Raw genomic sequence first — 119,647 nt, 5'->3', positions numbered from 1 at the left:
CTTGAAGTGTAGTTGGAATTCATGTATCCTATAGGTATGCATTACCCAAACCTCCTCATGGGACAGGCTTCCCAAAAGCAGTGGGAGATGGTCTGTGAGGGGCCACCACTGTTCTGGACAGTTTGGAACCACTCCAGGGTCAAGCAGAGCACTGCTGAGGTTTCCTTATTCCAGGAGACAGCTCTGGCTGACCTAGAGTCATCCCTGGGCTTAGTGGTGGGATTTACAGATGGGAAGAATTTCAGCGTGGAGGCACTTGGATGTTCTTACGTGAATTGGTTTTTAATGTTGATTTTGGTAAGTGCTGCATGAATTTGAAGGTGCTTACTGACCTCTCTCCCCGTGTCCCTCACACTGTGTATTTCAAACAAAGACTAAAACTTTTGCAAAGTTGTGAAAGTATCTGGTACATGAGAAGTGAGAATGTCATGGGCAACCTCCACCTGGAAGACACTGAGCTGGGGGTTTTAGAGCAGAAAATCCCACTCATGCATCCCCCAAACTCTGCATTTGTGGGTCTCATGAACCAAAGTGCCCACAGTAAGGATGGTGTCTCCCACTAGGATGCCAGTGCCTGTACCCTGCAAAACCCACACCATTTTTCCAGGGACTTCCAGGACAGGGAGCTTGGCATGGTGCTACCTGAGCAAAAGGGCAGCTGAGGCTCTCCCATCACACAGTGAGGAATGAAGACATCATGGTCAGCACCTTTGGAAAGGCTGTTTGCTTTGGATCTGCCCGATGGATTTGGAGCGTTGCTCCTGCCAGGTGGCTGTGAGACACTGCCTGGCTCCACGGCCACCAAGGGCCATGCAGTACTGCAGGGTGCTGGTGGCACCAAATTGTCCCTTCTAGGAGCATTTGAGTGCTCTTGGTTGTTCTGGAGTTGTAGCACATTGCTGCTGGTCAGATAGAGCTTGCTGAAATTTGGGGAAAAAACGTGTAGGTGGAGCATGGGTTTGGGTTGTTTTGGGGGTCTTTTCTGTCATGTTCTTTGATTTGGTAGTAAAGCCACTTAAAAAAAAAAAAGACACCTGAAGAACACTGCTCATGAAGCCCAAGGAGGATCTGCTGCCTGCTTCGGGCCTGAAGGATTTCCCCCTTCAAATTATTTTTATTTTTTTTCCCTTGCTACCTCTTGAAGCTCCTGTTACATTTGACTTTTCAATAAAAGCTTTTTTTGAAACAGAGTGAAAACAAAGAATGAATATAGAATCACTTTATTCAGCTGGTGGAGGGCCGGTTAGAGAGGGTGCTGTGTTTGACAGCCGTCCATCCATCCATCCATCCATCCATCCATCCATCCATCCATCCATCCATCATCCATCCATCCATCCATCATCCATCCATCCATCCATCATCCATCCATTCATCCATCCATTCATCCATCCATCCATCCATCCATCATCCATCCATCCATCATCCATCCATCATCCATCCATCCATCATCCATCCATCCATCCATCCATCCATCCATCCATCCATCATCCATCCATCCATCCATCCATCATCCATCCATCCATCCATCCATCATCCATCCATCCATCATCCATCCATCCATCATCCATCCATCTGTCCATCCATCCATCCATCCATCCGTCCATCCATCATCCATCCATCCATCCATCTATCCATCCATCCATCCATCCATCCATCCATCCATCCATCATCCATCCATCCATCCATCCATCCATCCATCCATCATCCATCCATCCATCATCCATCCATCATCCATCCATCCATCCATCCATCCATCCATCCATCCATCATTCATCCATCCATCATCCATCCATCCATCCATCCATCCATCATCCATCCATCCATCATCCATCCATCCGTCCATCCATCCATCCATCCATCCGTCCATCCATCCATCCATCATCCATCCATCCATCCTTCATCCATCCATCCATCCATCCACCCATCCATCCATCCATCCATCCATCCATCATCCATCCATCCATCCATCATCCATCCATCCATCCATCCATCATCCATCCATCCATCCATCCATCCATCCATCATCCATCCATCCGTCCATCCATCCATCCATCCATCCATCATCCATCCGTCCATCCATCATCCATCCTTCACAGCCTGCTTCTAACAAACTGGAGATTTTGCCTTTTGTTGGGTTGAACAAACCAAAGGCAAACGTACTTATTGCCAGTGAATTTTATCAGTAAATCCTTGATAGTCCCATTCAAAACTGGGCTTTGCTGGTGCGTGAGGAAGAGACATGGTGGTCTCAGGGAAGATGAAGGTTATCCTGCATACTTGATACATGAGGGTTGCCATTTTTGGAGAAAGAGAAGATCTCTGGAAGTGATTGTTTCCAGGATTTGGGAAAGAATAAGTCAGAATTTACTCAGTTACGAGCTGTAAGGTTTGGCATCGAGAAAGTGGGATTTCTTTTTAGAAATCCACAATCATAATTTTGATCTTCAAACTTAATTGAACTAATTCAATTAGACCATGCCAGTCTTGCATTTGATTGAAGACAGCAGCTTGGTTTTGCTAGAAGGTAAGAGTGAACCATGGATAATTCTGACGAGATAGGAAAGAGGATTTTTCTCTCTTGTGGGGGCCCAGTAGGGAGGTCAGAGCCTCCTTTGGCTCAGTGTATCAGCTTATGCTGATACTTGATCAATACATCCTGCTCACCCATCACATTGACTCTCCCCCAAACCTACCGAGACCTGTTTTTTATCACTAAAAAATTGGAATCTGTGATGTGACATGAAGAGGATTCAGCTTCTTCACTTGCCGTTTTATTCAGGACCATTTTGGGCAGTGGTCACCTTCAAATAAACTTATTTGCAGAAAACATGAGAAAGGTGGGAAATATGGGCTACGTGTCAATATCTGAAGGCAGTGTCCTGTCGAGGACCCGAGCCCATGGGTGCCCTCAAATATCAATGAAAATATTTGGGTTCATTGTGCTTTTAAATTCAGTGACATCACTCATAACACTTTAATTCTTCCAGTTGTTCCTGGTATTAAAATCAACCAGTTTGAAGAAACCCTGGGGACCCCTAAATACCCCCTTTTTTTTTCCTCTCCCAACCGGGATCTAGCTTTTTACCATTTCCTTAATGTTTGCAGCTAGAAATTCAGCTTAAGTGGCATTATGCTAAGTAATTATTCTTACAGGATGTGAAATGAAACAAATTTTGCACAGCATGAAATTATTCCTGCCATGGATGGCGTTCGGTGGCAGATTTCTCCGTTTGGACCATAAACAAGGCTCGGTGGCAGCGACACAACGCGAAGCCGGAGGAGGGGGGCGAGCTGGGAGGAAAACACTACCAAAGGTAAGTCCTTGTAGCAAAAAAAACACTTTTTTTTTTTTTTTTTGGCTGGATCAAATATTAAACCTGCTACTACAAATTTCACGCTTTGCATTCCTAACGCAGATGCCAAGGGATGATGCCAAAAATTAATTGGAAATAATATTCCTTGCCTTTGTGTGCTGCATCCAGCAGAGGGCACAACGGATAAGTGATGGGTGCCACGCCGGATCCGCCGCCGCTGATAAGGCTGTTTGGAATTATTTCCTGCAAAAATATGTAGCAACATGCTTTGGTGCTTATTTCCATTTGGGGATGTGGTCTGGAATGGAGGGTTTAGATTTATAACCCTTCCTCCTCCGTCAGCCCCATCCATACATAAGAGATTTTCTTGTTTTGCCCACTTTATATTTCGTTAAATTGCTGGGGTTGGTTTGGTAAAGCGTGGGGAGCTGTTTTGGTCTTTGAGTGATATCTTCAATTAAAAATTCAAATCTTGGCTGCTGATAGTGAGAGGATGCATCTTGTGGTAGAATGTTCTTCCCGCAGTGTTTTTATGCGGGTTTCTGCAGGTAAATAAAAATGTTACAGAGTGAAAAAAAAACCAAAACCTAATGCAAAACAGGTTGAAGATAATTATAAGGAGGGGAATGTTGTCCCTTTGATATATGGAAAAGTGGGAGTCACTGGTTTATATATAACAAAACAGTGACTGGGGAGAGAAAGTTTCCCATTAGTTTCACACACTATAGAATAAATTCTGTGATTGCACTAGGCAGTAGATAGGTGAGGAGAACATGTAAGAGAAACCAGATTTTTTTTAGAAATTTGCTAATATTTGTATTTGTGAACTGTGCAATTAGAAAAATGGACCATTGGGGCACGGCAGCACTTTCACGAGTGCAGAGAGGGTAGATATTCCTAAGTGCAGTCAGTATTCAGAAGCACATCCCCAGGAAGAAGCACAACCTTTAAATCAGCCTCTCTGATTAGGAGAGGATTTTTTTCATAAATAATACAGATCAGAAAAAAAACCCAACCCTGTTAACATGTTCTTCCCACCCATCCTCGTTTGGAAAGCCTGATACTTCAAATTATTCCCACTGCTTCCAACCCCCTTCACAGAAAGTGGGATGAAGTGGTGAGGAAGGAAGAGAGGGAAATGTGTGTGAGGAGAAATACAACAGCACAGTCTTTCACAAACAACTGAAAAATGTATTTCATGCTGGTTCTTTCCAGTTTCACAACACCTCAATAGATGCTTGGAACAAGTCAATGTTTGATGCAAACAACCTCAGAGCTCAATCTGTGCATGGGAAAAAAAAGGAGCCTGTTTTCATGTTCTAGTCTCTCCCTATCTCGTTTCAGGGTTTTTGTTTAAATCAACACTTTCCAACTGTGTAGATTTTAGCTGGAGGTTTTTTCCCTTGCTTGTTTGTTTTGGAGAGGAGGGGGGGGGTTGTAATTTCCCAACGTATGGGAGATAAATGAGATGTTTAAAGCGCCTCAGTGGAGTGGCATGAAAGCTGGGAAATCAGAGAGATTGTAAAGCTATGTTTGTTTTAGAAATAAAATAAAATAAAATAAATCAAGCAAGAGCAGGTTAGAGCTGCTAATACTGAGCTGATTATGAGCAGCAGTTACATAAAAAGCAGCTAGAGTCCATATTGTAAGTAAGTATTATTGCAGCCATGAGAAATGCAGCTCCAAAGCTTTTAAGGGCTGGTGTGACTCCTTTTTTTTTTTGTTTGTTTGTTTTTTAATGTGAATTAAGTGCTTATGGAAGGAATGGGATTGACAGCTTTGCAGACTCAGTGTTGCTGTTTAGTCACATAACCCAGGGTAGTGCCTACAAGACCCTCAGGAGCAAGTTGTCCCAGACTTGTGTTGTCTCTGATTTTAGGGACAGAGATCACTGAGTCCCCCAGTCCAGGCTAGGGGGATCCAAGATCTATTTGCAGATCTCTACAAGAAAAAAATAATCCACAAATTTATGAAGTTGGGAAGTGGTGGAGCCCCCATTCCTGGAGTGATTTAAAAGCTGTGTGGATGTGGCACTTGGGGACAGGGGTCAGTGTTGGGCTTGGCAGTGCTGGGGGAATGGTTGGACTCCATGATCTGAGAGAGCTTTTCCAACCTAAGGGACCCATGGTTCCAACTCTTGCAATCCCAAGCCACTGTGCAACCACTGAGCTGTCTCTCAGACCCCAAATGCCTCCCACCCCTTCTGCCAAGCTTGAGGCTGGTGAGAAGTGGGAACCTCCAGCTCCAGCGAGGCAGGAAAGCAAAGGGTGCTGCTGTTCTGGTGAACCAAAACACTCCTGGAAATGGATGTGCAGCATCTGAGGAGGAGGGAAAACTGCTCCTGCCCTGGGTTTCACCCAGTATGCTGGAAATGTGCAGCAGCTCTGGCTGCTTTTCCTTTTCCCTTTAGGAATTCTAAATTTAGAATTTAGAAATTCCTTTTTGCTTTAGAGGGAGTAAAAGCCACGGGGATTGACTGAACCCATTGAGGGAGGTTTTGTGTCTGCTTCCTTTGGTTAAGAACAGGGTGGCTGCCCCTCCAACAAGCTCATGGCAGGTTGATGGTTGTGGATATTTCTACAACTCACAAGGCAATGGTAAGCAGGAATTCCCACTGGGAATTATGAAATTTATTTGAAGCCAGATTAGGTTAGACTAAGTCACTTTTTTTCTGCTGTTGAAGCATTACTTTGTGATACTCCACTTAACAGCAGTGGAATAATTTCCCCTGTTTGAAGCATTATTTGGGCCTTTTGGTTTCAAAGGCTTCTTCCTTATAGGACCATTTAAAATGGAAACTATTAAAAATGAGACGTCCTACATTTTGTTAAAAAAGAAACAAACAGACAGACAGACAAACAAACAAACCAAATCAAACCAAAAAACCCAAAAACTTCACAAAAAACCCAAAAAGCCCTCACCCCTGAATTTTCAGACCTAAAGTCTGAAAATATAAAATCATGATAAATATATACTTGGTAGGGAAAATAAAAAAGCACATCTCTGCAGAGAATTTCCTACATTTCCCTCTGTTTCCTCAGCTTCACTGATGTTTCATGGAAAATGGGACATATCCTGACCTGGCTCCTGAGTTGCTCTCCAGGCTGGGACAGCACAGGATGAAGACTCCTCTCCAATTCCCCCTTGCATCATTCCCTTTGCACATCAGCCTTTCCCAGGGAAAACTCTCCTGGAAGGGCTGCACAGCTCCAGGTGATCCATCCCATCCTAAGGCAGCAATCCTGGAGGAATAAAGGGGATGGGGAGATTGGGGTGCCCTTCTCTCAGTCCATGCTGGAGGAAGCCCGGGTTGGCAGCTCAGGCTTTGGCATCCACAGTGTGGGAAAGCCCACACAAGGTGGCAAAACCTTCTGCAGCTGGAATTTGAATTTTCTGACCACAGCAAACAAGAGAATAACTCCCATTTAGCTCTCTTCGTGTACAAGGTTTTGAAAAATACAGGATTTATTATATACATTATTATTATATATATACATTATATATATATATATATATATAATGTATATATAATATATAATTATACAATGTATATATACACATTATTATTATATATATAATATTATATACATTATTATTATATATACATTATATTATTATATACAGATGTATATAAGCTAAATATTGAAATAGGACTGAAACAACGTTTTAGAGCTCAGGCCCACTGGTATATTCCACTCCAAGCAAATGTGCAGCGTCAATTGGCAGCTGCCTGGAAGAAAAGATATAAATAGAGACAGCAGGAATAAGTTGCAATGGGCCAATTGAGTTGTTTTAAAGAGAAGAAACTAAGGGCAATTGCTGATTTCTTTGGCCTTCTTCTCAAGTGCTCTGTGCCACAGCAAAGACTTGTGATGAATTTGCACAGGCTTAGCTGACATGTAAGGAAAAGAAAAGGATCTTCCAGTCTCTTATTTTGTTTTGTTGGCAGGAAAAACCCATCTCTCCTGTGCAAGGTGGTGCTAAGGAATATAAGAAAGAGGAGAGTGATGTCCCTGAGAACTGCAATGAGCAGAGCAGGGAGTGAGTGGTTTTGGAGGGACACAGAGTCCAGGGAGGAAAAGCTTTATCTAATGCATAGAAAAAGTGATGTGTGGTCAGTGTGAGGCAAAGGCAACTTTTGTGAGCCCCTCCTGTCACACACCCCTGTCCCTGATGCCCCTGAGGAATGTTTGGTGTGCTGAGAGCTGTCCAGGGTCACACAGCTCAGCTCAGGATCCCTGGGAGAAGTGAGCGGTGTGTCTGGATTCCTCACGGTGGCTGATGAGATGCTCAGGACGGGCTCTGTAAATGTGTAAATGCTCAGGTGCTCTCCTCTGGAGCTCAGGTTTCACCACCAGACAAGAAGCATTTTCCCCCATGGCATGTTGCTTCCCACAGGGGTGAGGTGCCCCAGCAGTATCCTGGAGGAAATTCCTCCGCTATCCCTGCAGGTGCAGAGGATGTGAGGGTGGAACAGGGCCTGTGAGCAGTGCCCATGAGGTGTGTGTCACCTCCAGGTGACAGAAGTTGTGCAAGGATAAGCTACACCAAAAGCCACTCTGGAGGGTCTGTGCCCACCTTTGTGCATCCTTGCCCACACATTCCTCACTCAGCTGCCTGTTTGGCACTCCTGTGGCTGCAGGGTGACAGTCTCCCTGGGCTCTCCAGGGTTGTGTGTCTCTGAGGTGACATCCCCACGGATAGCAGAAATGTCACAGAGCCAAAACATAAAGGGGATGGTCCCAGATGCATCATCCTGGATCAAGGCATCCCTAAAGCCCTGATTTCTGCATGCTGAGGGATGGTGGTGGGGGAAGGCTGCTCTGTGCTCCTTCCCTTCCCTCATTTCCTTCCCTTCCCTCATTTCCAGAGTGGCTGGTGTTGGAAGAACACAGCTGCTGGATGCAGAACTGGCCCAACAGAGCGTGACCCCGTCCTTAGAGCCGATGTCACCTGGCTTGGGTCCAGGCTCCAGGCTCACACCTCCTGATGGCCCTGTCCCTTGTGGTTTGACCAGTGGCAGGGGACATCCCCCACCTTCCCCCAAGCAGACGAGGGGACAGTGAAGCTGTGCCTCCCTTGAGGGCCAGCACCTCCAATTCCACAGGGGACTGGACCAGACTGGAAGAGCCATAAGCACGTCCACGTGTCTCAAACCTTTTTGGACAAGTCCTGGCCAACACGGCCACGTGCACTGGAACCCCCTTGAGCCAGGGGACCCTTCCCCTTCCCCTGGCACGTCCAGAGCTCTGTGGGGTGGGAGGAAGGGCAGCAAGCACGCACTGGCACCGCACGCAGCCCTTCCGCTCCCGTCTCTAAGTCCCTGACACATAATCTTGGTCCTGATTTGGTCTCCACCTCATCTGGCTTGTGTAAGCTGCTTCCCGTGACCTTTCCTCAGCGAAGGGAAGGAGGGGGAGGGATGGGGGGGCATGTGAGCAGAGCCAGACCCTCCTGCCAGCGGGCAGAGGGTGCTCTTGCCTTGCTTATCCCTCTCCCTCCGGATAGCTGAGGCTGTTCCCCCATAAACCAGCCCTTCCCTGCCCAGGGATGCCCGAGCATCCCCAGCGCCGGATCTGCTTCATTAATATTCCTGCTCGGGTGGAGAGAGCGCTGTGTCTAACCTACTTTATTCAAATAGAAAATGTGTGTGGTGGAGTGAGAGGGGAGATACAGGCTCTGCCATAATTCCAGATTTAATTGGAAATTTAGTAAATCTGCTAAAATATTTAGTGGTTTCAATTTTTTCCCCCTCTTCTGTAAGAAACAAAGGATCCCGGTTTATCGTGTGTCTTTCAACAACTTTAATTTCATTTGTAGATTAAGGATGGAAGTAGCATTTCCACTCGATTGCATACTGGGCATTAAGGAGACAAAAACCTTCATTGTTTGCCCGAAGTCGGAGGGGTTTGTGCAGACATTAAGCTGTAGGTGGCATTCTTTATACCTGACATCAGGAGCTTTTGTCAGCCCTTCAGCTGACAGGATTCTCTGCTGACCCCTCTGAGGTGTGTGCAGCAGTGAAAACAACCAAACCATTTCTGCCAGGTGATGAGAGGTGGGACGGTCTTATCCCAACCCACTGGGCAGCAGCTGCTCACAAATGTCCGTAATTCCGGTTTTTTTTTTTGGAGAAACCATCTGAGAGAATTAAAGAGCCAAGAGTTGGCCTTTCCTACAACACAATTAATAGCAACCCTGGCCCAAGAAGTGAGCATGAAAACCTTGGCCGTGTAAAAACTCATATTCATGGGTTTGGAGAAAAACTGTCCCATGGAGCACTTCTTGGGGCCAGACTGAGGTTAGATCCTGGGTTCAAACCCTGTAGAGTCACTGGTTTGTGGTTAAAAAACCAGCACTGGGCCCTTTTCAAGGTGTTATTTGTACCCATCCAGGGCAGGGGGTGACTGCAGATAACAAAAGTTGTATTTCCATGGGTGATTATACAGGTAAGCTCCTGTTTTGGCCTGAATTGTCCAGCTTGGTCTTAAATGTCCACCATGCATGAAAGTAATCTCCCAGCCAAAGGTGTTTTTGGGGTTGTCTTGCAAGTTTTGTGTTGTTTGTTCCCCAGCAATGACTGCTGCTCTCATGAAAATTAGTGGGAGTTCGTCCTTCAGCTCAGATGGGAGGAGGGTGCCTGTGCAAATGCAGTCTCTTCTGTTTTACTATTTTTTTTTTAAAAAAAATATAATCCTTTGCTTGTATTTTTTCTCAAAAACTCAGCCCAGCCCCTTCTGAAGCCATCTTTCTGTAATTCTCTTAACTGCTGTAATGCAAACTCACCACAAAAGCTCCTTGAGAAATCAAGGCTTTTGTGAACACCAGGCTGTGAGGAAGAAAATTGTTGCCTAACCTTTCAGCCATCCTCATTTTCAGGGGAGCAAAGGACAATCTCTGGAGACACAGTTGGGTTGGGTTTTTTTATCTGTGGCAGTTAAATCAGATTTATTAACATGCCACCTTATGAAGGTGGAAAGTAACGTTTGTTTTCCTGGGTCTTAAGGGAATTTATCCCGCCATCATTAAAGTGGATTTTAAACCACCATTTAATGTTTTGTTATTTTTCTTGGGTGGTTGGTGTTTGGTGGGTTTTGTTGGTTTTTTTTTGGTTTTTTTTTTAAGCATCCAGTGTTAATCCTGCAATTGGAAACCACAGTGGATAGAAGTACTGTGTAACTTGCTTCCAGAACAAATAAGGTACAGCAGCTAATTTTAGTTTTAGGTTTCAAGGAGGGGGAGAGGAAGGGGGTAAGGCAGCACCTTCCCTTTATGCTGTGAGACAGCCTTCAAGTGCGAAAGCAGAAATTCCCAAGCTGAGATCTGGTGAATGTAGAAAAGGTTCATTTTCAAAATTGCAACAGCCTGTACTTAGGTGATATTAGAAGACACCATGACAGTAAAGTAGTTTTATGCATAGCGGCTTAGCTAACATTTTGAGAACTAGTTTAGTGAAGCTATCAGGTTTAAAAATACCAAGCCACAAAGTTTTAATGAAACTATGCTTGGATCAAAGTACCATAAAGAGCATCCAAGAACTGCTTAAAAGATCCTTGAGTGGAAATTAGAATGGATCTTCAGGATTTATTCTGTAAAGCCTGTCTATTTTGACCTTTTTTCAGTCTCATATTAAGGCAGCTGAAAGTGTGTTTTGTTTGGCTAATGCTGGGGACTCGCTGGAGCTATTAGGTCTGTTAAACTGAGGCTGCCACTAAAGTTTTAGTATGCATTAATTGACTGATAAGGACTTGGGAATCAAATGGCTGAAGGAAAGGGCTATCATAGATTTCTTTTTTTTCCCCCCCTTTCCTTTGCTTTATTTCTCTTTGCACTTCATTTACATCCTGAGCCCTATTGGTGATCCAGATTTGAATAAAGCCACAGCTTAAGCAGCGATTAGATCTCAATAGCTTGGATTTTCAATGAAATTGTGGCATCGTTTTTTTTTTGCCACTCGTATTTAGCGGGAGGTGTGAAAATTGACACCTGGTGCAACTTTATCTTTGCAAACACTGCCTCGTTTTATGCACAGACGTCCCCGGGTTCCCCGAGTGCACAAAACATTTGCAGATGCGCATAGATAGACGTGTGTATAAAATCCTCCTGAAATTAGGGTATTAGTTGATAGGCCTTTGACTCTGTCAATGTCAGGGGTTAGTGGGAAACAAAGACAGGGCTAAGCAAAGCTTTGCAAGAATGGAGGGAGATAAGAAGACCTCCCCCTTTTCCAGGTTAATTTTTTAAGCATGTCATCCAAACGTTCAAAGCAGTGATCCTGCAAACGCTATTAGAAGAAGAAAGCCATCAGGAGGAATATATAATGCAGTAAGGGGGTTTTATTTTTTACATTCTGATGTTGTTATTATTATTATTATTATTATTATTATTATTATTATTATTATTATTATTATTATTATTTGGAAGCAATATGTTTAAAGTTCACCTGCTAATCCTTAAGCTGTTGATACGACGATGTCAAAAATGATGGGATTTGGTGATTCTCATTATTGTTATGTATTGTTCTTCTCTAGCATTCCAAATTAATATTTATAAATGCCAGGAAAAGTAGTCTTTTTATAGACATGAGAGCTCCCCAACTCCATTTTTATTTTCTTTTTAACAAATAAACATTGTATCCAATATAGATGATTGCATTTAGAAACGAAAATTATTTCCCAAGCAATCCATTTGACGCTGATTGGAGGTTTTTTAAAACTTATTTTTCTGCCAGCAGGATGACAACCTGTAGATGTGATCTCCCCTTACCACCACTCTCAACAATCTTTGTCCAAATTCAAATGAATACTGATTGCAATAAGTGTGATCAAACTGATACAAAAACTGCAATGGGTCTGAAATTCTAACAAAAGGCTCTTCAAGCACCAGTGAAATAAAACTAATGGCTGGGAAGGAATTTTGATTCTTGGTCACCTTCTTAATTTGAAGCCCTTCATTTCTAGGGGAGTCCTGTTTTTCTCCTGTGTGACTTGTCCCAAGGACACAGCCCTGAGGACCAGCTCCCTCCTGATGGGTTCAGTCACAGAATCATGGAATATCCCAGATTAGAGAGGACCCACAAGGATCATCAAAATCCAACTCCTGGCCCTGCACAGGACACCCCAACAATCCCACCACATGCCTGAGAGCTTTGGCTACCAAGAAAGACTAATTATCCTTTGGCTGCTCTTAGCTGGGATTTTTATGCTGTTATTCCGAAGTGAGGAATGGGATTGCTGGGTGGGAGAGACATGGGACACCAGCCTTGGTGAGCAATTTTAGACTTGCCTGGAAGTGCTGAGGGAAGGACATTCACTCCCTGCAGTGGGTTTACATAGCTATTTTTAACCAGTGCCTAAAATTCAACAAGGAATGAAGAGGAAAAGAAGGAAAAAAAAAGAAAGAAAAAAAAAAAAAGAAGAAACTCCAATTCCTGCTGACCTGCACAGCTGGCTTATTTGGGGCTTTGTATCCAGTGGGGGGAAAAAAAAAAGTGTGTCCCAATTACCAGGCAAGCAACCCAGATCCAGACTGCTTGTGAAATTAATTTCTGAAACATTTGCTATGAGAGCAGCAATTACCTGGCCCAGCTTAAGGGAGATTCCCAAAATTACCAGCACTGCATAAAGAGGAAATATTCTGCAAAGGATGAACATCTTCAGGGTTGCCTTGGGCTGGTGTAACTGCCCCAGCATCTGGACATTTATGGACACCTGGTCACCCCAACTTCATGTCTGTAGTGAAGGACACAATCTCATTCTTACATCACTCTCTGCTTTTGGGGATAAATCTTTGCATAAGCTCCCTCAGGGCAATGCCTGTGTTTGAGACTAGGGACATCTGATGCGAACAGGAAGAGGGGACTGGTTTAAATTCAGGCAGGAGTGAAGAGATGGGCACAGCCAGGATGATTTATCCTGGCTTGATGTGTGCTGAAGGCTGCTGGTTGTGCAGAGACTGATTGTGGGAGGGCTGAGCCTGCCGAGCTTTAATGGACCGTGCTGCTGCAAATACAGAGAGACGGGAACTGATGGAGAATATATTCAGGCTGGATATCAGAAGGGAGTTTGAGACTCTCAGACAACAGAGATTTGGGAATGGCCTTGGGGCAAATGCTCCAGTTCATTTGAAGCTGAGGCTTGTTCAGTCTGTGAAATGGGATTGTATGACTTGGTTGCTGGGGAATGTGACGGGAAGGACTTGGTGATTAAAGGGGGCCCTTCTTGTCCTCAAATGGGTTTTAGGATGTTTTAGTTTCCTCTTTGGTGCTGGAGGTGCTTCCCAGAAAGTCCTGGAGCTGCTGTCATGTTTTGATGACCATGGCAATTGCCACTGCTTTTCAGGCTTTTGGCACATTCTGACAGACAGGGATGAAGTGAGAGTGCCCTGGCTGAAGAAATACCTGTCTCCTAAGTGTTGGCACACTCTGCCTGTGGCATGAAGGGCTGTGGTTTTGGTACAATCAAATATTCCATCTTGACCTCCCGGTGGTCTGTGCTGCTTTCCCATCCTCAAAAGTCATGAAGCTGTCAACAACTCCTTTGAGCCCTTCCCTTGAACTGGGGTCTCTAATGTAACATCACATACACTGCAAAAGATCATTTTTAGCACTTTCAGCATTTTAAATGTTGCATTTGAAGTAGCCAGTCCAGTGGCTGCCTGTTTTGCTTTTTATAACACAAACTGGAATCTTGGCACTTGGTTGGAGAAGGGGAGCACATGACACAAGTCTGGATTTGATAACTCAAACTGCTTGGTGCTCATTTTCTGCTGCAGTCTCGTAGGAAGATTCTCATTCCTTTTTCCTCTCAGCTGCTCCCCAGCCACTCACTTGAGGGATCTTGCAGACTTTTTGTTTCCTAAAGACTCTGGGTTTTCCCAGAGGCTTATATCCTACAGTCTACAATATACAGACACACAGGTGCTCTAAACCAGAAATATTTATTTCTGGTTTCCCTCTTCTTTAGACAGCTGTAAAATCAGTGCTACCAGTAGAAAGAATGCATCATCAATGCCAGGCAAGTAGATGAAGTGCACTGAAGACTCGAACAAAGTGGGACTGACCTGTGAAATGGGGCTGCTGTCAGCGTGAAATGAAAACTTGGGGTTGAACTCACCCCTGAAATGGTGAAAACCACTCCAAGAATCTGCACAAAGTTATCTTTCCCGTGGATATTAACAAATAAGGACATTCTTGAAAACAAAAGTGATGCTCTGCTGAGGGACACACTCTTGGCAGCCCCTGCAGGATCAGGCAGGATCAGATCATCTATCATCAGCTTTTCCTCCTGTCAGGGACCTTGCACCCCAGAACTTTGAGTGTCCTTGGGACAGATCTTCCATGTGTTACTGATGGCAGATGCAGCCAAAACCAGCAGCACCAGCAGGAGATTTGCTTCCCTGAAGGGGGACAGCAAGGTCCCCATTTCATGGCAGGGGATCCATTTTACCACCTCATTTCCAGCAAAGGAATTCTTTCATTCACTCCAGCCTGCTCCTGGAACTTGTTCCCCAGCCCAGCCAGCAGCTCTGTGGCAGGTACTGCTCTTCTCCTGGCTGCTCTGCAGCCTGCACAGGGTGGTTTGTAGCACAGAAAGGACATCACAACTCACAAAGCATTTCTCAGGAAATAATTGAGGACCTCCTGCTAGGGCTTTTCTTCCAAGGGATGCTTCTGCCACTGCTCTGCTAAGGGAGGAGTTTTGGAAGTCAGCCCAACCATCTTGTCATTGCTCATGACAAGAGTGTTGCAAGGCTGAAATGAAGGATACGTGCAAAGGACAGGGAAAGGTGAGGGATGAGGGGAAGGATGTCCAGGCTGCTCAGCAGAAAGCTCATTCCCATCCAAGCAGGGGAGAGAGGGAGGGAAGGGCTTGGAAAGCCTTTCCCACGAGGAAAACTGATGCCTCCTTTGGACAACTTTCCTTCTTTCTTTCTGTGCTTATCATTTGTTCTGCCTATTCACGGGAGGGACTCAAGCAAAACACGGGGCTTTGTGTTCCTCCCCCGTGCCCTAACGAGGGGGGAGTTTCGGGGCTGGCACTGGGGAGTGTGTGCTCACACACCATGGAGAGAGGACCTGCCCCACCAGGCCCAGCCTCCTACCACAGTGGGGACAAGTGGAAAACTGAGGGATAAAAAAAGAGGGGGATTTTATGGCCAATCTGCATCTTCTAAAGTGGGAGTTTCATAAAGATGTTTTTGGGAAATGCTTCCTGTTGGTGGAAGTGTTGATACCCTGAACCAGCTCAAAGGCTCATGGGCTCCTCTTTCATTAGAGGGTCTTTGCAGCATCTCCCAGGGATGCTCTGGACACATTTCTGCCTCACAAGGGGTCTGTCCCCTTCAATCCTACAAATTCATGGCCAGCATGTCCATAAATCCTAAAGGCACAGATTACCAGATGGAGGAATACATAATACACCATAGAACACAAGTACACCTAGAACACAAACACATATTTATTGTCTTCTTTTCCTTGGCATCTCTGTCCATGGTAGGGGGTTGGAATGAGATGATCTTTAAGGTCCCTTCCAACCCAAACCTTTCTAGGATTCTATCTGATTCTGTCATTCTGTAAAGAGTGGCCAAGGTCATTGGTCTGGCCATCAGTTGCCTGACCCAGAATGGTTGCTGTTAAATATTTCAGGCCCTGAGTCCTAGCAAATAAAGTGTTTGAAATCAGAATCAGTCTGGGTGCAGGTAGAGTTGACAATTCTATACCAGAGCATCTTTAATGTCTTAAAAGTCCAGTGTAGGGTTTTTTACCCTGCCAGTGGCTCAGACTTGTGTGGGTTGGATGTTTGCCTTGCTCATTTTGCTCCTGCTGCTGACAATGGACATTTCAAAGAAAACAATGATGATTTCTTGGAATAAAATGTGCTTGTAAAAAGGAAAAAAAAAAATTCCAGAGCCATTTGCTGAGCTTTTATCATTGCTCTTGGGAGCAGAAAGGAAATTGGCCGCGTGCTGCCTGTGAACAAAGTGCTTTTCACGCCCTCCTTGAAATCCACCCATGTTTGGCCAAGTTATCAGTCGAATGCATGTTCTTTAGAGGTTTGTTGAAATTTGGCTGCTTCATTTCTCTGAAGACATGGTCTGCCCAAGGCTGTTGAATGGGAGAGGGACTTTTTTCCCCAAATTGTGCCTGACTTAACTCCCTGTGTTGATTTAGCACATGTAAAGGCAGCCAGTGAGCCAACAAGAGCCCAACACTTTGTTCCATGTGAATAAAACACTCTCAAATATATTTATTCTTCTTTTTTTCAATATACAAAAAACCTGTATCTTGGATAAAATCTTGCTGGTTACAAATCTGGGTAATGAACAAACTTAAAATGGGTGATAAAGTTGCAACATTGAGCACTCAGTGGCTGAGGAGCTCTCAGAACTCATGCTGCCTCTGCAGGCTTAATTTGCCTTCCTACTGCCTATGGCTTATGATAATTTTTAATTACCCAATCACACGATATCTTTTCCCACAGGATCCTTGCTCCTTTGCCACATAGGATGGACAAAGATTTCTTCACAGGTACCCAGTTGGTTTTTCTTTTCATGCTTATCCGTCATGTTGTCCAAAGTCAGATGTAAATATGGATCTACTCATTAAAACCACACATATTTTAAATAGCAAAATGATTTTACTTCTGATTTATCCCCTAATGTAAACAGGGCCCACCATGGAAGCAGGGAAGAGAGGAGGCACCTGTAAAATCTGACTTTGACCAGTCTTAGCAACCATTTTTGCCTCCTTAATGCTGTTTGCCTTCAATAATTTAACTTTTTATAAAACTGGAATGACAATACAGCACTATCTGTCCAGAAAAAGTCAACCTCTTTATTGCTTGAGAAGTGTTGCAATACAACGGTGATGGGGTCCTGTATAAACCAAGATAGGCAGCAAAACTCCGTGTTTAATACATGCCCAGCACACAAATAAAACGTGAAAAATGTTTCATTTTGGTCTTTAAGCAACAGAAGGAGCCGAGGAGGAGGTAGCAGGAAGCTTAGAATTGGAAAGTGATAGCTTTGGCAATGCAGTGCAATGATTGAAAATGACATCTTCCACACACCCAATTAAAATTCATACCTTTTAACCTCCACAGCCATCTGAGATCTGTATCATTAAGACTGATTCAACAAGATGCCTTGATATTCTAAATTATTTGTATGCCTGGTATTCCAAATAAACATTTGTGAAATTCATTTCAAAAGATGTTAACACTCGTGAAACCCATGTGCCCCAGAGGGATTATATAAATTTCCATGTCAAATATTTGAAGCAAAGCACTTGTACAGAAACAGTGTTTTTTGTGTTTTGATGCCTTTCATTTCCATAAACTAGATTACTTTCTGAAATTACTTTCACACAGAGAACAGTTTCTATTGAATTCCAGTCAGTGAGCTCCTTGGAGTGTGATGTGAATAAAATATGACTGGGTTATGTAGCTTCCAGGATGCATATGCATCTGTGCTGTGTAAGCAGGGAAAACCAAGTTTGGATTTTATCTTGAAGTGGGTTCACACACAGAGATTTACTGTCTTAAATTAATTGCTGAACAACTCCTTCATTTATAGCCTAACAAGGAAGCTCTCCAGATTCCTGAATCCAGCCCCTCTACCTGGCTGACAATGACATGATCTCCCTCAGCAAGCAGAGATTTGCTGGCAGGCAGCAATTCCTGGCTGTCCATGGCTCTTCAACAGAAAAGTTTTATCTGCTTCTTGCAAACACTGATTCTGCCAAAAATTCACACGCACACATACACACAAAAATAGATCTGAGCAAACATTGCTTCCATTGTGCTTGTTTTGCCAACCCTGTGAAATGATCAAATACCAGGTATTTAAACGGGAGATGGAAGGAAAAAATTTGCCCAGGGTGTAGGGGAGGGAAGCAGCTGTGAGATTAAGTGTTTTTACATAAACTACACACACAATCTCCATTGTTATATAATATCCCCCATGTGGATGTCTTAGGTCAGATTCTGGAATTGCTTCTAGAAAATCGGGTGAAATGCCAACTTTGGGGGAAAATTCAGGGTTCTGCCCTGTATCCTGCAACAAATCCTCAGAGTGCTCCCTGGTAAGAGCACAGCCAGAGCTGGCTGAGCACCCTGAGCACCCTGGAGAAGCACCTTGCTGCTCAGATCTGCATTTTTGCAGTTGTTCAGAACCTGGAACTCCCCTGTTGACATCAGAAGAAATTTCACATGTGGAAATTGAGGAGCCAGGTCACTGCAGCCAAGACTGAGCGCTGGGTCCGAGCTGTTCTCTCCTGCTGTGGCAGCTGTCCCTCTGCCCAAAAAGCAGATGCCTGCCCTGGTTGGGGTATGTAAAGATTCATTTGCAGCCCAGATAGCATTTGGTTTGCTTTGCCACGTGGCAGTCCTGGGGTCAGATCCTCTAACCAAGAAAGAGATTCCCTTACTTTAGCCTGGAAGTGCTGAATTGTTTTGGGTGGCTATCAAGGGTGCAAATGCCATGTCTGAGCTGAGCTTGGTGCTTTCAGCTCATATGGATGTGGGCTTCTAGGAATGGAAAGTTGCTTTCAGCTGGTGAGAGGTGTGAGGTTTTTCATGGTTTTCTGTGGGGTTCAAACCAGGACTGTCCAGAGGGGATGAGGGAAGGGGTGAGTTCCAGGACAGGCAGAGATGTGGTGATGGGAGACACTGAACCAGTCCCAGCTCTTCTGCTCTTCCTGTGCTTCTCCTCTATGAAACAACAGGCTGCTGGGTCTTTCCTCTTTTTATTTTATAGCCAACCAGAAACCTCCTGATGTCCTTGAAAAATTCAAAACTAGGGGGAGAATGTCTTTCTCTGTCTTTTAATGGCTTTTATCCTTCTCTCTATTGCCTCACTGGTCGGGGCCATGGGCTCCAGACCAGCAGTGTCTTATTTCCCCTCTTGTCACCTGCTATTTTCTCTTCCCCCATGTTTGGACAGATCCTTGATAAGGAGAAAAGAAATGAGTAAATTCGTCCCACAGCTGAAGTCAGCAGAATACAACGTTCCCGATTTTAGGATGTTTCACACATTTTGTTAAATATGGCTTTTGTGAAGCGTGCAAAACCCAGTAAACGTTGAAAGAAAAGGAAAGGAAAAAGCTGAAACCAGTGATGCTGTAGTGGAGCCTCATCAAAGTGTCCTAGAAGATTTCAGGTTTGATTCCCCTCTGAAGTGGCTGGTTCAAAGCAGTGCTGAGGATGCCCAAAGCCTGCCCCAGGCACAAGCCAAGGGTTGTTATACCCACAGAGGGGAACAAGATGCCCACGGCTCTGCTGTGGCCAGCGCAGGCAGGGGGCTGCTGAGGGAGGGTGAGAACAGCGAACAGGAGCAGGAAATCCAGCTCACAGGTGTCTCCTGGTTCTGCTCCTCCTCCTGCTCCTCCCCATGGCTGCAGTCCTTTGGCTCTGGTAGCAAAACCTGTTTTGCCTGAGTGGCAGCAAAGCTCGAATTGCACGGAGTCACATCTGCCAGAATGTCACTGCTGGCTCCTGCGCCTGTAGCTCGGGGAGGGCAGGTGGAGAGATGTGCCACTGCTCCAAAATTCCCTTGGGGAGACCAGGGAGAAGCCCCCTGTTTTACACACAGCCCCCCAGGCATTCTGCAGCCACCTGGGTTCTGTCCTTTTCAGGCTGCAAGAATGTTTTACTTCATCCCTTTCCAGAGCAAAAGACATCTGACTGGATCAGGACAAGACCAGCTCTGCTCCCACTCAAACATCAGTCCACGACCTCTCCAGTAATCATTCCTCATTACCCAAGGCTGGCAATGCAGGGGACCAGAGTGTAGAAATAAGGGGAACAGAGTTGTAAAGTAGGAATACATTGAATACAGCCTCCCTACCTTTTCACAGATCCATCATTTTCCACTGGCACAAGCTCACCTGAAGGAGCTGAAGAGAGAGAATTTTTTTCACTGGTTAGTGAAAGATAAAAAGCTGATTTCCAGCAATTGCCAAAGAACATCAAGCTAAGAAGTAAATAGGGTAAAAAGAAATGGGCTGCAATATATGCTCAGTCTTTGGTGCATTTCTTTAATGCCAGTCTTTAGGGGCAGACTTTGCAAAAATCCCCAATTATTTTAGCTGGTTAATCTGGTCCAAAGTAGGCTGTTGGCCAGCCTATATGCTCTGCGTATGATCTGGCTTAGCTAATCTGATAAATTCCAGTTTATTCTCTGGGTAGGTCCTGCAAATCCAGGACTATTTTAATTAGAGAAGCCAGGCAGCGACAGTTTATTGGGCAGTGGAGGTAAATTCGCAAGTCCTTGGGTCAGCGCTCGCCAGAGCTGCAGGTCATTTGGGTTAACGAGTTGCCACTGCCCTAAATGATGGCTTTTTCTTCATCTTGCTGCTGCTAGGCTGCTTTTAGCCTGTTTTTACAGATGAACAGGCCCCAGAATATTACTGACTCCAGTCTTGGGCTGTGGTTCAAGCACAAAGCACTTTCTGCTCAGTCCTTTCTGTTTCCCAGCCTCGGTTTTGCTGCGCCTCTTTGAACCTAAGCACAAAATGAACATTGATTTCTAAGACAGAGGATTTGAATCTTTGGTTTTCCTCATGTTGCTCCTTTTGTAGTGGAGCCTGCTGAGATAAAGCTCCCAGGCTGTCAGTACTGTATCCTCCTTTCAGAGGAGAGTTTGGACCACAAATGTCTGTGGTCAGGGGAGACAGGACAGACAGAAGAAACCTCTGGACTGTGGTTCCATGGGGAGAAAGGAGGCTGCAGAGTCACTGAGTGTCTGACATGAGGCAGCACAGCTGGGATGCTCTGCCTTCAGCCACCTTTCCTTCCTCATCACGGAGCAGGAAGCTTCTGCTGCACACAATACAGCTCCACTTCTGTTGTCAAAGACAAACCATTCGTCATAATTTGTGCCTGATGAACTTCATGCCATTAAAATCGAGGCCGAGGTGCACAGGACTTCCCAATTTCCAAGGCAGATCATTTGTCAAGAAGCAAAAGCTGCTGTTCTTTTTCTTCAGAAGGATAAGTGAACTGTGCCTATACTGGGACAAGAGACCATAAATAAAGCTGAAATAATGGGAGATCACTCAAAAATTCTCCACGCTTTGGAAATATTTCCATTCACATTTGTAACGCTGAAGAAAGTGGAGTTTTATGTAAGAAGCAAGCTGCAGAATAAGGACATTCCTCTCTCTGCCCTAAACTTCCTGAAAAAAACCTCCTTCCTGGCTGGTCTTTGTCTCCTCTCCTGTGAACTGAAATTCCTTGTCCTTTTTTCCATCAGAGCCACTTGTGAAAGGTTTTGATCTGTGTGTTCAAGGTGCTGGAAAAGATCAGGGGAATGCCTGAAGAGATTTCCCAAAGAAAGGGAACCAAAATGCAGCCCAGAGCCTCACATTCTGTGGGCACAGAGACCTTGTCCTTGTGTGAAGGATTTTAGTGGGTGGGGGGGACTCTCAGGCCCACTGCCACCCTCAAGGTGGAAGCACTCAGCACATGTCCTAAACTTCATTTTAAGGGCATCCCAGAGGGATCCCCGCCGGGCTTTGTTTTTCTCTCCTGACTTTGTCCCAGTGCTGGGGCATTTTGCTGATGTGCTGGAGGACAGGAACACCTTGATGGGCCCCATCTGTTCCAGCGGGGCGAGTGCAGCTGAATGCTTGGGGGGGTGCCCCGCGTGCAGCTTGGGAACGCGCCGCGCCTCATCCGTGGCGAAGCAGTTGGCATCGGCCGAGCTCCCTGGCACCCGGAGGGGGGAAATCCTGAGGTAAATTCGAGTAGACGTGATGCTAGAACAGAACTAACCGTTGGGGCACGCCGGGGTCGCCAGGTCTCCCAGCAGGGACAGGTGCCTGCCACTCGGCGCCTGGCCGCCCGCCAAGGCCCGAGCGCCGGGCCCGCTGCCAGTCACGCGTGAGGAGCAGACACAAGGCTGGGCCCACCGGAGACAATGAGTGGTTTCCTTTGCTCTCCCCGCCTCTCCCAGCCTGGGTTTGTGCGTGGCTGGTGCCCAGGTTGCTATGTGGCATCTCCAGGGCCGGCAATGAGGATGCTGGAGGATGACATGACGCTGGCGGCGACCCTGCGCGGTGCCCGGAGAATATTCCGCTCGTCCCCCGCTGCTGACGGGGGTGGGGAGGCAGGAGGGGAGTGAGACCAGGCCTCCAGAGTCTGAGGTGATTTCTGGGCTGTGTGCAGCACGTCCAGGCTGGAATTTGCATATGCAAGTGTCCAGCTGTGCATCCCGACACTCGCTGTGCACCAGCAAAGGCTGCCCTGTGCATGTCTAATCCGTCCTGCTCCAGCTCATGGTTTGCTGCTTCTGCCTGACTCTGAGCCCAAACATCATAGGAAGGGGCTGAAAATCCAGGTGGCACATAGTGTGGTAAGTGGAAGCTTTTCCTCCAGCCCTGCATTTCCGAGGCTGTTTGTTTTCCATCTCCAGATATTAAGAATGTGGTTTCTAGCACCTTCTGTTTCGTTGAAAACACTGAATAATTCTTTGCCAGAAAATACAGATCACCCTTAAGAGCTCTCAAAGTCGTGCCCTACGCGTTCAGAATGGTACATGCAGAAAAAAAGAAAAGGCAAGTCTGTTCAAGTCACAAAGAAAAACTATTTTTTTTCTCTTCACACCACCTCTTTTCCCCCTTCTCTGTTTTCCCTTCTCTCATCTGCTAAATGAGATGTTTCCACAGTTTCATTCAACACAGGATGGCAGTGGCAGAGCTTGGCAGCTCTGGGAGCAAATGACTTACAACCAAAGGACAGCTTGAAAGGCAAACACACGATTCACTGAACGTCTGGCAGTGAGGAGCCTGTCAGTGACCCTTTCCAACTTGCAGCTAAGGAGCACTGGACAGTTCCTTAAATAAAATGCATTTTGCTTTAGCGTAGGAGCTGACCATGCTGACTTCTGTCATCTCTTACATCTTCTCCTATTTTCTTTTGCATTTGCCATGTGTGTTGTTCTGCTGATCCCAGTTCTGAGGGGAAGCGTAGCAATACAGCTGCTGTGCATTTCTTTGTTGTTTCCTTTCCTGCCTTGGCACCTGTAGCCACTGTAACTAAGCACTTTACAGTAATCTTAAAAGCCTTCCAAAAATACTGTGACTCATTAAAACTGACTCAATAATAAAATCGATGGCAGCCTTCTATTCCTTCTGGAAAACTCATCTGCCCTGCAGTTCCAGACAAAAATAAACGAGATAGTTTTTAGTTATGGGTTTTTTTTTTTCCCCCCCGCAAAGCTTGACTGAAGAAATAAATAAAGTCTCACGTGATATCAGGACCACCAGTCTTTGAATTTTAAGGTGTTGCACTTGTGCACATACACTTCTCTGTGCTTCCTCTCTATTGCCAACCCTAAATTTAAGATTGTGGGGTTTGAGGGAAGCACTGAGCCAGTGCTGCTGCAAATATTTAATAAAAGGGAGTGATAGGGAACAGCTTTGTCACAGCAGCATTTACCAGACAAAGAGCTGCCATCTCTGCAGGTGGAATGTGCACAGCCACATGCGTTATCCATGAGTGTGCTTGCTCTTGGCAAAGACATCCTTGGAAAGCATCAGGACAATGGGATGGTGCCTTCAGCTCTACTCCTCCTCCACCCCATGACCTGTGGGGTGAACCAAGCCAGTTGCTGGTACTGTGTCCATGCAGAGTGGTGAGGAGGAGGAATGAGAGCAGTCCCTGTGCTCTGTGACCCACACACGCTGCCAGGCAGCCGGGGAGGCACAGAGCATCTGCAGAGTGCTAAGAAAGAGCTGGTCTTATGGTGTCTGCTGATGGACTTAGACATGGCCAGCTTAGCTCTGCTGGGGCCCAGCTGGTCTGCCCACACAGATGCACAGGCTGGAGGTGCTGGGCTCTCCATCTGCAAGCAGCCCTGAGCACAGCCTGCATCTGCCTCCCAGCAGGGGCAAACAGCTCCCACCCTTTCCTCACCTGGCGCCGTGGCCACAGCCCAGGCCTGCACACCTGTGTGCATCAGCAAAACAGGATCATGCTGCTGACCTCCTTAGAAAAGATCTTGGAGATCAACTGAGAAAATGTTCTGTCTAAGAGCTGGAGATTATCTGGTTTAGAGTGTCTCTTTCTCCAGTCCAGAGGGGATGGAGTTATTTTAAATCTTTTTTTGTGCAAAGAAGAAACCAGAAGATTATTTTCTTTCTTCAATGTCCTGAAACTCCTCAGGGCTGCTTATCTCCAATTGTGCTTGTCAAATACGCCCTTCTGCTGTGCACTCTTCAGGGGAATGCATTTAAGAGCTTAGAAGGCCCAGCCAGGAGAGGGGACTGGTGCCCAGATGAGTTAACGTGACAAATGCACACAAAGCGAAACAACATCTACAGTGGTGGGACTTTGCTACTCCTAAAACCAAAGAATATGGCTCAAAAGGCCTTTAGGAAGCTGTTCAACCCATCTCCTAGTGGCAGCACCCAACAAAACCAAACTCTTGCCAACTCTTTCCTTCACCTGTTCTTAAAGAGCTAAACTTTGAAAGGTGCTGTGCCACCACCAGTCTAGTTCATCATGTCCCAAATCTCACTCTGCAGAGATTTTCCTAATTTTTACAACTGAAAAATCATAGAATGGTTTAGGTTGAAAGGGAACCCCTGACATGAGCAGAGACACCTTCCACTAGAGCAGGTTTCTCATATTTTCCTTTGCACCTTGGTCCTGTTACCTCTAGTCCCATCCTCCTTGGAAAAGCAAAGCAGACTGGTCACAGTTGCAAACTACACAAAAAGACCTTGCATGGGATTTAGGAAATGTCAGTCCCAGGCAGACCTGAATTTCAGAAGTAAATTATCACTTTTATACTTACAGGTTTTTTTCTGGGGGTGGGGGGAATAAGAAAAAAAGAAATAAGAAAGAAAGAAAAAGATAAAAATAACTCAGTTCTTCCCCTCTAAATTTTTAGCAGCTATTCAGTTTGGGCTCTAGCTTCCCACCTGGCTCTGAAATTATGAGTTTCTCTGACCTGACAGCTAGCAGGTAAGGGTAAATTCCCTGTCCCTGACTTCAGTGCAACTTGACCCAGCCAAAGAGCTGCAAAATCCTCCTGAAAAGTTTGGAGCAGGGAGCAATGGCTTGATCCAACAGCAAACTCAGGTGCTGCAGCTGCCAATGGTTTTTGTTGCTGCTACAATTAGCAACCACCTACCATCCAAATGAGTGTTTCCAGTAGTAAACTTTGTGACATGAGGACAAATGGGGAAATCACAAGACCTAATTACAGCTAATTGCCAATCCATGGGAAACACTCCAGTGAACTGGCACTCCACAAAGGGAGGAGACAAGCAGCATTGTTTTAAAACACGAATTTACCAGACATATAATTAGCTAAATACCCACATACTCTTCCAGCCACTTGGTTTATTCTGAATCAGAGCTCCTCTAAGCGCTGAAAGTGGGGAGGGCATCCTCAAAGGGCAGCTGCTTTGCTGTTGGCAAGGTTTTAAACAGCTGTTAGCAGGTAAAAATCAAATGTAAATATACTTTGTGATTTCCTGGAAGCTTGCTGTGTATCACATGTTTGTTGTGGGCTCTCCCAGGCTCCATTGCTGTGTTGTCATTAACAGAAAAGCTCAGTAAGAGCTGTCCTGGCCGTTTTCAGGGAGCATCTCCTCCCTGTTGGAGCATTCAGGGACACATGGACACGTTGCTCACCTTGACTCTCCATGTGGTTTGCAAGTTGTGAAATGTTTGAAATGTTTGTTGTTTCACATAACACTGGCCCAAAGTGGAATTTCCTGCACAGTGCTGACACTGCTTCCCCATGAGCTGGTCTTGGATGCCATGTGCAGAAAGATTTGATCCCATGGGTTGCTCTGGCTGTGGGACACCACTGCTCAGCAGTGCTGATGCTTGGGGTTGGTTAGTCCACCAGTCATACAGAGAATCCAGAATGGTTTGGATTGGAAGGGACATGAAAGTTCATCCAGTCCCATTCCCTGCCATCACCTTCCACTATCCCAGGTTGCTCCAAATCCCATCCAAGCTTGAACACTTCCAGGGATGATGGATGAGGATGAGGCAGCCACATCTTATCTGTATCAACCTGTGCCAGGGCCTCACCATCCTCACAACTAAGTAATTCTTCCTAATCTCTAATATAACCCTGCCTTTGGGCAGTGGGAAGCCGTTCCCCCTTGTCCTGTTACTCCATCCCTTGTCCCAGGTCTCTCTCCAGCTCTCTTGGAGCCCCTTTAGCCACTGAAAGGGGCCTCAAAGTCTCCCCAGAACCTTCTCTTCTGCAGCCCAAACCCCCCCCCATATACTTGTCCCATATTTTGAGGTTTGCTGGTAACAAATAAAGCCCAGAAATCTCCCCAGTGAGCAGTGTGTGAGTTGCCTCCCCATTTCTTTTCACCCTCATGCCCCTCTGTTTTTAATTCACAGCAAACCTCAGGTGGCACTTCCCTGTATGAGCTTCCACCGAGTGCAGGTGAGAGGGCTGAAAGCAGGGTGACTGCCCTGGTTTTTAAATCTTAGCATCCCCTTCTCTGAATGGCACAGTTACATCTGGCTGGTTTTGCTCATTTACAGTTTAATGTAAATACCAGCCCTGGAACTCATTTGGGAAGCTTGCATATGCTAATGTTTTGTAGCTGAATTATTATTATTTTTTTACATTAAACAATAATATTTATATTTTCAAACCTTGCATGCCAAACACTGAAATTGAATTAAGTATTGTTTAAAATAACAATAATATAAATTTGTTTTAAATGAATTTAGTGTCATTTCATTGTTTGAAATGTAATGTGGGAAAATATTACTGCTGGGGCAAGAGTAAATATCTAAGTCTGTTAATTTTATTGAAGTAGTGGATAGATCCACATGAACTATTTCTCTGTGTGTTTGGTTAATATTTTATTGAAAATTGGTGTTAGCTCTAACTAATGAAAATCCAAACTCACTTCACATATGAAGGTGTAAAATGCATCCAACAACTTAATAACCCATTAACTTCAATGGAATTTTTTATGCTAAAATAAAAAATAAGGTGTTTTGAAGAGATGTACAGAGAGTGGAAATCGGCCAAAACAAGTCAGTCCTTATTCTGAATTATCAGGGATGGATGTGCAACCAAGATCCCTCATTATCCAGCAGCCAGTTTGAAAGGACACTGCAAGGAAGCCCTGAAAATAATTAAAATATTGTGTACTCCTTAAATAAATGCTTTCCATGCGTCAACACTGGAGCACTTTGCAAAGGGCAGCGGAGTTCACTCCATTTTCCAGGTGGTGAAACTGAAGCCTGGAGTGGGGATGTTATTTGCCTGGGCTCACCCTGCCAATGGCCAGGGCTAGAGCCAGGAACAAATCCCTGTCTCTTGACAGCTAATCCAGTGCCTAAGCCAAGATGGTCTCCTGCTTCAGGAAAATGCTTCCTTTGTAGGTAGCACTTGAGCACATGTTAAAGTCAAGGGGACTTAAATGTCTGCTCCAAGTTAAGCCTATACTTAAGTACTTTCCAAACAGAGGGTAAACTTAAACCCATGTTAAAGCGCTTTCCAGAATCCGGGCAAAATCTGTCCAAAGCGCTTGATTCTTCTAACTGCCACAATTAATGGTGTGGAGAAGTGGAATTCTGGAGATTCCCATCTCTTTCCATCCTTTGCTTTGTTTTTATTTCCCCAGGTTTTTCGTAAGGAGGGGAAGGTAAGGAGGCTGTTTTAGATTTTTTTTGGAGTCCTTCTAAGTCTATTTCTGTGTGTCCTTCTTATCTAGATGGAATTTCAGTGTTGATTCTCAGTGTATTGTTGTGATCCTGCCATGCTTGAGACTTGCATGCTATTATGTAATTATCAACTCTCACATCTGTGTAAAATGAATAAATGTGTTTATTAGGGGAGGAACAAACGGTCTTAACAACACAGGGGGGAAATATCAGGAAGCCTGGAACTGAACCATGTTGGGTTTGTTGACTTTATCAAGAATCATGTCCTTGGTGCTGTGTGGCGCTTGTGAAGTTGTGAAATTGCAGTCATGGCAGGTCTGAACGCGTATCTTGTGTGACAGAAGGGGAGGGTGGATATCAAAGTGCTCTTCTTCCTTCCAGAAAATTAAAACTGAGGGGTTTACACAGGGCTCCACTTGAGAAGCCATCAAAAGACAACTTATTTCCCTGGAGCACCGTTAATACCTCCGTTGTGCTGGCGTGGGATTGAGGAGAGACATGGGGCCTCAACCATCCAGGGAATTTGATCTGTGGGATGATCCTGGTGCAGAAAGGTTGGTACCTGATTAGAAAGGCAAAGAAAGAGTCCCCAGACTGTACATTTGTCTAAAGCAGGTGAACTTAGGGTGTCATAGAATCACAGAATGTTTTGGGGCAAAGGGGCCTTCAAGATTACCCTGTTCTAACACCTCTGTCATGGGCAGGAGCACCTTCCACTTGACCAGGTTACTCAGAGCCACATCCACCCTGGTTTTGGACATTTCCAGAGTGTTCAACATCTCCAGGGAATAGGACAACTCAAGGGTTTGGACACATGAAATGCAGGGGATTTCTTGAAAAGAAGGTGTAGTAGTTATCTAGGATTGGTGCTGTTGACCAATGAGGAAAAAAGCCCATACTGTCAGGAAGGGATTTAGGCCTGAAGTTTGAAAAAATATATTTGAGATGGGTACATGGAGTGAAATGGAATGTACTAGGAAGGGGAAAAGGGGTAGATCAGGGAAAAAAGCCTTGTCTTGAAGGTTAGAAGATGCAGGTCTAAAGTTTGGGTGTGAAACTAAAAGGATCTTGCACAGTAAGGGAAAGAAACAAAAACATTAAAAGAAACACCAGCCCTCTAATGAAAAGAAAAATAATGGATGGGTCTGCCATGGAGTATGATTTAGGGATTAGTGTGTGTCATGCAGGCACTGAAGAGACCTGGGCTTTCCCTAGGGATGAAGATGGATAATGGGAATGAGTGGGAATGGATAGAACAGGAGAGGGCCATGTGCAACGTGCAGAACTCCAAGCAATTCATGTGTTCAGGTCTGGGAGGATCAGATCAGCCCCAGGAGGGAGAAGGAACTGCCACATGAAATCACCATTCCTGTGGCAAAGACTCTCAATAAACTGTTCAAAGCCTGAGTACTCTGCCCTGAGCATCTGACTGGGAAGTAGCAAACACGGTACCTGTAATAAAGGATGGAGCAGCTGCTGAAAAGTGATTAGGGAAACTCCTGGCTGTACCTCAAGACTATGCAGTGCTTTAGAGCAGCTTTTAAAATGACTGAACGTGTGAAGGCACATGACAATGGGATAAATGCAAGTTTGGTTTTGTGAGAGACGGAGCGCTGGGCTCCTCGGAGAGCTTTTTCTCTGAAGTTAAGAACAGTGTCATGCCCCAGTCTAGCTGGGCTCCTCTGAAGAATTGAATATATTGTGCTGTGCAGGGAATATGAGATGATGATGGAGAAGGGGAGGATTAAAAGCAGTGTTCTGTCATGGGTCAAAGTGTGTTCAAAGGGGCAAGGGTGGAAGGTGACTTGGGAAGAAGAAACGAGGAGGTGGAAAGTGGTAATGGGGATGCTTGAGCTAATGAAACACAGAGCTGATGGAAAATTTGGAAGCGCTGTTGATTGGGACCAACACACAGAATTTGGGTATTGTCAAGTACAAAGGCAATGCACTTTGGGACCAATAATAGAAGCTGCTGCCTTAAACCATGGGCTCTTCAGCTTGAAAGACAGATGTAGAGAAAGACTGTGTTAAATGCTTAGGGAATGGAGATGGGCCACTGTGCAACCTGGCTGTGAGCAGAGCAAGCCCAGCCCTCGAATATTTCCATTTTATTGCAGGGCTGTGGCAGAGTTAATGCTGCTGCAGGAGGCACGGAGTAAAACCCAAGCGGGACAGTTGTAGTTGCCCATGTTTAAGATTCAGACTGGCAGGGTTACTGGGGTGACTGGGGAAATGGAGAACCTATTTTTATGAAAGAAGGCTGAAAGAGCAGGGCTTGTTCAGCCTAATAACATGAAGGCTGGGAAGAGATAGGCCTGCTCTCCAGAAATGCACCGAGGGGGGGGTAAACACTAGGGAGGGATAAGAGCTATATAAGCTGAAATGCTGGCACAAGAACAAATAGGCAGGAACTGGCTCTGAATAAATCAAGGCTGGAAGTTGGAGGGAAGCTTTTTACTGACAGAGGGAAGGGGATCCGCAGCAGACCCCGCCAGTGTGAGCGGGACAAAAATAATTCAACAGTTTTAAGATGGTGTTTGATAAACCCATGGAACCCTGTGCAGTTTTGCTCCCTCTGGTGTAAAGAACCAGAGTGTCCAGACTTGGAACAGCCCTCTGAATTCTACAGAAAATTTAACACCCTAAGATGCACATGACAGATAAAGCGTGTCAGAGTAATTATTTTAGGCTCTGTGCAGCCTCTGGCAAGCTCTAATTACCTGAAAGCAGCAGCACAGTAGGAAGGTGGAGCAGGGCAGGAATCAGCTCCTGTTCACTGCTACAAGGAATGTAACTTAGTCACTGAGAGCAGTGTGCTTGTGCAGTGTTGGAGCACAGTAATTTTATGTTCACCAGTAAATGCTTCCTGCATCATCCAAGGTCCTCAGAGCTGTAACTCCTCCTGTGGCTTCAGCAGGGGCAGAATCCCACCAGTCAGCAAAGCATCTGGAAATTGTCACCTGAAACATTCTGCTCTGCAGCACTTTCCTGTCTCTGGTGAGTCCCGTGGATAATTGAGGCAGGTTAGGGATGGATGAAAGGCTGCAGCCAAACAGTCTCATATCTAACTCCAGGTCACCCTGTACACCACAAATATTCCCAAGTACCTTGTAGGTGTTTTTACCCTCCTCAGTGAGTGTTTCCTAAAGAAATCGCTTTTGAGACAGCAGGAATTCTGCAATCTGCTGTTTTCTAAAATGATCAATTAAAACACCAAGTTTGCATAAGGTAAAGACGACCTGATACAAACCACCTGAAGGTCACAGAGCCTGAATATAAGGTCACCAAGGGATCTCCAGGTTCATGTCATCAGGTGGAAGAATAACGAGGGATATGTTTTGACAATGTTTATGTTTAATTTAACAATTAACACTGGCCTCACCTATTGATCTCTAGGCAAACATTCGTTATGGTGCACGATGACATTGTAGTTAGCAACTTTAGATTCTGTTAGGGGTGGCTTCAGCTGAGCTGCATTAAGAAATGCTAATTGCAAGTCATGAGGAAGGAAAACTGAAACAAAAGAAGCCACACATTCTTGATGAATGTCCCTGCTCTGGGCAGAGATGCCATAACCAGAGGCCTTAGATGGAAAATGGTTCTTTTTAATTTTTCCAGCTTGGGTCATATATGGTTAAGTTTTATCTCACCGCCAGCTCTGAGTGAGACTGATCATTTTTTAATTTACCAAACATGATTTAACCCAGTTTCTCATTGATGTAAATATTACCAGCCTTCAGCTTTCATTATTCCAGTGTGGGAGAGTGAAAGTTTGCTGGCAGAGAGCCCTGAGTACCCTGAATGGGCAAGCTCTGGAAGAAACTGAAAATACAGTGTCAGGACAGCCTATGGAAGGAGCAACATAATAAAAGGGCTGTGTTCTTTTATTGTCAGTGCTATCCAGGGCTCAGAGGTGGAACCTGAGGCTGCTTTCTTCTCCCATCTCCAAGTATGCACATCCACCTCCTCCCCTGTGCCCACTCCAGAGTTCCTGTGCCTCTGCAGTAAACTGTACCTCAAACCTAGAAAGAATTAAAATTTGAAAACATCAACCAGTGTGAAGGACAAAGATGAAAAATGAACCCCTACTCTTTATTATCAAAGGTGCTGTTGGATGTTAGTCCTGAAAACACATCTGAGAGGCCGTGCCCTGCTTGTCACACCACCAAAACAAGAGGAACTCCCCGGGAAAATTTTAGGTGAAGCAGTTAGGGGGCTGGGAGAGGGCAGGAGGAATTGAACAGCAGAATCGAGGTGATGCATCTGGTCACACAGAAAGTCAGTGGTGCAGGCAAGAGAGAGCCAGAGCTCAGTATTTAGCAGGCTGAACTCAGTGATGATCCTAAAATTCTTAACTGTTTAAAAAAGCTCTGCACAGTGGTTTGTGTCTGCTCTGCACCTGTGATACCATATGATGATTGAGTTAACATTCCTCAGCATGGTGCCCTCATCAGCTGGACCCTGGTGAGAGAAGTGAAGTTCCAAAGGGTGCACGGAGGTCTGGGAGGCAACGTGGTGTTTGGAGAGCAGGCCAACATGTGGTAAATCAGGGAAAGGACTTGGTATTTTGGACAGGCTGAAGGAGAAGGAGAGGAGCTTGAAAGGCAAGGAACACAGATAGGTAACAGCAGAATAGAAATTGATATTTTAGCAAGGGAGCAAGTGAGAAAAGAGCTGGCTTGAAAGCCTCCTCTGGAAGCTTCCTAATCTATTTTTATAACCTTCCCCTGACCCTTTTTTCCCTGTGTCCTCAATTATTTGGGGTAAGCATTGTCCCTATCTTCGTTAGCTCATCTATATGTGCATGCAACCTAATGACACCGGTGAGCTACTTAATCCTAGTCTGACAGTGTCATCCTGGATTAATTTACTCCCTCTTCAGCACTGACTGTCACTTGGATGAGTGTCTCCTGCACCTTTTCTTTCCTTCTGCTCTTTTCTTCCCCTCGTGCCTTTGGCCAGGGACCCTGTTGGCTGAAGTGCCCCCCGTGGCATTCCAGCAGATCCCCCGTGCTCCGCGCTAAACGCTGCAGACGTGCCCTCTTTGTCTGCTACCTCCATCTTAATTCCTTATCTGCTTACGGGTTAGTGTCTCCCCCCCTCCCCATTACTGACCTTGTGGATTAATGTATAGTATGGGACTGTAAGCTTTCTTGAAGGCTGGGTGAATTGTGTCCTCAGCTCCCCATCTGTCGACATCGTCCCTTATTGCCTTCTGCACAGTGACACGGACGCAGCTGAGACTTCATAGGAAGCAGATGAAAGAGCTGGGTTGTTGTGGGTTTTTCCTCTTTCTTTTCTTTCTTTTCTTTTCTTTTTCTTTCCTTTTTTTTTTCTTTTTTTTTTTTTCTTTTTTTTTTTTCCCCACAAGGAATTTCCAGTTTGGCAACTGGTCTCTAGTAGTGGCTTCCTTGTGGGTGTCTTGTTTAATCAAGGGATTGCCAAGTCTGAATATTAATCAGTTCTATTTAAAGAAGTTGGAGACACGAGGTGTGTAATTGCTGTGATAATAAGGTGCAACCAGAGGTGTCTGGTTGGTGTGGCTGGAAGGTAAAGGCTGAATATTTTGGAACAGAAAGAGAGCAGAAGGTGTGAATATAGGATGAATAACTGGGAAAGAGCTTCTTGCTCTGAGGATTTTAAAGTCTGTTCCAAAGATAAAGTGGGGAAAGGCTTTCCATGGCTATCTGGGGTGCAAAGCCCTCCCTTGGTCAGGTGCAACCCCCTGTCAGCAAGACAGAGGAAGCAGGGGACTACCAAAGATACTGAGGAATTTATCCTCTGGCAAGAAAGGTACAGCTTCCCATGGGAACACAGTATTAGAGGTGACCAAAAGAGCAAGCACCCCCATGCAGGGCAGCTGTTTTCTGTGGGCTGGTTTGTGTGAGGGGGAAAAGGTGCCTAGACTCATGATCAGGGTCTCAAGAGAAGGCAGTCACGTGTAGTTCTTGTTATTCACACTGGATCTGTGGGGCACTTTCTGCTGGCCTGGCCTTTGAGATTGTTTTTCCCGATGCCACAGTTTCTCCACGGAGCCCTGGCTGGAGGTGTGCAGAGAGCTGGCCTCCCTCTTTTGTTTCCAGCTCTTACTTTGCATTAAAAGATGATGAAAAGCTGCTTGAAAATGCATTTAGCATTTCCCTTGCAGTCAGCTTTGTAGCATGACTGCTGTGTGCTTTGGTGCAAGGAATTACATATTGCTCTCCTTGACTGTTTGCTTTTCCATTACTTTCTGCTCTTGTTCTGGGATCTGCCACCCCCCTGCCAAACACACACAATCTCCTGCTCCACACGCTGCTGTCCACTTATGAATTCCATAACTGGGCTGTTCTCCCCAGGAACATTGGTTCTGTCACTGGTTGTTTTGCTACTTGGAATAGGCAGGTAGATGATTTGCAATCACAACTTCATGTGTTTGAACACGAATGGTGATGGAGTTGCCCAGGGCTCAGCCAGACTCGCCCAGACTGGGTGTAAATCATTTTGTCTGCTCCGTTTTGAAGACCACAGAGCTGAAATGGGTTATCCTAGGCAGGAGTGTGGCCACGTGCTGGTAAGAGCTAGAAAATGCCATCAAAGCCATCACAACACAGGCAGTGCTGCCAAGGAAAAGAAGTGCAGGGAGCAAGTTCAAACACCAGACCCCTTGTCACCTGTGCTACTCATTGTGTAAATGTGGAGATCTGTGTAGGGTTTGGGGCTCCTTGACCCAACAGCAGAGGTGATCAGGAGCCTGCAGGGTGGGGGTACAGAGCCTGGGAACCCCGGGTTTGTTTGGCCAGAGGAAGCTGAGAAGGGATCCATAACCTGCCTCCATTCAGTGTGGTCACAGAGGGGACAGAGCCAGACTGTTCTTGGAGGCACACCTAGAAGGAATGAGAGGCAGCAGCCTAAAATTACATCGTGGAAAATTCCAGCTGGCTTTACAAAAAAAATGATCCACATGAGAGTACTCTGGAACAGGGAGTCAGGACCTTGTGGCATCTCCAGGTGCACTGAGGAAGCCAGGTGGCCATCTAGCTTTGAGACAAGTCCTGAGTGTCTTTTTATTTGCATTTGGGCACAGCCATAGAAAACAGTGGCTTCGTAATAGAGAAATGACCTCTCAGTGGATATACTTCCTACTGCTCATTGAAAAATAGAATTTCCGCCCCATGGGAAATTCTGGTATTTTCATATTTGTTTTCATCTCAAATTGGAACAGATAATTCCTGAAAAGAATTGATTTGCAAATGTCAGAGTGTTTCGTGTTGACATTTTGAGCTAAAATGAGATATTTTTGTTTGAATCAGGTCATCATTTGCCTCTGCCTGAGCAGCCTCTTGCTCGCAGGAGCGGTAGCTGTTTCCTGTGAGCCCAGGAAATCCCATGACTGGTTAAACTGTGTTTTCCATAACATGCCCTTATTTCTTCCAGCAGCTGATTACTTGAGGGAATTACAAGTCTTCCAGCATGCAGTGTGCTGGCTTGAGCAGATGTAGAACAAAACAAGAACCATCACTTTTCCGCCCCGAACTCATTTTTGGGAAACATTTTTTTCCCTGTATGGGGAGTCTTGGTTTGAGTGAAATCTCATTTTCTGAAGGGAAAGCAGCTTGTTTTCCCTTTATTCTAAAGAAAATGTTCCGTCAGCCCAACATGCAATAAATATGTTCACATATATGTGTGAAGGTGTTTCTTTTCTGCTTTAACAAATGCTGCAGCCACGTTCTGTTCTCATTTCCCACACACAAGCTCAGACTTTTCCCTGTTAGTTTCAGTGGAGTTAATCCAGTCACAGAGACATAGCTGGGACTAAATTTGGCCCAAAGAAGAGATTTATTGTCTTTTGTAATAACACAGAGATGGAGCCACAGCTGGTACGAACCAAGGAAATCAGTGGAATTTGGATGACTTATACCTGCCGAGGTTCAGCCCCAGAAATATTAATAACTAACTACCTGTAGTGCTTACAAATGTATTTACAGTCCATTCCCAGGGCTGCTTTGGGCGGAACACAGCACATTTGCAGGCTTGCTTGCAGGAAGGGGTTTTCTCACTTTCTGCTCTGTTGGCAGCATCCACTGTGGATCTCCTCTCCCATTCCTCTTCTCCCAGCCAGGGCCGTTTGTCCAAAACCTCTGCACTATCTCCCTGCAGATCTTCTGTTCTTTCCATGCTCTAAAGACTGTGTTCTGCAGAGTCAGTGTGAGCTGAACGCAGGCATCTGAGGACATAATTTGGGTTTAAATTTGTAGCACATTAGGAGCATGCTAATTGCCTAGGGTGACATCCAGCTGACAGCTGATTTGATGGTAACTCTGTTCTTATTCCCGTTTAAAATTCTATCTCCTAAATAAATGAGTGATGGGATCGATAGCCTCGCTCTCTTAACAGGAGGGCTGTGGTGCACCACTGTGATTTTGACTTTGCTGTTTTCTTTGCCAACTAATTATGACCAAAGTGACATCACAGGTGATCTTCGTTTGTTCCTGAGACACTTTTAACACCGCTTCGTAGGCACTTTTCCCAGAACCAGTGGCTTTTGTCATCCTCCTCTCTGGTTTCCTGTTCATTACCTTTGTTGACAAGCGGAGAAAAGGAGCTCAGGGGGGATCTTCTCTCTCTCCACAACTCCCTGACAGGAAGGGGCAGCCATGTGAAGGTCAGACTCTGCTCCAGGGAACACAGGACAAGAAGACATAGCTTGAAGTTGTGCCAGGGGAGGTCTAGTTTGGATAGTAGGGAAAATTTCTTTACTGAAAGGGTGGTCAAGCGTTGGAACAGGCCCTTCAGCAAAGTGGTGGAGTCACCATTCCTGGAGGGATTTAGAAAACTTGTGGATGTGGCACTTGGGGACAGGGTTAGTGGTGGCCTTGGCAGTGCTGGGCTAATGACTGGATGATCTCAGAGGGCTTTCCCAGTCTAAAAGCTTCTGTGGCTTTAAGTACTCAGATGAACTCATCCAAGTTATGTCCTTGCTGCTTCCTTGCCTGGCTGGGACATTTCCTTCTGCATGCCAGGGTGGGCATTTAAAAATATAACTCTCTTGATTGCTTGCCCAAATGTTTGCTGATGGAAGTATCTACACAGTGAGAAAATGTCAATCAACTTAATTGCATGTGCAAATTCCACTCTGCATGTGTAAATACAGGATCTGTGTGTGGCTTAAGTCTCTGCTGTGGGAAATGGGGCTTTGCTGCTTTTTAAATGCAGTCATTTAGGGTTTGTACAAGGGGAAATGACATCGAGTTGCACCAAGGGGAGGTTCAGGTTGGGTATTAGGAAATATTTCTTCACTGAATGAGTGGTTAAGCCTCGGAACCGACTCCCCAAGGAAGCGGTGGAGTCACCATCTCTGGAAGTCTTCAAAGAGCAAGTGGACTTGGCACTTTGCAATGTGGTTTAGTGGGTTTAGGTTTTGGTCAAAGGTTGGACTAAAGATCTTGGAGGTCTTTCCTAGCCAATTGTATGATTCTTTCTGTCAGTGCTGCCACGGATGAAGTAGTGGGAAGGAAAAAAATACTAAATTGAATTAAAGGAGCAGTGGTGTCTCATCTGTGCAGCAAGGACAGGCAGGGCTGGGTGTCAGATCCCACACAGCCCTGGGCTGTGAGCTCAGGAATGGACAGTCAGGAAGGGTTAATGTCTCATTTACATGACTGAGAACAAACAACTACTGGAAATTCCCGGTTTACAATAAAAAAGATGTGGATTGGGAGGTTCAGAGGAACAAAAGACTCACAGATAACTTGAAGCAGTATATCCAGGAGAGAGAACATCCATTTCATTGGCCTGCTAAGCATCAGAGACCTTATATCTGTGTGGTCAAATCTCTGCATAGTTGGTTAACCCGTCATAATAAAAGAAATTCAGTGAATTTCTCCCTCCACAATCCTCGGATGAGATTTTCTTCCTTTGCCCAAGCACTTTCCATGGGAACTTCTCTATTAAATCAAAGCAGACATCCCTCTACCCCTCTATCTGATAGTAGCCAGCACCACTAGCTTCAGACTAAGGTGAAGCAAATCCTGCAATGGGAAGCTAAGGAATAATTTGCTGTAGATAAAGTTACTTTGCTCAGAGGTTATCTTCAGCCACAAAGCACAATTCTTGCTATCTGATCCCAAGCAGCATGAATCTTTACTTGCCACTCTGCAGGAGAATGAGATCTCCCCATTGTTCCCGGTCCTGGTTTCCAAAAGCCATCTCTTCTGCATGTACCTTGTCCCTAGATGGAGCTGTATTTCACCGGTGTGCTGGGTACAGCACCAGCAGTGCCAGACCCTGTTTCACAGTTTGTTGTCAGGAATATTGCAATTTGCTGCCTCTTGTTCTCCCTGGCTCTGTTCTGCTTCTGTGTTTTTGTTGTTTTCTGTTTTTTTTTTCTGAGGATGTTTGTGTTTAGGAAGAAAAAAACCCCAAACAACATAAACCAAAAAGAAAATTATTGTGTAACCCCTAGTACAGGAATTTGATTAGGAACAGAGCCCTGGGAGAGGCAGGGGCAAATTCTCTGTCCAAGCTACTTTGAGAATTGTTATGCATTATATTGCAGTAAAATAACAATCGGGAGTTGGAAGAACAAGGATTATTCCCACGAAAAGCCACTTCTCCCAAACAGCAGCACTGCATTAAACCAGTTGTGTACATAATATTTCATTAGAATTAATATTGTTACTAACAGATGTCCATTTTCAGCAGAGCAAATGGAGATGGGATTTTATTGTTTCTCACTTCCACATAAATGGATCTTGAACAGTGATTACGAAAAGCAGCAATTAAACGTTAAAGCAATAAAGCTCAGGTTTAACCACCTCCCTCAGAAACTCGTGCTTCTCCCCAAAAGCAGGCAAATAAGAAATGCCAGGCTTTAAAGTGCTGAAGGTTTTGGAGTTGTTTTCGAGGTTGTGTGTGTCTCCTTTTCGGCTCCACACAAACAAACCTGCAGATTAGCGAGTGTGTGTGTGTGCTCGGTGTGTGCGTGCGCGAGTAACCCAATTTCTGCCTTTCATACTTTGCCCAGATTAGAGGCCAAGCCCTACAATGTGGTGGCGAAACACCCGAGCTGGAGTGGGGGCTTAGTTTTTCCTGCATTTGATGTAACAGGTAGATAGAAATGTCCCCTCATGGAGACAGGTTTATGTGGTGCAGCTGTGTCATTTTATTTATTTACCAATCGCCGTGGCGTTGTTTTGATGCAAAACTCTGCCTGCCTCCCCCATCCCCCTTCCCCTCCTGCCTTGCCTAGAAGTGACATGATCAAAAGCTATTTCTTCTTCAGAGTGATTTCCAGTAACCTCTGGAGCAGTTTTTTTAATTAAATAAACCTCATCTTGTCTAGCTTTCTGGTCAGCATTTTGAACCCCCTGCAGATGGGTCTGAAGGATTAACAGCAAATCCTCCTCGACCCAGCTCAAGCAGATGGGCGGCATGTGTCTGATAAATACTAGGACAAGGTCTGCTTCCTCGTGTTTCCAACAGATAGACGGTATACCCTGTAAATTAAATTTAAAATGGTGGCCCTTTCAACCCTCAGAATAGCAGAGGAAAAGGCATACAAATGATATGAATTTCCCATTCCTGGCACATTGTCACCTCGAGACCACCGAGTCAAACATCACCTGTTGGGCAAAGTGGTACCTCCAGGGAAGGTCAGGTCAGGGAAATGCTGAACTGGGAGAGCACACAATGTGCGTGTGAGCCCTCATTCCTGCCTGCTGCATCTCAGTGCTGATGGCTTTTATTTGCATATCAGTTTGCAGAGTATCCTCTTTCCAAATGAATGTCTCTTTAGCATTGGTACCCATAGGGCTGCTGCGATGGGAGGCAGACCCGAATTCCTGCCTGCCCACAGAAGGGAAACACTGTGCCCTGGGCAGGGGGTTGTGCTGAGTTCCCTGGGAGCAGAACTGGCCATTTCCCTCACCTATTCACTTGCAAGGGGTCATGACTTCTGAATTTGGCTTCGGGGGGCAAAGGCAGGGCTTGGGGATGGAGGAGGGGTCTCCATGCATGTCCCACTTGCTTCTACAGAGGCCCTCCAGGCCAGGCATTTGCCAGTTTACCAGAGATGCTAAAGAAACAGCCCCTTTCTCCTTATTTTTTGCCTTTTTCTTTCCTTTATTATTTCCTTTATTATTTCCTTTTTTTTTTTTTTTTTAATTTTTCATTTTAGAACGAAAACCAGACATTTTTTAGTGTCGTGTTTTATCTGTCATTCCTCCTGGCATCTCTTGCCCTCCAGGCTGGTGGTCACTCGGGAACAGAAAGATTTTCCTACAATTTCTGTGCCTGACAGCATTAGTGGAAACTGCCTTTCCCCGGTGACCTTGCAGCTAAGCTGGGGACTGCCAGTGACTGTCACCTCCAGTGACACTGCTCAGAGGGTCCTTGTCAGAACAATTACCACTGGTATGTCACTGGATTGTCTTGCAGAGCCTTGGGCTCCTGAGTCGGGGTACCTGCAGTATTTTGGTGTAAAAAGCACTGTGTTGATTGGCCAAATCTCGGGGATGTGGCACACTTGCAAATTCTGCACCTCTGCAAACAGGAGAGGACGTGGTGGGAGCCATGCAGAAGCAGCAAATGAGATGTCATTTGAAGGCTCGTTTAAAGCTCAGGTTGGAGAGACTGGATTTGAGGAGATATCTCCTGTTAGAGGCATCAATACATAGCAGAGAGTGGGTTTTCCGTTTCTAAAACATTGGTTTTTCCTTTCAGATAATTTTGGCTATGATTTAAAAAGAAGAAGAAAAAAAAAAATAGCTAAACCAGTTTCATTCATTGGGATGGATTTCCTCCCAATCCATCCCAGTCAACATTCAAGGGTCATATCTTCTGCACAGCCCTTTGTAGATAAGGTGTTGTGGGATGAATGCTCTCTTGGAAGGGTGATAGCAGTGGAAAAAAAAAAAAATGGGAGAATTCAAAGGAGGAGTTTAAAATGCCATAAAGCTGCTGGACTAAACGTTCAGCTGTTGCAAACCAGCTTACTCTTGGTTGTGGGTGGACTTGCATCGTGTTACTCAGCTAAAAATCCAGTCCACAAAATCACAAACAGAATAACAGAAGAGGCCCCTGGGCAAATTTTATGTTTTTTGTGTGTTTCTGGATAGTGTTTCTGCTAGTTCTCACTTTTAATTATCTAAATGACACTTTCCACTGATGTTCTCTCCAGGAGGATCACTGTGGGCAGAAAAAGCACATTTCTTTAAGCATTGCTTGTCTCTCAGGATTGTGAAGTGCCAAGGTAGAAGAAGCAGTTTCTTTTATAGCATCTGCCCATGTCAGCTCACCTTTAATCCTTGTGATGAAAAACACTCAAACTTTGTCATGATGGCTGGGAAGTCTGAGTGAATGAACAAGAGAGAAACAAAACCATTCACTGATTTTCCAAATAACTGGAACAGTTTAGAAAATGAGTCAGCTTTTTTTTTTTTTTTTTCTTTTCTTTCCCTTGGTTTGCCCAAAATATTTTAATTTTTCTCACTTTAGCTGTGCTCTTTATCTGCTTGCAGAGCTATGACATTTTAGTTTGACAACTCCCAGCCTTTTCATGGCCTGGCACGAGGAAGCTGAGATAAGTGGAAGGGAAAAGTTATGTTTTGTGATAATTTGGTGTCCCTCACAGCACACACCTGTCCACTGAATATTTCCTCATTTGCCTATGAGACATAAGAATATATCTGGTGCCAGAAGTTGCCCTTAGCTGCAAAGTCACAGGGCAAAGCCAGGCTCAGTTGTCAATTTTAAAAAAGCACAGACTTCATCCACTGGAGACCTGCTTAAAGAAAACTTCTTTTTCTTTGGTAAGTGGAAAATTCAATGTTTAAAGTGTCCATTTAAAGCAAGTTTTTCATAGCTGAAAAGGTAGCAGTTGAACAGTTTTCACTGAAGTAGTTCCTTTTATCTTTTTTGATTTTTAATCAGGATTGCACTTAAAATTTTTTCAAGATGGACTTTCCTTGGTTTTGTCAAAAATATTAAATGACAAAAAAATGTCAATTTTTTCGGCTTTCAAGGTTAAAAACTTGTTTTCTTTCTCATGTAAAACATTTCTATCAGCATGTTTCAACACATTACTGCTGGTATGTCACCAGATTGTCTTGCAGAGCCTTGAGTTTAAAGAGGGTTTAAAATTTACAGGTGCAGGAAAAAGTCAAGAGGATTTCACCCAAAGAATATTTTGTCTCTAACAGAGCAGAGCCCAAATAGTGTCTTGTCTTTTCAAGTGAATTTCTGTGGGAAATGTTTGGAACTTGTATATTTTAGTTTTTATACAGCAATTCTGTGTTCCAGGGCAGGTTGGACGGGGCTTGGAGGAATCCGGGATCGTGGAAGGGGTCCCTGCCCATGGCAGGGGGTGGAATGAGATGGGTCCCTTCCAACCCAAACCATCCTGGGGTTCTGTGATGCTGAGATTGGAGAGATGACTGGATCTATTCCTTATCCAACCCAACTGAGAGAGAAAGAAGCGGCCCAGGGGCAGGAGACACCTTTGGACCAGGTGAGCAGCAGGACGAGGTGTGGAGGCTGCACTTCCACCCACCCTTCCCTCTGCAGGAACTCCCAGGATGGAAAAGCCTCAGTTCAGAACAATTCTGAAGAACAGTGATTTATTCTCCACTTTCAAGTGATACTGTGAATCTTTTGGAGCAAAACGAGGTGGTTATTTTTTTGTGTGTTGTTTCTTTTTTTCCCAGGGATTCCCCAAGTGGATGGCTGTCAAAGATTTTAATATACTGCAGGCACAGCAGCTAATTCTCAAATCTCTTGCAGAAGGATCTTACAGAGGGAAGCTAGGATGCAAATCCTTTTGAAGGCTTTTTCCATTTTGAAACCTATAAATAGGAAAGTAGGGCAAAATGACTTTGACAAGTTTAGACCTCACCTTCTTTAATTACTCTCTTTGGATCAACAACCTGACTGCAAATGCTTATCTGCTCCCACATTACGCACAGGTTTGGAGTTTATTTTTTAAGAATAGTGCATGACAATTCTGCATAATATTTTTAATACCCCTGGCCTCCAGAGATTTCCATATTCTAGTTGATCTTTACGTTTATAATTGATATAAATGGTGAACAGGACTGATTGCTTGAATTGTCCTTTCAGTGTTAGAAGTTTATTTATTCTTTAAGAATACTAAATTTTCTTCTTAATTCTGTTTTTTCATTTTTTCTCCCTTTCTTAAAAAATGTAAACATTTAAACTGAATGTGCTTTGCTTCTGCTTAGTAATAATTGCTAATATAAACTGTAAGCTATAAATAAATTAACTGCATGGGTGCTGCTTTTATAGATGTTTAAAATGAGGCTTTAAAACAGAGCTCTGGTCACCCTTCTATAATAGATTATGTTGTTTAAATAAATAAGATAAATGATGATCCTTGTGGCTCCCTTCCAACTCAGAATATTCTCTGGCTATTTCCTGTCTCTGTGACTATTGCATGTGCACAGTGTATGTAGGAAGGTGGTTTGTGTCACTTTACATAGAGCACACATGAAAAACGACACAATTGTGCTAAATACTGCATTTGATTATGTGACAAGATCTGAGACATGGCTGTTTTAGGGGGATTTATGCTTTTCTGTGCTATGAAGGGCTGTAAACCATGTTAATTCAGTACAATATTTTTTTTTTGCCTCATTTATCATGCCAATATCCAGCCTTGATGAGCACAGGAGAAGCACAGAGTGCAGGAAGCAATGTTTTGAGAGTTGTGTGCTGATCAGGCTGTGTGGCCAGAGATGGAGGAGCCACCACACAAATTTACCACCAATAGGTCCCTGTGCAGAGGAGCAATTCAGTGCTCCAGGTATGGAGTCATCAGATTTCAGTGCTTCATCTTCAAGTCAGGAATGATGTGGCAGCAGGACCAGGGAAGTGATCCTTCCCCTGTGCCGGGGGGTGCTGAGGCCACACCTCAGGTGATGTGTCCTGCTCTGGGCCACTCAGTTCAGGAAGGACATTGAGGGGCTGGAGCGTGTCCAGAGAAGGGAATGGAGCTGGAGAAGGGTCTGGAGCACCAGTAATGGCTCAGCCTGGAGAAAAAAAGAGGCTCAGGGGGGACCTTCTGGCTCTCCACAGCTCCCTGGGTGCAGCCAGGGGGGGTCAGGCTCTGGTCCCAGGGAACAAGCAGCAGGACGAGAGGACACGGTCCTAATATGTTCCAGAGGAGGGTTAGATTGAATATTAGGGAGAAATTCTTCACAGAAAGAGTGATCAGACATTGGAATAGGCTGCCCAAGGAGGCAGTAAAATCCCCATTCCTGGAGGTGTTTAAGGAAAGGCTGGACATGGCCCTGAGTGCCACGGTCTGGTTGACAAAACTGGTGCTCAGTCATAGGTTGAACTCGATCATCTCAGAGCTCTTTTCCAACCCAACTGATTCAGTGTGATTCTGTGGTTCTGTCACCTCCCTGGCATGCAGCACCTGGGGACAGTGGCCTGTGAGAGCTGCCACAAGGAACAGGGTGGATCTGACAGGCGACAAACCAGGATTGAGACACAGAAATTGTCTAAGCTTAGGTGACTAAGTGGACATCAGAAGGATCAGATTGTAGAAGTGCCTCTCTCTCTCTTCCTCTCTCACTCCATTTATTGACAGGAGACACAGATAAATAGCTCGAAGAGAGGCATCTCCATTTTGGATATCTCTGTTTGCTCATGAGGCCTGTTGCACTAGGCCGTAACTCACTCCAATGCATCCATCTATCCAAAATTTTAACAAGAGCTGCAGGGCTGGTGGATTGTTCCCTTAGTCTTATTCAGAAGGGTCAATCTTTGTCCTATGTGCTTAGGAACAGTGGTTTTGTCTGTTTTCCTGTTACCTTTCAGCAGGTTTTGTTGCCATTTCTCATGCATTGCGATTTCTCTTTTTTTTGCTAGAAGGAACAGCCAAGCTGTGCCAGGGGAAGTTTACACTGGAGATTAGAAAATATTTCTTCACCAAAAGCACTGGCAAACACTGGCACAGACTGCCCAGGGCTGTGGTGGAATCATCATTGCTGGGAGGATTTAAAAGATGTGGTTATGGCACCTGGGGACATGGGTTAGTGGTGGCCTTGGCAGTGCTGGGGAGTGGTTGGACTTGGTGATCTTGGAGGGCTTTTCCAACCTAAAAGATTCTATGATTTTGTGATTCATTTTATGAGTCTACCCCTTATACTTGCTTCCCATTAGACCAAGATATTCTTACAGGCTGGGAACTTCTAGAAACTTTATCTGACCCAACCAGTTTCCAGTACACCCCTTTACCCCATTCTTCAGTGAGCCACATCTAAACCTTGGTATGCTCTGGAGCAGGGCAGTGAGCTAAATACTAAACAGATTTGCACCATAAATTTTGAGTCAAAATATGTTCCTGTAAAGCATCATCTCTGGCCAGTTTTGTTACTGTGAATGCACAGAGACTTTACAGAGCTTACAGGAGAGAACTTTCCCAAGAGGAGCATCCACTGCCAGCTCTAATTCTGTGCTGTCCTATGCCAGTAATTGCAGAGAGTTTGAGAGTTTGATCACTCTAAATTATTCTTAAATCTCTGTGTATTGCAAACACTTGGACCTATAGGACAGAATTTGTTTACAGTTGCATAAATAATAGCACTATTTACCTTCAATTCTTTGAAGGATTCTAGTGCCAGCTACCACAGTCAAGGTCTTAGACAGAGTCCAAGCTCCATCAGATGTTTTACTGCTCATGAGGTCTGTTAAATGTTGTCTGCCAAACTGTTTTTTAAGCTCCTCATGCCATCTCGAATCACAAAGCATTAAGGCAGCTAGCTGGCTTTTAATTAAAAATATTCTAAAGGAAATGCATAATAACCATTACTACCAGATATTTTCCTCATTGGTCTCATTTTATTTCTTCAATGTGCTGTTTTTTAAAACAAATGTTTCAGTTAATTATTCACAACAGGGTTCTGTACCACAGGAACAAGTTCTACTGATCCATTAGGTTGTTGGTGTCTCCAGTTTGGAGACACCTGTCTGCTGGCCCCAAAACAACCAGTCAAAACCAATGGATCTCACTGATTTTGGCTGGTTTTGAACAAAGCTTTAGCATTTTCTGATTTTTCACCTCTGTCTTTTTATGTTAGAGCCTCTGATGTTGAAGATGTAGCAGCCAGAAAACAACACTCACTGCAAAGCATGAGAATGTAAAGATATAAAACAGTATTTGTGCCACACAGTGGGAATTCTGATCCACATTTTCTTTGTAGGTCTGTACTTCCTTGTACATGAGCAAGACACAATTTTGGGGAGGTCAGAAACCTCATGACAAGGTCCTGAGCTCTCAGATGAGCCAGGTATGAGGATGTCTGTCTGGCTGTGCTGGTTGTCAGTGGTGTGGCTGAACACATCCCCATGAACCACCGTGTCCATAGGGAAGGCAGGGGTGGATGGATCTGCTCAGTCAGTGATTATGGATGTCCCTGAAGGTGAGGTGGGGATGCAGAGCCTTAAACACTGACACTTAGCCTATAGTTCCCTTTTTAGGGGTTATTTTGTGAGTCTCTTAGAGCACAACCTTTGCAGACTGCAAGTTGAAGGTGAAGCTCCCTTGGCCCCCCTGCCCCTTCCTCACGGAGGTCTGTGAGCAGAGCGTTCATCAGGTATTTCTCTCTGTTACTGAAACAATCTCTGACATCTCTGATCTTTTTTGGGTATTTTACAGCTGGTGCAGATGTGGAAAATGCATGGAACAGTTCCTGAATTCCCACTAGTGGGAAGAGAACAGTTTTAAATATAAATGGTACATAATATGGGAGAGAGGCATTCACTAAATACAGATATATTGAACAGCTATGATAAATCAATGGTGTTGCCTTTGACAAGGCCAGCACAGAAAACCCTTCCAATGGCACGACCTGCACTTCTCCCAAAAGCTAGGAAGTGCTTCTGGGAAGAACATAAGCCATCCCCTGCTCTTCTGGGTTGCATTTGATGCAGATACTGGAAATAAAAAATGTTCCTGTTTAACTGAACCAAGGCAAAGCACTTTTCTCTAATTTTTGATGGAGGTGTGCCCTTGTGGTGGATTTTGTTTTCTATAGGCAGAAGCTGTGGCCACAATTTTGTTTTCCTAATTTTCTCTGATTTTAGTAGCTCTTGATTGCGGTGCCCCTGCATAATCATTCAAGGTAGATTGTTAGTGTAAGCTGCATTGCAAGGTCTGCCTCTATTCAATGTGTTGCTGGCTATAACAGAGGCCCCAGACTAAGGTCAAAATTATTATGTGGAGATTAAACTGTAGAATTTAATTATGTATTCTGTTGCTCCTAGTACATTTATTAATTTAGCAGTACAAACTGACTGGAGCTAAACAAGCAGGGCTGATTAATTTGCAAAGACATCTAGGTAACAGATTGTGATCAAAGTGGAGACCTGATCCTGTTAGATTGAAATGTGTTGTTTTGTGCTACATGAAGGACATAGAGCAGCATGGTTTATCTTTATCAATGCTTTCCTCTGAAGGAAAGGAACAAGCTTGCAGATATAATCAGCGCTGAGGCAATGCCACTCAATAATTACCCACTGTCTCATCATAATCCCGGAACTAAGCCCCTGCCCAATCCATCTGGGACACTTTTCCATCTATTGCACAGCTCAAGAATACGTGTGTAAGCTATTACCTCTGGTCGTGCTATCTGTCCCCTGAGTAAAGATTCATAGCAGTGACCAATTATGTTGCAGGGGGCTTCTCTGTCTTTCTGTCTGGTTGGTTGTTGTTTTTTTTTTTCCTCTCTTTTTTGCCACTGAATCGTCCTGTATTTCTTAATTATAGTAATGGCACATTAGTGCCCTGCTACTTTGGGTTGCAAGAGCCTACAGAGCTACGAAAGTGGTGTTGCTTGTCACGTGGAAAGCAAATGTTAAAATAATGGGGGACGTGAGAAAAGCCTGTGTTGATGTGATCAGGCATCTGAAAGCTAATTGAATGCTACAGGTGGAAGTTTCTATTCTTGGGAGGATGAGAAGGACCCAGTTTGCATGGCAACTGAGATTGTGGAAGTTCACAGCCTGAAATCCTTGTTTTAAAAAAAATAAGATGGTAGGAGAAGCAGTGGCCAAAGAATGGTATCCCAAATGGGATGGTGTTCCCCCACCTCAGAAAGGATGGAGAATGGGCCAGGTTCCCCTTCTCATGGGCACAGGATACAAAACTGAGAGTGCCAGCAGCTACTCTGCTCTGCAGCTCCAGTGCCAAACAAAGACAAACACCCAGCCCATGGCTCAAAGGTCCCAAAGTTCAAGCCAGTGTTTAAAAGGGGAGCAGAGGAGCTTCACAGAGGTCTTTGCCTTAGACTAAGCAGGATCAGCAGGGACAGCTGCAGGGTCTTGAAAGTCAGGACACTCATTTACCATGGATTTAAGAGGGTCTCTGGTGGTGTTCTGTGTTGATAATCTGGTGATTCTCGTGTGCTGGGCAAAGAAGAAAAGTGGAAGGAGGAAAGAGATGGCTTGAAAAGGATGAAATCCTAAATAATTGCTTTATGTGATTGCTAGAGAAAATGTTTTGTAGGCACGAATCAGATTTCCCCCCCCCCAAGGCTGATCATCGTGAGAAGTTGCTGTGATGTCTCTTTGTGTCTGTTAAGGATTGGAGTAAAATGCTCTGAATCACAGCCCTGGCCAGCACTGTTATCACGGGGGATGGATTCAAGAGGTGACTCTGGATGTCTCTTTGCCTGTTTCCTCTTGCCCAGCAATGGAAGGGCACCTGCACCTTTCGCTTGTCTCTCTGCTGAAGGAGTGAGCACACACTCCTATAATGAAATGTGCAGTTGCTGATTATCTTATGGACAGGGATTTTTGGCCCCAGTGGAACCTGGGGCTCAGAGATTCTCAAGGACTGTGTCATCTCTAAAGGCAAAGCAGGCAAAATGCAGAGAATTAGATATAAAACCTAAGAGAAGTGTCCTGGCTAACAGAGCAGGTCAGTGATGAAACCAGGGAGGTAATTCCAGCCTTGTCATCCCCTAAATTCTTGGAATTTAATAGCAGAAGCATTTATACCATAGGATTGCAGTGATTTTAGCAGAGGAATGTTATTCATTTAAGTGTGATACTTTTTAGATGTTCCAGTTTACAGACAGACCAGAGTTAAGTGCAAAGAGACAACACTGAATTGATCTCTGAAGAGCAAAACCAAGTGGATTTGTCTTTTCCAAAGACCAAGAGATAAATCCATATTTTGGTGATCTAACAGGTGGCATTTCTTTCAAGGAGAAAGCAGAATGAGGCTGCTGGATGATAAGAAATACTAAAAAAAAAAAATAAAAAATCAGGTAATTTATTTTTGTGTGTCGTTCAAGGATTAATCCCCTTACTATAAATTCCTCCTGAATTATTTCCGCTTCATTCTGAAAATCTTGTCTATGGGTGAAAGCAAGCCTTTAATTTTTTTTTCTAGTCCAGAACTACTCACAATAAGCTTTGGTTTTATTTCTTTTTTTTTTAATCTAGATACCTTTTTTTGGATACAACTATGCATAGTGCAGAACAAACATTCAGCATTTCCAAAGGTCTTGTTTTCTAGAGAACGAGACCTTTAGAAATCTTCAGCTTCATTATTATTATTATTATTATTATTATTATTATTATTATTATTATTATTTCTAGAATGATTTAGTAGTGGAAATGTGTGTCTGGAGGGGGTGTAATTTTTCCTTTTCTGATTAATAACCCTGAGGCAGGGTCATCTTTAGCCATGGTTGTGGGGACTGGCTAGACTGGTCCAGATGGTGCCATGTTGGCTAACTTCCTGTCAATACTCTTAACAGCTTACAGATAGGTTTATCAGGAACAGGCAATAACTCAGTCTAGACAAAAGAGTCTATCAGGCATCTAAACTAACAGAAGGAAGACAGAGGATATTCCTAATTTTCACATATCAGTTGGGCTGCCCACTTAAGACGCGGTGTGAGCTGTCCTCTGTGAGACAGAAATTGCTCATTAGGACACTGCTGAATTCTGCCCTCTGGGTAGAGATTGTTTACCCCTGTTTTCCAGCCAGAGTAGCTGAGGTCGATTCTTGAAGATGCAATGCTCAAGCCTCCCTTCTCTCCCCATCGTTGTCCCCAGTTTTAAACTTGTCCTCGTGAATTTTACCCCCACACAGCCAGGATAAAAGTTTTCTTTGATCAGAAGACAACTTCCTTTGGGCTTCCAAATATTTTTCTTGCCCTGAATTCTTAATTTCTGTATGATTCATGCTCCTGGGGTTCAAAGTAGGCAACCACTGGTTTCAATGGCCCTTCTCTGTAGGAATGTGGAGAGCCCAGTAGGTCACTGGGGGCTGGAGGCTTTTGGTCTCGATATTCAAAATACAGCCAATGTCCAAACACCTCAGTGTCTGTCATTGCCCACCTGGTTACCGCTGTCAAAAAGAATCTGCTTGGAGAGAAGGCTGAAGATGCCATCCCCTGCTAGAGATTTGTTTTTTGAAGTCTCTGTTCAGCAGCCTTTTCAGCAGGCTGAGGGGTGATCAGAGAGCACCATGCTGTATTGGCTGCCTTAGGGAAAATATTCTGCATGAATCCTGTAGTCATGGTGCTTTCATTATGCTGATGTCTTTGTCCAGGCCTACAGAATCTTCTTCCTGTTCCCATTCAACCCAACAGCTCTGGTTTGCCTGGTTTACTCACTGCTCACGAAAGGCTGCGGATGAAAATTGCTCCTCTTTATTTCCTGCTTTATTTCTTTTAAACCTCCCAGTTCAATGCCAGCCTCTCTCACGAGGACGTTCCTCTTCAGGATGGGATCAAGGACTCTTCCTTTTATCATTGGTAGTGATGGACCTTCTCCTGGGCCTGGTGGGACCATGTGCAGAAGAAGAGGCAGCCTTGGCTCAGTCTGGGTGACAGAACAGGGCCCTTATTCCAGCACACGCCTCCGTCTCTGCCGTTTGATAGAACTGGGCTGAGAGTTGCATTTTTTAATTTTATTTTATTATTAGGCTTCATGGTTGAGGGATATTCATAAATGGTTTATGATAATTTATCAGCCCACTTGGGTGAATATTGAATTTTGTATTTTACATGGCATGCCAATTTCCCATCTGTTGTATTTGAATAATATACAGGATAGACACTACCACTCAAGTAATCCCTTTACTACCAAATCAATATACAGTGCATATGGTGCTGTTTGGCCCACAGATATTTATTGTAGGTCTCTTTGGATAATTATCTTCTAACTCCCCCTGTGTCCTGGTTCTGTAAGCTCTGATCTTGCAAATGCCTGTGACATGAGTGGCCTCACTCATGTGAGCCCTTCAGTCATGTTTACTGAAAGTTTATTTGTAAAACCTTCAGAATGTTCTGTTTGTGGCACCTTTTGTTATTCCTGAAGAGCACCTGGGATGGGAGGGCTGGTTGTTGCAGATGATGCTCATCTTTCCTGTTGCCTGCCAGGATTTTCTGTTCACATAGATTTGCATGACATTTCTTCAACTGGAAAACAGTTTTGGGAACCTTGTTTAATGAAGGCTGATGCTGTTGTTTCAAAGAGGAGACACTCAAATGACTTTACAAAAAAAAAAAAACCCAAAAACCCAAACAAACCTAGACTTCACCCAATTTTCTGCAGAGGCATTTTGACCCTTTTTGGTGGGGGGATTGTTTCAAAAAAGTTATTTGTGATCATTGTAAAGGAAACTTCCACTTCTTCGGTTAAAACTGATTTCTGACAGAATTTCCCTAGATATATTGATGTGGGAAGGTGCTTTTTGTCCTGTGGTGACATTAAGATTCTTTCATCAGGTCATTTTAGTGCCTCAGAAAATTTATTTCAGCGCTGCATTTGCTAGGGTATTTTAGGATGTGATTGAAGGGCTGGCAATATTTAGATTTATATTGTTTTCTGCTTCCTTTAGTACAAGAAAGCTCTTTCTCCATGGCTGCATCACACTCAGGTTCTGAACTCAGCTTTAAAGAACAAACGACTCAACCTGGATTCCTTCCTGCTGAGGGGATTCTGTGGGAAGTAAAAGTCACAGAGTCTTTCCCAGTGCTTGAGGCTGCTCAGCAGTGTAAGGGAGATTGATTTGATTTGCCCTCCTCCTTGGGGCATCAATACACAATTTTACAAGAGGAGCATAACAGGGTCTGGGTGGGAGTTTGGAAAGAAAAGGGCAGATGAGACCTGGTGAGGCTTGAAGGGGCAGTGGATAAGGCTGGGAGTGGCAGATCCAGCCTGAAGTTCATGGTTTCATTAAAAATAATTTAGTATATTGGCCATAGGATTTATTTTCCAGACCTTTCTTGTTTGCATCCCAGCTGACTGTCTGTGTGCTGCTCCCCAAGGAAATCAGCAGGTTTCAGGAGCTGTGGGGAGTTTTGTGGGGATGTGGAGATGGATAAAAACCCCAGAACTTTGGTGGTGTTAGGACAGGGCTGGAGGAGAAATTCCTTCTCCCATCCCTTTGCTTGAGGTAGGCTCAGCAGGGACCCCAAGTAGGATAGGTGGGAGTGGGCATTGCTAAGGGGTTATTTGGGGGAGTAAAACTGTAAAAATCAACCTTATCCATATCTCCCATAGTGTTTAATATTTGAGAAGGGTGGAACAATGAGGGAAAGCCTTGAAGATAAGGTCTCACCTTTAAATCTTGGTGATTCACCACAACTGCTGCACCTAGAATTGGGAAAAGCTCCCAAACACTGCACAGGAACTCAGCTGTCCTCACCAAGAGGAAAAAATTCCCTTTGACACCTGCAGCATTTCCTAAAATGCCCGTGGTACCTCTCTATGTCTGGAAATAGGAAACAAATAAATACTAATGAATCAATCTGACAGCTCTCAGATGTGTAACAGGGCAAAGGTGCCCTAGCTCCAGGTAAGCAGAGATGAGTAATTAAAGGAAATAATTATTATGTGTTTGTTTAATTGAAAATTCCCCGAGGGGAAATGAGATAATATTAAGTAAACGCTTTCACCAATGCATTAAAAATACATTTGTGATCAAGTCTAGATTCTCAAAGGCAGATGGGCAGGCCTGCAGGCAGACAGAGCTGCTGCAGTGACCCACTGCAGCAGAGCAGTGGGATGGGACTTCAGCATAAGGAGGAAAAGATAAAACCAAGGGAGTGATGTTTTTTAAAGCCTGAGCAGATGCCTGCAGAATTTCTGTGTAGCAGGAATGGCTGGTTGGATCTTCTCCTCTTTTGCACAGAGCAGGAGAAAGTGTTTTGGACTTGCTGGGAGGATATTTTATACCTTGACAATCTGTGTAAGTGTGTGTGCCTATTTGTTCCTCACAGCTAAATCAACTTCCATCTACCTCTGAAAAGGATTTTCTCAGTGTTTCCTTGCCTTTGACAGGTTCAAAATAAGGCCTTCTAAAAGTCTTTGTGCAAACCTCACCAAGGATTTTGAAATTTGCTGATTATCTTTGAAAGTTAAGTCAGGAGCAAGCCAGTTTTGGCTGGTGGATGGAGGGAAACTGGTTTTAAATGGTTTTAAATGAATCTAGACATTATTTTCTCAGCCTGGTCAGTTCTGTGAGGATAACAGAGTACAAGAACCCCTAAAATATAAATGTGGACCTCTCTGAACTCTTGAATCTTGTAGTTTGAAGACCTACCAGTGTTGCTGGCTCATGGCCTCTGTTGACTACAGGCTGAGGATGTAATGTTATGTTTAAAAATTGAAACCTGTTCCTTTCATTCCCCTGGACCTACGGTGGAATGCACACTGATATTTGTTTAGTATGCTACCAAGCAATTATTTTGATAAGCCCTGAGATAAAGCAGGAGGCCTGGTCGATGCTAAACAAGCATTTCATTCCTTAATGGGCCATTTCTTTATTACCCTGCCCCTATGCCAGATGTGCCCAGGTCTGGAACTTTATATTTGTGAGTAGTTTCTTTATCTTTAAAACAGTGACTTGCAGGGTAGGGCTTTAATTCAGATATTGCTGCAGGCATTTCTAAATTATTTCTCTCCCCCCTGCACACACCCATTCTTCAGGCTCCTGTATTGCATCCCCTCTGCCTGGAACACAGTGAGATTTTTATTGTGCAGAAGGTGTCTTCTCTTGGCAGCTCTGGGGCTGAGATTCAGTCAGGGATTGAGCTGTATTATGCTTCTTTCTCTGTTTTAAAGCTTTTCCATTGACACCTGTGACACAATCCTGTGTGTGACCCAAGGTGATGAAATCCAATCAAGCTGAAACTCCTGGAGTTCCCTTGGATGAGGGAGGCTGCTGAGCGGCCAGCCTTCATCACAGCCCTCTGCTCTGCAGTGCTGTCATTGCAGCCACCAGAGCTGGGGCTCTGCTGGCAGGAGTGACGTGGCAGAGCAGTGGTGGGAGCTGCTGCATGGGGGTCAGCAGGAAGGGATATGAGAGGTTTAAGGAGGGGGTTATTCCTGAAATAAGGGAAGGATGATGTTCCAGGCACCAATTTGTGCAGCAGTCCATTACCTAACTCAGAAAATCTCTTTGAGCAGGTTGGGTTTTTTTCTTTTCATGGAATCACAGAATGGTTTGAGTTGGGAGGAGCCTTAAACATCATCTCATTCCACTCCCTGCCATGGGCAGGGACACCTTCCACTATCCCAGGGTGCTCCAAGCCCCATCCAACCTGACCTGGGACACTTCCAGGGATCCAGGGGCAGCCACAGCTGCTCTGGGCACCCTGTGCCAGGGCCTGCCCATCCTCACAGGGAAGAATTCTTTCCCAATATCCCATCTAACCCTGCCCTCTGGCAGTAGGAGGCCATTCCCCCATGTCCTGTCACTCCAGGCCCTGGTCAAAAGTCTCTCTCCAGCTCTTGTGGCGCCCCTTTAGGTATTGGAAGGCACTCTAAGGTCTTCCTGGAGCCTTCTCTTTTCCACATGGCCAGGTTGTGTCAAGGCTGTTCTCAATCCCTTCTCTGCCCAGTCTGTATTTGTCTTTGGTATTGACCCAACACATTTGCAGGACCATTTTATTATTTTATTTTATTTTATTTTATTTTATTTTATTTTATTTTATTTTATTTTATTTTATTTTATTTTATTTTATTTTATTTTATTTTATTTTATTTTATTTTATTTTATTTTATTTTATTTTATTCTATTTTATTTTATTCTATTTTATTTTATATTTTATTTAATTTTATTTCATTTCATTTCATTTCATTTCATTTCATTTTATTATATTTTTTTACTTCCATTCTCTTACAAGGCTTTTCACAAAATCCCATTTACAACATGTTGGACTTTATAATGTTCTCTTCCCACTTGAAAGTAGCCTTCACCACTGGAAGAAAATGTGAGTAATTGGGAAATATCAGCCTGTGTCCCATGGGCTGACAGACCCTCTCTTCCCTCTGCTGGTCCTCACAACAAGGCAAAAAATCTCATTCTTGAAAATGTTATTTTTCTTTTTTATAGAAAACTGTAACTCTGCTGTGAAATAATTTCAGGAAAGTTTCAGGGTAGGTGAAAAATAGGAAAAACACATTTCATCAGCACCAGTCCTTGGGTTTTTCAACTACCAAAATCTCTTGAAAATTATTACTCTTAATTAATTGAGTTTCATGGAGATTTTTATCTTGGTGTCAGTGCATGCACAGACATCTGGAGTGAAGCTCAAGGGGCCTCAACCCCTCCATTCTGTCAGAAGCTGGACCAGAACCTCATCCCTTCCCAGCTCCTCCCGTCCCTCCAGACTCTCTCTTGCCATTTCTATTCCTCCAAAGATGTGTGAATTCCCTGCAGAGGGGCTGCGGAGCTCTCTGTGCCACGGCCCCACCCGCTGCCCCAGCTCTGTGCCTCAGTTCCCCCTGCCTGGCTGTGCCATTCCCCCCTCTCCCAAATGCTGGCTGAGGCAGAGCTGTGGATCTCTGCCATTTGGCTGAGGGTCAATCCAGAGCAGGCAGAAGCCCTGGTGCTTGGCAGAGGGAGACAGTCTTGAAGGATTGGAACACAGCGCCTGCTCCCTCTATCAAAAGGCTCCCATCCTTTTCTCTCCAAGTGGTTTGTGAGCGGGTGCAGCCCCTCTCCTGGATACCCCAACAGCAGCAATGTCTGGAATTGCTCTTTCATTCTGGTCCACACAGGAGATCTCATTTCTCCAAGATCTCATTTGTCCAGAACCTTCCCGTGGTTATCTTTGTCCCTGCCCATTCCAAGGCTAATCTACGGATGCAGGCCCTACCTTGGGCTACCCTGGAAGGCTGCTTGGAAGCCTCATCCAGCACAGCAGAGCACAGCTGCCCATCTTGGGAGCAAGGCAAACTGGCAGGAGTACATCACACCTGTGCTCCATGCTCTGAACTGGCTGCCAGCTCCCTCCTGGGCCCCGTCCAAGTCTGGTTAAATATCGATAAAGCCGGAAATGAACTAAGCTCTGGCTAGATCCAAGTCTGCTTTTCTGCCTTGCCTCCTCACAACACCTGAAATGCCATCTGAGCCCAGATCCGTGGCCACAAGGCTGGTGCCCTGCTTGGATAAGGGTCTCTGTTAACAGCCCATTGCTTTGTGGGGCCTGAACCCAAAGCCTGGGAAATCAAGGGGAGTTTTGCCATGAATAAAGTGGGGTGAGGCATCTACCAGGACTTCATGTGGAGACAGGAGGAAGCAGGAGCAGAAACACAAAGAGAAGGATCAATGTTTATCTTGGTTGCCCAGAGAAGCTGTTTTTGCCCCATCCCTGGCAGCGTCCAAGGCCAGGTTGGATGGGGCTTGGAGAAGCCTGGGATAGTGGAAGATGTCCCTGCTGGGTAACTGGATGTTCCTTATGTTCCCTTCCAACTCAAGCCATTCTGTGATTCTATAATCTTTGAGCTAGACTTCCTTATCCAAGGAAGAAAGATTTGAGAGGCTGTGAGAAAGGAAGATGAGGGTTGGCTTCTGATTTTTAACATAGCACAGATATTTTACCTGCTTGTGCAGAAAGCACTTGCAGTCAAGGACACCTGAAAGCTGTGACTTGGTGAATTTGGTGTTAATGCTGTGATGTGAAGAACTCTGTGGGGTCAAGCCATGCAACTCCACTATTTCATCCTCCAAAGTCCCTGAATATCCTCAAAATTATGTTTTGACAGTCAGTGAAAGAGGCCAGGCAGTAAGCAGGGGGATTTCTTTGTACTGACACAGAAACTTGTTTGGGATTTTCTTGTCTGACTGTGATTTGGCTTTTAAGATTTCCATCCTGGGAAATAATGGGAAGGGACTCCCAGTCCACACACGACTACCTCCAAATCATTGTGCTGGCCATTTCATCACTGAGCAGAGACAAACCTTGGTGGATGCCAGCCACCTGCCTTGGAGAGGTGCAGGGAGCCAAAACACGACATAAGTGCAGTTCACTCCCTGGCCATACTTCAGATTGTCCAAAGCACGATCCCCATCAGTCACTGACAGAATGAGCTTTGTCTTCTCCCTCTCTGCTGTGCACAGGCCATGCAAAGCTCCTTCCAGTCCCTTGGAGTGCCTGTGGCACCATCCTGGACATGCTTTTTTACACTTTGGAGCACCTTAACACCCTACAAGTGTCCTAGAAGCAGTCCTGGAGACAACTAAAAAAATCCCAGTTTTTCCCAACATTTTGTTGCTGGTAATGGCTGCAGATCATAAGGGCAGGGCAGACAGTGAAAATTCCCCTGTATTTTGTTCCATTTTCCAGACATCTGCATCTCAGAGACTTCCCAAGACAGAGTCTTCATGTTTATTGGGCTGGGATGGATTTTTATTCCATTGATTGGTTTAGGAGCTTTATGATTTAAAATTCTGGCACCTAAAACTTTCTTTGGCAATGAGTTCAGCAGCTTAACAGCAAAAAACGTGACTCATTCATTTGTTTTGGAATCCATTAAATGATCACTCTGGTTGATATTGCTCATGAGACAGTCCATCCTCATTCCTGGTCACCTTCTCCATCCCTCTTTTTTTGTTATAGGTTCTTGTCATATCCTACTTCAATCTTTTCTTTTTTGACCTGTGAAGGCTTTGTGAGTTTAGGATTCATTCTGTGGTTGCCATTACTTCAAACCTCATCACCCACCTCCATCCTTTTTTTAGATCTAAATCTCTGCCTGACACAGTGAGATGAAAATTGCCTGTGATGCTTAGGACATTAGGCACAGCTTCAACAGGAACCTTCACACACCTGGCATTTTCCAGCTTCCTCACCAAGGGCACCTGTGCTGTGTGTGAGCAAATGTGCCTCTCTGTCACCAGTGGGACACCTCAAAACTGGTGACTGTCCCTGCAGCAGCAGCCACAACCAGAATGGGATGCCAGCCTGTAGAGAGTTTGCAGTTATGAAAAAGCGAGAGAAGAAATTGTTAATAACATAGAGGTACCTGGTATCAACTATTTGGGCACTCTCAAAGCATCTGGGTATTCTCTGTAACTCAGAAATGGTTATAAAAGCAGCTCATTCCATCACACAGCCTGTTGAGAATTTCATGCATGCACTGGGGGAAAAAAAAAAAAATCATGATTGCTAAACGCTCCATTTTCTTTTCAAGACACTGTGCTAGTCTGAAGTGGTGTATGTATACATTTCAGGCAAATGTGTACTTTGTCTTCAAATGAACAGCTTTCAAAATGATCTTTGGTTAAGCTCCCTTTTATTTTTATCTTTTATTCGCCTACAATGCCAGCTGAGGTTACCCATCTCCCGACAGCTACCAAATGGACTCGTAATTGTAAGGCTCGGTGATTTAATTAGACTCATTCTAAACACTCACATTTTTATCAATTAGTTAATGGGCTAAAGAGAGTCTTATTGTTGGAGCCAGGTCATTTGGAAGCTGGAGCCTTCGTGAGGGCAAGAAGCTGAAGAACAACAGCGTTAATATCTGTAATTAACCTCACGAGTCCTGGTTTGTTCAATTAGGACTGAACCCCCTCTCCATCCATATGCCTTTCGTCAGATGGGCTTTTAATTTGAAATAATTATTACAGAAAAAAAAAATCAACAAATAATAGCTTCTTTTTTTCTTTTTTTTCTTTTTATTTTTCCCCTCAAATGCAGACACATATAAAAACAAAAAGCACAATCTTGACACACGTGCCTGTGAGCTATTTATTAGAGCCTGGTTAATTCACAGCTCCCGTATAAATAATCATTCTAGGTTTTTAAAGATTAACAAAGCTCTTGGTAACAGATATTGTGGGATCTTTTCAAATTGATCCTCATCTTGTAATATGTATCTGTGTCTTTTTTAATGCTGCCTTTTCTACTACTACCAAAAAAAAAAAAAAAAGTTTGGGCTTTGATTACTTTTTGCAATTTGTTGCATGTGATTTCTGTGCTTTGGAGAGTCTGATACATCTGGTAGTTGTTTTCTTTTCCTGAGGACGAACTGTCTGGTATAAATACATCTGTTATAAATTTATAAATTAGAAAAGACAAATATAGAACAGCCCATGATTACAGAATTACAGAATTATTACAGAACTACAGCAGTTTCAGCATGCCTGTCTATTTATTTAAATACACACACCCATCTATGATGTTTAATTAGTCACGTTATACTGTAAATATTTAAATGTATATGTGTCTAAATGAGTGTATATACTTGCATATGCACATATATGTGAGAACCAAGCTTTGCTTGTGTTGTGCACATGATCTTTCTACCTTAAAAATTTCAATTATTCATTTTTATTTATAGAGATTTTATATATATATATATATATATAACTGCCAGTGTATATATACAAATGTATCTATATAAACATAAAAGCCCACTTTCATGGCTTGCTGAGACAATAGGCACTCTGCTTGTCCTTAATCTGGTATATAATGTATACACAGTAAACATGCCCTTAACACTTGCTCCTGCATTTTCATTCTCTGCAACTTATTCATCTCCGTTCCAATTGCCATCTACAGATAAATCCTGGGACAGACACACAGATGATTTTTTTTTTTTTTTTAAGCTGCCTTTGAATTCATTCAGTCAAAAGAGAACAAAATTAATTAGAAAGATTTAAGGATGGGCGTGATCACATCAGTGCAAGGCATTTAAAAGAGGGTCGGAGGTAGGTAAGTAGATACTAAAAATACCTCCTGGATTACGTTAGGTCCTCAATCATAGGCATTAATTGCATATTGCTTCTACAGAGAAATGTCTGTGCCCAGCCAGCACAGCCACACCTGCTCAGTTTTGTGTGCAAGCACCTAATTCCACTGAACTCGGGGGCAGAGTGTAGATAGACAGATAAGCAGTTGCAGATATACAACGGGGAGACTGGGGTGTGCCAGCAGCATCACTGGATTTTTCCATGGTTATGGTTTCCCTTAGGAGGGAGGAATTCACCCTGAAAATGGGGTCAATACCTCAGGCCAGCCGCTTGGGAGGCCTCAGACCCAAGCCTGGCCAGCACAGAGGTGCTACTGAGCCCACGTCATAACCCCAGACCCCAAACTCTGCGGGGTCCTGGGGGGACATGGCCTGCACCAACGCCGTGGCACAGCCTGGCCAAGGCCACCAGCCCAGCCCTGCTGCCACCCCGAGCCCAAGCTCCAACCCAGGAAGGATCAAGCCCTCCCCAGCACAACCATTCCCATCACAAAGCACGGCGGGTCCAACCATAATTGGTTCCAAATTAAGCGGGATTAAATAACAGAAACGTAACATAGCACAAACGCTGAGAAGCCAGGCCTTCTTTCCTACACAGTTATCTTTCTTTTTCTTTTTTTTTTTAACAACGCCAAAGAAAGAGGCAAATTGTTGTGTAAAAATACGCGAAAATAATAGTGGTCCTGGAAGGAATGTTTTTCTTCTCTCTGGCTGCTACAAAAACAGTTGACTACTGAGAAGCAAAGAGCAAATTTACAAGAAAGGGCACAGCACAACAGCAGCGGGGACTGTTAGGGGGAACGGTAGGCGCTTTGTTATTTCGGGAACTTCACTGTAATTTTAAAGCGTTATTTATAATAGTAATAATGCCAGCCAACTTGTTTCACTTAATACACAACCAGCCTAAATAAAAGGCTACAAAAGCAGCTGAGAACAGTACAGTTTCCTACTGTAATTGTGAGTACGTATCCGAACATCTGATGAGCCCCGCTCTACGTTTCCTTATTGTTATCACCAACAATTATTCCCGTGCATGCGCCGCAGAGCCGGAGCTCCGCTGAGCTGCATAAATGCACTCTTTGTTTCCTTAATTATTAGGCAGACAGTTCATTCTGTCCCATGTCCAAGTTCCAGACAGGTGGAATAAGGAGGTGGCATCTGTCTTAATATTGAATGCCACGCTTCCCCCATCTGCCGTAATAACAGCGCGGGGGCTGCTTGGCTTCAGTTGCTCCATTCTGCACCCAGCCATATGCCCTGGTGTGCCGCACGTGCCACCGGAGCGCGCCGGCCCCGGGATGCGCCGCGAAGGAGCCTCGGCGCGGGGCTGGGGTCAGGCACGTGCTGGAGTCAGCAGGTGACACAGTCAATACGGCCACTGAGAGCCGCTCCCCGCGCCAATAGAAAGGGGCCTTCAAAGTCAATTGACAGAATGGAGCGTGCTGCCAATCAAATTTTGCAGGGCATACCTTCCAGGCTAGGCAAATAAGAAGATTTAGAGCACATGGCAGTTCATCGTTTATAATCCTGTCTTAGCCCAGCATGGCTTAGTGATAGTTCTGTGACAGATGATGAGCACATGACAGCTGGGGGATCTTATACAAACTCATACAGTAAAATTAAAATTAAATTAGTGACACACTTGTACACATTAGTTGTGCAACAGTTATGCAATCTGTTCGAGACCCTTAACGCAAACCATCCCTGATTTAAATAATTTATACTGGTGCCGAGGTGCTGGGTTGTGGGGTTTTTTCCCTCTCCCAGAAGGAATGCAGCATTTGTGCATTTTTAGCTTTAAACAGCTCTGTCCTTTTCATTCTGTTTGTCCTCTCATTTCTTCTCCAGAAAGAAAGCAAAGACTTTATTTTCTTTTTTAAAGTTGAAATGTTCAGAAGGGTTGTTCTGGAGGTCTGGGAGTGTTTTTTTCTTGCTGAGTGCACTGTGCAATTCATAATATTTATTTTCCTGCCTAGCCATACTAGGCTGCCATGAAACAAAAAAATAAAAACAAATAAAAACAAACATACTGATCTCCCCCCTCAAGATGCAGAGTGGGAAGGAAATCTATAAGATTTGAGTGTTTTTAGATGCAGGAGTATAATAAACTGGCTGTTCTTTGGCTCTTTAATCTGATAATCTTGTTACTATTTTATGTTTGTGTGTTGGGGGGAAAAAAAAAAAAGAGAGAAGTAATCACTGAAATGATGACAGTAGATCTGCAGTTTGAAAAGACTCATAACTTTAAAGCTTAGAGGGCCTGATCCTTTTATCCGCGTGGGCTTGACACCAGACTACCTCTATTAGCTTTAGTGGAGTTGCACCTGATTTACACGGGGTAAACAGAGACAGCATTCGACCCTGAAATCCTTTTTGGAAGGCCACTCTCTACACCAGCAGTGTGTATTTACTGCTCCTTCCCAATCCCTCAGTGTTTCTCAGTCACTAAAATTACAGCTCAGCCACACCAAGTGTTTTAATGCTCGTGGGTAGCAAAACTGGTGGCGTCCGAAAGCTGTTGCAATGCTGATCTATGCTGCAATGATTCAGGGAATCATCATGATTTATCAGCTGTGATAGAGGAAAAAAAAAAAACAACAAAAAATGGAGAAAATCTTGTTTTGTTTTGGGTTTTTTTTTCCCTTAAGCTATTTATTTATTTATTTATTTACTTATTTATTTTTTGTGGGGGTATTTAATCACTACCAGAGGATGATTTGGAGACTCCCAGCCACGGGAATTTTCCCAGCTAGTAAGGATAGTCTGTATGCTTTTATATTTATAGATATAATTGAGATTAGAGGATAATTTGGAGGCTGCAGAAATGCTCACAGTTAGGAAGGCTAGTTTGGGTCTTTACAAGCTGTCTCTGTGTTAGGTTCCTTTTTCATTTATGTAAAGTAATAAGCCGTGATAACCACCCAAATGATGATCCAGTCTTTGAACCCAGCACTAAAAAGGACAATTCTTGTTCTACCTGTTCTTATTTTTATGTTAATAAGGTCAGTGAGGGTTTTTTTTAGTTGAAGATGTCCTTGCTTATTGCAGGGTGTTGGACAGGATGACTAAAGGTCCCTTCTGACCCAACCCAATCTGAGTTTAGGATTCTAAGAAATATTTTTAGCATCCTCCCCTTTCCTCCCAGAAGCATCTGGAGGCTCAAGCCATTCCCACCACCTGTGATGCTCTGAGTTAAACTCAGCTCACCTGGTGCTCAGTGAGGATGATTCACCTGACAGTTCCATGTCAGCAGGACCCAGAGAGCAGCCAGATGGTGAGGTGGCTGTAGCTCAGCCCAGCTGGGAGTGGAGCTTCAGGTGGTCTCTTCTGTGTGTAAGTGAAATGTGCTGTGTGTCACCTGTGCAGTGCCAGGGGTACTGCTGGCCCCAGCTACTGATGGTGGCACAGCCAGAGGCTGCTCTGGGCTGGTGGCAGTGGGGAGGGCTCACAAGGGCAGCCAGGTGGCCACCACCTCCAGGGAAAAGGCCTTAGACATCTGCTGAGGTTCTGGCAACCCAGGAAATATCCCCCATGCTCCTTCCCTGCTCACCCCACTGCACCTCCCACAGTGCTCCTGCTCTTTCATGGTCCATCTATGAGTGGAGAGAGGTTCAGAGATTCCAGACCTTGTGCTGCCTTGGCCTTGGAGGATGGACCCACACCAGCAATGCTGGGCCAGTGAATCCCAGTGTGGTCGTCACTGCTTGGCTGCTCCACTGAGCCCAGACCAACAGCTCCGCTGGCACTGGGCAACCAGAGCAGCCTGCTGATGAAGCACAACTCAAGCTTCAAAAATCCACCTCTAGGCCACGTCTCTGGCTTGATATTCTCTCTTCTGCCACATCTCTGCTCTCCAGCCTCTGCTCTTCCACAGCCTCCAGACCAGGAGTCAAATCATTCAGTAAAACAGTTCCATTCTTGAGTTTAATTTGGTCCCCACATTGTGGCCCTTGACTTGGCAGGTTGTGAGGTGCAAAAAGACAGTGGTACCCTGAAACAGGCCTGGGAGAGGGATGGCAGCGAGCTCATCTCTGCCTGGAAATGCTCACACAGAAGTGCACTCACACTGCTGCGGTGGCCCCAGCACCGTGTGACAATCACAAGGCCCCCGCTACACAGAGCTGCAAGATGTTTCATAGAGAAATGGTTTTTTAAAACTTTTAAGAGCTTTAAAACATGGCTTTCTTCCTGTTCTCTGTTTCTTCTCCCTGGGGCTGGGTAACAGCAGGTTCTTCTGGCGACATGAGTCCAATTGTGCAGGTTTCAGAAGGAGAGAAAAATGGTGTATAATCAATTGTATATAATAAAACTCAGGGGGAAAAAAGCCTTTTCCATGCTGCACAATATCAGCATTTTGCAATTGGACACTGTATTTACCAAGGCTAGAAAGAGAAGATGCCTTCTAAGGAAGAGTTTGGGGCTTTAAAACACAAATCAGAGGGTGCAAGCGGAGTTCCTGGAACCCATCACAGAGTATTGGTAGCCCCACACATCAGAATGAAGCCATCTGAGGATGGAAAACCCCTCTGCAAGTGGCAAAAAAGCAGCTGTTGGGAACATCTGCAGCAGCATGTGCCCATGTCACCTGAGACACACATGAAGGGAAATCATCATCACAGAATCATCACAGAATGGCTTGAGTTGGAAGAGATCTTGAAACCCACATTATTCCAACCTTCTCACCAAGAACATGGACAACTTCCACTAGAGCAGGTGTGCCAACATGTCCTTGAATATTTCCAGGGATGGGACAGCCACAACCTCTCTGGGCAACGTTTCCAGTGCCAAATTCCAAATCTTTCCTCCATAGGTTGGAAGGGACCTTGTCCCCTGCTCAGACATGACTCTGGGGTCTCCTCCAGTCACCCTGCTCAGGTGAGGGGCCAGGAGTTGCACTTGTTGGTCCTTGTGGATCCCTTCCAGCTCAGGATATTCTATGTATCTGTGCTTCTATGGATGTTGTTCAGCAGCTCTTCTCATCACACCTCACACCTGCCCTCCTATTTCACCTTCCCTGCACAGCTGGACTTGAGCTGGAGGGACAGAATTGCTGTTTTTCAGCAGAAAAAAAAAGGAGGTTTTTTTACCTCTCTCTTTCCTAGCAACTAAAATAATGAAGTATAAAGAAAAATCAAAGTAGGCTGAAGATATATTGGGTAAATCACACACAAATCACACCTCTGTGCTCTGCACACGACAGACATGCGGGTGTGGAGCAGAGTCAGGGCTGGAGAGAAGCTTATCCATGTCCTGCACATGGGCAGCTTTTTAATTACTTGATGGAGTGACTCGCTGTGATTTGCAGAGCAACCTGGGAACGGGACATCTGTCTCCCACTAAATGAGGCCAGTCAGTGGGATTAGGTACCTGTTCTCTTTGAAAAAAAGCCTCCAGCATGGCCATGTCCTCATCCATGGGGCTCAAAAATGAAGGAAGCAGGAGCCAGGCTGGGGTTCAACACCACAAATCCGTTCCCACCTCCTTGCTGCATAGTGCAGTTATCCATTTAACCCCTCTGCCTCCTTATAAATAATGGTTCCAAGGATAAGGAGACACACAGGTGTCAAATGAGATGTCCTGAGCTGTTGTACCTGCCTGGAAATCTTGGGTGGGGTATTTCTGGCTGGTGTTGTGTCCCTGTGCTGCTGTACCAGGTCTCAAGGCAGCAATATATGTCCATAAGTCAACAAGATTTTAGTTTGACAATGATCCCTAGCAGCTGGATTATAAAGTATTTCCAGAACATAAATAGGACACGATGGTTTGGTCCCTCTGTTTATGGGGATAAATACGTGTTTGGGGTGCAAATAACAGTGTGTTGTGTGTGAAATACACCCATGCACACTGCCATGGACTCCCTAATCATTCCATTTGTGAATGAACCACGTTTCATAAAAATATGTGGGGCACCACAAGAATTAATAACAAAGGTGCACCTCCACAATGAACATTTTGTGCGAGCTTATGGGCATAATGAAATGAACAAAGCGAGGGGAGAAACACAGAGAACAATATCTTCACTATCAGCAGTTTACTTCACTCTACTTATGTATGATCAAAGACTACAAATATAGTTTAAACAGCATGAAATAATGGCCAGGTTTGCAACATGAAATAATTTTAGGGGGGGAAAAAAAAAAGAGGAAAAGGCAAAACATACGACGGGCTCAGTGCCACGATGCAATGGGCGTGTGGGCTCATTTTGTGATGAACAGCCAAGGAATGGCAGCAGTAGGGAAATGAGGCTGGAGGAGCTAACCTCCCTCCTACCTCCTCTTTGAAGATTTCCACATTCTGGGGAGAGGATAATGAAAAATATTTTACCTCCCCTATTACAGAGGTATGTCAGTGGACAAAAAAAATAAGGGGAAAAAAGCGTCCGAACAGAAAAAAACCACCGAGGATGTAGCATAATGCAATTGCCAGGCAGATGTTGGAGGGAGGGCAGGGCTGCTCCCTCTGACTCCAGTGGAGAAGAAGATGCACAGAGAGAGCAGCTGAATTATTCACAAGGGATAAAGGGTACTGGAACTCATTCCCTGCAGCCCCCAGCCAGTGCCTTGGGCTTTCTCCCCTCCTGTTTGCCTGGCTGGCCATGGCACCTCCTTCCACCCAAAAAACTACAGAGATGAGTTGCTCCTTGGCCCCTCTATATCCAAGGCTGCTGTGGAGGGCAGATTGACATTCCTGCCCCTTCTCCTCCACGCAGCTCTTTGGCCCAGCCCCTGCCCTCCACCCTTTCCCCAAACAAGCCATTCAGCACCCTAATTCCAGGATGGATGAGGGACCTGAGCAGGGCATCTGCCCTGGGGGTTCCTTGTGTCCTCTGACACGGGAGCAGCCAGGCAGAGGAGCCTGGGAATGAGGAATCAGGGCTTGGATTGCAGCTGGTGCTGAGGAGGGTTGGCATCCTTGTGGGTCATTCCAGCCAGACACGAGCCCTCCAGGCCAAAGCTGACCACGGCAGCAGGTGTTGGGTGAGAGCCACGTTGTCACACCTGGTGCAAGCAAACACCAAGGTGGGAAGGGTGTTTCTCCATCCCAGCAGCCTCAGCCAAAACCAAAAGCAGCTACAGCTGTCACTGGAGCTACCAGTGATTACACTTAAGGCTGTTTAGTTTTTTTTCCATTTAGTCTCCTGTTTTCAGCTGCTGTTGCTTCTCAATAACTAAACACTTCACTTGAGATCCTCGATGTTTATTCCCTGCCTTAGGGTGAATTCTGCAGTTCTGTCTGCTTTCAGTTGTTTGTTTTAGGGTTTTTAGATGTGTTTTGGGTTTGTTTTTTTTTTTTTGTTTTTTTCCCCCAAGGACAGCAAAATGCCCCAGCCCTTTGGAGTTTTGAATTAGTGTTGCTAATGCTAAAAATTGGCTACAGCAGCATTTGGGTTTAACCCTTTCAAATTTTGTAGTTGGTATTTTACCACTTAGGAGTTTGATTTGGGGGAGAAACATAGAATTTAGCAGATGGACAGCACTGGAGGGGGACACTTGCTGTTTTCTGTCCCTGGTAAAAATAGGTTTAGGTGCAGCCACATCACAGCCCTTTGGTCACCCCCACTGCAGGTGCCACAATGAAAAAATCCCAGCTCCAAACCTGACACTGGGATGCCACTGGCTCCAAATTTCAGGGAAGAGACAGCAATCAACCCCTCTTGACCCTGGGCTGGTTTGGGAGCCACAAGATGTCCTGGTGTTTTGCTCCCTGCTCTTCCACCAACTGGCATGAATAATTCTGTGAACTTCACAGCCCTTATTACCGAGCAGGGCCTAATAATGTCATCTCAGGAGGCAAGTAATTGCAGTAATTAAGAGGTTGCACGAGGTCACTTGAGGCAGGGCTGGGAATACAATCTTTTGTCTCTCACCCTGCTGCTGTGCCCTAAGAAGATGTGCACTGCAGCCACAGGCTGTGTGACCACCCAACCCACCTCCCTTCCACAACCAGGAATGACAGTCTGCAGGGACAGCAGCAAAAAGGGCTTAAAAACTCTTTTTTTCCTTCCCTTACCCACAAAACCTCCTGCTTTATAGAAGTGATTTGAAGCTGGTACGTTTTGTGGGAGATACTTACTGAGGGGGAGGAAGGAGGAGCATCAGTGCACACCAGGAGGAAGTGATTGTCCCAAAATCCTGTCCCTGCTTTGAGAAACCTGCAGAGTTTCACATGAAAAACCTTTTGTATTTGCACAAGGTGTGTAAATCTTTCCCTATCTGGCCTTTGCTACTCACATACATCTGGGAAACGGGCATCACATCCCACGTGTGGAGTCTCTTAGGGGCTTTTCCTAATTTTTGATGGCTCAATTTTGCCCCTTTCAGGCTGTCTGAAGCATGAGTCTGCCCGTCTGTCATCAGTGTGTGACTTCATGGATGGGACTGCCTGTTCCACAGGGAGGGAAGAGGGATGAGCCACCCCAGCACCCAGCACTGCCTCTCTCCAGCTGATGGAGCAGATGAGGGATGAGGGGAGTTACATAAAAATGTAGGAAGCAGAAACTTAATGAAATGGCTTTAAATGTGACAGCATTCATGAAAAGATTAATTACCAGGAGTAAAGGGGGAAGGATGCCAGGAATTGATAGGATTGGTACCAATACCAAAAGCCTGCTGTGCTAGTAGAGCCATAATATGCAGTCCTAATCTGAGGGCCTATTGTTTTTGTTACAGAAACAACAGGCTCCAGCCAATGAGACAAAAGGGGCTACATTACAGTTTCTGCAGGAAAAACAACAACAGCCATTAGAAATAATTATCTTAAGACAAATCATCAAGCAGAGTGTGGCACACACAAATATCCTCCCAAGCATGAGGCTCTGGGAAGAGAGGGGCTGTTGCTGTATTTATCCCAGTGGTGGCAGGAATGAAGGGAAAGAATTAGAAAGTGGGAGAGAGCGAGGAGCAAAATGAGATGAGGGAAAGAAAGAGGGAGAGATAAAAACACACGTTTTCCCATCAGTGACCAGTCAGGGCTCTCATCCCTGGCATGGGCACATCCAAGGATGTGGTCCCTACGTGCACTCTCCCTGTGCAACCCCAGCAGAAAAGAGAGAATACGTGTTCATCTGGATTTGCTGCTTAGGCCCTCAATTTGCCAGGGTGTAATTAACTATGAGGAAGGGCAGCAAAGAATCAAACCCAGAAAGTCTCTCAAATGAGATCATTATTACTGTTCCCTACAAAGACCTGCTCTCCCTACTTCCCCCGAAGCAAAGGAGGCTATATTTTTAATTTGTTCTTCCCCATCTCCTCTCCTTGGCAGAATTGATGTATCTGACATATGAAATCACAAACTAACCCGTGGCGGGATCAAAATGAAAAAGCTCCATTTTGCAGTGGGATTAGACGACCACATTTGACTAATGGCGATTTCCTGCTGCATTTTATGTTGGCTGTGATTGTGCAAAAACTTTAAACTGAAATTTCAGATGACTGGAGACACTGAGGACGTCGTATTAACTCCCCAAACAATGAGGTTTTATAGGATGTTGCCAAATATATCCTCAGACAGCATTTCCCTCTGTATTTTGGGTTATTTGTATGTGTAAATATATCACATATTTTGATGTGTGCATGCCTTTTCTATTTGATTGGTATGTGTACCGATCAGTATTGTATTTTAGCTGTAATAATATCATATAAAATACACATAAAGCCAGAACAATTTTATAAGTACAAATCCAAATGGCTCTGTAAACAAGGACCACATCTGTATGGGTGTCTGCAACAAACAGATCCTGGCAGAGCAATCCCTCTAAAGTCATCTTCCACCACCACCCCTAATGGAGACGACTTTATGTGAAGCAAAACACTGAAAAGGACACATTTATACCTATTCACTTGAAACAAAAAATACACAACATTCTGTAACCTCTGTAGTGTTAATACATAACATATGGTGTCTGTTTCACATGCTAATAGTGACTTTTTAATTTGAAGTCAGCCCCAATGAACCTAAATCCGTGCTGTCTCCAGGATTAATTATGAGTACTAGACTGTGATACCAAGCCTCTCTTCTTGATAAGCTTTATAACCAGGTTTGCACACAGGATAAAACAGCTCCTGAGAGCTGCCATATTTAACCTATCCTTGACCTGGGGGTGCATCTTTTGGAGAAAGAAATCAACTTGGTGAGGTGCTTGGTTCCATGGGCACTACCAAGGTGAGAAGCACACCACTGATGGGTCCTGACATTAATTACTGAGCCACAGGCACTTATTTATCTTTATCCAGTACACAAACATCCGTTGGAAAGCAGGGAACGGGTCCAAGTGGAGCGAAGCTTTCTGAGGTCCACAGCTCACAGGTTAACCAATATCTTCTGCATCTGAATTGCTTCTCCTGCCCACAGCCCTGTGTGTTTGGGAGCTCCTCCTGGTGCTGCTTTTCTGGGCTGGGGCTGGGGTGGAATCCTCAGGGACCGGAGAACACAAGTGACCATTCACAGCTTGGCCTGAAGGTCCATCTAGTAGGGGTGCTTAGAGAAAAACCATAAAAATGAGGTCAGCCCTCCCCCTTATCACCTCCATTCCTTGCAGCACTGAGCTTCTGAGTCAGAGGCTGTATCTTTTCTGCTCAAAGAGCCCTGGCTGGTGCTCACTGCACGAATTTGTCCGTAGCTCAACCTGTTTGTGCCTCGGTTCCCACAGCGGAGCGTGGAGCGAGGGCTCTCCCTGGCCCAAGGTAATTTCATAGCAGCACAAAACCCTTAATGTCACTTTAAATAGGTTTAGGTGCAAAGATCAGAGCCTATCCTAAGCACTGCTATAACGTTTCTCCTTGGAGAAAACAGCTTCTTGATGCCCAGAGGATCCTGCTGTGGCAAAGACATTAGAAGTGGTTTTCTCTAAAATACATGAGCTTGGATGCTCAGGTGGCTGCAAGTTCATCTTCCCTTCCTTGACAAATAGGCCTGCTTAAAGAATTGAGGCTTCCTTTCTTTCTCTGAATCTCTTTTATTAACCTCAGGTTTTTAAATGACTGCAAAACACATTTAAAGTGGTTTTCAAGGTCACTGGAAAACTACATTTTCGAAGTGTCAGTAGAAAATAACCAACTTTCGGACCACGAAAACGATGATATTTATTTTTGAACCTGCAAACCCGGTGATAAACCCAAGCTGTTTACATTAGTTTGAAATCTGTTTTCCTGGTTCTGGCCAGCCACGGCCCTGCTGCAGCTACATTTCCCTCCAGATAATTTGCCATTCCCACTGCAGCGTAAATTCTTCCCCAGACAGTAATGCGGTGGCTGCCAGCCCTGCCACCAAAATGGCCCTGTCTCACAAGCTAAGTCGGATCAGCCTGAGACAGGATTTTCCTGACACAAACTGTCTGTCAGGGCTGTGGAGCTGGGGGAGTGAGGTTTCTGGGGGTGGCACTCACATCTGTGGCTCGATATGAAGCCATCACCCCACAGCCAGTGCCGTGGTATTGCCTGCAACCACCTCCCAGAGAGACAGGAGCAATTATTTGTAATAATTAACAATCCCAGAAGAGTTTTCAGGAGAACTGATGTGTTTATCTGCCATGCCTTGGCTAAATTCCAGCAAGGACTGCACGACATCCTGCCTCTGTCGCTGTATCTCTTCCACCTAAATTCTCCTGCAGTTTTGATCAGGATGGAGAGCCTTTGTTATTCCTTCTCCAGCGGCTCTTGCACTGGATTCCTGCATTTGGAACTAGCTGCTGAGCTAAATACATTTCAGTTACAAGTGATCAGTACTGCAAATTCTTCAGATTTTATAATCAGTCTTAGGATTTTTGGCATTTTTCCGAAAGCCTGAGCTGTTAGAGTCATTATGAAGCACCAGGATCTCAGTTTTCATGGTTTTAAGTAAGTGGCTCACCCTTGCAGTTGAAAACATGAGGCATGTTTACCCTAGAGACTGAGAAGCCAGATGGTGGATAAAGAAAATGCAACAATTTGGGGTTTTAATCTTGTGATTTTTTAAGCCAATCTCATAATTTTGGGGAGCTGGACTCAGAGTTTGTGAATGTCCACAGTTGGCATTACCGAGTGATCATATTTTACGAGGAGTACTTAATTAATTGCTGATTTAATTTGTGTTTGCCAAAAGCTTTGAAATCCTTGGATTCATTGAGTTCCTTTTAGGACAGAATACAATTTCCAGTGCTAAATCTGCTCAGATCTGCTACTCTGGGAATCTTTCAGTGGCCAGCAGTTCAATTTAAGGGATGAAACACATTTTGGTGGCATTCTCACCCTGTACACTTTGAAGGCCCCACTCCCTGGTGGCAGAGGGGTTGTACATGAACACAAGACGAGTAGTGTCTTCTGAAAGGTACAAAATAGAAAATTTTTGAGTCAGGTTCACCCTCAATTTTAGAGAGATCACTCACCAGCCCCTAAGCAGGACAGGCAATTTTGTTGGGGTCTTCCAGTGCCACTGAAGGCCAGAAGAATTCGTATTGTTTTGGGCATCCAGCCCTCAGGCTGTTGAAGCTCTCTGCTGACCATGTTTTTGTAGAATCACAGAATGGTTTGGGTTGAGAAAGAATTTAAAGTCCAGGTTGCTCTAACCCCATCCAACCTGGCCTTGAACATTCCCAGGGATGGGACAGCCACAGCTCCCTGACCCAAATGTGGGCACAGACATTTCTGTGACACAAAGCTGTCACTGCTTTGGAAATGGTTGCATAAAATAAGTAGCTCCTTCTAAGCCTCCACCAGACATCTTAGGGAAAGACCAAGCTCTGCTCAGAGTGGGATTGTTTCACCCCAGGGTCATTCAGGCAGATGGGATGTGGAAAATGGTGTGTCATGCAGTAAAACAAGGTGCCTCATGCTAGGCCTGGTGAGAATGTCTTTTAAGCCAAAATAATGCTGGGTCTTATTTACTTGACAGCTCAGACATTAATTTAAGACAGGCACAAATGAATCACCAGCCATGTTACAGTTGCCTCGTTGGAATCCCTCTGCTATAATCTCATAGTTTTTTCACCTAATTAATTTCCCCTTTCCTTGCACCAGTGTTTCATGAGTGTATCTTGTTTGGAGGAGATTAAGAGTCACACACTTCATTAGTAAGGTGTAAATTATCAGAGAGACCCTCTCCATCCACCTGCTTAATTGGGTTAATGAAGCGTCTCTGTGGGCCCTGGTAAGACAGCACTGCTCTCTGCTCCCTGCAGGCGTTACCAGGGCTGTTTGGAAAATAAATGGAGACCTTAAAGTTCCCCCCTTGGTGCATTTTGAGACTTTTGGGCATTTAATTTATTTTTTAAAAAGGGAAAAAACAAAAAAGAGCTAGAGTTGATATGTATTGCAAGATAAAGCTTTCCTGCCTGTGAAATTACAGTTATAATATTGCTCAAATCATTCCACATCAGAGCAAATTCCTAATTAATACTAACTTCTAATTTTTTCTCTACCTGAAATAGCCAGATAGCATTAATATAACACAAATAGAGATACTATTAATGCTCAGTTAAACTGGTATAAGTGCCACAACAATGCAAGGGTAAAAATGGGAGTGTCGGTTCAATCTCTGGATATGCAATGTGGGCAATGAGTGCCCCTTGTCCCTGCCAGACATGCTCCCACATGGAAATCAGGTCCCTTTATCTCTGCACATCCCTGTCTCGCCTCTGCCTGGGTTTTGGAGACTATTCTTAGAAGGGAAAGTGATAAAGCCCCTATCAGGCGCATACATTACAGCACACCCACGGAACAGGAAATTGTAAGGTGATGTGAGAGATTATTTGCACTGCATGTCTGGGCTCAGAGAGTCACTGCTCTTCCAACCTGGAACAGAAACACGAGGGGATGACTCACGAGTGCTGATGTCACTTGTGGGGTGAGGTGGGCTCAGCCCAAAGCTGATCCTGAGCGAGGTCAAAGCCCACGAACAGCGAAGCTCTTTAAACATTCTCAGGCTCTTTCTCATGGGCAGCTCATTGAACTCGCGCTCGTGCAGCCAGAAACAAATCCACCATCAGCCCCAAGCCTCGGCAGAATGGACAATTTGTGGAGGGAAAATGAGGAGAAAGGCTGTGGGTAAATTATTTGTCACAAAATATTCGCCTGGCTCTACCTGACAGAGCAGAGTCCTGCGTTTGATCTCTGTGAGCGACTGTCGCGGGAATCAAAGGAAGTTTTGTCAGGGGATTAAGTGCAGAAGTTGTCGTCGAGAACTACATTAAAGATAAGAAATCCAGAGTGTGGCCCAAAGTGCCTAATCCCAGCACAACTAGTGAATTATTAAGTTGGTCATTTGACAGAAGGAGGGAAAAAAAATCCGACTGTTTTTGAGACTGCCTGAAAAAGAGGTTTCTATTAAAATACAGCGGTTGCATAATGAGAACACAACGTGCGGTTCCAGCATGAAAGCTGGGCTCTTGCACCAGTCCCTGCAGCTATGGAATGATGGCAGAAAACAGCAGCTTCCAAGGGCTGCCCCTTTCTTCCAGGTGTAGGATTTGGATCACCAGCTCTGACTGCCAAGGAAAATGCAAATTTTTGAGATATCAGCAGTAGCTCACCTTTGGAGACTTGAGATGTGCCTGAGATACCTGTCTGATCCCAAACAGAACACACAGGCACCCAGTCCTACCTACAGTGTCTCCAAGCCTTGTTGGTAAATCAGGAATGCTAAGATGTCCATCTCTGCCAGGAACACAGAGCTGTTCTGTCACTTCTGCATCCAGCTCTGGGGATCCCAGCATGAGAAGGGTTTGGAGCTGCTGGAGTGAGTCCAGAGGAGGCCATGAAGATGCTCCCAGGGCTAGAGCCCCTCTGCTCTGGAGCCAGGCTGGGAGAGCTGGGGGTGTTCACCCTGGAAAAGAGAAGGCTCCAGGGAGAGCTCAGAGCCCCTTCCAGGGCCTAAAGGGGCTCCAGGAGAGCTGGAGAGGGATTTGGGACATGGGATGGAGGGACAGGACACAGGGAATGGCTCCCAGTGCCAGAGGGCAGGGATGGATGGGATATTGGGAAGAAATTCTTTGCTGTGAGGGTGGGGAGGCCCTGGCACAGGGTGCCCCTGGATCTCTGGAAGTGTCCCAGGCCAGGCTGGACAGGGCTTGGAGCAGCCTGGGATAGTGGAAGGTGTCCCTGCCATGGCAGGGGACAATCCCATGGCAGAGGATTGGAACCTTAAAAATGGTCTTTAATGTCCTTTCCAACAAAAACCACATTATGATTCCATGATTCCATGATAACAACAGACAGGAAAACATCCAGCAACCAGAGAAGAAAGCAAACTGGAAATGCTGGATCTGTGGACAAACAGCCTCCTATGAGATGGAAACATCTGCACAGGCAGCTGACCATGGGGATGTGAGAAAGCAGAAATCTTAACAGGCTCATGGGGAAAAGGGAAGAGGTGGGAATGAAACAGCATCTCCAGGAATCCTGCCAGGGATCCTGGAGCAGCTGATAAAAGTATTTGAGGAGCTGTGGGACCCCCAGCAGAACTAGATACTGTTTGTTACATGAAATCAAGAGGAAAGGCACAAGGTGTTTGCATTACTGAGGTGGGAACTCTGCCTTGCACACCCCACAGGGACAGACTCACTTGTGAGGGCTGGCCAGGGGCTGGGACAGGGTGTGGAGTGGCAGAAGGAATCCCACAGCATTGCCTCCAGCTAGGAAGGGCAGCATCAGGGCCCTGTGTATGACACAGAAAGCAAAAACTCTCCCCCAGTGTCACTTTAACACCTCAATTCCATCACTGCTGGGAAATGTGGATAAGGACACAAAGAAGATGATGCCACTCCAAGATAGAACACTCCAAGATGATCTCTGCTGTCCCTGGTCCAGTGCAGTGTGATGGGAATCTCTGGAATACTCTTGCAGATGTGCCAGAGAGCTTCCAGAGGCCGTGAAGGATCATTAGGAAGTTTGGTGTGGGAGAGGGGTGGGTCCAAGAGGACACTGCCCTGCAGCAGCTGCCGAAGCAGCTGGCTGGAGGTGGATGTCCCTGCTAGGGGACACACTGTGGGATTGCTCAGAGGGGCTTCACAAAGCAGAACAGAGCAAAGACCACCTGGTCCTACCTCTGCACACATCTGGCTCTGCCATAAACCCTTAACTCCCCTGTCCAGCCAGGGATCAGCACTGGCGTTGGAAGGGGCCTTAAAGGTCAGTGGTTCCACATTCCAGGGGGATGGAACCATGTGATCTTTAAGGCCTCTTCCAACATAAACCATTCTGGGATTCTGTGATTCTAAGGAGTATTTCTGTGATTGGCACAAAGCAGGAGAGAGCAATGCTTGAGGGAGCTGGGGCAAATGATCCCTCACTCAGCCGGAGTTGTGGGCTTCTCAGGCTCCCCCTCCATCACAGACACCAGACTGGTAAAAACTCTCCTCCACATGAGCAAAGCCTCCAGACAGGGGCCAGAGAACCTGAGAGGAATCTCTATCCTCAGAGATATTCAAAATTTGACCAGAGCAGTGTGATTTAACTTTGAAGCTTCCTCTACTTTGCGCAGGATCTAGGACTGGAGACCCACAAAAAACTTCAAACTTGAGTTGTTTTCACTTTTTCATTCTAGGACTATCCAGTTTATGCAGAGTACTACCTGTCAAGAGGCAGGTGATGTGAATTTGTCAAGAACAAGTCTTCCCAGAGTAGAGAGCCACTGCAAAGTGGTGGGCTGCTCCATCCCAGGGGAGAGGTGATTGCCTATTCCCTGGATAATTCTGTTCCCTCCGAGACCTGCTGGCCCAGCTACGCCTACATTTGGTCTCGATTCTGTCAGAGTCACTCAGGCTACTAAAATACTTCCAATTAAAAAGATGTGCATGTGGAAGAGACACAACTCTGTAGCATGAAGAGCCTGTGTGGCTGCTGCAGGCAGCTGCCAACCTGTGAAAACACATCTTAGAGTCACAGAGAAGGAGGAGGTGGGAAGGACATCAGGACCCTCTTTGTCAAAGCAAAGCAATGAACAGCTCTGCTGAAAGGTGAACCAGCTTGAGTTTGTTTGCTGACACCTCCCTGCTTGGCTCCTCAAAGCTTGCAATCCTCTGCACCCTTTGGTGATGGCACAGTCCTGTCTGCCTTGCATCCCTCTCCTTTATCTTTTTTTTTTTTTTTGTCACTCAGCTGACAAGAAACTCTCCCAAAACAGCGGCACACTTGTGCCTGTCCTCACCGAAAACAAATGATTTACAAATAAACTCAACATCCCACCGGGTCGGGGTGAGGATCTGTAAATCATCACACTCTGCATGAAGATTTGTTTTGGTGAAAGTTCTGGTGAAAGATGTATCCTGCTGGCTTCAAATAGCTGAACCACTGTCCTTGACTCAAAATCTACCAGCTGCTCTTGCCAAGCTAGTGCTTGGGCTGGAAATATGGGACACTGGAGAAATCACTTTCTTCCAACACTGAGCATGGAACTAACATGGAAAATGGATCACAGAATCACAGAATATCCTGAGCAGGGAGGGACCCACAAGGATCATCAAATTCATCTCCTGAAAGGCCTTTAGATGCCTTTTTCAACCTTCTGATTTTTCTTTATGGGTGAAAATAAACCAGTTTGTTTTTATCTCTCTGCATCCTGTCCTGGTGACATCTGGAATAGGCTTCCAGCTACCTCGGGTAGTGGGGGCACCGCTGGCCACATCCCCTAGGATGCAATCAGGGTGAAGAGATGTGCTGTAAACAGCAGCAGCCTGCCTGGGGTTTGTGTTTTAATGGGTGCAAGAAGCGGTGTTAGCATATGCTAACCACTCTTTGCAGGGTGATCATTATGCAAATGCCTACAGTAAACAGGTAGGAAATTAGATCTAATCAGGACACCCCCCTCCCTCCCCTCTCTCCTGACACAGGAAAGTTGACTCCGTCGAATTGCTCCGGGTACAAACAAAAAAAAAGTCTGAATTCTAGCCAGAACCCTCAGTTTTCCATTTGTCCTTTTGTTCTCATGTGTTTGGTTTCTTGCATAAGTCACTGGAAAGCGAAGGGCAGCCTTGTGACTGCTTTAATTTTAAAGCTCCCAGAACGGGCTGGTATGGCTGGATCCAGAATTAACCCCGTTGTGGATTTCTGTGATCTGAAGGCAAATAAAAACTGAGCACATCCTGCCCGGTGTCCGTGAGTAATTTGACTCTGTGTAATATCTTATCACTGCCTATTAAAGAGCCTGGCTGTTAATTCTGATGGGGGCAGTCACAGATTCCCAGGATGAGCCCAGGAGCATCCCAGGGTTCTGTGGCTATCAGGAAACCTTCGGTGCTGCCGGGGGTGATTTCTGTCTCACACTCCCTCTCCCCTTGCAGCTCAGCCCTTGCAACACCTCGAATCCCCTGTGCCCAAGTGCCAGACACAGCTGGTCCCCTGCCCATGGCAGGGGGGCTGGGACTGGATGATCTTTAAGGTCCCTTCCACCCCAAACCATTCCAGGATTCTGTGATTTGCCCCGTGACCCCCTCGAGGGGCTCTGTCTGGCACAGGACCACCAACCTCTCCACTTGTCCCCACCCCAGCAAGGCCAAGGACACCCTCAGCTCCCGCATTTGGGAAATCTCAGCCTCCCAGAAACCTTACAAAGGACCAGACACCTTCTTGCAGCAAATATTAAAGGCTGTGGCCAAGTAATAACAACTGTTTGCTGCAGTGTCTGTGCAAAGGTTGAGGCAATTACGGCTCTGCAGACAGAAGCACAAAAGCCACAGAGGCGCCTCCTGAGCCACCAGGACCCTCCTGAATCGTGTACAGATGACAGGACTGGGGTGGGAGATGTGGCTCTGCAGAGCCACTCTGGCAGAGAGGGAGCTGAACTTGGAATCCCAGGGTGCTGCTCGATGCTGTTTCTGGGTTTGATTCTTGCAGCCTGGTGGCGGGTGGTGAGCGGAGCCTCAACAGGGCCTCGTTGGTCAGCAATGCCATCAAAATTAAAAAGGAAGTATCAGGGACTGGGATTTTCCCTGGGGTATTAGATATCTAGGGGGTATTTGAATGTGATCACATGCAAGGTTTTATTTCTGGTTTCAGTTTTCTAGGGACCAGTGAAATGCCATAGGGTGACCTCTGCATCTTCACAGTCGTTCCCAACAAATTCCAAATAGCCCCAGCACTGTTACTCATTTTTAATCAACCCACCACCATTCCTTTCAACACCACAGAAGGTGTTGCAGCAGACCTGGATGATCCATTCAAGCACTGGCACCCTGGAAAATGCTGCAGGCACCCCCCAAAACACAGGGAAACAGACTCAGCCATCCCTGCAGTGACTCTTTTTGCAGTCACCTCTCTGCTGTTGGTATGGGAGACCATGAGTCAGGAAGGAGCTTTGGCAGCCTTCAGCAGTGTGGGCTGGCCCTGGCAGGACCTGCCAAAGGAGGCAGAGAGTTTGCACACCTGGAGAGGTTGGCACTGTGTCCTCAGTGCTCAGGGGGGCAGAGGGAGAGAGGGAAGGAGGGGCAGAGAGAGGGAGAGCAGCTAAAGGAAAACAGGAAGAGCAGAAGTGCAGCACTCAGAGCTGACCCACACTGCTCCAGGAGATTCTTGCAAGATATTTCCCCATGCTGGGTTACTTTACTGATCCCAGTGTTGTGATGGGAGTGGGAGAGTGTCCTTGTTCCACTGCACCTGGGAAAGGCCAGACAACAACATTTTTCCGGGATGAGGCAGTAGCCTGGAGGTCCTCCCAAAACACAGATCCCAGCTGTAGAACTGGTGCCCTGGTCCCTGGTGTCCAGCTCTCAGCCTTCTCCTACACCAGTTCCATTTGATTTTCCATGTCTAGACAAGATCCAGATGCAAATTTCCCCAGGAACCACCTGGTGAACACTCCAGCCTCTAAAAAGTCCTGCACAGAGCCCTGAAACAGCAGAGTAACCTGGATGGTTACCACAAATGACGTGACATGTTTTATTTTGAGTAATCATGGACAAGGGCAAGTACCTCCTGCATGGCTTTTAGAAAGGCACATGGGTATTTGACTGTTACACTCAAAAATGTGGAGTTTCCCTGTCCTAAGGGAATATGTTCCAGCTTCTCATTTTCATTTTTTCTCAGATGACCAGCTTAGATTAATCTTATTTTAACTTGTCATCCTGGATACTCCTACCAAATGGGTAAAGACATGCTTTGGTCTTCCAGGTAATATCCTGCCCTCACCAGATACACTCACACCATCTCAACCTTCCCTTGGATAACTCATACAAGGACAGAACACCCCCAAGTCGTTCATGAAGCAGATTTGTGCCTCCTGGAGTTGCATTCCTGGCTCTTCCTGAACCCTTCTTAATCCTCCCCTTTCAGTTCCAAAGCCAGGTCCTGAGACTGGACAGCAGCATTTCAGTAGAGGTCTCCTCTCCCACACGATTTGGGGTGGATTCCAGAGTTTCAGGGGCAGCACCCCAGCCCTTATTCCCCACTGACCTGTGGCTGATGCTGTTTGGGTTCCCACCAGACTCCATCACCCTTCTCAGCATTCCATCACCCCAGATCCTGCAACTTCACAGCTGCCAGGGGGCTCAGGGCTCGTGCCTCCTCTGCACAACAATGAAGGAACCTCCTCACAACTCAACAAACACCTTTACAATTCAATGAGCAACCTGACAACTCAATAAACACCCTCACAACCCAACGAACACCTTCACAACACCATGAACACCTCACAACACCATGGACACCCTCAAAACCCAATGAACACCCCCACAACACCATTAACATCCTGACAACACCATGAACACTCTCACAACTCAACAAACACCCCCACAACACAATGAACACCCTCACAACCCAATGAACACTCTCACAACCCAATGAACACCCCCACAACACCATGAACATCCTGACAACACCCTGAACACCCGCACAACCCAAAAAACACCTTCACAACACCATGAACACTCTCACAACTCAACAAAAACCCTCACAGCCCAATGAACACCCTCAAAATCCAACAAACACCCTCACAACCCAGTGAACACCTTCACAGCCCAATGAACACCCTCACAACCCAATGAACACTCTCACAACTCAACAAAAATCCTCACAACTCAACAAAAACCCTCACAACTCAACAAAAACCCTCACAATCCAATGAACACCCTCACAACCCAATGAACACCCTCACAACCCAATGAACACTCTCACAACTCAACAAACACCCTCACAAATCAACAAAAACCCTCACAACCCAATGAACACCCTCACAACCCAATGAACACCCTCACAACTCATCACATTCCTTGTTTTCAGCTCTTCAGCTCCTGAACACCCTCAGCTGAACCAGCCTGCAGTAACTCCCCAGAGAGGCCTCCCCGCAGGATGGATCCACATATTTTCCTAATGGAGAGGAGCCTGATTATCCCAAGGGATAAAACCTGCAGCCCTACATCCTACAGAGGAGCCAGAGTGGCCTGTGGGGTCTCCAAAACTCAGTGAGACAGAGGGCACAGTTACCTGTCCTTCCACAACTGTGGCACAGAGGGATCAGCTTGAAGGAACTGAGGGACACTTTGCTTTTCACAGCAATATCAGGAGTTAATCAGCTTCACCTCTGCTTGAATATGCCTGAAAGCAAAAGTGGTTTGAAGGGGGTGAGGATGCAGGAGGACCCTGCTTTGCTCTCCTCTCTGGCAGGAGAAGGTTGAGAAAGGCAGAAAACCACCCTGCACCCTGCTGGTGCTTGGAAACTCAAGGCATGTGCCAAGCCTCACCAAAAAGTCACAAGTGAATTATAGCAGGCCAGCAGGAAAGTTCTTCTGCTTGGCATTGGCATCCTGACCTCACAAACTCCTTTACGAAAGCCCAAAATGCTCCAAGTCTTGAAGACTTCAGCCAAGTGGAAGTTCATTCATGCCCCAGTAGGCTGTGAACTGGTGTCACACACAAAAAACGTGGTCCCTGTTGGGGAGGTTACAGCCCAGAGAGGACTTTAAAAATCCATTTTTAAAGCTGCCCTGCTTGGTCCCTCATGTCCTCTCCTCCCTGTCCAGCCTGATCCCAGACCCTCCCAGTGCACAGGGCTCCCAGGCTGGGTTAGAAGATGCATTTTCTAAGCAGCAGCAGGTCTCATTACATAGGAATAAATAGCAGGATCCCTACCTGTGAGCATGTGAGGAGAAGCAGAGAGAGAACCAACCCCTCCTTGAAACAGAAAACAACAGACGTACAGTCCAGTTTTCCCCAAAACTGGCTCTGCAGGAAGCTCTGGTTTCTTGTCTCATGAAGGAACCTCCTCTCCTCTCCTCTCTCTCTGTAATGATGCTGCGTCAGCCCTCCAAATTTAATTACCAGGTAATTACACATCACATTCAGTGGTTTGGTCCTGGCAAGGGCTGAGTGTCACCAGAGTTGAGACCAAGAAAGGTGTTTGCTTTGTGCAACCTGAGAACCTGAAACCCCTCTGGGACCTCCAGCTCTGCATCTCTCACAGGAACACTCAGAAACCAGGGACAAGGCCCAGGACAGACTGGGGACATCATTGCCACAGGGCATCCCACGGTCCCCAGACCACAGGATGAAGTTCCCAAACCTGTCTGAAGGAAGAATGGGGAAGGGAACACATTGAGGAAGACACTTCCTTTTTGACACATCCCTTACTAAGAGGTATTTGCCGATAAGCTGATAATCAGGTGGCCTGGCCACCCCCAGGACGTTAGACCTCGGTGCTTAGAGAATATTTGATCATACAGTATCTCCATTAGGAGTTTGTAATCCGCTATCACAGCATTTGAGAGCCATCTGAGTATAAGGAGATTTTTATTAATGGTTCATGAGCCTAAAAGTCAAAATTGACTCTCAGAGCAGATTTTAACAGTTTGTGTGGGATTTATATATTTATCTATCTCTTCACCACCTCTTCTCCCCCCCCTCCCACCATCACCTCCCTCTGCTCCGCCCCAGCGCTGAGGTGCAGCAGCAGTAACAGCAGCAGGGAGACACCAGGCAGCCCCAGCTGCTGGAAATGGCATTTCTCCTTCACTTCTGTCTTTCTCTCCCTTCCCTTCCCTTCCCTTCTCTTCCCTTCTCTTCCCTTCCCTTCCCTTCCCTTCCCTTCCCTTCCCTTCCCTTCCCTTCCCTTCCCTTCCCTTCCCTTCCCTTCCCTTCCCTTCCCTTCCCTTCCCTTCCCTTCCCTTCCCTTCCCTTCCCTTCCCTTCCCTTCCCTTCCCTTCCCTTCCCTTCCCTTCCCTTCCCTTCCCTTCCCTTCCCTTCCCTTCCCTTCCCTTCCCTTCCCTTCCCTTCCCTTCCCTTCCCTTCCCTTCCCTTCCCTTCCCTTCCCTTCCCTTCCCTCCTTTTTCTCCCTCCCTCTTTCCTCCTTTCCCTCTTTCCTTCTTTCCCTCCTTTTCCTCCCTTCCTTCTCTCCCTCCCTACTTCCTTACTTCCCTTCTTTTCCTTTCCTTCCATGTTCTTCCTTCCCCTCCCTGACACCTCCCCACACCCAGCCCAGTGCCCGCCCAGCCCAGCCCTCACACATTCCCTGGCCCTCGGGAATCCCGTCCCTTCACCCCAGCACAGCCCTTCTTTCCCAATATTCTCTTTCCAACCTTCCCAAACCCATTGCCAGCCCACCAGCCCTACCCCCACCACGCCCCAAATCCCAGGTAAAATGTTGCCAGGGGTGTGAGTGGGAGTTTGGGGTGTTCCTGTGCCACTCCACCCAGTACCAGGGGCTGAAGCTCCACTGCCTGTCCCTAAATCCGGCTTTTTTTTCATTAAATCTCCCCCGTCTCCTTGGAAACTGGCAGTGCTCCCCAGCCCCGGGGTCCTCCTGGAAATGCAGCTCCCCAAAAGTTTGGGGCTCCCTGGGCTGGTTCGGGCTGGGATGGGAGCAGGGATGCTCCGGTTCCTGGGAGCACTGGGAAGTGTGTGTTGGTACTGCTGGGGAGTGGAAAAGGAATATTGGGCAGGGTGTGCAGGCAAATGGAGAGGGAATCAAGGAAAGAAACAGAGCAGGAGGGGACAAGAAGGGAGCAGGGAGGGAGGGGTGCTGGAGCCGACATTCCAGGCGGTCCCGTTATGGTTGCGCTCAACATTTCCCTCCTGTTTTTCTGCTTTTCCAGTTTTAGGGATTATTTTTTTTTTTCCCCCTCTGGTGGGAAATGTCACATTGCAGATAGAGGATTTGCTTGTATGTATATTTTGGGGGGCTAGGCAGGACACCTCAAATCAAACACCCTCCTAATGAGCTCTTTGTCCCTAAATCCGGTTTTCCAGCACTAAACCCATGTGGTCTCCCCAGCTTTTCCCCAGATTTTATTGGATCCAGGATTGCCTACCGCAGCCTGAGTTCAGAGGAAATGAATTCTACCAGGAGATGTAAAACATTAAAAATTAAAAAGGAGTTAAAACAGTCTTTACAGAATATTTTGTGTTTGCCAGCTCACCTTGGGATTTTGCCCTTTGCCCACGCATGTGCCCATTTAAATTAAACTCAGAAATGAACAGGGAGAGAAAACGTGGAAAGTACAAAAAGCCAGGGAAAAATCAGAGGAACTCCTGCCATGAATTAGCTTTTTCTGATAAAAACGAGCACTAGCTGGAGGAGCTCATCCCTGACAGACGGGGAAATACTCAGGAAAGAAAAGTAAAAGATAAAATGGGGAAAGCTAAATGCAAAAAGAGGTTTTAAAGAGGCTTTAAAAAAAAATTAATAATCAAAAGCTCAGGAAACAAAGAGCTTTTCCAGGCAGGTGGGACACTGTGCCCCAGTTCAGTAAGGACTTGGTTTTCTTGAGCATATTTTGCTCAAATAGATTTTTTTTGGCAGGGGGAGAAGTAAACTTTGTTGATTTGAAGCAAATCAGCGGAGAAACGAAACTTTCCGCGCTGCTGCTTGGGAGATGCCGGCGGCAGGGACGCGGCTGGCGCTTCCCAAACCTCCCCTGCACGGATCCTCCCGCCACAAAAAAACAAATGAGAAAATCACCGACCCACACACGCAAACTTGAGGCAGCACAAAAACTCCTTCCCCCAGAGAGGTTTGTTTTAGGGGCTCCCTGCCCGTGGGGACACAAATGGCACTGCGGGAAGGAGCATTTTGCTGGAGCCTGTGGAAGGGGAGGTTTGGGATGCTGGGATGCAGAGCCCAGGGATGGCTGGAGAGTCACCGTGGCTGCGTCCTCGTGCTCTGCAGTCCTGGGGACCAAGGCATGGTGCTGGTGGCCCTGGGTGGCTCACAGGGCGCTGGTGACAAACCCTGGGGGACAGACAGTGACAGGGCGCGGGATGGTGCCCGGGGGCTTTTCTCCAGGTCTCTCCCTTTCCAGAGATCCATTATTTTGCTGGGCTAAATCCAACCCGAGTTCAGGGCTCCAGCAGCCTCAACATTGCACACGGGAAGGAGAGAGGGAGAAACAGGGAGAAGGACAGAGAAAGAGCCACCAAGAACAGGGATGTGTGGGATCCTGGGGCACCGGGGCTTCAGCTCGTGAGAACGCAGCTCAAACACTTGTCCCTCTCCATCCCCAGCACCTCTGCTCAGAGCATCCTGCCTGATCCAGGTTCCCCCTTCTCCTGCCTGGAAAGTTGATGGCTCTCCCCAAATACGCAATTGGGAACTCCATGCCCTGGGGAGCCACAGAGCAAACGCATCCCTCCCTCCCTCCCCGCGAAGAGATTTGGCAAAGCTGGGGCGGGAAAGGTCACGTTAGCCAAGGTCTGCTTGTAATGAAAGTTTTTTGATTAAAAAATTCAAAAATAAAATAACACCCCTCTTTGATTTTGCTTCCTTCACCTCGGGGAGCTGCCAGCAGAACCCCTTTTGTCTCGGCCCTGCAGAAGCAGCCGAACCCTCCTGGTCTCCCGTGCCCGGCCTCGCCCCTTCTCCGTCACTCGCCGGCTGCGATTAAAATGGAAGACAACCATCAAGTGTGCTAGAACCATTTTAATATAATTATACATATCTGCCAAATCCAGGAAAAAAAAAGGTTTATGCATATATATCTTTTTTTTTTTTTTCCTTTTTTTTTTTCAGTTAACATCTGCAAGCATAAACGACAATGAATTTCTCGGTTTAAATTCATCCAGGTCAGAGCAACTGCCCAAAGTCCTGTTGGATTTGACGGTTACTGCCGGCGTGGCCAGCAGTAAGTGAGCTCCAGAGGAGTTAAATGTCCTCGGGTGGGGTATTTTCGGTCTTTCCTCTTTCATTCAGAGACAGTTTGTTGTAAAAAGTTTCAGTGCAGTTCACCTCGGGTGAAAGGCGATCGTGTTTTTTGCGTTTTTTCTTTTTTTTTCTTTTTTATTATTTTTTTAAATATATATTTTTAATTATTATTTTTTTTTTTTTAAAGATGATAATAGGTAACTCAGTTGCTCTGAATTTCACTTATAATTATAACCTATTTAAATCACAGCAGAACTCCAGCTGGTGCAGAGTTCATAGTTGCATACAATACAGGAGATCACAGTTTTGAAGTCTAGCACAGATTAAAAACCACAGATGTACCATTTATATAAGACACACACTGATTGTCTCTTAAAAACTACATATTGACTCCTTATGAACATTATCTTTTTTTTTTTTCTTAATCTTTAAATAAAGTAGTGCAGCTAGGACAATCAGTCACACAACCCACACAGCCCTGAACCAAGTTCTCCGGGTGCCAACTTCAGCAAGTTGGGCATGAAACAGTTGGGTGAGCTCGAGAGAGAAAGAAAGAGGGAGGGACAAAAAGAGGGAGAAAAAGAGAGATGTTGTCCATTCTGAATATTTTAACCGAGGGTTGGCTAACACATTGGAAACCTCTGGGTGAAGGATCATCTTTCCACGCACACACAAAAAAAGAAATAAAAACCTAGACTCCTTTTTTTTTTTTTCTTTTTTTTTTTCTTTTTTTTTTTTTAAAACTGGCCCGCAGGTGGGAAGATCTCCCACCTCTTCCAAACAAAGAAACCCAACAATTGGCTAAAACTAGAAAGAACACAGATGGGTCTGTCTGGTTTCTGCTCACTAGATGATCTGTCCGTTTAAGGCCTTCCTCCTCCGTTTTTCCTCTTTATTATTCCTTTTCCAGAGCGTCTGAGCAGGAGATGAGTCTGAACGGGATCACACCAACACTGTCCCCCTCTTGTTGCTGTCAGTTTTTTTGTTCGTTTGTTTGTCCGTGGAGTTATTTTTTTCTCTTTAATTTAACCAAGACCTGACTAAAACTGGAGCGCTCAGCCCAGCCTGTTCGTTCTCGTCGCGATTTCTCTCGGTATCACAAAGGTTCTTCACAAAACCTGGAACTTCCATGACGATGTCTGGTCCTTATAATCCAAGCAGTCAGCATTGAAGTTTAACTTCCAGGAGGCGGTTTGGTCTTTATAATCCAAGCAATCGGTGGTGGAGTTAAAGCCCAAACTGGAGGCTCCGTAGCCCTGGGTGGAGAGGGAGGCTGGAGACTGGTTGAGGTGGCTGGTGACCGCGTTGGCACCCATGGGACTCAGGGTGGCCCCCGGCCCGGGGAGCTGGTGGTGCATAGGGGTCAAGTAAGATCCACAGTCCATCCCTCCGAAATAGGAGGTCGATCCAGCGTATCCTTGGCTGTAGCCTGATGCCTGGGTGTAGGTCATGGGATAGGATCTCTGCATGCAGGAGGAAGAGGTGGACAGGGGGTCTGAGAGCGGGGAGATGGACGCTGGGCTCCAGATGGACACGGGGGCACTGCTGCTGGAAATGGTGGGGACTGAGGTGCTGGAGGGGGGAGTGAACTGCCCGCTGGTCCCACTCTCCGAGCTCACTTCCCGGGCTGGCGAATTCTTCTTTTTAGCTGGCCGTACCTTGTTCTGGCCCCCGTTCTGCTGCTGCTGCTGCTGCTGCCGGCACTTGGCCCGGCGGTTTTTAAACCACACCTTGAGACAGAGACACAAGGGAGGCAGAAAGAAAAAGCCTGGGGTTAGGGAAGCACGGGCAAACCCAAGGCAGGAAAGAGATGGTGGCAGGGAGACCTCGCTGGGGAGGGAGGCCTAAAACTGTCCCCCAAGAGCAGAGGGTTGCAGGCTGCTGCAAAGAAAAGCTCCGGGGCTCCCCCTCCCTGAGATCATTAGCAGTAATAAGAAGTAGAAATCACAAATCGAACTCCTTAATAAGGTCGTTTTTGGGGAGAAGGGGAAGCATTCCCTCTTTGCTGTTTGCCAGCTGGGGACCCCCAAGAATCACCATTCTAGGCCTATTGAAGTTGAGCCCTTAATTAGAAGCAATAGGACATCAGAAAAGGAGGGAACAATTAGGGAAGCAGAGTTTTGGGATGGGGAGGGGAGTAAAGATGTCTCATTTACCTTCTGAACAGGCTCCCTGCTTTCACCCCCTCGGCCAGAGCTGGCCCCTCAGCAGGGCCCAAGGGGGCTGGCTCTGGGGAGGTTTTGTGGGGAGGAGGATGGGGTTTGGCATGGGGGTATCCCAATCCCAGCCACCACGGGAACACGGCACCACACAGCCCTGGGAAACCTGTCAGGAGACAGGTGGGAGGGATGGCTTTGGAGATACCCCGTCCCTGCTGCTGGGGAGTTCTAGGTCCTGGGGCAGGGGGGCAGGAGCCTCCTGTCCTGCCAGCAGCACCTCCAAAATGCTGCCTGGAGGGGGTCCCTGCAGGCTCCTGCAGAGGAGACACAGCCCAGCCCCAGGAGAGGGGTTCCCTCCACCAAAGCAGCTCCTCTCTCATCAGAGTCCCTTCAGAGGGGGAGGAAGCTCCCAGTCTGTACTGGTGGGAGCCGGGATCCCCAGTCTGGCCCAGCTCAGGGGATGTGGTGATCCCTGGGGATGGGGAGATCCTCTGTGGCTTCTGCAGGGCCCCCAGATGTCCGCAGGACAGGCTGGGATTTGGGAGTGCTGGGGATGGGTATGGAAGGTTCAAGAGCTGGGATCCCTCTCAGTGCAGAGGGAGGAAGGGGGGACACACTCCAGCCCTGGGGATGCAAAATGCCACCACATCCCCTCACTGAACCCCCACCCATCTCTGAGCCTCCTTCACCCCACAAGGGCTTGATTTGGCTTCAGGACTGACCCCATCCCCTAAACCAGTCCCCTCGTGTCTCCCTGTCAGGCACGGGCCAGTCCAAGCCCTTCTCGGCGGTTCGGAGGGGGAGGGAGGGCGGGCAGGGGTCTCCGGAGCCACTCCGCATCCTACCTGCACTCTGGACTCGGGCAGGTTGATTTTCAGGGCCACCTCCTCCCGCATGAAGATGTCGGGGTAGCGGGTCTTGGCGAAAAGAGCCTCCAGCACATCCAGCTGTGCCCGGGTGAAGGTCGTGCGCTCCCGCCGCTGCTTCCGCGGGGTGGCTGCGAACGGAGCCAGAGGCCCTGGCTGTCAGTCAGCGGCCCCTCACACCCCGGTGTCCCCTCCAGCCACCTCCCCAGGGGGGCACCCACCTTTCCTCCCCTCTCCCGGGGGATCCGCAGCCCCGGGATCAGTGCGGCGATGCCAACAGCGCATCTCCCCCGAGCGCGTTTGGAGCGACCCGGCCCCCATCCCCTGCAGGGGGGATCCCCTGTTTGCAGCCCCTTTCACCCAGAAAAAGTTGGGGGTGAGGAAAACGGGAGACAGAGGGACCCCACGCCCTCACCCACCCAAGCCAGCGTGATCCCCGGGCATGTTGCGCCTCCAAAATCCCGGCGGCTTCTCCGAGGAGCAAAAAAGGGGAGGGAAGAGGGAAGAAAAACGTGGCTTACCGGGATAACCGACGGACGGATGCAACAAATCCATGCCCGAGGTTGTGAGACTCAGGCCATTGACTGCATAAGGTGGTTGCTTAAGATAAGACATCATGCTAAAGTTGTGGCGGGGAGGAGAGTTGGCCGAAATCCGGGCGAGGGGGAGCCGGCCGAGCGCCCTGCCTGCCCCGGGCGGTGCCTGCGGGAGCCGTCGGGCGTGCGGGGGCCGCCAGGTGCCTGCGCAGGAGGGAGAGGAAGGGGCAATGCAGGGATGAAGGGGGAGTCAGACCAGATCGATGCCCCCCCCCCCACACCCCCCCTCGCTTTTATCCCCTCTGCCTTCCCCCCTCCACCCCCGTCAATCCTCCCGCTCGGACCCCTACAGGATTTAGGAGCTGGGAGAGACTGACTAGATAAACGCATCTCTCTCCAAAAAGGGCGAGGAGGGGAGGGAAGAGGGGGCACATCCCAGCCAGTAATTACTGCCCGAACAAAACCCCCCCATGCCTCCAACTGCCCGCATTGTACGGCGGCCGGGGGCATTTGCATAGGATTCCCGGCCGGGCACCGGCTAATTGTCTCAAGCAAAACTTGATTGGGGCCATTGGCAGACACAAAGAACCCCTCGGCTAAATAAATAATGCAGATAACAAAGCCCAAGGGTGAGAAACAAAGAAACAATTCAAGAAACCTATCTCTCCACTAGTCTCTTGCAAGGACTTTAATTATCCCAGGTTTGGGCAACATTCAAACCTTCCCCCCTCTCCCCCTTTTTCCCCTTCCCCCCGACGTTGCTGCATTTCAGAGCTCAAATGCCCGCTTGGGAAGAGCCAAACTTTTCTGCTCTCCCGCCATCAGTCCACGTCTGCAGTAATTTCCACCGGCCATTTGCACCTAATTAGTACTCCGGGTAATTAGATTTGGAGGCAAGTAACAGATTTATTAGGCTTTCAAGAAACTCTTGATGACGGAGCTGAAGCTAAACAAACACCTCGGTGGTGAGCGGCTCCCCCGGTCACCGCTCTCTGCACCGGGGAACGAGGGGGGACCCGAGCACGGAGTCCGCCAGGAAAAAAAAAAAAATTAAAAAATAAAAAGGTACTGCAAGGAGTGGGGGGGGGGTGTCAAACCGAGGCTCCTAAAAAGGTTAAGGCTGTTTTTCTTATGGAAAATATTTTTTTAAGGATTTCTTTTTGTGCAAAAGCTCGCCCTTCCCTCCATTCCGTCGCGAAAACGAACTCCAGCACAACTTTCTTCCCGAAACACCCCAAAACTCCGCGTTTCAGCCCAGCCGCCTCCCCGGGAGGGCCGAGCGCTGCCGGGATGCTCCTGGCCCGGTGCAGGGCAGCCGTCGGTGCGGGCTCTCCGCAGCGCGGAGTTTCCGCTTCTCCCCTCGGGGATTTGCGCGCTGAGAGGCGCAGGGAGCGCGCATCCAGCGCGGGGATGCGCGGGGCCGGGAGAGCAGAAATTAAAAAAAAAAAAAAAAAGGATAAAAAAATTAAAAAAAAAAAAAAAATATAACAACAACAACAAAAAAAAGCGCAAACACCTCCTCCCCTTAAAAAAAAAAAAAAACCTTAAAAAAAAAAAAAAAATGGGTTAAAGTCGGCGGCATCCCGCCGAGGCGCCAGCCCGGCGCGGCCGCCCGCGGAGCCCCTCGGCCGCGGCCGCGCATCCCGGGGCCGCCCCGCAGCCCGCGGAGCAACGGCTCCACTCGGCAATCTGTCACCTTTCCCCCTCCTCCTGCTCCCCCCCCTGCTCCGCATAGATCCCGGCTACCAGTTGCTCTGCCCTCGCTCAATAATAATTACCCCGTCCGAGAATTAATTATAATAAATGTTTTCTTGATAAACTAACGAGATAATCCGGGCGGCACACGCTCCCTAATTACGAGCCACCGGCCTGGGCTCCGCTGCTCGCCCCGGTGATTAATGCGGGGCAGCGATCCGCGCCCGGGCGCGCAGCCTGCGCTGCTGCCGCCGGGGGGACGCGGGGGCCGGGGGGGCTCGGCCCGGCCGCCGAGCGGCTCCCGCGGAGGGCAAGGGGAAAGGTGCCAAGGTAGAAAAGGGATTTTTTTTTTTTCCTTTTGTTTTGCTAAACGAGAGAGCCGCGTTCCTCGCCGCGCGCTCCAACGAATTTTTTGATATTTTTTTAAAAAAAATCTAATTTATTTAATTTTTTTTTCCTCTTCTTCTTCTTTTTAAATTCAAACCTTTATTTTTATTTTTTTTTTTCCCTCTCTGGAGGGACGGTTTGGAGTGATATTTCCCAATATCAGCGAATTCTCCCCCGGTGCAAAGGCGGCGGGGATGGACCCGTCACCGGCTCTGCCGGGCGCTCCCCAGCGCTTCTCCCTCCGAACCTCCGGGACCCGGCTCGGCGGGCAGCCACCTCCTCCTGACCCGTCCCTGCCTCCCAGCAGCACCCGGCAGCATTTTTAAAGTGTTTTTTTTAACCCCTCTCTTTTTAATTTTTTAATTTTTTTTATTTTTTTTTTTTTTAAACTAGAGTTGTACCTTTTCAAAATAAATAAATAATAAGCCTCAACTTCTCTAAGCGGCCGAAATCGAAATAAACCTCAGCAGGCAAAGGAGGTTTTTAGTTCTAAAGAAACTTGTGCCGGTGCACAAGGACTTTTCCCGACTTTGTTTTTGTCAGCGCGGTGCGAATTCAGAGGAGAGAGGCCGGGGCGCTTTACTCGCGCTCGGTGTCTTTAGGAAACCCTTTCCCAAAGCATAAAAAAATTAAAATAAAATAAGATAAGGGAGGTAAAAACCAGCTCCAGCCCCTCTCCGACCTGGATGCCATTCCTGCCACCCGTTTCTCCCACACCAAAAATCGTGAAGCTCCGGCCCTAAACGCCTTGAAGATTTCTCTCCCTGCTCTTTCCAGCCCGATTCTCCCGGGCCGTGAGTGCTCAGAAACACCTTCGCAAAATGACTTTACTGAGTCTCCGCATGGCGAGGAAGAGGAGGAAGATGAAAGGGTTCTCAGGTAGGAGTAGAAAGAGGGGAGAAAATCCTCCCCGTTTTTTTTTTTTTTTTTTTTTTCCTTTTTTTTTTCCTAATTTTTAAAGTCCAGCTTGAAGTCAGGAAATAACTACAGGCCAAAGGAATAGGCCGGGAAAAAAAAATCACGAAGCCAAGGAAATCGCGGTGAAGCTCCGCTCCTGCCCGCGGGGAACGAGGCTGGGGAGGCGATGGGGAAACTCCCCACGGATTCCCGGGTTGGCCCCTTCGCCTTCTCATCCTGCAGCTCCCGGTCCCTGGCGAGGTCCCCGAGCCGGGGTTGCCACAGCCCGGCCCGGCCCGGCCCCTCCCGGGCTCCCCGCACCCCCTCCGCACGCAGGCTGGCTAAAAATAATAATATTTTTTTTTAAAAAATATAATATAATTTGAATTCCCCCTCTCTCCCTGCGCTCCTGGCCGTCCAGCGATGCCCCCGAGGAAGGATGGAGCCGGCGGGTCGGACTTACCTGCGAGCCTCGCCGGAGCCGCGGGCAGGGCTGGGGGGCGAAGGGGGAAACCTGCTCCCGGATCCTCGCCAAATTCAGAGCTCGGGCTGAGCTGGGAGAGAAAGCACAAAGCGGGAGGTTAGAGAGCTCGCCGCATGCACATGCCCACGACATCGGGGGAAAGGGGGGGGCGGAGGGGGGGTGGAGAAAAAATGTTTGAAAAAGGAGAATAAATGGGGAAAAAGGGGAGGGGACGGTGCAGGAGAGGGATGCGGGGATGCTCGGGGTCTGGGCTCGGTACATACAGAGCTGGCCGGTGCTGGAGCTGGTCAAAGTGATTTTATTTTTAATAATAGTGGCAGGGTGCGTTGGAGCTGAAGGTCTCTACCTCTCTCGGGGAGCTTTGCTGAGAAAGCGCCTCTCTGGCAACTTTTTGACGCAAACTCTCCAACCAATGGCAGGGAGAGAGTGATTGACACATCTAAGCCAGGGGGAAAATAATAAAAACACACACAGGGGGAGGAAAAAACAGGCCGCTGCTGTACCGGGGGGACAATCCAGAGAGAAATAACAGCCACCGAAATGACACCAGAATATACATTAAAAGAACCTGCTCGGTTTAAAAATATACATTATGGAGCGGAGCGGATGAAGTCATTGTAGAAATTAATGTGATGGACAGCAGAGGTGGAATTAGCAAATTGCCCGGGGAAGGAGAGGAAGGGGGGTCAGCAAAAGGCTGGGGGGTGGCTGTAATAATAACAACAACAAAAGATATTAAGGTATAGAATAAATATTTGTGAAGGGGGGACACGGAGCCTGCCGGGAGCCCTGGGCTGAGCAGCGGGAGATGAGGGAGAGGAAACCCACGGGAGCCAAGGGGAGAATCCCCCCCAGCACAGAGCGGGGCGCCCCCAGCCCCGGGTCCCCCCCAGTCCCACGGATCGGCCGCACCCCAATTCCTCCTCCCAGGGCCCAAACCACCCCTGGAAGAGGGGAAATCGAGTCACCTGGGGGACGCCATAAATGCATTTTAAATGATATTTTTAAAGATATACCGAGATGAGGGTGCAGAATGGGACTTAGCGGCGCCGCGTTGAATTTACAAATAGGGACGTGCAGATGTTTTTAATGGCAATAATTTGGGAGCTGAGGATGAGGAGGGCCCAGGGGGTTCCTGCTGCCCGGCACAGCCCGGCCTGGAGCACCGGGGTGTTCCCCTCGCACCTCCCATCCCCTCTCAACTTCTCCCGGCTCACAGCACCCCCAAAATCGAGCTCTGGCAAAAGGCAGGAGGATGGAGAGGGCTGAGGTCGGAGGGAGGGAGCGCTCGCACACTTTCCTCACTTGTGACAATGAGGGGATAAAACTGCAGCGGCTCGATCATTTTAACGGGGTGACCTATGTTAATGAAGTTATAGCAATTAATTCTCCTCTTTGTGGCTCTCTCCGAGCCTGGCTGAGTGCGATCCAGCGTGCTTGTCCTTGGACTTTAGCGCCGGCGGTGCAGCCCGGGCTGGAGGTTTGCAGGAGCAGGTTTGGGATGCTCGGGGCTGGGCTGGGCGGTGTGGCTTGGTTTTGGGTTGTTTCTTTCTTTTTTTTCTTTTTTTTTTTTTAATCCTTTCCTCCCAGAAAGGAGGAGGAAGGAGGCGGCGGAAGGGAAGGAGGGAGGGGAGAGGAGGAGAAAATAAAACAAATAAACAAACAAACAAACAAACAAACAAAATACCCCCTCGCCCAGAACCGACGCAGCCCTGCCCGCCGGAGCCGCTCCCACTTTGGCCGCTGGGTTGGATTTGTTTATTTGTTTTGGTTTGTTTTTTGGGTTTTGGGGTTTTTTTGGTGTTTTTTTTAAGAGGCGACTTGGCGGAAAGTTGGTACCCGGGGTAGCCCGGCCCCACGGGAACCCCAGCCCCTGCCCTTCTTGGAGCTGTGTTATGATTTATTTTTCTCGCCCAGACCCATGAGATTCTTTTGTGGGGACTTTTTTTTTTTTTTTTTGGTGGGTTTGTTTGTCTAATTGAGCATTTATTTTTTTATGGCAGGGAGGGGTTGGGGATAAGGGAGGGGCAGCTGCAGCCGCCATCCTTTTGCAGCATCTCCCCCCCATCCTCTCAAAACCCTTGCCCAGAGATCCGGGCCGGGCAAATCCTTCCCTCACCTCCCCGCATGTCGGCACGGCCACACCACCCCTCATCTCTCCTTCAGCAGAGCACCAGGAATAAATATCCCGATTGAACCCTTCCCCCCCCTCCGCCCCCTCCCCCTTTTGCCATCGCCTCCCGCCCCCACATATTATTTAATAACCTTAATCCACCTCGGAAGAATGAGAGAGATAATTCGTTCCCGTGTATCCTGACCAGGAGGGTATTTTCAAAATCGATTAAAAATAAAGGGGGAGGGTGGGGGGGGAAATTTAAAAATAAAGTAAAAAAAAAAAAAAAATTAAAAAGAAAAAAAAAGGAAAGGAAAATAAAGAAAAAATAAAGAAGGAAAAAAAGGGGTGTCTGGGGGCTGGAGGCAGCCGGGTTGTGGCAGAGCAGGGCTGAGCAAGGCAGAGAAATAAAATTCAGTGCCTGAAGGCAGTATGTGGGAGAGCAGGAGGGGAAGGCCAGCCCGGGCAGCCCTGCCTGGCCCTGCTGCCCTGCCCCTGCAGCTGGAGCATCCCAAGCTCTCCCTCTGCCCCCTCCGGCCCGACAAGTTGGGAATAATTCCCGCGGCCAATAAAACAAGTGGCAGAGATGGACAGTGTTACTTAAATAAACAAGGGTCTCTTTAAAATTCTCATCCACTTCAGATGTCTAAAGTAAGATTGTGATGATTTTGTCACGGTTTGGTAAATTTACCCCTTTAAGAGGCTTTCATAAATCCCAGAACACACCTTCAGCCAGATTTGAATATAGATTTAGGTTTTAAAACCCAGAAGCTGGGAACACCGCTTTATCAAAGAGAATTTCCCTTTAGCTTAGCAATGTGTCGGAATGGCTCTTGCAAAGATTGGATCTGAGAGGGGGAACAAGGGGGAACCTTCTTTCCTGGAGCAATCCTGCACACACTTTGCAGTTGCCTCTGCCTTCAACCTTCCGCAGCTCGACGAAAAGTTTTAAAAAAAAAAATAATTTTGATAATCGTTGTTGCAGCTGTGGGATTCCGATTTTTTTTTTTTTTTTTAAAAAAAACCCCAAACTATTATTTTTTAATAATTTTTTTTTTAAACTTTCCCATCTCTTCTGGTCCGTTTGGAAAGCGTTGCAGAGCAGGTACAGTCCCAGAGATCCAGAAGTAGCTGGGGCTAACGGGGAGTGAGTGGAGATGTGTGATTTTCTGCCCTCTGAGAACTTTATGCTCAGAGAACCAAAATCTGCTTCTGGGATGAAAAGAAACTCTAACTTCTGCTTCTCAGTAAGTTCTCCAACTTTCCGATGCCAGTCGGGGGTTGCAAAGCCATTTTCTCTCTCTCTGCATAGCTGTTTCTCTTCTCTCTTTTTCTCTTTCACCCTCTTCACTTCTCTTTCTGATTTAATTTCCCCATCTCCTCACTTATCGCGACTGTTCCGCGAGGGGTTTTTGGTTTTTTTATCGCCGTGTGTGTCGCTCCCAGGGCTGAGCCGCTGCCCGCGGTTATGATGAGAAAAATAAGAAATCATGGTGGGGGGAGAAAAAATAAGAAATCATTTATTCAGGTCGGGTGAAAGTTAAGGAAAGAAAAAAAAAAAAAAAAAAAAAAGGAGGAGGAATAAAAAAAAAAAGAAAAAAAAAGAAAAAAAAAGATAAAAAAGAAAAAAAACCACCCCAAAATGAACAGATTTCTAATTTGTCATCTTTGTATCTCTGATCGGCTCCGGAAAGCGATGCACGCTAGGCGCTTTTAAGCTTTTCCCACATCGGATTTGTGTCTAGTTAAAATATTCCAGACTTTGCTTGAAGTTTATCTGCAATTCAAGTGCCGGATGGAGTTTATTTTAGTTTAGGGGGTGTTGTTTTTTGGTTTGTTTTTTTTTTTTTTGGTTAGTTGGTTTGTTTGTGGTTTAGGTTTGTGGGTTTTTCTTAAGTTCTAAGCTCGCCCTCACCCCAAAATCTCCCTTTTTTGGGGGAGCAAAGCCAGAGATATCGGTATAGCTGTGTCACTTGGAGTAAGGGTTGGATTCGTTTTAAAATGCCGGAATGATTAAGGAAAAAAAAAAAAAAATTCCCCTCCTTTTCCAAGCTTCTGGGAGGGGGATGGAGGAGCCGCCACCTCTTTTGGGGAAGAGAGGAAAAAAATTAAATATATATATATATAGGAGGCAGCATCTTTGCCTAGATGAAAGCAAGTTTGATAATTGGGATGGGGGGGCCGGGGGAGGAAGATGAGGGGATGGTGGAAGTATTTGGGGGCGATCTTAAATTTACCCAGCTCCTCTCGGAGCCGGCCAAATCCTAAAAACATCACCCCGAGAGCAGAGAAAGTGAGGTCAGGGCTTGCACCTGAGGGAAAGTCTCATGTGCAACGAGGCGGGGGTAGAGCAAAAAAAAACCCAACAAAAAAAAAAACCAAAAAAACAAAAAAAACCCCCAAATAAATGAAAGAGCAAGAAATGCTGGGTGTTAAATAAATAAAGCAGCTTTTGGGGGAGGCTGTGCGGGGAGGGGGCGGCCCCCGGGGGCTGGGGCAGGGCTGTGGCCGTGTGCGAGGGGTGATGTGGGGGGTGTGTGCTGATGAAAGGCGTTAATGCTGCCGGTTTACATAATTTTTCTCTCCAGGCCATGAAGTTACCTTGATGAGCAGCTCGCTGCAGCAATCAGATTATAGCTCCCAAGCCAGATATTAAAATAACAGTTACAGTCCCGCATCCCTCGTGTTGGCAAACTTGGGAGAAATGAAGGGGTCGGGGGAGCGGGGGGAGGGAGAGAAAGAGCCAGAAAAAGGGGTTTTGTAAGAAAGAAGAAAAGAAAACCGCAGAGAAGCTTTAAACTAGTCTTTCGTTTGTAACCTTTTACAACCTTTATTTCCCGTATATGAAAAGCTCCTTTTATTGAGACCCAGAAAGAACTTTTATTTATTTTTTTTTTTTTTCCCCCCTCCTCACCCACCCCCCACCCCCCAACCAACCTTTGGATTTTTAATTAGAGCCCCTCAATTGCAGCCGTATATATAGGAATCGATATAAAGTAATCCGTGGAGATGGGCTAAGGTTTTAATCGAAAATCTTCTTTGCCATTCTTTGCAGATCTTCTTTAGCCGCTGGCTGGTGGAGAAACAAATGTTCATTACAAAAATACCCCCCGAACCCCCCAAATCAGCTTCCCCCCAACCAAACAAAGCCACAATGCAGAAAGCTGGCAAAAAAAAAAAGATCCCAAACCAACTGTTGTTACCATGTGAATAAGAAATTACTCCAATGCTTAACTTCATTCTCCCTCGCAGGCAGGTATTTTTTCACATTGAAAAAGTTTCAAACCAGCTCCGGATACTACAGTTAATTTCTTTTCTTTCCTAAAAAGGTGTCTTGGTGATGGTATTTTCGGTGCGGGAAGGGTTTGGATTGAGCCGCGGGTGTCTGTCTGTCTGTCTGTCCGGCAACAAAGGTCCCACGCGTATAACACCGAGCTGAAATCCACATCCCGTCCTCTTGCAGCTCCTCACACACTCAAATATCGCACTTTCTTTTATTCTTTTTTGGTTTTTTTCCCCCCTTTCCTCTTAGCGTTTGGCTTCTTTCCCCCTTATTTTCTCTTTTTCTTTTTTTTTTTCTGCAAGCGCTTTATAGTATAGAAAATTTAACTCTTTGCTCCCCCGCCATGAAATATTTCTTTTCCTATGTAAAAAGAAAGGAAGAGAGAGAGAAAAAAAAAAAAAAAATAAAAAAAGAATCTCAACTTCCCCCAAAGCTCCCCCAAGCCTCCTTCTTTCTAAAGAATCAGGGCTGTTTTCCTCCAGGGGAAGGAGGGGGGTGGAAACTAAATATTAAACAATGCAGGCAGCTTCGGGTTTATTTTTGGTAAATTAATTGTGAGACTATTCTGGCTCCTATGTGTTTCTGCATTATTAAACTGTGCTATTTGTTCCCCAAAGCTGCACATTAGCAGAAAGTGCAAATCTATTTTAAAGCATCATCCTCAGGTTTAATGTAAGCGAACTGGGCTGAGTGAAAAGTTTACTCGAGTAATTGCAACTAAGAGTCCACCGTAGTTGTTTTAATCATTTTTTTCCTATCTGATAAGTGCGTTTTAAAGAATGGACCCCGCTTTTTTTTTTTTAATCTGAAGGAAGCGAATCTGGCCGTATTTGTACCCCAACCTCGCGTCTTATCTGTATGAAATTTCAATTTATTTAAAAGCCTGGTATTTAATACACGACACGGGCCACATTTAGTTTAGACAAACCCCCTCTTGTACTTTCTCCGTAATCAAGCCTAATGAAAACGTGGGATTTTCCCATTATTAAAAAAAAAAAAAAAAAAAAAAAAAAAAAAAAAAGTGAAAATATAATGCATCTTCATTAGGAAAATTGACTGCTGTGCTCAAGACAGTTCTTAATTGAAAAGGCAACCTATTTTAATGGTGTGGTTGAGGAGAAGATTACATACTTTATCCAAACACAAAGACAATTAATAATGAGGAGCAGGCTGCTGCCATTAACTCTAATGTAGTTACATCAATGTCAGTGCAAGTGCTCGTACCTGAGAGGTGCTGGGGCCCCTCCGCCGCCGCCAGCCCCGGCATCTTTAGCATCATTTTTATTATTATTATCATTAGTATTTGTAGTTTGAACGGCAGGAGTTGTGCGAGCGAGGCTCGCCCTCGCCGCTCGCTTTAAAGGGACTTTTCAGAGCTGCCTAATTCAGGATATTTAAGCGCAGGACAATGCGGGGTGGTGGGAGCGCTTAAGCTGCAGTTTGCAAACGAATCCGTGCCCCACAGCCAAGGGAAAAGTCCTGTGGTCCTCCCCCCTCTCCTTCTTTCCCGGAGCTGCCAAGAGCCAGCGCTCGCCCGAGCGACGCCTCCGCTCCGGGCGTTTCTTTGCACTTTAAAAATAGAAATATATATATATAAAAAAATAAAAATTAAACTTTCAGTCGCTCGATGCGCCGATCAGGTGTGTTTATACCGAGCGTTGGCTGTTTTGCCAGGGATTTTAGAGGGTTTTTTTTTTTTTTCCCCCTCCTTTTCCTTTCCCAAGGTGGAAGCTCCGCTCCCCTTGCGCGGCCGCGGAGCCGGGGACAGGAGGGGGGAGGGATGCTCGGAGAGCTGCGAGCCCTTGCCCGAGTTAAACAAAGTCCTCTTCAAAGCCCCTTCCTCGGCACTGAAATCGATTTGATAATCGATAATATAATAAATATTATTATAAATAAAATAGTGAAACCGGAGCAGCGCGATTTCTCCCCCCCCCCACCCCGCCGCAATTAAATAAATAAATTAATGACTTAATATTCAGATTTTAATTAACCGATCCCTCCTTCCCAAAATTGCTCCCCCCCTCCCCCAGAGCCATCCCTGCCAGCAACTTTCCCGCAGATCTTTGTCCCGCACCGGCCAAAGCAGTGCCGGTACCGGGGGGGGTCCCGGCCGTGTTTATTTTGGGGGGTGAGGAGCAGAATTGCCGGCCTGGATCCCGCATCTCCGCCCGGCCGGGGCGGTGCGGGGCTGGGAGGGGTGGGGGTTCCTCCTCTCAGCCACCTGCCGTGGCTGAAATCGCCTCTTTTGGGGTGTGTGGGTGGGGTGCGCTGGCAGCGGGGACAATGCGGCGGGGCTGAGCCGCTCCCCGCAGCCCCGGGCCTCATCCCCGCCGCTCCCCTCCGGCAGCTTTTCATCTCCGCCGGGGGGACGAGAAGGAAGGGGAAGGTGCCCAGCGGCGAGAGCTGCCCGGCCCCGGCCCCGGCCCCGGCCCCGGCCCCGGCCCCGGCCCCGGCCCCGGCCCCGGCCCCGGGAGGGGAGCGAGGGGAGCGAGGGGAGCGGCGCGGCCCGCACCGGGCACGGCGGGGACCCGGGAGGGTGGCACAGTGCCCGGCATCTCCCACCGACAGACAGACAGACGGACAGGGCAGTGCCCGGCATCTCCCACCGACAGACAGACAGACGGACAGGGCAGTGCCCGGCATCTCCCACCGACAGACAGACAGACGGACAGGGCAGTGCCCGGCATCTCCCACCGACAGACAGACAGACGGACAGGGCAGTGCCCGGCATCTCCCACCGACAGACAGACAGACGGACAGGGCAGTGCCCGGCATCTCCCACCGACAGACAGACAGACGGACAGGGCAGTGCCCGGCATCTCCCACCGACAGACAGACAGACGGACAGGGCAGTGCCCGGCATCTCCCACCGACAGACAGACAGACGGACAGGGCAGTGCCCGGCATCTCCCACCGACAGACAGACAGACGGACAGGGCAGTGCCCGGCATCTCCCACCGACAGACAGACAGACGGACAGGGCAGTGCCCGGCATCTCCCACCGACAGACAGACAGACGGACAGGGCAGTGCCCGGCATCTCCCACCGACAGACAGACAGACGGACAGGGCAGTGCCCGGCATCTCCCACCGACAGACAGACAGACGGACAGGGCAGTGCCCGGCATCTCCCACCGACAGACAGACAGACGGACAGGGCAGTGCCCAGCATCCCCGCACAGACAGACAGACAGACGGACAGGGCAGTGCCCGGCATCTCCCACCGACAGACAGACAGACGGACAGGGCAGTGCCCGGCATCTCCCACCGACAGACAGACAGACGGACAGGGCAGTGCCCGGCATCTCCCACCGACAGACAGACAGACGGACAGGGCAGTGCCCGGCATCCCTTCACAGACAGACAGACAGACGGACAGGGCAGTGCCCAGCATCCCTTCACAGACAGACAGACGGACAGGGCAGTGCCCAGCATCCCCGCACAGACAGACAGATGGACAGGGCAGTGCCCAGCATCCCTTCACAGACAGACAGACAGACGGACAGGGCAGTGCCCAGCATCCCTTCACAGACAGACAGATGGACAGGGCAGTGCCCGGCATCCCCGCACAGACAGACAGACAGACGGACAGGGCAGGGCTCGTCATCCCCGCACAGACAGACAGACAGACGGACAGGGCAGGGCTCGGCATCCCTTCACAGACAGACAGACAGACAGACAGGGCAGGGCTCGTCATCCCCGCACAGACAGACAGACGGACAGGGCAGTGCCCGGCATCCCCGCACAGACAGACAGACGGACAGGGCAGTGCCCGGCATCCCCGCACAGACAGACAGATGGACAGGGCAGTGCCCAGCATCCCTGCACAGACAGACAGACGGACAGGGCAGTGCCCTGCATCCCCGCACAGACAGCCATGGCAGTGCGTGGCTGCCCTCGCAGACAGACAGACAGACAGACATGACGGCAGGATGGGCAAAGCAGTGCCCACCCAGCACTCTCAGACAGACAGACAGACGCGGAGGTCGGATGGGCAGAGCAATGCCCACCCACGTCTCCCAGCCAGACGGACAGACGGACAGACAGCTGTGGCCCAGCAGAGAGCTGCTCCGGCTGGGGCCGCCCTGGTGAGCGGAGCTGGGGGCAGCCCAGGTGGGGCCGGGCTAATCCCCAGCCAGACAGACGGACAGACGGACAGACGGCCGGGGCTGTGTCCCCTCACCCCGCCTGGCACGGGGATGTCCCGCTCAGCCCCAGCGCACCGGGATCATCCCCAGAAGCGGGATGGACAAACAGCCCAGCACCTCCAGCCGGGGCTCTGCGGCCCGAGCCGCTCGCACAGGTGGGAAGGGGCTTCGGGCTCTGTGACCATCCCAGCGGGGCATTTTCTACCTGTGAAAAAACCACATCCATGCGATTTCCCTGCCTGCCCGGGCGGGGAGAGGCGGAGCAGTGGGAGCCAGGCTGGCTGTGGCCTTTAGGAACTGCCCTGACATCCGCAATCGGAGATAAAAAGAAAGTTCCTGCTGGTTCCCTTCCAGACAAATGAGCCTGGCCGGGTCTCTTTGCTCTTTAGCAGCATCTGCCCACCCTCTCTGCACCTGATTTCTTGCAGGAGCCTTTCATGTCCCTCCCCTGGCTGCTCCGAGCCCCGGCTGCTCTGTGCGGCTTTAATGGCACGGGAGGATGCGAGTCCCCCGGGGATGGGCTGTGCCACCTCCCCCCTGTCACCATCGCCCGCACTGCCCTTCCCACCCCTCCCCAGCCCCCTCCGAGGCTCACTGAGAAGGGGTTTTTGATGGAAGGAGAGGAATTTCCGGGGCTTTCGGATTCCTGGCTGGAGACAGCCGTGCTAGGGGCTGGCACCTCGGCTGTCCCTGCAGAGGGGACATCGGGAACAGGAGGGTTTGTGTTCAATCTAGGAATGAGAACCAGATGGCAGCAGGGTTTTCTGTGGGTCTGCCTTCTGAGTTTGTTTCCCTGCTGTTGGTGTAGGTCAATCTGATATCAACAGGTTGTTGGGGGGTAAAAAATCCCTCCTTTCGCGGGCACTCACCGATAAACGCTGAGATGAGGCCCTTTGGTGGCAGGTTTCTTGGGAAAAGAAATGTTTTCTGGGTGGAATTCTGGCCATTTCCCAGCCCTGTCCCGTCCCCACACACCTGCTGTGGCACAGGGCTCAGAGCAGTTGCCCTGCACGAGGTTGCCAGGAGCACCCAAGATGCCCTCAGGTCCCTGAGACCCCCAGTCCAGAGGACTTGCAGGAGTTCTGTGTCCCCCAGCTCAGCAGCTGGGACACCCAGACACATCTCAGGTGACACTGGACACCTGTATTTAGGCAACAAAGCCACTGTTGGAGCTGCTCCAGCCAGTGATGGGCAGTTCTTCAGGCCCTCTCTGGTGCGAGGTGACACCTCTGTCACAGCTTTTTGTGTCCACGGGTGAAATGCAGGAGCCTGTAGGCAACACAACCATGCCCACATATCCTCCTGTGCTCACTGTCCATCTCTCAGTGCCTTGCTCAGCTGGAGCAGTGATGATTTGGCAACTTGACTGACACAGCAAGAGAGGTCTGAGCCCAGGAGGTGCTGACAACCCCATCAGTGAGAGCAAAAATCCTTCTGAGGCCCTTTGGTCATCCCAAGTGCATTCCTGCCCATTTGTGTCTGCCTAGGGAGTGTTTTGGATGTCGGGATGTACGCAGATGAGATCTGGAGAATATCCCCCACACCCTGAGGTTCTTCTCTTCCTGTGAGCAAACCCAGGGCCATCAGGATGAGGTAGAAAGATAATAGATAAAATATGGTGATATTGCAGCTTGTCATGGCGAGGGTGGGTTAGGGGAGGTGGCTGCAGGTGATCATTTGAGGCTGAGGTCCAGGGCCAAAGCTCTGGCTCATCTTTCTGCTCCAGTTCTCTGGGGTCAATGGCTTGTGCGAAGGAAAACTTCTGGGAGAAGGGGAAGGGGCTGAAACTTGTTCTTCAGCCCTGCCTGTGGCTGAGAGGAGGAGGAAGATGCAGTAGCGATGGGGCTGGCAGGTGTGGGAGGGTGTGTGAGCAGGAGGATGGAGGTGGAGAGGTTCAGATTGGACATCAGGAAAAATTTCTTCCTGGAAAGGGCTTTTAAGCAGTGGAGGAAGGGGCTGCCCAGAGAGGTGGGGGAGTCCCCATCCCTGCAGGTGTGCAGGGAAAAACTGGATGTGGCTGGGGACAGGGTGGTGACAGTCACAGGCTGGAGCTGATGATCTTGGACATCTTGTCCAGCCTCAGGAATTCTGTGGTTATTTTCACTTCATCAGTTTGTGCTCTTATCTCTGGTGAAACAGAGGAGAGCTGCAGCTTCAGCCCCATTTTGGTTCTGGTAGGGCTTTTGAGCCCTGGCATATTTCTGTTGCTTCCTACTTTGGATTAGCTGTGGGATTTTGGACCACTACTCCAGATTTCCTACCCCTGCATGGAGCTGGGAGCAGGATTCTGTAGCTCCATAATTAGGACATTTGCTGTGATTTACTCTGTGGAGTGCATAAATCCACGTGTTTGATATCTGATGAGAAATCTGGAATAAGCTGCAGTGTGTCTTCATGGAACACAGACAGTCACAGGCTATGGCAGCAACAGAAATATTTTATTGAAATGCAACTTTCCAACATTTTTTGACATAAGCGTTATCAAGAAATGCAAATTATAGCATAATAGTATAACAATATAATTGCTCAATTCCCCTTAACTCACTGCAGTTCTTTTCTGAAGGAACACTACAAAAGGAAGAAGGTCGATTCCTTTCATATAACTAAGGACTTTAAAACCTTTTTAAAGTGCGTTTTTAATAAAATATTTTATTTTCATGCTATCCTCCTGCACTGTAGATAGTTTCAGCCTCTGTGCTCGGATTAATTGTTACAGGAGTTATTATATAAAGCCTATTAGATTAAAAAAGAGCTAATATAAACACCACTGGCTCTATTTTACCCTGCCCTTGCCATTCAAAAGAGCTTCCCAGTGGCTGATGTATGAATTATTATCGATGAAACACAGGACTTTTAACACTCCAGATCTTCTGAGTGCATTAAGATCACAAATCCAAGTCCATTTATTAAAGTCAATAGAAGTCCAAGGTGTTTCTTAAGCAGAAAAGCTATTTTTGAATCCAAAACGGGCCTTTATTTTGAGGAAAAAAACATTTCTGAGATGAAAAATCCCATGAATATGTTTATTTTTTTGTGACATTGATCCTTGGAAGTTTATATATTTTTTACTTCCAATGTAACCATTTCAAACCTGCCCATTACTCAAAATCTGGAAGGAAAAACCAGTCTGGAATGGAAGAGGAAAAATTTTGAGAAATGTGGTTGGACACCTTAGAAAAATGTGGAAAAAAGACGTTATGTAACTTAAATCAGGCATTTATGGTTGAGCCAGTAAGAGAAGGCCATGCTGAATGAAACTCTAATTATTACTCTGTGTACTATGAAATACTCCAATTAGAATTAACTATGAATTTAATTATTAATTAATTACGAATTTAATCTGGCCTTGGAACTTCCTGCCAGTACTGATAAATTAATTCTCACCACACCTGATGGCACAGGGATGTTTCCTCTCCAGTTTTCAGGGGAGGAACTGCTCCTTAAGTGAAGGTACAAGCAAGGAGTTCGTGGGAGGGCTGGTCAGGTTCCTCCATCCCTTTCCCAGACACACTGACATCCCTTTCTTGGGCTTCAAAATCCAATGTAAGAACACCCAAAGCATCTTCCAGAGGAGGAATTTCAAATGACACTTCTACAGTCCTGGACAAAGCATGATTTAGGTGGTTTAGAGACAAATGGGTGACTCCACAGGATGGCCCAGGGTGCTAAATTTCACTCAGGTTTAACCAAAGGATGTGTAAAAACTCACGTGGCTGCACATCTGAGGCAGATCAGGAGTGCACAGGTACTTGTTCCAAAAGCCAGCCTCACAAAAACGCAGCCAAGAGCTGCTTTTGCAGGCATTGTGGGGTTTTTGGGATGGAACTCGATGATCTCTGTGGGTCCCTTCCAGCTCAGGAGGTTCCATGACTCCGCGGTGAGCCGGAGTTTGAGGGAGCTCTGCCACACATCCCGACCACGCAGCTTCGTTTGGCTTCATTTGTCTGCTTGCCCTAATGAGGACCTCACTGGGAACCAAACTGCAGAGTTACACCCTGGAAATTTTTTACTTTGCAAAAAGATGGAGGAATATTGAGGGACCTGCCCAGATTTGCTCCTGAGGATACCTGAACACTGTCCTGCCTTAGCACCCGGATCCGGCAGACAGGATGTCCTGGCTTATATGAATTAAGAATTCTGTGTGTTTTCTCCTTTCACTGAAATGTTTTCCTTTTCCTTTTCTGCACTAAAATCATCGATGTTCCAGTGGGGAAAGTGGAAAAGGGCCTGGCTGTTGGTTTCTCAGGGAATATGGCAGCAGAGGCTGTGGCAGTGACACTGGATGTGCCACCCTCTTAGGGACAGATTTTGCCTCCATGTGTGGCTTGGGAGAGGAAAGGCAAGGCCAGATTCCAAATTTGTTATAACCAACACAAATATTGCAACATGGATCACACAATTCCAGTTGTTTGTCCCAAAGGAATACTTACAAATCAATCCAGATTTCAAAAATCCAGATTTCAGTCAGCTTTTAAATTATTCTGTGTTTCCTCACTCCTGTGGTAAAAGCAGCTTTTACACTTTCCTTCTTTTTTAAATTTAATTATTTTTTTTTTCCCTCTTTAAGGCAGCAAACCCACCCTTCTGAATCCTTATAAAATCTTAAACCACTTGGGAATGGTCCTCAATTACAAAATCCTCCTCATGTGATGCCCCTGCGTGGTCCCCTGGCTGACAGCTGGGATTTCCCTTTTCTGTGCACACAACTTTCAGCCTGAAGTCCTTCACAAACTTTCATTTGGATCTTTCTTAGAAATCCCATCCAGCACCAACCCATTCATCTGCTCTAGACCCCAGTTTCCAACTTTTTCTTCTCTGCAGTTGCAGGAGGGACTTGTCTGTCTGGTGGAAATGTGCTTTAATCCTAAATCCTTTGGTGGGGTTTTCAGCACCATACACGTGGAGCTGGGAGGAAAATGTGTTTTCCTTTTGGTGACTGAAGCAGAAAACTCTCAGGATAAAAGTGGACTATACAGAGCTGAAAACAGATTTTTATTTTTTTTTCCCCCAGGTTTTACAGGTAATCTAAAACCCCTTGAAAATGTGATTTTGAATCAGTCACAGACGTTGTGCTTAGCTAACATTTTATTTTATTAAGGCTTTATTTTAGTATTTTATTTTTAGTTAAAAATAATTTTTTTAAATTTAAAAATAAAAACTTTTATTTTTATTTAGTATTTTATTTTTAGGCTATTAAACTCATTTAAAAATGCTATTTAGTTTTTTTTGTGGTTTATTTTTTTTGGTTTTTTTTTTTGTAGGAAACTGCTGTTTTAAAATAATAATAATAAAGTTAATTTAGAAGAACTAAAAAAAAAACCCCAAACTAAACTAAAAAAACACACACCCAAACTATGGGCATTTTTGAAAGCAAGCCTTCCTTAAAAAAACATCCAAAGAAATGAAGACTTCCTTATTTCCCAAGTTTCCCCCACACTCCCAAATAGTTTTGAGTGGCATGACACTCAAATTTTCAGTGAACTTGCCCTCTATCAAGAAACAAAATAATAGCTTAGTTCTCCCCACTTGCTGCGACATCCCTTAATTCCTTAATTGCTTTAATATGAGCAGGTTTGGGTTGTGTTTATACTAATTTTTTTTTTTTTTAAATTTGGAGTATTGGGCAAGTCTGATTGTTTCAGTGGTGGGGAATGGATGAAGGAGGGGGGGAGCAGGTGTGAGTAAAACACCTCATCCCTGCTCAGCATCCAGCAGCATCCATCCCAGCATCCCTGCAGCCACCACCACCTGCAGCTGTGCTGCTGACAGTGCAGAGAAGGATGTATTTACCTTCCCCAATGTGAACAGGCAAAGCTTTTTCAGGGAAAAAAAAAATAAAAAAAATTATATTATAAAATAGTTATTTATAAATATATACTTATTTATATTCATTATAAATAATATTAACAATAATATAATATAAAATAATATAGTATTAATATTAAATAATAAAATATTATTTAATAAATTATTGAATTTATCAGGAGGGGGAGAGAGGATGGTGGGAAGCTGGGATCCCAGTTATAAATATAATAAATAATAAAATACTATTTAATAGAAATATTTAATTAATTAAATATTTAATAATATAATTAAAATTAATAATAAATAATAGAATTAATTAATAATAAAATAATATAAATTATATTTATATAAATATAAAATAGGGGGTTTTTTTAATAAAAGAGATATTTTAATTAACTAAATATTCATGGAAGCACAGCTGTGTTAAACATCAGGCAGGTATTTTGCTAATGCAGCATCCTGATGCTCATCCTTAAATCCACAGGTGCATCCCTTTGGGCCATCCTTCTGTGTGGGTGAGAGATGTGGCTTGTTGGGCACAAGTTTCCACTTCAGAAATTCGGGAATGCACTCGTTGGATGGCAGCAGGAAGCAGGGGGAGGAATGGGCAAGGGGGGGCTCCCAGCAGTGGGGTTTGGGGAGGGACATTCACGTCCCCACAAAGGCAAACGTAACTGGGACAAGGACAGAGCAACCCAGCCAGTCCCTCAGCCCTTTCCCCACGTGGCAGAGCCAGGGGTGACCCCGATGTGATCCATGTGATCCTGTTCCCCTTGCCAGGCACCAGATGCTGCTGCTTGGAAAAGCCTTGTCCACAGCTTGAGCTGGGCTCCTGTGATTGCTGTCCAAGGAGTGGTGGCGTGGAGGGCTGGGATGACTGGGATCCCAGCTTCCCACCATCCTCTCTCCCTCTCCTGATAAATTAAAGTGATTAAAAACCCCATCAAATATAGATTTTATGCCTCCCCTTGCTGTGTAATTAAACATCTTAAAAGCATAATAAAAAACATTATAATAGAATGAACAAAATACTGCAAAATTATGATGTTGGAAGCCACCCTCTACAAACCCCAGACCTCTGTGTTTGTTCCTCTGGTGGCTGAACATCGAGATGAAACAAATATTTTCTTTCTGATGGCAGCAGTTGGGACATGAGTAGCCACGTTAATTAGTTAATTAATTAGTTAATGTAATAAACCCATCCTCAGGTTGGCTCTAATGGGTGAGTGGGAGCCCCTGCTCATCCCACTCCACTCAGAGGGACCACACAGGGAATGTCTCCAGAGTTTGAAATTGCTGGAAAATGTTTTCAGAATAGCTCGACCTTGTGCATCCTCAACTGGAATCCTCTGATTTCAGCTCCTGTGAAGTGACTCTTTGGCACCACTGGGATTCTGGATGAGATCTGGCAGCACAAAGTTGAGTTTGAGTGTAAACTTAACAACCCTTTCAAAGCAAAGCTCTGGCTCTGTTTGGAAGGGGCTGTGTTTGGCACACCAGGTCCAGTTTTGCAGCAGCTGTGGGGAACACAGCCAAGACAGGTGGATCAGGCTCTAGGTGCCCACAACTGCTCTTCCATCACCTCCCTTGTTATTTTTCCAGCTATGGAGAGCTCAGCTACTCCTGTGGCTGACACACCTTGCCTTGCTCAGCCCTGGTTTTGTCTTTGAGCTCTACTTGTTGGGTGCTTGAGGAAAGGAAAGGGAAAAAAAACCCCACAAAGTTTGTGAGCAAGACAACCTTAATTCCACTTGAAACCTTTTCTTTTACGAGACAGAATTGAAACTAAAGCACAGCATAAGGTAAAATTCCTGCACTCATTAGATTTGCTGTTGTTGGGCTGCTACCTGAACACTCAGCCCAGCTTTCTAAGCAATCAAGTGTTACCTGATTTTGAATAAACCCAGGATCTTTCTCTGTCATTATTTTGGTCATTGTTCAGCTCTGACTGTGCCTTTTGAAGTGCTGAACTTGTGGAAATGGTCAATGTTGAACCCAACCTGTTGCCAATCTCCATGCTGTAGGCTAAGAGAGAAAAGGGAAGGACAATAAAAACTCCAGCTGGCTTAGGAGGATTTGGAATCTTTAAATGGAGGTGAAACTTCCACTGTTTTCATCTGAAGAAGTTCAGAGGTAGCTGTAAGAAAAGGCAATGCTTATTTTTCAATTCTGTCTGCTTTGCAGTGAGTGCTTCTTGTCAGGCTGATTTCTTCAGTGCTCCAAGGTCTGTTCCTTGGGCTGTGACGTTTTTTTAGGATCCCCTAAGCCATGCTTGTCTGAGAAACTGCCAGGATTTATGGTGTTGTATTACACCAACACCCCTTCAGGTTCTATTTTTTGTGGCAGATTTCAGTACCTCATACCCCTGGTTAGTGAGGCAAAACCACAAAGAATGGGAGCTATGGCCTGGAGGGGGAATGTTGCACAAGGCACAGCTTTTCCATCCATATTTATTTATGATCAGATGTGGGCTGGGAGTACTACATTTAAAAGGAGGTGGTTTGTGCTTTTAATAAGGCTCTTCACTCCCAGCTATTCTGATCTAACTCTTGCATTACCCTCTGCTTTTTCCTTGCAGAGTTGTGGCTTTATGGTCTGCTGGCTCACAGACACGCATCTTCTTCATTACTTAAAAAAACTGATTGCTTTACAGCAATCTTTCAACAGATACAAAATGAATTATTTCCATTTCCTTTTATATTCCTACATATAAAATACAAAAAGCATTGCTTTTATTAATTTCATATGGAGAGCCTCTTAAAATGGCCCAAACATCATCTGTTTTATTAGTGCCTGCTTGATAAAGCTCCCACATCCTACAGTTAGTTTGCTTCTGAGGATAAGACTTCACAATATGCACTGAGATTTTGATAAAATCTCATCAAAGCCTGCTAAAAGATCTTTATCTATTTTGATTGGCTTGATTACATTGATTAATGAAACACTGGAGGATTTTATGTGATGGGATTAAATAATGCAATTAGTTTTAATAATTTTTCTAAAAAATAGAATTAGGTGGGAACAAAAGGGAAAAAAGAGAGCAACGTTCTGCGTGCTGTGTTCGTGATAAGTCGTAATTCTGGGCTTCACCCCTTGGAACAGTGGCATTTCACAGGCCTCAGATGCAGGAATACTCAGGAGGAAATGTAAGAGAAGAGGTTAATCTTGGGGTGAATTTGAACTCACCAGGGATTTACAGGTTGGCTCTCGTGCCACTGTGAGGAAAAAGTTGTTGGCACCCTGAAGATGTTGTTCTCCTGCACTGGCCTCCTCCTTGCACATCTCTGGTTGTTGACAGGAGAAATGGGGTTCTGGATGAGAAGAAAACATGGATAATTTTAGTGGGTTAAGGGTATTCAGGAACTCGCAGCAAAAATCTGAGATTCTGTGTAGAGGATCTCCAAGGGAGCTGGAGAGGGATTTTGGGCAGGGGAATGGAGTGACAGGACAAGAGAGAATGGCTCCCACTGCCAGAGGGCAGGAATGGATGGGATATTGAGGGATATTGGGAAGGAATTCTTCCTTGTGAAGGTGGGGAGGCCCTGGCACAGAGAAGCTGTGGCTGCCCCTGGATCCCTGCCAGTGTCCAAGGCCAGGCTGGATGGGGCTTGGAGCAGCCTGGGACAGTGGAAGCTGTCCCTGCCCATGGCAGGGAGGTTGGAAAGGGAAAATCCTAAAGGTCCATTCCATGATTCTGTGAGGGTGGATGGTGACTCCTCAGCCATGCCAGTGTTTGCACAGACACAATTTGTTATCAAGACAATGTGAACAGTTCAGCCCCTGGCTGCCCATGACAGCAGCTCCCAGTGCAAGGAATGGGAAGAGGCATTTGGAAAATATCCTTACCATGTCCTGTCAGAGGAGAGTGACCAACTCCTCTGCATCCACTGTGCTGTGGTCAAGAGCTGGTCTGAATTCCTTATCATTGGCTGGAACTTAAATGCTGAAGGTGTTTAGGGAATAGGATCTCATAATGGTTTAGGTTACAGGAGCCCTCCAAGACCTTCAAGTCCAACCATTCCCCCAGCACTGCCAAGGCCACCACTGACCCCTGTCCCCAGGTGCCACATCCACACCTCTTTCATAAATCCCTCCAGGGATGGGGACTCCACCACTGCCCTGGGCACCCTGTTCCAATGCTTGACAACCCTTCTGGTGAAGAAATTTTTCTTAATATCCAATCTAAACCTGTTCCCTGGGAGCAGAGCCTCCCCTGGCTGTCCCCTCCTGTCAGGGGGCTGTGCAGAGCCAGAAGGGCCCCCTGAGCCTCCTTTTCTCCAGGCTGAGCCCCTTCCCAGCTCCCTCAGCCTCTCCTGGTGCTCCAGACCCTTCCCAGCTCTGTTCCCTCTTCTGGAGAAGCTCCAGCCCCTCAGCATCTTTATTGTTGTGAGTGTCCCCAAACCGCCCCCAGGGCTGGAGGTGTCCCACAGGGGACAATCCCTGCCCTGCTCCCTCTGGCCACGCTGCTGCTGACACAAGCCAGGACAACCCCAAGCATCAGCACAGGAGGTGAAATCAGGGCTCCCCTTCCTCTGTTCCTCGTTTCCCTGGCTGCACAGGGCTGATGCTCACCTGCTGTTGTCAGACTGCCTTCTGTGATCCATCCTGGAGATCTTATGGGGCAGTGGCTGAGTGTCATTGCTGGGGTTTGAGGTCTCACTGGTGTTCCACACACCTAGAATATCAATCCTAATTGCCATTTATTTTTCTTCTCATCTAGCTGTATCTCTATATCTTGTTTACTGTCACTCTGCACTAAGCTGTTACTTCAAAGCATTTGCCTTGAATAATCACAATCAGTAAACTGCATAACAGCTTTGTTAAATACACTGCCTCTTCCCTCACAGTGTCATTCCTGGGAAGAAAAGACAAGCAGGAGCTGTGCATGCTGAATCCAGATCTGATTTCAGAGATAGCAGGCAGCTAAACTGTGCACACTCGCTGTTCAGAGAAGTTTGGGGCTACATTTTTTTCTCTGGGATGGCCTTTGTTCAGAATCAAGTCCTCAGTGAATCAGTGCCTGAATTCTGGCACTGGAGATGTGTAAAAACCCCACAATCTCTAAATAGAAGGGTAAAAATGATGTGCAATTTCTTTTCATAAGCAAAAGTTCTCCCAGCATGTGAAAAATTTGCTCTGTGCTGCAAAACCCATCACTTGCAGACTGCTGGAACAGGCTGAGAACAGACTCTGAAAGTGTCATCTCTTTAGGGCTGTCAACGAAGAAAAATATTCATCCCCTGAGGCTCTGTCACAGAGCAAATATATTAACTAGCAAAAATAAATCATATTCTTTCTAATAAAATATTCAATTGCTTGTTTGTTCTAACAAATACAAGAAATGGAGATTTAATCAAGGAAAACAAGACTTTCCATCAGACCACAAGGTATTCTTGGCTAGAAGTCTGCTAATATGCTTGAATAATTCTGGTAATAGTGAAACTGAGCCATCCAGAGAGGGCAGCTCTTCCCCTGATTTAGAGTCACAGCATTTGGGGAGACAAAGAAATAGCCAAATTAGCTCCTCAAAATTATAATTTATGAAAGTTTTGCTAATGTCTCATCTTGGAGCCTGTCAGAGACACGTTTCAGGTTTCTGCTCTGTTTATTTGTTTGGAAGAGAGGACGTGGTAATAAATTGGTCAGTAATCAAAGCAGAGAGTGAGGACTCAACCTGGCTGGGAGTTAGCCTGATGATTGCTGTCGAGGAGAGCAATTTCCCTCCTTCCACATATCAGTGCTTCACGTTCTGCTCATCACACAGAGTTCCTTTCATCCAGACAGACTGACACGGGCTCTCAGACTGATAATTGGCACACACAGACACAAACTCCCCCCGTCTTTCACCCCCACAAGCCCCAATCCCCACGCCTTCCCCCTGCCAAACCCAGCATTGTTCCAACCCCTTGCTTGAGCAGACTGGAAAGCCTCCACCAAAGTTTTCATGAATAACACTGCAATTTTTGGAACCCACCCAGAGCCAGTTTGAAGATAATAGGAACACTGAGTACTAAATAACACACTGACAGAAGACATGACACCATGCTGGCAGAAGACATGTGTGCATGACTTTTATAGTAACCAGGGCACTCATGGCTTGGGAGTCAGAGAACTGCAAAGGAAACTATTGGGAAAAAAAAGGCCAAATTTTTATATCTCATGACTTTAGCTGGAGAAGACTGTCTGCATTACAGGAGAGAGTTGGTGTCCTTTGCAAAAAGCCTCTGTGCAGAAGCTGGAGCTGGGTCTCACATTTGTTTGATATTCAGAAGTCACGTGGAGATTCCTGGTATTGGATATATTCCTGGATGTTGGATATGTATATTGGATAGGAAACTCTGCTAAAAGGATCAGCTCTGAAAATTAACAATGATGGATGGTGTACAAAGGCAACTGATAGGCTTCAGAGTCATCACATGATGGGAAGAGAACCTGACCATCTCCATCTCTTCAAGTTATTTAGAATGTCTGATTTTTCCCTATTTCCTAGTCTTTAATCTATAGTCCATGTGATTCTGCATGTCCCACTGCCAGAGAATACCCAAGAGAATACCCAAGAGAATATCCAAGAGAATATCCAAGAGAATATCCAAGAATATCCAGTTCTGCCAGAGAATATCCAGGCCATCTTCCAATGTGTTAGCTCAACCAAAATTTCAAGTTAAAGTAATTGTCCTGGAGGGAAAAAAAAAAAAATAAATACTTATCCATAGTGTTTTCTGGAATTTGTATCTCAACTCAGAAACCCTCAAGAGGAACACAAGACTTCAGAGCAAACCCTTCCCAAAGCTGCTGTGTTTTGGGTACTTTCAGACTAAGGAGTTCAGCTGGAGGCAGTAGCAGGTCAGAGACCGAGGTCATGTTCTTGAATTACTGCTCAGTGATTACTTAATATTGTGTCTTCATAGGTAGGAGTTAAACAAGAGGAAAAAAAAAGGAAAAATATCTCGGAGTTGTGGTCTGTCAGTTCTCATGTAGGAAAAATCCTAGGACTGTGGCCAGGCTTGAAGCTGGCCATTGCAGCAAAACTTGGATGGGTCTGGAAGGCTTTTCACATTGCGAGTCCCAGACTAAACCAAGGGAAGTGCCTTGTTTTTAGACACCCCCAGAGCCCAAACTCTGCATGCTGCTCTAGGAGAGGTGCTCTGTGATGTCCACCAGCTCATGGTGGCAGCTGGGTTGTGATGGGGTGGGCCATGAGGAAGGATTTTGTCCCACTGGTGTCCCTCCGCTGTGACAATGATGGGGCTGAGGAGGGAGAACACTTCACCGTGGCGTGGAGCAGCTTTATCTTTTATTGCTTGTACAGGATCAAGCACTTTCACTTCAACAGGAGATTATTTCTGTTTGAAGCCTTAACCATACACTGTAATGCTTAGATATAAAAAGGGCATGGAAGGCAAAGCATGGAGGAATTAAATTATACATTATATATGCGTGCGACCGAACGAACCTTGCGTGAGCCCCGTGTTAGCTGTGAATATCTGTTCCACTTCATGAAAGCCCTTTCCTCTATTTTTCACTATTTTCTAGTGATATCAGTGGGTGTTTGTGCACACTGTCTGGAAGAGGACTGAATTCTGCAGCGTTTTCTCAGGCAAAACCCCCAGCCAGGAGCAAAGGCTCTGATGACAGTCAAGAAACGTCTCAATTCACAAGCACTCTTTACAGGTGATTGCTTATGTATTAGAGATGCAAATGAGGGTTTTGTTTCAAATGAGGTAAATCTAAGATTAAACTCCCATCGAAGAGTAAATGTTCCCTTTACCTTTCATGTGTAGTAGCTTGAAAGAGCCTACACAACAATAAATTGCATTACAGAAGCTCCCACTGACACGACCATATGTTAGCAGTCTCTGTTTTGAAGGGTTACAGCTCGGTTGTAAGAATTTGCTGTGGACTGAAATTTGGCAGTCTCTGCTGGGTGGTTAGATTTCAAAACAGAGCTACAAATGCATCCCAGTTCCTCACGAGTCATCCCAGGAAGGGCAGAGTAGGAAAGAGCAAAGCAGGTTAAATTTGAGTTTGGCGCTCATGCGGCTGGGAGCGATGCGGTGAAATGAAAATGTGTGTGGTGGTAACACCCACTCTGAGCACCTCTGCCCTTCAGGAAAATGTTAAAAAATAAGTTGTAAACCACAACGAGGGGAAGAGCTGCCTTCTGGCCCTGCAGCCTCAGCAGGTTGCAGCTCCTCAGGCTGTGGGAAGGCGATGACCTGCGGTATTCAGGAACATGATCAGCCTGCAGTGATTTCCCCGTGGAAAGGGGATGTGGGTGAAAAGAGGAAGGCTCAAAGCTGAGGAGCAGACAGTTGTTGCTTGATGTTTAAGTTTTTTTTCTCTCTAAGTCCTGATTCATGCTGCCTTCCCATTCTCAGGTCTTGGCTGTGAGGAAAATGGACAGACTTCCCATCAGAAGCAGATCCTGGGGTTTTAGTGCCTTTTTAGGTGACTGGGTTGTTGCTGATTTGAGATCAGGGAAGCTCAGCCCCTTCACAAAACACACTGGGCTCCATGGCACAGGATGGATATTCACATCCGCACTGTGGGAATCTGTGCCTTCTTTCAGCCCAGCTGGATGTGCTTATGAAATCATGGAAGATGAGGCTTGAAGGGAGGTCAGGGTGCACCTGCTCCACCCTGCTTACAGATCATAGAATCCTAGATGGTTTGAGTTGGAAGGGACATTAAAGACCATCTAATTCCAAGTCCCTTGCCATGAGGTACCTTCCACCATCCCAGGTTGCTTCAAACCTTGTTCAACCATGCCTTGGACACTTCCAGGGATGGGGCAGCCACAGCTTCTCTGGGCACCCTGTGCCAGGACCTCACCACTCTCACAGGGAAGAATTCCTTCCCAAGATCCCTCCTCACAGGGAAGAATTCCTTCCCAAGATCCCTCCTCACAGGGAAGAATTCCTTCCTAATATCCCATCTGAACCTACTCTCTGTCAGTTAAAAGCCACTCCTCCTTGTCCTAGCAATCAATTTTGAATTTAGTCGGTGCTCTGGCAGGTATGGGTGAATATCTGGCAGGAAGGCTTCTTTCTTGATAACCTTCTGAAGATATAAGTTGGTCTTGTTCCTGCTTTTGGTCCAGAAAATCTGACTGCTTGGTGTCATTTGGATATTCCTAGCTGGAAGGTTTTAAAAGCCTCACAAACCTTCAGACACGTGACCAAAGCAGCAAATTTTGTTCACGTAGAAACCCAATAGAACCCTTCAAACAAGGAACTGGAGGAAGACATCTGTAAAATGTGTTTCAGGCCCTGGATAGGCTGACTTTTCCTGTGGATGTGCTCTTTCCTGGCTGCTGACTTCCCAGAGGATGCAGAGAGACTCTTGTGTGTCCTTCTTGGACAGCTAAAACTGGGTTGGATGGGTCAAAGTGTGAGCAAATTCTCTGAATCTGTCCAGGAAGGCTGTACAGAGACATGAGCTGAAATTTTTGTGTCTGCCTTTACCACAAATCCTGCTTTTCTCTGCTGAGCAGCCTCCTGAGTTGCTTTACAGGGACGATCTAACGTGTTGTATGAGAAGAAATTAAATAGCAAGTGTTCCACTTGACCAAAAGGTCAAAGCCTCGGCGATTAAAACGCTTTGTTATTTTAAGATCAGGGAATGTCACATAACCATTATATATAAATGGCAAAGCTTCTGTGTGTGCTGACTGCTGAAGAGCCCTGCTCACTCTGTCCTTGGGGGTGCCAGATGAATCCTCTTTCCTGAAGCAGTTCCCACGTCCTACAAATAGTTCTGCATGGATGGCAGAGAAAGCCACCCCTACAGCCAGAGAGACTCAGCACACTTTGTAGAATCCCAGAATGTTTTGGGCTGGAAGGGACTTAAAGACCACCCAGATCCAACCCTTGGTCAGGGACACCAGGCACAGCTTTCCTTTTCCAGTTCTGTATGTGCAATTCTGTAATTCTTGCACTGTGGTTCCTATAGCGTTCGGTGCCGTTTTCTCTTCTTGTTCCCTCTAAGTTAAAAATACCAAAATTGACATAAAATATATGGACCTTATAATGCAAATTTTTGATCTGGGAATGCCCCACTCCTTTCAAGTGTGTGACCAGTGGATGGGGCCATGCAGCTGTCGTGCTTTAGGAATGGTAATCCCCAGTTTAGTACCCCCACCCTCCAAAGGACACCCTGCTCTCTCCTGCTGCCACCCTGTTTTCCCTGTTTTCCCCTCCCTCTCTCCACTGCAGCAGGATGAGGAGGAGAATTGGAGGCACAAAAATAAAGATCACAGGCTGAGGTAAGAGCAATTTACTGTCAGCAGCAATGAGATAAGGAAACAAACAAACATTAACTGCAATAATACTAATGAGAGAGGGTGCAAGAAGAGACACGATTCACACAGAATCTTTATTCTGATTATCAAATTATTCTGATAATAAGAAATAGTGGACAGGTTCCTCTGCCATGGGAGAGAGCTGTTCTCCTTGGAAGAGAATCCCTTTCTCCTGGCCCCAAAAATGAGTGAAGTGGTACAGAACAATCTCTGGATCCTGGCCATGCCCCTCCTGCCAAAAATTAACCCTGTCCTGGCCAGAACTAGGACAAGAGCCAACCCAAGAATGGCTTTGCCTTGATTTTGACTGGACTTTGCAGATCTGCTGAGCAGAGACTGAAATGTCTCTGACCCACACAGTGCTGGGATACAACTGTGAGACATAAATAAATGCCCACAGGAAGCTGGGATGATATACTTAGCTTCTGCTTCTATCTTTCCACATCAGGGAAATAACAGGATGGGGTGTCAGTGGATTAATGAAGTATTTATTTTATTTGACAGTTTGCAAATATCATTATACAAGTGGTTCGTGCTGCTTTGGACTTTAGGAGGTGTTAGATTTGGCTTTAAATGATGAAGTCCAGGACACTGATGGATGAGAATGAGAAAAGGTCAGGAAGGTCATTTACAGTTAAAATAAATACCTTGAAGTTCAGATAATTCATAATCCTGGCCCTCAAATCCTGCCTGTTATAGAAATGTATTTAACAATAATACTGACCTGAAATAAACTCTTTGAATTAACTGCTTTTTTTCAAGTGTGTCAGACAGAGCTGAAAATTCAGGGAGGATGAGGTCTGAGGTCCCAACAAACAGTCTCTCTCTGCTGGTATCCCCTAACACACCCTGGGATGTCTTCTTTTAATGATAAAATGCTTCTTTTTCAATTCTACATGCATTTCTTCTCCAATGGATTCTTGAAATTGAACTTAATCTTCTGCTGTGAAGAAGATAT

General features: G+C 46.3%; 1 protein-coding gene and 3 long non-coding RNA genes across 4 annotated transcripts; 3 read left to right on the top strand and 1 right to left on the bottom strand.

Moving 5' to 3' along the window:
• Positions 1-16,566: 16,566 nt before the first annotated feature.
• On the top strand, positions 16,567-23,481 carry LOC147652783 (uncharacterized). Its single transcript, XR_015287834.1, has 3 exons — positions 16,567-22,049; positions 22,728-22,869; positions 22,981-23,481. It is a non-coding gene; the product is annotated as an uncharacterized LOC147652783 (long non-coding RNA).
• An 18,772-nt stretch (positions 23,482-42,253) lies between these two features.
• LOC147652781 (uncharacterized) lies at positions 42,254-77,506 on the top strand. Its single transcript, XR_015287833.1, has 2 exons — positions 42,254-42,461; positions 76,499-77,506. It is a non-coding gene; the product is annotated as an uncharacterized LOC147652781 (long non-coding RNA).
• On the top strand, positions 67,820-69,916 carry LOC147652782 (uncharacterized). Its single transcript, XR_015287832.1, has 2 exons — positions 67,820-68,176; positions 68,305-69,916. It is a non-coding gene; the product is annotated as an uncharacterized LOC147652782 (long non-coding RNA).
• Positions 77,507-86,138: 8,632 nt separating the features above from the next.
• On the bottom strand, positions 86,139-90,417 carry OTX2 (orthodenticle homeobox 2). The gene is made up of 4 exons (XM_086894076.1): positions 90,237-90,417; positions 89,564-89,782; positions 89,022-89,173; positions 86,139-87,747 (listed from the first exon to the last, which is right to left on the bottom strand). Exons 2-4 carry the CDS (start codon positions 89,658-89,660, stop codon positions 87,127-87,129), a joined length of 870 nt encoding a protein of 289 aa, XP_086750202.1. The 5' UTR covers positions 89,661-89,782; positions 90,237-90,417; the 3' UTR covers positions 86,139-87,126.
• Positions 90,418-119,647: the final 29,230 nt, after the last annotated feature.

The sequence above is a fragment of the Cyanistes caeruleus genome, chromosome 6 (genome assembly GCF_971803275.1).
Source record: "Cyanistes caeruleus chromosome 6, bCyaCae1.hap1.1, whole genome shotgun sequence".
In the NCBI taxonomy this organism is placed as follows: domain Eukaryota; kingdom Metazoa; phylum Chordata; class Aves; order Passeriformes; family Paridae; genus Cyanistes; species Cyanistes caeruleus.
This window is presented reverse-complemented; position numbering and strand designations above follow the sequence as displayed.

What these genes read in the sequence shown, in the direction of transcription:
- OTX2 (XM_086894076.1), bottom strand. Translation starts at nt 89,660, where the DNA reads ATGATGTCTTATCTTAAGCAACCACCTTATGCAGTCAATGGCCTGAGT. An exon ending in TCCGTCCGTCGGTTATCCCG is followed by an intron (nt 89,174 to 89,563) that starts GTAAGCCACGTT and finishes CTCCGTTCGCAG; the next exon opens with CCACCCCGCGGAAGCAGCGG. An exon ending in TGCCCGAGTCCAGAGTGCAG is followed by an intron (nt 87,748 to 89,021) that starts GTAGGATGCGGA and finishes CTCTGTCTCAAG; the next exon opens with GTGTGGTTTAAAAACCGCCG.